Source organism: Epinephelus lanceolatus, chromosome 13 (assembly GCF_041903045.1).
Source record: "Epinephelus lanceolatus isolate andai-2023 chromosome 13, ASM4190304v1, whole genome shotgun sequence".
Lineage (NCBI taxonomy): Eukaryota > Metazoa > Chordata > Actinopteri > Perciformes > Serranidae > Epinephelus > Epinephelus lanceolatus.
In genome coordinates, this window is record NC_135746.1 from 12,042,546 (window position 1) to 12,172,318 (window position 129,773).

The 129,773-nt window shown below is 40.9% G+C and overlaps 6 protein-coding genes across 11 annotated transcripts; 4 read left to right on the forward strand and 2 right to left on the reverse strand.

Moving 5' to 3' along the window:
• Window positions 1–22,771: 22,771 nt before the first annotated feature.
• naga (N-acetylgalactosaminidase, alpha) lies at window positions 22,772–30,691 on the reverse strand. The gene is made up of 9 exons (XM_033649153.2): window positions 30,478–30,691; window positions 29,856–30,012; window positions 29,148–29,288; window positions 27,800–28,011; window positions 27,623–27,717; window positions 27,305–27,466; window positions 26,956–27,153; window positions 26,680–26,820; window positions 22,772–23,513 (listed from the first exon to the last, which is right to left on the reverse strand). The coding sequence occupies exons 2-9, from the start codon at window positions 30,008–30,010 to the stop codon at window positions 23,313–23,315; spliced, it is 1,305 nt and encodes a 434-aa protein (XP_033505044.2). The 5' UTR covers window positions 30,011–30,012; window positions 30,478–30,691; the 3' UTR covers window positions 22,772–23,312.
• A 3,253-nt stretch (window positions 30,692–33,944) lies between these two features.
• LOC117270568 (uncharacterized) lies at window positions 33,945–39,735 on the forward strand. Its single transcript, XM_033648239.2, has 2 exons — window positions 33,945–34,025; window positions 36,547–39,735. Exons 1-2 carry the CDS (start codon window positions 34,007–34,009, stop codon window positions 37,935–37,937), a joined length of 1,410 nt encoding a protein of 469 aa, XP_033504130.2. The 5' UTR covers window positions 33,945–34,006; the 3' UTR covers window positions 37,938–39,735.
• Window positions 39,736–40,419: 684 nt separating this feature from the next.
• Window positions 40,420–61,137, forward strand: adcy3b (adenylate cyclase 3b). The gene is made up of 20 exons (XM_078173745.1): window positions 40,420–41,206; window positions 43,464–43,613; window positions 46,397–46,533; window positions 48,887–48,998; window positions 50,141–50,268; window positions 50,819–50,977; window positions 51,067–51,226; window positions 52,587–52,694; window positions 52,863–52,945; window positions 53,039–53,200; window positions 53,372–53,459; window positions 53,700–53,816; window positions 54,411–54,682; window positions 54,834–54,915; window positions 56,948–57,106; window positions 57,534–57,680; window positions 57,782–57,898; window positions 60,082–60,208; window positions 60,305–60,429; window positions 60,508–61,137. The coding sequence occupies exons 1-20, from the start codon at window positions 40,526–40,528 to the stop codon at window positions 60,688–60,690; spliced, it is 3,297 nt and encodes a 1,098-aa protein (XP_078029871.1). The 5' UTR covers window positions 40,420–40,525; the 3' UTR covers window positions 60,691–61,137.
• A 1,911-nt stretch (window positions 61,138–63,048) lies between these two features.
• LOC117270664 (WD repeat-containing protein 26) lies at window positions 63,049–87,080 on the forward strand. Of its 2 annotated transcripts, none has more exons than XM_033648402.2 (14): window positions 63,049–63,795; window positions 65,904–66,003; window positions 69,211–69,267; window positions 72,468–72,604; window positions 75,012–75,109; window positions 75,197–75,353; window positions 75,758–75,896; window positions 77,612–77,752; window positions 78,144–78,263; window positions 80,437–80,582; window positions 80,735–80,813; window positions 80,925–81,054; window positions 81,454–81,654; window positions 84,729–87,080. In XM_033648402.2, coding segments are annotated over exons 1-14 (1,812 nt in total). In that variant the 5' UTR covers window positions 63,049–63,490; the 3' UTR covers window positions 84,731–87,080. The 2 variants fall into 2 exon arrangements, with proteins under 2 accessions (XP_033504293.1, XP_033504292.1); XM_033648401.2 differs by having other exon boundaries at window positions 81,454–81,648.
• Window positions 87,081–93,474: 6,394 nt separating this feature from the next.
• Window positions 93,475–110,170, forward strand: fez2b (fasciculation and elongation protein zeta 2b). 4 transcript variants are annotated; one of them, XM_033648584.2, is made up of 11 exons: window positions 93,475–93,880; window positions 100,167–100,275; window positions 100,537–100,653; window positions 102,683–102,824; window positions 105,124–105,251; window positions 105,732–105,881; window positions 106,150–106,230; window positions 106,932–107,007; window positions 107,173–107,238; window positions 108,034–108,062; window positions 108,483–108,619. In XM_033648584.2, the coding sequence occupies exons 1-10, from the start codon at window positions 93,573–93,575 to the stop codon at window positions 108,042–108,044; spliced, it is 1,188 nt and encodes a 395-aa protein (XP_033504475.2). In that variant the 5' UTR covers window positions 93,475–93,572; the 3' UTR covers window positions 108,045–108,062; window positions 108,483–108,619. The 4 variants fall into 4 exon arrangements, with proteins under 4 accessions (XP_033504475.2, XP_033504472.2, XP_078029873.1 ...); XM_033648581.2 differs by lacking the exon at window positions 108,034–108,062 and having other exon boundaries at window positions 93,476–93,880; window positions 108,483–110,170; XM_078173747.1 differs by lacking the exon at window positions 106,150–106,230 and having other exon boundaries at window positions 93,477–93,880; window positions 108,483–110,170.
• A 4,295-nt stretch (window positions 110,171–114,465) lies between these two features.
• Window positions 114,466–119,627, reverse strand: LOC117271142 (usherin). 2 transcript variants are annotated; one of them, XM_033649249.2, is made up of 6 exons: window positions 119,416–119,627; window positions 117,464–117,639; window positions 117,250–117,354; window positions 115,484–115,555; window positions 115,223–115,396; window positions 114,466–115,006 (listed from the first exon to the last, which is right to left on the reverse strand). In XM_033649249.2, exons 2-6 carry the CDS (start codon window positions 117,518–117,520, stop codon window positions 114,917–114,919), a joined length of 498 nt encoding a protein of 165 aa, XP_033505140.2. In that variant the 5' UTR covers window positions 117,521–117,639; window positions 119,416–119,627; the 3' UTR covers window positions 114,466–114,916. The 2 variants fall into 2 exon arrangements, with proteins under 2 accessions (XP_033505140.2, XP_078029660.1); XM_078173534.1 differs by lacking the exon at window positions 119,416–119,627 and having other exon boundaries at window positions 117,464–117,666.
• Window positions 119,628–129,773: the final 10,146 nt, after the last annotated feature.

Sequence of the window (129,773 nt, forward strand, 5' to 3'; positions counted from 1 at the left end):
TGAGTGGTGCTGCTAGCTTCTGTCCAACTCAGTGCAGAGTGGCCAAGGCCAATGTTAGCTAACCAGTGGAGACCAGAGGTTGGGCAGTGGGCCTTATGTTTCCACGCGTTAATGCAGCTGGTTGGCTGTCTGTCAGCAAAGCCAACAGAAATACAACAAAAGGCAAAACATTTACAACAAGAAACATTGAAATTTCACCACTTCTAAATGGATAGCACTTTGAAATGCGGTGCTGAAGTGCAGAGTCAGTGGAATGCCAGGCTGAAAGGAAAGGCCTCATTTATTCATGTCATTAGCTTTTTTCTCAAAATTAACCAGTGAGTTAAGGGTTAATGGGCTAATGGGTTAATGTCTGGCTTTCAAAAGCAAAATTAACTGAAACTCCTCAGTGAGGTGTGGAGGGATAAACATGAACTCATTGACACGTGGTCATCTCTGCAACACATTACACTTCTCTCTCTCCTCTACCCACTATCTCTCCCTCTCATACCTCCCGTTCCTCCCACACTTCGCCCCCCTCCTCCACTCGCCTGCCCCTAAGTGTATCTCATTTTAGCATCGACTATCTGTAAGCCAAGAGCGCCTGTCACCAGATCCCCCAGTCCTGCAGAGTTCTCAGGAATGGCATGTGTTCTCAATTGGCAGCTTAACGGACGCTGACCACACAACTACAAACCAGGGGCCTTCTGGAGGCCAAGGTGGTTGAGCTGCAGGTCTTGAAGTTTATCATGAAACCTTCAGGATTCACAGCGAGGCAGTTCCCCAAAGTTTCTGGCAGAAGAACCTGGTACATCTGAGAGCCACTGTATCAATCTAGAGCACAAAGGTTTATCTGAGCTGGATGAGTGTTGCATTGGTTTTCAGGAACTCTGTCCTATCACCTCTGCACATAGATAATGTCAATGTTGCCTCTCAGGTTTCGGAAGAAAGCAGCACAGCAAGAGCCAAATGTTTCTTGGCAGTGATGATAGCGTAAACCCTCCCAACTACGCCACCCATCAACAGCCTTGAGCACATATGTGTGAGTGACTGTGTGTACGTCTGTAATATACGTTTAAGTGTGTGCAGCATACCCACTTTGTATTTACGTGTGACCGGTCCAAAGCAGGTTTGGTGTGCAGTACCCACACTTGCAGATGCATACATTTTCATTTGTATTTTTTTCCTGGCACACAAGAGCAAGATTTAAAAAAAGAAAGAAACCTTCAGAATTTATAGCTTGCGCTCTGAGAGCATGTGCCACAGAATGTCTCTGGGAGTGAAGAGTGAATATACAGTGAAAGGTCAAGGTGAACATAAAGACAAGAGCAGAAACATGACGTTGATTCACCATTACTCCTGTTCTCTGTTTTTTCCTCTCAATGATGAACTAATCACATCCCCCTTTTTATGGCTGAGTCATCCCAGAGTTCCTCCCTTAACACACTTCCTGCAAGGACTTCTCTGTTTTGCTGTTCTCTTTATCGTCCATTTGTCCTGTCATTGTCTGCCCTTGTTCTGTACCCTATCTATAAATCGATAATCAAGTAATGTCTCCACCCCACTTGCACTCACTGAGCAATAATTTGATTTCTCCACCCTCCTCTTGCCCTCTGTGTTCACTCTCTTCCACACACTCTCTGTTTGACCTACAACCTTTTATGTCAAGTTCATCTCATTTTTGATGTTGAAACTGTGCGTCAAATTAGACGTCAATGTACGTGTGGCCTGACGAGTCACAAAGTTGCTGACCTTTAGCTACACTAACGACGTGGCTCTAAAGAGGTCAGTCTGTGGGCAGCGATGTAACATTAAAACCGCTGACAGGTGAAGTGAATCACATTTACCGTCTCATTGCAATGCATTGTCCTGCCAGGAAACCTTGGCTCCTGTCATTCATGTGGATGCCACTTGACAAGCACAACCCGCCCAAACACTGTTTAAGCAAGTACAGGGCACAAATACCGCTCTCTTGTGTGAAAGTCTGTGTTTTTTGGACCCATCCACCCCCTCTTCCACTGCCTTAACTTTTGTCCTTCTCTAGCAACATTTCCTCGCTGTTAAACTATAATGGCAACTGGCCGTGTATCATGCCGACATTAAAGGACGCCTTTTTTCATTGGTTTCTGACGCTGCAAGTCAAAGCCCAAACGCTGGATTGCAATGACTCTGGAGTGAGACCTTGCTCATAAAACCATTCGGTAATGGTCTGAGAAGGCACCCTGGTGGCTCACCTGGTAGAGCGCATACCATTAAGGCTCAGTCCTTATTGCAGTGTCCTTTGTCCATGCCTTAACAGGTCAGAGCCAAGTCCAATCCACGTTGGGCCCTCTGACCTGTCATGGCATGAACATGGGACCTTTAGAGCTGTCCTGTGCTGTCTAGCACCAGGGCGTTAGCAGCATTGTCTTTGAGTCATGTAAGTTGTGAGGTGGGGTATTGGCAGAATTTGGAGAGCGGGTCGATGCTTTGACCTCTTTCACACTTTCCTTGGGTCATTTTTGAGGACAGATTTTTGACAATATTGTTACAACCGTGCAAGATGTAGTCATGAAACTTTACAGGTGTGTAGTTGCGATCAAAATGAAGGTTGATTTCAAAGATAGGTGTGATACAAGCAGGGGGCCAGAGGTGGCGGGGTAGGAAGTAATATAGGTCCTCCACATTACGCTGCTGGTCGACATTTACTTTAAGTTGGGGCTGTAGTTATCCCATCACAAGATGATCTCTAGTTTGAAATACGTTAAGTATTGGATGGATTGTCTTGAATTTTTTTTAACAGATATTCATGTTCATGAAGTCGACTGGCTTTTGAGATCCCTCTCACTTTTCCTCTAGTGCCACTGTGAGGTTGACATTTCTGGTTTTGAGTTAGATGTCTCAAAAACCATTGGATGGATTGTCAATAAATTAGGTACTGACACTCATCCCTCCCACAGGATGAACTGTAACAACTTCAGTGATCCCCTGGCCTTTGTAGGATACTATATTTCACGACCAAATGCAAACGGAATGACATTCCCATCAGCCTCAGTTGTACTCTCTGTTTAGTGCTAACTAGGAAATGTTAGCATGCTAAACTAAAGTGATAAACCTACCAGCTAAACATCATGATAACACTACCACTGTGGTCCAGTCACCACTGTGGTAGGTGCAACTTCATATGGCTGCTAGCTTGGCTGTAAGTCCTCTCTGCATCTCTTGGCAAGGCAGGAGGAAAAGGCCAGCTACAAAAAAACAGAGCAGAGCAGCACAGGCCAAATATAACTCTGAGCTGTGGCAGTGGAAATTGTGTGAGAGCAAAAGAGCTATTTCTTCGAAAGAGTGCAAAAGTGGGCCATAAGACATCTTTAAACCTTCCTGCCATTTCCTCACCTTGCATTGATTTTTCCATTGCACTATATAAAAGTGTCTCCATCTTTTTAATGTGTACGTAGCAGCTTGTATACTATTTTGAGACATTCTGGTTGAAATACTTTTATATAGATTGAGGAGAACCATGCAGTAATGCAGTTTAGGGATTCCACCTACCCCTACCCACATCCTCAACCCCCCTTCTCCCGCAGACGGTGGCATGGCCAGGCAGGAGCACACAGATATGCACACTCACACGCATGTGCTGACACACATGCATACATGGAGGTAACCCAGTAATTAGGGGTGCTGTAATTGTGACTTAGCATTGTAAACTGACGAGGCAGTGTTGCCAAGGAAGGGTTTGTTGACTGTTAGATTATGACAGGGAACCTAAATGGTATGTGTTTATCTACATTCTGCAGCGGTGAGAGCTGCCGTCTAAAATATCCACCAGGTTCTCAGTAATGGAGTTGGCTCAGGCTGTAAAGTTCAGTGGTCACCGGCATCGTCACTGTCTCTGGAATGTGATGGTTTGTTGCCTCAGGAGGAGAATGTTGGACATAAATAATGAATTATGTCATATGCACGTGAGTTACTTTTGATTGTGTAATGGTGGTTTGTGTTTGTTGTATTTAGCTTCAGCATTTGCCGACAGTAATGGCAGGTTATATGTGGTAAGTGCCAATTCTTTTAAGTACAATCCACAAACGTGGACGTGACAAGTCAAGACAACATTATGGGGACACATTTATCTTTTTTGGGACAAACGGCTGGTCCCCACACAGAAAACCATTACTTCAGTCAGGACCACTTTAGTCAAAGAAAACTTCATTTCCATTTGCAGTATTATACTTGGCGGCATAGCTCTGTTCTGGGGCCTCACTGCCTTTCCTCAGGCATACGCAGAAAGCCTCTTTCACATGCCTACACGGAAAGCCTTAAGGCAGAGAGAACACCTCTCTGCCCTTCCATGTGCAAATGAGAAAAGCCTGAGGCAGAAAGAGCAAACCATCCTGCCCCTCCATGCACCTACATGGAAAGCCTAAGGCAGGGAGAGCAGCAGCAAAGACCTCCCGGGAACAGAACAGAGCAGCATCAATGACAGAAATGACATTGATAAGTCAGACACAACATGAAAAGGAGGAGCTGGGGTGGAGGCAGGTTACAAAGTGGGTTGCAGAGGAAGCAGCAACAGTAGGCAGGCCAGAGCAGTTTAAATATGGCGCCCTAAATGAGATTCACCAATTGATTGCATAGAAAAGAATCATGTGATCTATCAGCTGACTCCCTTCCATCGATCAGCTGCTGCATCAGTTGATCGGAGGTTAAAGATTAGCTGATGTAGCTGGGATGTGAGCTGGGCTTGACATCGTGTCCTGCCTGGAATAACGCTATGTTAGTTTGTGGTTGAGACATGGTTTCATGGTTTAAGATTAATTGTGGGCAAGATTAATACCAGAACTAGGCAGAAACTTTTAGCCTTCTGCCTGATCCAAGTCATTACCTCTGCCAAGAAGGTTATGTTTTCGGTTCTTCGGTTCAATTTGTCCATTTGTATGCAGGATTATGGAAAAACTATCGGCCAGATTTTCATGAAACTTGGTGAATGGGTGTAGCATGGGCCAAGGAAGAACCTATTACATTTTGGAGCGCATCCAAATCATAGGACGTATTATTTTTTCATTTTCATTAACACTGCGGGATGGAGCATTTGGCCTCAGAGGAGGTCTGCACTCTCTGAGTGCCCTCCTAGTTTTGACCACAGCGTCTTTCACACATGTGAGAACACAAATGTCTGAATGAGTTGGATCGGACATTTAACGGACTCTACCCTGCCAGCTCCCTGGTACAAAGTACAAAGTCTGTGTAATGTCCGATTGAGCTCACGTGTGAAAACAGCAGGTCATTGTCCAGAGAATTCATGGCAAGCGAGTGGATACGTTGATGATGTTTCTGTCACTAGGCTCGCATGAAACCAAAAGAAAACAAACATCCGAGGGTGAAGAGGAAGGGTCATTTACACAAGATGGCAACAAAAATGTCCAACTGAAGAGATTATGAGATTTGGGAACTTCCGTCGGTGAGGGCCAAGGCCAAAGTCATCACACAAATTCAAGGAACGGTAATAGACTCTGTTGTTCATGACCAAATTACGAACCGGCTATGTTACCGCAGCGTAATCCACGTCATATCCAGCCTACTGCACACTCTACCCAGGTGCCACCCCTCACCTAAGAATACTTCTCACACTATTTCCTGTTGTGTGCTACATGTGTAAAAAGGAAGCTCCGGTCAATGTCCAGAGAATCAGATCTGTACAGTGACCGCAGTTCATATAAGAAGACAGCTCATGCAAAAAGTTCATCGTACTCTGCCCTTTAAAAAAGCTTTGAAATAGAAACTTAGTACAAAACAAGCTGGTGAGTCATGTTATTATAGCTCCACTGGATTCCAGTGCAGGGCCATGCTCCTTGTATTTAACCAGGCCCAAAGAAGTAACCTTTAATCTTTTTAGATATTGGTTAAGAATTACTGTCAGTGTACTGGGCATGGAATAAATTTAGGCTACCTCCTTTAAATTAAGAACATATCACATTGCTACTAGATGATAGTTCTTTACTGAGTGTTGAGATCTTGATAGAATATGGAGTTCTTGATGTTTCCTTCTTTATTGGTCTTTGCATGTTAAACTTGTGTCACAACTGTCTTTCATGTGAACATTTCTTTTTTCGGATGTCTTTGATACATATTATTTTGCCTTCTGACAAAAAAGTATTTTAGAACTGTGGCGGCTGTGGCTCAAGAAGAGCCAACCCAGTGTCACTCCGAAGTCATCAAAATCTGGCTCTTGTGGTGTCAGACACTGACAAAAAAAGCTGTCCTTTAACGTCAGCATGATACGTGGCAGGTCGCCGTTGTAGTTTAACGGCGGTCGGCAGCGTCAGGGGGAAAATCGGTGGGACAAGAACAAAAGTTGAGGTGGCGAAAGTCCGTGTAAGGTGGGCAAAGCCAAACCCTGCTCTTTTTTCCTAAACCTAACCAAGTGCGTTTGTTGTTGGAGGAAAAACGTCAATTTGTGTTATTGTACTGACATTGTGCGTTTATTTTGAAAGAAACTGTACGTAAACGTTAAATTTCCTGTGAAAATAGAAGTGTATTTTGAAAGAAGACAACGCATGTAAAAGGCAGAACTTGACACGGCGTCCGAGAACGTCAACAACCAACGCACCCAGGGTACGTTTCACATTGTATCTGGACATGGAAGGTCCATGACCAAACGTCAATATGTGACAAGGTCGGAGTGAGAATGTGTCGGAAGGGCAGGTTGTCCATTAATTGAAAGATCGGCAGCTTGATCCCCAGCTCCTCCAGTGGGCATGTCGAAGTATCCTAAGACAAGATGCTGAACCTCAAATGTATGAGTGCGTGTGAATGTTTAGGTGAGCAGGTGGAACCTTGTCATGCAGCCTTGGCCACCAGCGTGTGAATGGGTGAATGTGGTTTTGTGTTAAAGAACTTTGAATGGTCAGAGGACTAGAAAGGTGCTCTGCAAATGTCCATTTACCATAGAACTTTCTAAGGTCTGTTAATGTCAGACACTGAATATATGTCTCCATCATGATTAGGCTTGGTAAACATTGTAAAGTCCAAAAACAACGATGGAAATAAATCCAAGACTTAATCATTCTATTCCAGGCAAAGTCTGGTGTGTCATATTTTTAGAAATATAACAATGCTATCAGTAAGCCAAAACTAAAGTGTCCTGGGAAGTACTGTAACTCAATGCACTGTCCCTCGACATGACCAGTGTGACACGTGTGTGTGTGTGTGTGTGTGTGTGTGTGTGTGTTGGACTGTCAGAGACAGGTGGTTGTAATGACAAAGTCAAATATTTGACACTGCCTAATTACAAAGGTAGTCTTGTGACTCTTTGCAGCCATATTTTCCATAGGCGTTGAAAGCAAAGCTTTTTACATGAATGCATTCATACTGTAAGAACGTGTTTGTGTGTGTGTATGTGTGTGTGTGTGTGTGTGTGTGTGTGTGTGTGTGTGCATGTGCATGGGTGTGTGTGCAGGTGCATGTGTGTGTATTCATGCATACACAGTTAGCAGACCATAACAGCAGGAAACTCACCATCAGATAAAAAGTGAAAAATGAAATCCATCATATTCTCTCCCCCTCTTTCTGCCCCCGGTTTTTAAATTCCCACACACAACCACAATAAATCTCCCACAACAATATTTCCATTCATGCCAGCCACCGCAAAACACATTCATGAAAGTCGCACATTTCCGAGCTATTCTTCCTTTTTAGGACATTTTCTCAAACTCAGATTCCCATGTCCTGAATTTCCATATCATTCACATGAGTGGCAGATCAGCAGATTTCTTTTCCCGCCCCGCTCTGAAAAAAACAAAACAATGGCTGCTTTTCAGGACTTCAAAGTGCTGGAGGGGGTGAGAACGGGCTGTTTGGTGGCAGAAAATATCAAGGTGAGAGATTAGGGCTTATCAGAGATTTCCTTTGAGGAAAAAATGCCTCTCCCTGTGGCTACTGCCGGACCGAACAACCACCAGTGGAAGTGGAAGAGGGGTCTGTGTGTTGCAACAGGGTCAGAGAGTTAACTACAGGTGATTTATGGACTCCAGGATGACGACTGTGGTTTTTACATGTTCTCTAAATCACTGCCTTTCATTTGTGTCCACTAATTTTCTGTTTGAGTGTTTGACCTAATGTACTCTGTGTCCAGAGAGCACTGACTTTCCAGGAAACAATCATTTCACATGCACTTTTTAATCACCCTGGCTTTTGCAACAGTGCGGCACAGGGGAGAGGAGCTTCAGAGGACTAACAAAGACAAAATGATCAGTGTTACTGTTCTAATGGATTAAGTTTCCATTATGATTCATACATGCAGGGCATTGGGAGCAAGGTCAGCTAAAACTGACTCAAGATGCCAGTCATTCATAAAGCTGTGGGTCATTCAGTCAGCCGAGGTGCAGCTCTGTGGGTTCTGAGGGGAAAGCACCTGAGTTGTTGGGGATCAGGTCCCCCATGATAGATCAGGCAATACCCTACCGCCCCCCAGTGGTCATGGGGCAAATGCAAATGACCTTGGAGGTCATATTAATGCACCCAGTTGGATTTATATGTAGACAGGTTTGTCTCAGTATTATTAGTGTGAGCAGATCAACAAATAGCGTGTAAATGTGTAATCTGTAAATATAAAAATAAGGTATTTTTTAATTTTACAATTGTTTTCTATTTTATTATTTATTTATTTATTTGTATTTTTGGAAGTTTTTTTATACTTACAGTTTAACAGATTGTCCATCTGTTGAGACAAATAATATTGAGACATATCTATTCCATATATTTATATTATTAAACAATATAAAAAATATTTAAAAGGTTTACTATGAATCTATTTATTTTATAAATGTCCTCTTGTTGTTGTGATCTGAGGTTGCAGGCAAGTTAAAGAAATAACTGTGTGCCATTATAATTCACAAATAAAAACTGGATTCACAAATATCTGTTTGAAAGTTGTAAATGTTATAAAGATATATTTACATTTGTTTTTTATGTATTTGTAAATGTATTAAATGCATTCATGTATATTTTTTAATTTGTAGAGTTTATTTGCAGATTCATTTCATATTTGCAAAATATTTTTGTGAGTTTACAATTTTTTATTTTATTTTATTTTGGTATTGTTTCATTTTATATTATTTTATTTGTGTATGTTTTTTATACTAATGTGTACTACATTTTTTTTTAAATTAATTTAATTTAATTCTATTTTATTTTATTTTTTGATATATCTTATTGGCATTTATGGGAGGTTTTTTTATACTTACAGATTACATATTAACACACGGACTGTCAGTCTGTTCACACAAATAATATTGCGACACATCTATTCCATCTAGTAATTATTTAAACTCTAAGGTACTTGTATTTTCTAAATGGCCTCTTATGGTTATGATCTGAGGTGGCAGGCCAGTTAAAAAAAAGCAGTGTACCAGAGCGCTGCTTCTGTCTTGATAAAGTGTAACGATCTTGCAAATTATTCATCAGTGTACTTTCACTTCTTCTGGCGAGCAGCAGTCAACGATCGAGAACGAGCAGTGAGATAAAGCAAATCTGATTGTGCTCCTGTCATCATGCCACCCTGAGTCATTTACAACACCGTACGTGACAGCGTTCACACATAGCCACGACTTGACCCAAAATCTCTCCTGACACTGTGACACGGGGCAGGAGACTTTTACGTCACAGTTTTGACAAGTAGCTCTTTTCTTCGCCGCGCACAAAGCCTCAACTGTGCTCATAATGGACTGGAAGAACAGCTGCTCATGTCAGCTTCGAGACTGTGATCCACACTGAGTGGTGAAAAAAAAGGGCCCCCCAGCTGCAGGTGGCAGCATGTGGATGTGAGCCCCGCCGCACAGGTGGGCGCCTTGGTGCAAGTGCACATCGGCCCCAGCAGTGCCAGGAGGACTCTGGTCGGGCTGCGTCTGCACAGCAGGTGCTTTCTGCACCCTGAACTCTGTTTCTCACCCACACTGCAAGTCAGTGATTATTACACAGGTTATAGGTTTCAGGCAGCGACATCTTCTCCTTACATCTGTCTCTGCTCTCTGACTGCAACACATACACATTTAAAACAGTCTCTCTTTATATCTTTTCAGACGTCTTCATGTAGACTTACACAACAGGCGATTAAGACCACACTCATACATACACACACACATACAGTACACACACACACTCTCAGACCAGCCCCATTAGACTAAACTGTGCCCAGAGTTAATGTTTAGACGCACTATGCCTGCTGAGATATACGCAGGCGGCGGGGACGCTGGGCTGAAGGTCAGCCTCACATGTGCTGTTTGATCTTTTCCAGCCTACAGCGAGCCAAATGACATGGATTTAAGGACCTGGTGGGGGTGGGGGTGGAGGTGGGGGTGGGGGTGGTGAGGCAGCGCAGTCTTCACAAGCTGTGAGTGACCTACCTGACACAAAGTTTTTACATAAAGGGCACACAATCACCTCGGAAGAAGTAGGTCGGCGAAAGAAAGGTGGAGGGAGGGAGGTGGGGGAGCGGGGGGGGCTCTTACATGTCGACAGGCAGTGTGAGACAGGTTGTTATGCATCCAAAAGAACAGGATATTCAGGATCTCTAATAGCAGTTTGTGTGTGTATGAACTTTTGCCAAGCAGAGTAATAAAGTCAGGACTTTATTGTCTCCATTCATATTAACACAGTGTTCCAGCTTCAGGAATATTTTGTCCTCTTAGCTAATTAATACAGAGAAGCTGTTAAGATTTTACAGACGAACACTCATTAAACAACGACTGCTGTGGAATATTATGTTTTGTAATAGTCCTTATTAATATCACATTTTCTCCTCAAGCAGCAAAGTAGTCTTTGTTTTCCAATGCTAACATCATCACTGCAGTCAGCTGATGAAACTACAGGTGCTTTAAAACATTTAAAAACCACACTGAATGAATAAATGTGATTAAGAGTCCACAGCTGGTGTGAACAGTGTGGTGCTCTACACCAGTGGTTATCAACTGGTGGGTCGCAAGTCCATTCTGAACTGACCGCAAGTGACTCGCCAACATGTCAAGTTGACTTTATTTTGGAGTACAGTGAATTTCCTGCTGTAGAGAGACAGCAAACTAGCTCGACCACAAGTATGACGCTGAATGCATTAAACTGTGTGGACCTTGAGCTAATGACTAAGGAGAAATCTGGACCCAGTCACAGGACCAGTTGGGAACCACTGATCTACAGGGCAGTGCTTTGAGCTAAATGCTAACATTAGCAGGCTGATTTGCCGATATGTAGCTGGTGTAATGTTCACGATGTTCACCGTCTTTAGAGTGTTGAATTTTGTAATACTCAGACGAGACACCGTTGCAAAAGCTTCCATAGAAGGCACGTAGAGGCGTTAACACTCAGCATGTTGTTCGTTGCAATCAAACCCCCAAGGATGCTGTTTCACCTTGCTTCCAATTTTTTAAGCAGCCACGCGCAGTTTCCCCATAGACCACCATTATAAAAAAGACACCTGTAAAACTTTTGACACCTCGAACTACAAAAAAGGTCAATATGGCCCTTTTTTAATTATGAATTATTGATTTATGGAAGTTTTACGTTTGTAAAACTTTTTCAAGTCGAGAAAAACAATTTAAAAATCCAACACATTCTCACTCTGATCTCGTCACATATATACGTTTGGTCATGGACTTTCCACGTCCAGGTACGACGTGAAAGGTACCATGAGTGAGTTGGTTGTTGACGTTCTGGGACGCCGTGTCAGGTTGTGCCAAACATACTGTATGTATTGTCTTCTTTCTAAATACACTTCTGTTTTCACAGGAAATTTAACAATTTCATACAGTCTCTTAAATAATAATAAAACACTATGTCGGTATGTCAGATGAGATAGAAGTCAACAAGAGTTAGCAGAAGAATGTCAACAGAAAAGTCGGCTGCCTGCCAACAGCAGTAAAGATAGTAGGAGTAGACATGATGACATCACTTTTTGGCGCGTGAACCCTGTGCCAGCAACACTACAGCAAGCATAAACCTAGCTTTAACATGCTAACGTTTGCTAATTAGCAGTGAACAGGTTTTACAGGTTTTTGGTGAAATTTTGACCTCACTGTGGCGCTCTGACAGAAGGTCAGAGGATCACCAAAGTCATTAGAGGCTATTCTCAACTCAGAATTACGGATTTAGCCGTTAAATGCGAATACTTGACTTTCCTCTTTTTCCATACAGAGTTTGAGAGTTTGACCGGGGTTGAATGGTTTGAACAAGCCACGTTAGCCCTCCTAGCTAATGATTGCTAACTATGCTAATATTGGATTGGAAATGTGCAACCACATTTTTTTATACCAAACAGTAGCCAGAGACTTTATCGTATTAAGTTGCTTTGAGCTGTTAATTCACCACTCCTAAGCAGAGGGCAGAAAATAACATTATCTCAGAGCCTGTCTGCAAAGCCTCTCTTCCTGCAGCTGCCTCCACCTCACTCTGGCTGCTTTCAGACCTAGAGTTGTCTCCTTTGGTCTGAATCAGGGACTAATTTTGTTACAAAGTCGTATAATTGCCTAGAGTTGGTTTGTGTTCTCACGGCAGCATTTACAAGCGGACCAGATCAAATGCCTTGTGTAAGAAAGCTGCTCTTGATTGGTCAGAATTTCCATGTGGGAAAAATCCAGGAAGTAAAGCAAACGTTGAAGAAGAGTACACTTGCAAGATAAATGTGACACTTTCTAATGTCACAATGGAGGGACAACTACGCAGGTTGATTTTAGCGCTGCTCATCGTGGACTATATTGCTGTCATTGTTCATTTTAGTCAAACCATACAGTTTAAAAATGAGGCGCGGCTCCAACTAGAAAACAATGTTTTGATGCATTGGATGTGCTGAACCAAACAGGGTGTGAAAGCAACCTTAGGCTCACCCTGGGTCTGTGTCTGCAGCTGTCTGCTCTACAGAGCAGCACCTGGGACTGAAACGTCCCCAGAGGTACTGCACACTGACAGATAAAACAAAAAAAGCAACGCCTGCTTGACCTGAAGGAATCTCAGCTGACTGAAGAGCCTCTGACTGATGATTGAAATCTTTGACCTTAAGGGGGTAACCTGAGTTACGTCTGGGAATCATGAATGGTTGTACAAAACGTTAGCATGCTAACATGACAAATAATCGAAGAACCACTTTGCAGGAATTTGACATTGTCGTGTGTTGCTTTACTGGAAGGAGCAGAAATCAATACATGTTGATTCCATTGGTGTCGAATATAACACGCTATGACCTCCTCTTCGGGGCACCTTTATAGCAACACACTTAATGACAGTGCTACTGTACAAACAAGTGACAGATTGACAACCGGTAAGCAGGAGGAACCAGGTGTATAAAAAAAGAGACGCTCACAGATACAAAACAAAAATAGCCAAGACAATCATGCACATGATTATTCACAGGCCGCACTGAAGGTTATGAAATGCATTGTTGACCGATCACATCTCTATTTTTATTGCCCGCCCCGACACATGACTCCTTTTTGCAAACTAATGTCAGTCAAAGTTTCTCCAGCATCATGCTGTGTGTCATTATGGGGCTTTACCCAAAAATAGATGCATTATCAGCGGCGGCTCTAATGGCATCATGTTACCCTCGTTGTTGCTGTGTGAATGCGTATCAAATGTCTGCTGGAAATCTGACAAGTTTCTATTGGTGTGACCCGGGCTACATGTGCTCACACACACACACACACACACACACATGCATACCCGCAAAACACACTTGCCAAATAACTCCACCTGCTCTTTCCAGTCCTTTCCAACCATTCTCCTTGAAGCAGATTTGGGGCCAAATCCCGCTGCTGTGCTGGCTCTGCTCTGCTCCAGCCAGTGAAAGGGAAGAAGGGGTTTTGTTCTGCTGCCCAGAAAAGGCTTCGGGATTTGACACGGAAAACCTCAAGACACAGAATACAGTGGAAGGGAGGAACACAGTGAGGGAACAGGGTGACCACACACACACTCTCGCAGATGTAGTGTACGTCTGCATGGAGGTAAATGTGATTATAGCTCCCCACTGGATCCAGGATACAGAGGATTTGTGTTAGACTGATTCAGCTGAGTGCGTGTGCAAAGCCAAGGAAAGGGAGATACAGGAGTTAAAAGGGAAAGAATGAGAGCATTAGAGTGTGTGTGTGTGTGTGTGTGTGTGTGTGTGTGTGTATGAGAGAGAGGGAGAGAGCAGTTATTGGCTGCAATCTCTGACTTTGACCCACACTGGCTGGCAGCTGACAGCCTGGCCAGCAGCCATGCGAACCCAACGCCTCGACAACGTGCAGCCTGCCTCGTACACAGCAGCGTCGTGGAAACAGTTACCAGGCGCGTCTGTTTTACTGAGTCAACAGCAGCCACTGGTGGTCAGACCCAGACATCCATTCATAAAAACCACAGAAGTGTTTCACAGGCAGTTTGGTGGTTTCAGATATAAATTCCTGCTTGCTCATGAAAAGATGTCGCACTGACGTCATGCAGGCTTTAATCATTAATGAGACATAGATGAATCAGTAACCCTTCACAGCTCCACAGTCCCCCTGACTATATGTATCCTGCTAATACACCACCCTATACATCCGCACACGCTCCCTCCAGCTGAAACAACAGCATCTCCATACAGCCAGCAGGACATCCTCTGCTGTAACAGCCCACAGGGCAAAGACGGGGACACGACGACCTCCAGCAGACGTCCAGAGTCCAACCCAAATTAATTTAATGCCCCAGTACTTTGGATTAAAGGAGAATCACACAGTGAGTCTGCGGTTAGAACACCCTCCTTTGCTTTGTGGGTCACAGAGTCCAACAGAAAAGTGTGTGATGTAAGCCACTGATGCCAGCGGCGGAGGAGGAAGAGGAGGAGGAGGAGGTGTCTGATCTTTGTCTAATGCATAAGCAAGTAAAAGTAGGAGGGAAAAGACGTCAAAGCCGCACTAAGAGAGGCAAGAGCGGGATGAAATAGAGAAGTATCTGTTAAGTAACACCTGGTAGACCGTCTGTGTTCGCTTAATATAAAACCTCAGTGTCCAGTCTGGAGCACTGGGGGAAATCTACACTGAGAAGGAGTGACGAATCGATGCTTAAAGGGGAATACCACCTAAATAAAGAATTTCGATATTTTATCTCCGTGGCCTAGAAAAGTTCGATCAATATTTGTGAACATGAGCTGCTCCCTGTCAGCATCAGAAAACAGAGGAGGAAGTCTCCAACTTGTGATGTCATCGATTTTAAAGTCTGGAGCTGCAACATAGACAGAAAGGGAGACTGATTTTGTCGACCCAAAAAATGTTTGTTTAAGTCTTTAATATTATGGGGTCCTGAATTTTAACAGACAGTTACATTTTTTTAGCAGATATATTTATAAATTTAGCCGAATTTCCTCACATTTAGCTAATTTTATTGCCATTCAAGACAGAAATTCACGTACAATATATGTTTATATATATAAAAAAAAGTTAAATCTAAATGTTAAATGATAAAAATAAATGTTGAATCTAAATATTGACTCTAAATCTAAATATTAAAAATAAATGTTAAATCTAAACATTTAATCTAAAAATTAAATGTAAATATTAAATCTAAATCTTAATGTTGAGTGTAAATGTAAAATGTTAAAAATAAATGTTGAATCTAAACATTTAATCTAAAAAATTAAAAGTAAATATTAAATCTAAATCTTAATGTTGAATGTAAATCTTAAATGTTGAAAATAAATGTTAAATCTAAACATTTAATCTAAAAATTAAATGTAAATATTAAATCTAAATCTTAATGTTGAATGTAAATGTAAAATGTTAAAAATAAATGTTGAATCTAAATATTAAATATTCACTTTAAATATTAACTCTAAATCTAAATGTTAAATCTAAAAATTAAATGTAAATATTATATCTAAATCTTAATGTTGAATGTAAATCTTAAATGTTGAAAATAAATGTTAAATCTAAACATTTAATCTAAAAATTAAATGTAAACATTATATCTAAATCTTAATGTTGAATGTAAATCTTAAATGTTGAAAATAAATGTTAAATCTAAATATCTAATCTAAATCTAAATGTTAAATCTAAATGTTCCCATCATTACAAACATTCCAGGTCTCCTCTACATGTCTGGTGACAAAGAAGAATCATGTGAGGAGATTTAATGCTTTTTAATTGGAGGTTTAAATGGCAACAGGAGTCAAAGAGAAAATTTACTTTAACATAGGGGTTTGCGATAACAGTGTATACCAGGGATCATAGAAGGATCACTTAACAGACCGATCGGGCCCCGCTGGCCTTCACCTGCAAAATGTCCCTCAAACCAAAAAGGAAGCGACACAAAATAACTACAAAGTGACATAAAATGACCAAAAAAGTCTCAAAATATCTCAATGAGACACAAAACTAGTCTGTGTGTCTTGCCCCTGTGTTGCAGAGGTGGTGGGGCCTTTTTCATATCTGTGCCCAGGGGCCCACTCTCTCACAATACGCCCATGCTTGAGACCCTCAACTTACTTTGCCAGGGGGTCACTTTTGCAAAACGACAAAAGGCCAGGGGCAAGGTAATAACCTTAGGCAATTCATTTATTATATATTTATTATATACTCTTATTAATACATTAATGTTTGTTTTCATAGTTTTGACTTTTGCTGTGTGCAGGGGTGTTTCTAGAGCCCAGACCTCTTTTGGGAGTCCAGGTGATCCTCCTCTGGCACTTTTTTTATAATAAAAGCTCGGTTGTATGCCTTTCTGTGCACTCTGTGAATTAGAGAGTGTTCGGCGGGCCACCCAGCACCCTATTACAGGCCTGATTTAACCCGCAGGCCATAAATTGCTGGTGTATAACCTTTGCGGTTTGGATCAGACTTTGGGATTGTGATGTTATAACTCCACATCCAGACAGGCAGCATCGGGGGGGGAGTGATGATGAGGTGGAAGAGCTCAGTGCCAGTGTGTGTGTGCATGCAAGAAACCGTGCCGTGACCGTGCTCAGACTCAAATGTATCTGCACGGAAGATACATTTTAACGGCAGATTTTGTGACAATGCACAAACAGATACAAAGGCAGACACAAAGAGACACAGCTCAGTTACTTTCCTTTTTCTGTGGCAGCACCTCGATGGTTTTGAGCATGCGGCCTCCTTTAAGAACATGCATACATTCTGACCTATATATCCTGCATGCATCCGATCCACCCCCGTGCCCCCTTCCTGCAGCTTGGATTTTAGAGGCGCGAGGCACAGAGTGTGACTAGCAGCGTGACAGCAACGTGTGTGTTGGCCTCGAGAAGAGGGGGGCTCAACCCCTGATTTGAATCAGGGGTGCTGGTGTTGCTGTTGGGGGGAGGTGGATGGGGGGGGGGTACAAAGACTAGAGTGGCAACTGCGCCTCTCTGCAGCTGTGCGCCTACGTGAGCATCGGCAGGAACGCTCTCACTCCTCGCCTCACCCCCCCTCCCTTACTGGTTCTCTCGGTCTCTCTCCTCTCTCACACTCCCCCTCTTCCTTTGCTCATTTACACCTTCTAATAGACTTTCAACAGCCCCCCCCTTTCTCCTCTCCTTTTCCTCAATCAAAACTCCCTCACTTCTCTCCCACATCATGTTCCCAAGCGGCGGGGACCTTGACAGTGAGGGATGTGTCGTGTTCGTCCAGCCAACGGATATCTGAGACGATTGAAAGGGAAAGAAAGGAAGGCAAAGATAATCTTTCCCACACACACACACACACACACAGTTGATCTGGCCTGAAATGACCTAGAAGGGATATATGTGCACGTGTGTGTGTTTCACAAAAGCAAGTTTACTCATGTCATACGTACGCACATGCAGCAGCGTGTATGCCAACGCACACACTCATGTGACCACTACAGTATCTTGAGACTGTGTGTAAACACGGGACTTTAAGGCCAAGGTCAGAGGTGATAGTGTGCACAGGATTAAGCAGAAAGAGACTAAGGAGAAGGAGGAGGAGGGGGAGGAAAGAAGGAAGTAATTAAGATGAGGCAGACTTAATACAATGAACTGATAGTTGAAGGATAAAGGAGAGCAGAGCAATGAAGGACAGAATACAGACAGTTGAACGAGTCAGAATGGGAGAAGGTGATGCCAGAGGAGAGTAAATCATAACAGAGAGATAAAGACTGAGCCGAATCGGCTGACTGTCCTTGTGCTCTTCAGCAGGTGCATTTTTTGGCAGAGGATGGGAGTGGAAGGCCGCGTTGTCACGTCCATGCAGCCTGAAGAGCAGCACTGACCTCTACTGGCTAAACATGGACGTGTGCATGTGTTCATGTCGGCTGAGTGCTTAGCTTCCTCTTTGTCTTTATGTTTTTTGTACATTTTGTGAATTATTCTGAGAGTTAAGGTTTTACTCAGTCTGCCTCCCAGAGCTCAAGCTGGCTGAAGAGAGGATGGGAGCTATGTGCCAGGATACTCCTCGCTTTCTTCCTCGTTTGTTCTTTAAAGAGTTCGGTCGAGGGATTTTGTGTCTTGCCAATGAATTTACTTGCCATTGTCCCATTCCTAGAGAGTTTATCCTTGGATGTAGAGTTAAGGTGACCGTAGGCTACCAGACAGGAAGATGAAAAGTTAGAACACTCTCAACCATAGTTTGGTGCACTAATTCTAAAATCTGCTGACTAACACCGAGGCCAATGAGTTTCCTTTGAGCATCTCTTGAAAACACACTCAGTATTTCCAGAGGAGCTCACATGGGAGTCTAGAACTGTACCAAGGTATTTAAAATTTTCCACAGTTTCAGCACGTTGGCCATCGAGTGAAACCGACGCGACACCAAGTTTGAAGGGCCTTAGTGTGGGCCAGATAGGCAGCTTCACCCGATGGGTCTGTTTGCTGTAAAAGGCCATGTCATCAGCATATTTAAACTGCTCAAAATAATTATGGGAACATCGAAATCCACACAAGATCTTGATGAACAAGATGATGAAGTTGAAAATCTTTACTGACGTACGTTGTATAATTTGTTGAGAACAAAATGACGTAACAACATTGTCCTGCACCAGGAGGAACCCAGGGCCCACTGCACCAGCACAAGGTCTGACAATCACTCTGAGGATTTTATCCCAGTACCTAACAGCAGTCAGGGTACCGCTGGCTATGACATTGAGGTCTGAGCGACCCTCCAAGGATATGCCTCCCCAGACCATCACTGACCCACCGCCAACCCGGTCATGCTGGATGATGTTACAGGCAGCGTATCGTTCACCACGGCGTCTCCAGACTCTCACACCTGTCACATGTGCTCAGTGTGAACCTGCTCTCATCTGTGAAGAGAACGTGGACCTGCCAGTCCTGGTGTTCTCTGTTGAATGATGGAGCTGCACGGTGCTGGGCTGTGAGCGCAGGTCCCACTAGAAGATGTTGGACACTCATGCCACCCTCATGGAGTCTGTTTCTGACAGTCTGGTCAGAAACATGCACACCAGTAGCCTGCTGGAGGTCATTTTGTAGGGCTCTGGCAGTGCTCCTCCTGTTCCTCCTCACACAAAGGAGCACTGCCAGAGCCCTACAAAATTACCTCCAGCAGGCTACTGGTGTGCATGTTTCTGACCAGACTGTCAAAAACAGGCTCCATGAGGGTGGCATGAGGAGAGCTAGAAGGGCATCAACCCAGCAGCAGGACCAGTATTGATGCCCTTCTAGCTCTCCTCATGTAACGACCAGTCTCCTGGTATCTCCGGATGCTCTTGAGACACAGCAAACCTATTGTGACCGTGCCATCCTGGAGGAGCTGGCCTACCTGTGCAACCTGATTGGGCTGCAGGTACCGCCTCATGCTAATAACATGCACACTAGCAGAACACAGAACTAGAGAAGAATCAGTCAGGAGGGATAAGGAGAGAGCAACTGTCTGTAGCCACCACATGTAAAACCATTGCCGTTCTGGGGGTTGTCTTACTTTTGCCTCTCCATTGCATCTGTTGTCACTTTGATTTGCACCAAAGCATCTGTAACTGATTCACAATCACTTGTGCTTCCTAAATGGACAGATTGATATCCCTGAAGTTTAACTGACTTAGAATAGCACAGGGTAAAGAACACATTCTGTGGGCAGCCTGACCTCACACTGAGCTCATCTGACATGCTGCCCCGTCACAGACTCTCTGTAATAAAGTTATAAAGCAGTAATTGGCAAAGATCGTATTATAAGTTACGTAATACCCCAGTTTTATGCTGATAAATGATAAACGTGTCCGATACAGAACAGAAACCACCATCAGCTGAAACTTTCTTAGCAACTGGGAAGTGAATACTTCAAGTGAATAACAGCCAATTTCCATTTTAGGAACAAATGAACTTGGAAAATGTTTGGAAGCTGAAGTGAAACCATATTAGTGGTGATGTGTGTGTGCCAAAACACAGCAGCCTTCTGCTGAACGTGCAGAATGTTCATATGTTTGTGTGAACTGTAGGAGCCCCAGCCGTGCCTAAACTAGACTCAACAGGATCCATCAGTGTTTGTGGGTTTTTAAGGTTAAGGCCACTTCTGTAATACGTGCATTTGGCTGTTGTAGGAGTCTTAAAGGGACAGTTCACCCAAAAATCAAAAATACAAATTTTTCCTCTTACCTGTAGTGCTGATTATCAGTCCAGATTGTTTAAGTGGAAGTTCTCGATCATAGGAGATATCGGCCACTGAGATGCCTGCCGTCTCTCTGATATAAAGAACTAGATGGCACTCAGCTTGTGGTGCTCAAAGTGACAAAAATACATACATTTGAAAAACAAAAATCAGGACCTGGTTACTTAAGATAATCCGCAGACCTTGTTGTGAGCAGTTTCACGTAGGAAATATTTTCTTCCCACCAAACGACACCCACCAACTGCATAGGAGGCGGGCATCTTCTGCCAGCTCACCTAACACCACTCAGCTGAGGAGGACACAACTGTTTACATCTCACAATGTTACAAGCATGAGCCTCTCATCCATGAGTAGATGCACGCTTCCTTCTGTGCAGTGGTACGGTTCGCAGGTGAAGTTTGGAAGAAAGAAAATAGTTCCTACATGAAACTGCTCACAACAAGGTCTGTGGATTATCTTGAGTAACCAGGTCATGATTTCTGTAAAGAGACATTGTTGTTGAGTCAATCTCTACAGCTGATATCTCCAACACTCTGCAACTCACACCAAAACAATCTAGATTGTTAAACAGCACTACAGGTAAGAGGAAAAATATGTGTTTTTGATTTTGGGGTGAACTGTCCCTTTCGCATAACATGCAGTTAACAGATGAGAGACGTTCTTGCAACAGTCCTCTGGCAGCACAGTGCTGCTCTATGAGATCATTTACTTTAAAAAGCCTGAGGAACAAAAGTGATCCAAGAACAACAGCTGTCGTCTGACGAGGTAACTCTACATCAAGATAAACACTGCTGCACCTAAATGATTCCAAACTAAATGAAACACAAACGTTTGCCTGATTGAAAAGCAAATGATTTATTTCAGTAAAGGCAAAAACACATCATTCACAGAATCATTTCTTATAAAAACTTTCATTTCTTAAACACACTAAAACGATTCTCAAGTAAAGGTGGAGTCAGCGATTCTGGAGGAAGATTGTTGATATTTTTAACAACCAAAAAAATAAACTATGGCAAATTTACCGTCCCTCTAACTCCCACTGCCTTTCTCTTTGTACATCCACAGCCTTTCCCTGCTCCACGCATGAGCATGAATGCCAGGTCCGAGCCACTTTGTTTGTCTCCCATTTACAGAGCCAGGGCTGTGTAGGAACATTAGAACTTTTTTTCAGCTTACACAGACAGCTTGTGGACCGTGGAGGCCAAAACACACCGGCAGCGAACACCACACTTCAAAAAATACGCCCCTATTATTTTTAATGTACATCCCCACACCAGCGGAGGCTAGACACGCGTTGGCGCTCCTGTACGCACCACCCCACGTCACTTTACGCCACTGTCCTATTTAAAGCCTCGCTGCCTTCAGAATTAAATGCATTTTCCCCCCACTTGCTCTCTGCTTGTACAGCCCCTGTAGCAGCTCTTTTCTCAGCTCCTATGGCAGCTCCACTCCTCTCCTCACCATTGATGCATAATGAGAACTCTGTAGCTGTTGCTGTGTCTCGTGTGTGACAAAGAATGAGATGAGGAGAGGCTCATTGTTGAGATCAACAAATATCCCGAGGTAAATGACCCACGATCCCCTCATCATAAAGACAATGGCCAAAAAGATATTGCCAGGCGAGTCGTCGCTCTGGAGATCGGCTCTTAAGTGAGAAATCAAGTTTGATAAGGGGCCTCCACATGATTTTAAGCTAACGCAGATGTAGAAGAGGTATAGGTCTTTCAGTGAGTAGTGATAACTTGGCGTGGTTGTCTGCTGACGAGCCGCAGGGCAACATGTCCAGTGTTTGGTGGGAACGGCATTTGACACAAATGATGCTACTATAATGTATAAAATATCAACATGTCCAGTGTGTGGTTTAGGGTTAGGCTGGTATGTTTTCAGCTTGAGAAGATATTCACTGAATTTGACAAAAAGTGTATTGGATAAGAATCGCTGACTGCACCTTTAACAAAGCATTTAAAGTAAACATTCAGAAAAAACAGCAGTGCAGAGGCCTTTATCATCATCCTTTGTGCTTTCTGGACCAGTTAAGGGTATACTATGCAGGATTTCACCAAGGGAAAAAAAAAAAAAGTATAGACTCATACAGAAGTAATCCCTCCCAATCATCACTTATGACCCACTAGAAGTCTGCGTGGGGTATTTATCTGCAGAGCCTCTTCCCTTTTGCCTGTAATTCTTTTTTACTTTCTTCTTGTTTTGCTGTGTGCAGGGTGTTCTTGGACACAGCGCGCAGTTGATTTTAGGATTAAAAAACGTAGCAACCAGGTACCACAGCGTAAGCAGCACGCATCCAAGAGGAAGCTACAAAAATCATGTACACAATGCTGTGTGAAAAGCTCTGGGTGACTTTCACTTTTAGTTTTGCTGTTTACAAACAGTAGCGGACAGTTCCTGCATTGTATACCTTTAACACACACACACTACCCTGCTTTCTTAAAATGTGGCACAAATCATTGCTCTCCTTACTGTAACATGAAGTGTGTTTTGTTTTGGATGCTTAAACTTGATCATATTGATGCTGTGAGTGCAGAATTTGAGCGAAGGATCACTTAAAAAATGGAATAGTGAATCTAGATGCAAAACAGCTGTCCCTGAGCTTTAAGTGATTTTAATCCTTGTAATTCACAGGGCCATCACTTTAACACGACACAATTTACAGCTATTAAATGGCACTTTGTGGTAAAATAGAGAAATAAGTCCTTTAAGCACCAAACGATGTTCGTGTGCACTCCTGTCGGTTAAAACTTTATCAAGAGCTGCTGCACTGAGGCAGCAAGATCAGAGGAAAACACGAGGGGTGGCGTTTACATCGTCATCGTAGCCGAATCCCTGGAGTCTGCCATCTTTATAGAACCGGCGGAGGCTGAGTTTGGCAGGCGCAGACACGTACCACATGACCACACCTGTGGGGTTCACTGACACCACAAAGTCAGTGGAGTCTTTCAGCACCATGGTCTTGTCAGTGAAGACGTCGTAGATCTGAGGAAGTGTAAAAGAAAATAAGTGAGATGTTCACCTGCGATATTTATGTGTATTTGGTTAGCAAACTCCACTGCAGTCAAAAGTGATGTGGGCACCATTTAAAGATTTAGTGGGAGGATAGTCAGAGACAGTGGTGGAAATGGAGAATGCTACTGGAAAGCATGAGGATGAGTCAGAGCCTGGGTTAGGGTGAAACTTGAGGCATATGCAATTGTATCATCTGCATAAACATGGATGTTGAAGTTAGGGGTGGGTGATATATCGATTACACTCTACGTACTGCGGCTTGTTCCACACAGGTTGTATTAAATGATTATATCACAATTAGAGTATAAATTGTCACATCAGTTTTTAAGCCACCGAAATGAGACTCGCTTTCCCTCTCAAAAACACAAAAACAGGACTCAAATATGATACCTCACACACTTCCCTACCCATCTATACCACTCTCTCCTGACCGACAGTGTGTCAGCAGGTGAGGTGTGTGTTTGTGTATCCTCAGGGCTCCACGCTGCAACCATTAAGTCATTTTTTGCGACCATGGAGCACCAGTGCAGTTTGCAAATATTCTTAATACATGAACAGAGGGGTATTCCAGGTAGGAGGTTCAACAAACTCTGAGTCTAACCCTGAACTCTGAGTTGATTTACCCTGAGATGGGAAACTCTGAGTTACCGGTTCCAGAACAGCTGATCTGAGTTAGTTCAGTCAACTCTGAGTATGTTCACTCTGAGTTAAGCCGACAATAAAAAGCCATCATCAATGGAGCTCTGACTCCACGATTCACCATGGCAACAGGTAAATAAAAGACAGCGCCTCCATTTTAATCCAGTAGATGTAGCTATATTAATGCATGTGTAGCAGACGGTGCACGTTTATCTTTAAAAGAAGAGCCTGAGTCAGAGTGAGGAAAGTGTAAATAAGTTAACCATAAAGTTAATAAAAAAGTTTTATTCAGTGTTGTCCGTTTATTCATCATTTATCAGACTTACATTTCCTTAATGAAGATAAAGTGGCTGTGTATCAGGCTGTAGATACATTACCTTATATTAATAGATTTGTTCAGATTTAATCTGATGGGGAAAAACACAGCAGGCAGCAACTGAAAAATAGGAATTTAAAACATATAGGCTAGGCTATAGATCAAAGACATAAAGACATGACTGTAAACTCACAGTCTGACCCAGTAATAATATGTTTGGTTATTTGCACTTGAAAAGACATTGAGGTTAAAATACATAGATTTTAAATTGTTGGACATCTATTTGTATCTTGACTCAACAGCATTCAGTGACTTTATTTCAGCTACAAATGTAGTAAATTTAAAGACAGTGAAATGCTGCACCATTGCTCACTCAGAAATATTAACATATAATCCCCAATATTAGGCTGTAGGAATTATGTTCCATCAGTGCGACCAATGACATCAGTGATAGAGATCATTAGTCATTGATACTACATGTCTAAAGCTTCATACCAATTTTTAAAATTTAAATAATTCGACCTACACATTATGTGCAGTAAACATGTGGGAGCTGCTCTAACAGACTGACAGTCTGATCCTTGTGCACAGTGTTATAAAAAATAATAAATATAAAAAGGACAGAGGTTTGATTCTGAGCTGAGGGTGAATTCTCGCTGTGTAATATTTGAATGTTAAGACAAAAACCGATGTCCAAAGAAATGATTGATGTGCATAAATTCAGTAACTTAAGACAGTCCTGAGTAACAAACTAATATCCAGCAGGATTTAGACTGTGACAGACGGTAAATCTCCGCTAATTAACGCGCTTCAATACAAGCTTTGACACGGACTGAATGAATGAGGAAATGAAACAGCGTGTAAGAGGGAGGAGACAGAGAAAAACTCAGGGTTTATTGAAGAAAACCTGCCAGCAAGCAGGTTAGGTTCACAGACTCAGTTGCCATGGTGATTGACTCAGAGTTTGATTTACCTCTCTTTCTGGAACTGAAAACCCAGAGTTTCCCTCATTTCAGGGTTAACTTACTCAAAGTTTTCACTAAACCCGCTTTCTGGAATACCCCTCTGGAGAGCTGTTAGGTTGTTTTCAGCTCACAGAAAATAAATCTTCCCGTTCCTCACGTTTAATGGCTCTACTGTAATGGTTTAACTTTATTAAGTTAAATAAAGTAAATTAAGTTAAGAGTATGTTAATTTACTTTATTATGACATAACTTTATTTTACTTTATTACGACACTATAACTTTATTTCAGCAGTGCTTTATTTATTTTTAATTATAACACTACTTTGTTGCCATTGCCCCATTTTTATTTTTTATTAAATAAGTGACTTACTTCTCTTATATGGGGAAGAGCTTATTTAAGCTATAAAAGAAAGGTGATCATTAAGGTTCTTTTTTTTTTTGTGTTCAAATATTCTGTATGGAACGATTGTCTACCTGATCACTGCTTACCTTATTTTTGTTTTTTGTTGTTGTTTGTTTTATGACCTCTATAGTCATATTGCATCAGGTTAATTTTTGCATCAATTTATTTTTACAATTCCTTTTCAATTCTGTATTTATTTTTTTGTATTATTTTTTTTTTTTTATGTTGTATTGAGTACTAGTGTATGTGTGTAGGTATGTCTACAAAAAATGATGGAAAACTCAATGAAAATATTTGAATAATAACACTACTTTGTTCAATTTATTTTAACAATACTTTAACTTCATCATAACTGTACTTTATTTAACTTTATTGTAACCGTCGTTTAATTAGTAGTATTTTAGTAGTCTACAGTAGTTTTAAGGAAATTTCTGAATATCAAGATTTATACTAAGTAACACGATACAGCCTAAAAATATTGCAATATTATTGATAGGCCACGTCGCCCAGCCCTAGTTAAAGTGCTGATTAAGAAGAACAATATTATTTATGTATATGTAAAAAGTAATGGTCCAAGAACAGGCCCCTGGGAAAACCCCATTACTGATGATAGGGCAGTTTGACTCCTCTGGCTGCAGTAAACTAAGAAGTGATTCAAGTGTGACATGATCTTTGAAGACAGAAGTGGTTGGATGAGTGGGTTCAACAGACAAGGGATGATGTAGATACTGACTGAGGAGACAGGAGTATACCAGAGATGATACACTGCCTGCTTTAATCTCTGTCTGGAAAACATTTAAAGACCTTAAATACCTTGTAGCTGCCGATGGTGTAGTTGAGTTTTTTGAGGTTAGTCTGGTAGTGGTACGGCATGTCGGTACGACGACTGAAGAACACCAGAGCACTGTCATTTTTTGACAGGGGGCGCCAGAACACCTGAATGCCACTCTTCTCCTGCCAGACAGACATGGATGAGAAAATGTGAACAATGACACAAAGGATGAGAGGACACAAATATATGTGAACAGCAGAGAGTAGAAAATTAATTTATGCATCTTAATGTGCAAGATTCATGCACAAGTGTGTCACCTTCACAAGGCGCCTTCCTTGGATGCCCAGAGGGTCCTGGTTGATGGTGATGGCCATCTTGTTCTGCAGGATATTGCGAGCCCCGCTGCTGATGGTGCGCAGGTCATTGGACATGAAAAGAGGAGCAGCCATGATCGCCCACAGAGCCATCTGACTCCGAGACTGGTCCATGCTGAGGCCAAAGTCGCCAATGATCAGCTGTAGAGGTCAAAATCACACAATAGAGGAAGATGAAACAAGATTTCATGTCTGTAACACAGGGGCTTTCCTCTTGATCATGTACCACTGGCACTTTTAACCTTACTGATAATGTGAATATAATGTCGGTTATCATGTAAGCTGAACAGACCATATCAGGGTCGTTCCACCTTCCAGGTCCGGCTGCAGGTATCAGGACGTCCTGGTTCTCAAAGAACCAGTCGATAATGTTCAGGACACTGTCCCAAGAGTCCTGGATGTCGCCATAGTTACGCCACAGGTTGCAGATCTGGCCCAGCTGAGTGTAGTTTACCTAAAAACATAAACGAGTTTCACAAGAGAGGCAAAAATATTAAGTATTAGAACACAGTCCTCACAACAGAGTCTACTTCCACTGACATGAACTATGTAAACTGTCGGTGTAAAGCTTCAGGTAGATGATATAACCTTTGACACAGCCTGGTCTTACCTTAGGAGGCAGGCCACCCTGGTAGGCAGGCCAGCTGCAGGAGTATCCAATGGGACGGCCGGTAGCATTTAAAGCCTTTGACATGAGAGGATAACCTGTTAAAAGAAGAACAAGTGTTAAATCAAGTCAGCAGCATCTCAATAACCACAAAGTAAAGGTCACTACTTCTTTTCTTACCCTGCGCTTGCTCTGTGGCGTTTGAATAACAGCCGTCAAATTTAAACATGTCCACCTCCCACTCTGCGAAGGTCTGAGCGTCTATCTCGATCTTGTCCAGAGGCGTGCCCGGGTAGCCCCCACAGGTGTGTGTGCCCATGTCCCCGTAGATCCCCAGCTTCAGCCCCCTGTCATGCAGGTAGCGTGCCAGTTTCGGGATGCCTCCTGGGAACCTGAGGAAGAGTGAGGGGAGAAAAGAGTTTTTCACAGAGCGACGTCCTTGCTTGTGAAACAACTGAGCCTGTTGAGGATATCTCTTTCATACCTTTCATACCCAGTCATCATGCTTTAATCTGTTACCAGTTCCAGGAGTTTTTTTAACCTTCCACAACTTTCTCAAGGCCGAAACACACAAGCTGCAAACACCACTATTATTTTCAATGTACAACCCCACACTGCCAGCAGCTTGAGGCGAGTCGGTGCTTCTGGATGTGCCGTCACATGGCACTTTACATCACTGTCCTATTTCCAACCGCGTCACCTCCGAAATTAAATGCATTTTTCCCCCTCTCGCTCTCTGCTTGTACATGCCAGCTCCTGTAGCTCCTTCTTCTCTGCTCCTGTGTCAGCTCGACTCCTCTAAAGAGAACTCTACTGCTGTCTTGTGTGGGACAAAGGCTGGACGAGGAGAGTCTCATTGTTGAAGTCAACAAATATCCCGAGCTAAACAACCCACGATCCCCTCATCATAAAGACAATGGCCAAAAAGATATTGCCAGGCGAGTCGTCGCTCTGGAGATCGGCTCTTAAGTGAGAAATCAAGTTTGATAAGGGGCCTCCACATGATTTTAAGCTAACGCAGATGTAGAAGAGGTATAGGTCTTTCAGTGAGTAGTGATAACTTGGCGTGGTTGTCTGCTGACGAGCCGCAGCGCAACATGTCCAGTGTTTGGTGGGAACGGCATTTGACACAAATGATGCTACTATAATGTATAAAATCTCACTAAAAAACCTTGGGAATAGTCTCTACTGATACAGTTCACTGTGTGTTTGCGAAGCTCTAAATCTTTAGAGCCTCCAGATGTGTATTTGAGATAATATCCATGGTGTGATTTATTGTTTTCACTACCAAATTCCAGCTGTCTTTATCATACTGCTGATGCTGCATAACACATCAGACACACCACACGGAGAAACTACTGACTCCTAATGTTGTCTGTCATATGACTGTCACACTGTCATCACCTTGTTTAACTGCTTTATTGACTCAGAGGTTTACAGATTAATGTTTGCACTGAGGAACAACAGCCTCTGTGTGGTTGTGTGTCCGTCTCTGTGAGCAAACAGCACATACTGTATACACCACTACCTCTTAGGGTCGGCCTGCAGACGTCCCTTCTCGTCTCTCTGCATGGACGACCAACAGTCGTCTATGTTCACGTACACGTAGCCGAGTTCCCTCCAGCCGTCCTCTGCGAGTCTGTCGGCCATGTCGATGAACAGATTCTCACTGGAGGAGAAGACAGAAAAGTCTTGATTAGGGTTGTTACTGTTTTCAAGGTATACCGTGATATTAAAATTGTACATTTGCTTTTCTGCGATATTGAAAAAAACACAACTGGACAAAAAAATCTTAACTTTGTTTTAGTTATTTCCAAAAGGTAGACTTTTACACATACTTTTATAAAAAAAATGGCTTCAAATTTCAGATATACACTCACCAGCCACTTTATTAGGTACAGCTGTTCAACTGCTTGTTAACGCAAATAGCTAATCAGCCAATCAAATGGCAGCAACTCACTGTATTTAGGCATTTAGTATTGTAGGATGTCTGCAGTTCACCTCACATTACTCATGAAACATTTACCTGATTGGCTTCATTTCAATATCAGATCTCACAGTAAGCAAACCTGATTCAGACCCTGAACTTAGTGTGTGTACTTAATCTTAATAATTCTTAATCCTAATATCTCAAACAGCAAAGTCCACTTAAATACGAGACCATTCTTTTAAATAGCACCTGCTTAAAAAGAAGTTTTGGTGCGATCACAGTGTTCATATTCATGCTGCTTCTTGCCTGATGCAGTTCTTGGGGTCGTGCTCACAGTCGATGTCACAGCGGAATCGTTCCCACGCCAACCAGCCCATGGGAGGCGTCCTCATCACTCCATTGTCCAGGCCCAAGGTGGCCACACAGAGCGCTGACGCAAACAGAAGCCCCGTCACATGCATTCCTGCAGAGATACAAACCACTCAGGTAAAGTTAAATCTGTGTGCTGGGTGACACCAGGTTACTGTCAGTGTGTGTGTGCACTCTGTGTGCCAAATGACAGGCATCTCTCACACACAAACACACCTGAGTGTCACCTGACTGGGTGTGACGGTGGCAGCAACAACCTGCCAGGTGACTTCTACCAACAGACAGTATGAAGACAGACTGAATCCAAACCAGCACTTACTAAAGGATATTAAGTTATTACAACATGGCAGATATAAATAAATATGCTTATTAACATCATTAACATCTCATTTGACTGTAAGATGTATATGTTGATACCTGTGTGGCACCAAACTGTAGTTTTCTAATGCAGTAGCTAAAAAGTGACTTAATAGATGATTCATCTTTTAGGGGATACACAGACAATATCTGTTGGCATGCACGTGCTTAATAAACATTGTAAAAAGATAAAGGTACTTACTGAAATCCAGTGAGCCGTTCACAGCTCTGAGGCGAAAGACGGAGGAGGATGCACTCTACTCTCCTCAACTCTTCTTCTTCCTCCTTTTCTTCCTCTTCTTCCTCTTCTTCTCTCTCTCTCTCACCTTCACAGACACCCTGTGCTAAACAGACTCTTTAACTGAGTGTAAAGAAATAAACTGATCCGCTCCTCTCGACTCCAATTGAAAGGAAGCGACAGTCACGTGACAGCAGCACAGTCAGCTGACTGCAGAGCAGGAAGTCGGAGGGGAAAGACCCGGGCCGCGTCCCAATATTAATATCTTTTACCCTCTCTCCTCGGTTCCTTCCCTTCAATGTGTCCTTTCCCTACTTTGTAAATCAATTTCTTTGACAGGAATCAGTGAGATCTACATCTGCGTTCATTATGGTCGTAAAAATATAAGTTGCTGTGTCACTTTATGGTTAAGACAGAATTTATTACATATTTATGAGCTTTATGACGTCATTAATGGTTAATAAGTCATTTACTGCAGCTTTATAGAGCAATTCTGATAAGCCATTCATAAAAATCCACCTCCAGCATGTCACTGAGACATTAATTACAGTTATAAACTCTTTGTAATTGGAGCCTTAATAATAACAATAATAATAATAATTATTATTATTATTATTATTTTATTATTTTCAGTGAACAGCATGATTGAAAATCCTTTGAAAGGGCAGGCATAATGAAAATAAATAATCCAAGTGTAAACTGAAAAAAAAATAGATCAAATAGTAAGAACAAAAGGCAAAATTGAAAATAAATAAATACATTAAAGAACATAGTGCAGATCAAGCCCTCAAAACTGCTTCCTACATTTCCCATGATGCAAATCTACCATCTACCGTCACACTTATTTTGATAAGGGTAAGGTCAGCATCATTTAAACTCCATACCACACTGTGTTACACAGACTTTTTGTTAAAAATCAGTAATCCATGCACCCAAAGACTACAAAAGATTATGGCATCATCAGGATTATTTTCTCTGACTTCAGAAAGCTTCCTCCAGAGCTGCAGCTGAGATGATGTTGTTTTCACAGACTGGGTAACCCTCCCCATTAAAGCATTACTTTGGTTGATTTACTTTGGTCTGTTTCAACCTGCACCCTATTTTCTCATGTTTCTGTGACAATTTTTGAACAGACTTGTTAACAGACTGTAGTGTAACATTAATCAGCTTGGTGCTGATTATTAAAGGCATGCTTAGGTGGGAAATGATGTGCATAAGAGTCTACGTTAAAGCATCACAGTCATGTTAGTGAACAGACCTGAGGGAGACTAGAGAGAAATCAGAAGTGCTTCTCCTGCTGTATTTATATGCACCTGTTTAGCAAATGAAGGAGGTCACAGAGAAAGACAAATAGCCAGTGGTCAGTGCGGTGTTGGGAATGATATCAAGCTTCAGATGAAAATGTATCTGTCTCTATCTTAAAGTATGAAGGCCCTGAATGTGCTGCAGCGTATCTAACTATATAGTTTGCTAATGAATTTTCACTAAAGCTGCTTTTAAAGCTGTCCAGTAAACACTTATAATATACTCTATGTTATGAGTGACATGACATGCACCTCACACACCTCATACCTTCAGTCCTTTATCTGCGTAATCCTTTCAAAAACATTTCCATTACATGTGACTGAGACGTAGTATTTGCATTCGTCATGGTCCACAACTTGCAGATTTTTCACCCCATAGCTTTCAGAAAAGGTGTCAAGCCGCAGCACTCAAAACATAATTTGTTTAAGTACCAAGACCATTTTTCCTCCCTTTTTTTTGTCATTGTCTGTTTTTCTTTCTAAGTTGAGAGGAGGTCTGTTTGTATAAGCCTGTGGCTTCTTGACCTCTACTGGCACATTTCTTTTTTTCTTTCTGTCTTACTATTTGGATGGCATGTGTTTTATGTGTGTGCAAATAAAAAAAAATAGAAAAATAAAAAAAACATCTGATATATGAAGAAAATCAATTTAGAAAAAATACTTTATACTTTATTAATCCCCCTGAGGAGAAATTCAATTATGATAAAGCATTTAGGGATTTGCAATAAAGTTGCCACAGCTATTGTAAACCTTGAAGGTAAAAGCTTCACAGGACACTTATAACCTGAGGTAAACACACAAGTGTCATGGAGATCTCCATGACACTTGTGTGTTTCCTATTTGATCAGAGGAGCTCCAACATGGAGCGTCTAGCAGGGTGCAGAGTCCAGCAGGAGGTGCACTGAATCTAGAAAAAGACAAGTTATTTCAAACACTGCAAATAGTTTAATAGTGTTATCTGGTTAAGCCTCTACAAACCTGCAGAGATGGTGAGTAGTTCAGATTATGTGGTCCACACTTTTACACTCTGGTGGGAAATCTGTCACTGTATTTCCTTTAAAGTATGTTTTATAGACTGTTTTAATGGTGACAGCAGGCAATGTTTTTTCTTTTTTTTAAATTCTGCATACATATAACCTCACAGAAAAGGTCACCAAGAGGCCGTCTATGGCAAGCCGTTTTAACATTTAATCACTAAGTCCGACTATCCGGAATTACCATTATAGAGATCTATAACGTCATTTTGACTAGTAGTAATGTCATTGTGACTAGTATGAATTTTAATTTAAGATATCTGTAACGTCATTCTGACTAGTCAAAACTGAATTACAGATATCTATAATGTCATTCTGACTAGTCAAAACTACAGTTACAGATATCTGTAATTCAGTTTTGACTAGTAAGATTCAAACTATTTTTGCCATTCATGTGTATGGGGTTTGTCATTATAGATATCTACAATTACATTATGACTATCTATAATTCCAGTTTGAGATATCTACAACGTCATTTTGACTAGTCATAATTCAGTTGTAGATATCTACAATGTCATTTTGACTAGTCATAATTCAGTTACAGATATCTACAACGTCATTTTGACTAGTCATATTTCGAATTCAAGATATCTACAACGTCATTCTGACTATCTGAAACTCAATTCAAGATATCTAGAAAGGACCATGTAGATATCTTCAATTGATGATAATTAAAGATATCTTGAACTTGAATTATGACTAGTCAAAATTAAATTGTAGATATCTCAAACTGGAATTACAGATATCCACAATTCAGTTGCAGATATCCACAATAACAATTGCAGATATCCGCAACTACATTGGAGATATCTATAATGACAAACCCCATACACATGAATGGCAAAAATAGTTTGAATCTTACTAGTCAAAACTGAATTACAGATATCTGTAATTAGAGTTTTGACTAGGCAAAATCTAATTACAGATATCTTGAATAAGAGTTTTGACTAGGCAAAATTATGTTGCAGATATCAGTAATGAATATCCAGTCTAGCGATTAAATGTTAAAACGGTTTGCCATAGGCCGTCACACTGCTTTCCTGCTTCTCTCTGGTGTTATTATCAGGGAGTTTCTGCCCTCTGCTGGTGAAAAGCTGCATCAAACAGGAAGAGGAGGAGTCAGTGAGTTCAACGTACAGAGAGGCAGTAGGAGCCATGGCAGAGACCAGCCTGGGTAAGATCACTCCTGAAATACTCTGCAAAAACATTTCACCTCTATAATGAATCAAGTGTTAAACTTGAGATTTTAACACTATATCTGCACAGCTGCTTTCATTTGATGGACTCAGGGTTGATATCTGATCAGGATCTAAGAGCTGCAGCCATGACACACAGAATATTTTATGACACCTACAATGAACCAGAGTACAGACAGAGCATAGATAATGATTTCTGCAGTGCATGAACTGATGTGACACAGGTGTGCAGGTGGTAGCATGGTCTGTTAACATGTTTGTTGTCTTTTCGTAGTTCAGACAGACTTCCTGGTTTTAAATTTCAGCATGGACTCATTCAGAAGGTTTCACTTTTCCCTTAAAGGGACAGCAGCAGCAGGAAGGCAGTCTGTAAACATGAGTGATGGAAGAAATATTCAGATCCTTTATTTAACTACAAGTAGCCATAACACAATATAAAAAAGTTCCTGCATTCAAAACGGAGCTAATAAAGGTACAGAATGTCTTATGCAAATACACTTAAAGTAAAAGCGCTCATAAAGCAGAATGATGCCTTTCACAGTTTCATACTGTATTGCTTTATTGTTGGATTATTGTTGATAAATTAATATATAAGCAGTATTTTAATGAGGCAGGTGGAGATACAGCTAAATAAGGTGTCATATTTTATAATCTGATCATATGTATGGAGCTGATATCCTGCCAAACCTAAACTAAACAAACAAAACATGTTTTACAAATACTTCATGATTCACTATCAAACACAATGTGGTTTGTAAATATAAAACATAAATAACAAACTAAAGCATTTTGTTTTGCAAATACAAAACATATTATATAATTTATTATTTGTAATACATCACAAATGCAGTATTTATCTTATCATTTTCTGCCTTTGTAGATTTTTTTGTCTTTGTAGAATATATTTTTATTAGAAATATGTTATGTATTTGTTTGATAGGTACATGTTTTATTTGCCAAATTAAATGCATTAGTTTGTTAATGATGTTTTATATTTACAAACAATGTTGTGCTTGTTAGTGAATCGTAGGGCATTTGCAAAACATGTTTTGTTTGTTTGTTTAATTTTGGAAGGATATCAGCTCCATACATATGGTTTGTTTTAAAAATCAGAATGCACAAAGTAAGTCATTGGAAATAGAAATAGACTTTTAGTTCCTAGTATATATTAGTATTAGTATTATTAATCATAGAAAACTAGTCAGTGATTACAAAGTGCTTTACAAAAGGCAGGCTTAATGTAATAAAATAATTTTAGTGTAAACTGAAAAAATAGATCAAATAGGAAAAACAAAAGGCAAAATTGAATCACTCTCTGCTCTCACTCTCACTCTGCTTCCTACATTTCCCATAATGCAAATCGACCATCTTTTGTCACACTTCTTTTAACGAGGGGAAAGCCAATATCATTAAACTCCATACCACAGTATGTAACACAGGCATTTCATTGAAAATCTGTAGTCTTGGGCGCCTCCATGCACCCCAAGACCACAAAGGATGATGACATCATCATGGTTATTTTCTTGTAGCGCTCCACATTAAAGGGTAACTTTGGTCTTCTTCATCCTGGACGCTATCTTCCCATGTTTTTGGGTCTAGTTGACAAATGAAGACAACAATTTTTGAAACTGGTTCAATATTGAATGAGAGCTCTGACGCCACATAACAGACTGTAATGAAACATTATTGGGCAATTGTGCAATATCACTTTACTTCCACTAAAAGTGCTTGTTTTTGCCACTGACAGGCTCAGATTGTTATTATAAGTGTCGGACAACATTATGGAAAGGATTACTACAGAGATAGATCTTTTGTTAATAAGTAAGATCCTTTTTTTTTAACCAGAAACAACCCTGAAATCCCTATCCCCAAACCCACCAGACGCCATTTAAATAAACAGTATTTTTTATCATCATACAACACACTTCATTAAAAGTCGACAAAAACAAAATAAAACTTACAAAAATTCTCTAGGGTCATCTCTGAAATACACGTGTATATACTCTATACACACTAAAATTAGTGTTTATTTAAATGGAGTCTGGTGGGTTTGCCAATAGCAATGTCAGGGCTGTTTCTGGTTAAAGAAAAAAGATCTCTTTAATAAAAAGGTCTAGCGCTATAAGGATGCTTTCCATAACTTTGTCAGACACTTCCAATAGAAATCTGACTAACACTTTTAGTGGACATAACCTGACACAAATGCCCCGAGTGGTTATATTGCCGCCTGTTTTGGTGCTGCTGCCTGCAGTAACTCTCGCTCCACACTGGTCCAGTTTAAAAATGTTCTTATAATTCACATAGACAAAAATAAAAATAAAAATAGGAAAATAGGATCCAGTAAAAAATATCGGTTACACTTTAAGAGTAAACTGAGCCAAAAAAATTGGGGCACCTTTAGTGCAGTATTTAAGTAAATGTACTTAGTTACTTTCAACCAGTGGTGACTCGTTGAAATTATCTCAAAGACTCAAATCCTTTTGTCTTTACTCCTCCCAGGTGGTGCTGGTGTCGTGAAGACGATCCTACAAAGTGCAGCAGCAGGCTTCGCTTTTGGAGAAGCTGCGTTATTTGCAGTTGAGCCCGCACTGACTGAAGATGGCGTCCTGCTCAATGCTGCCACTCTGGCTGCTGGTCGAGCTGGCTCCACAGGCGTCGGGGTAGTGACGGCGTGCCTCGTGTTCACCTCTGTGCTCCTCTCTCTGGGAAGTGGTTTCCTCCTTGCTGCTATGACGATGAAGCTGTGGGTCAAAGTTGGAGCAAGGCTGCAGTGGGTAGTGGAGGCCGCAACGGGAGTCTCTGTGGTGGTGGGTGCCGTCACTACTGGAGTGTTAGCGGGCGTCCTTCCACCGTGGATCTACATCGCAGCTCAAGGCGTTCTGGTCCTTGTAGTGTACTCATACTCCAATATTAATGACATGACCACAGCTCTCTTAATCATCTTCACCACCCTCTACCTCAGCGTCCTGTATGGAAGAATGGGTGTGATGGTTGGACTCTTCGTCGTGGGGTTGACCATCTCTGTGCTTTGCGCCCTTCGTAAGGCTCTGACAGAGAGGATGACACAAAGACCAAAATCTAAAACCAGCTGCAAACTTTTAGAGAGGATCTTCTTCTACTCTGTTTTTGTAGGTATACTGGGATTCTCAGTAGGTTTAGGTGCAGGTGAAGCAGGAGAAGGCTCTGAAGCAGAGGTGGTTTTGATGCTGCAGTCAGTCCTCTGGGTGGCGTTCCTGTCCGCAGGGCTGCTCGGAGCTGGCCTGGGAACTGTGGCCACGGTCGGGCTGGGGCCAGGGGTGGCTGAAAAGGTTGCTATGGGAGCTGCTGTAATATCATCACTTGCCCTGAGAGCTATTCTGCAATCAAGCTCATCTCTAGGGCCCCGGAGCAGCATGGGGGGGACATTAGGAGCAGCTACAGCTGCGGGGGTGTCACTCGGAGCTGCGAGTGTTGCAGCAAAACAGGCATTCGGGTCCAGAAATTCAGCTTTAGCCATTTTAGGTTCAGTTGCTGTCGGTGCAGTTGTGGCAGTGAGAGCTGTAGCACTGAAAGCAACTCTGCCTTCAACATCAGAACTCATAACGATCACCCTTGTTGCAGTGGGGGCATTTTTTCTGGGTGCACCAAAGAGCCCGTTCCACACTCAGGTGAATCTACAAAGGGGCCTCCTCACGGGGCCGGAGCTAATTAAAGGCATCGGCATGGAGACGGTCATTGCAGCAGCAGCGCCGATTGGAGCCGGTGCACTTGGGGCTGCGGTGCTGGGCACCGCAGCTCTGGGGAGACTGGGGACTGTGGGAGTTGTGGTGGCTATATTGTTGGCTTTGGGAAGTGCTCTTAGTGGCATGATAGGAAAATCAGCGCCGACAACAAGCACACACACAGACTGATGAAGCCAGAGTTTAGATCCTTGTGTCAGAGTGTCTGAACACAAGGACAAACACAGAAGAAGAGTGCAAGTGTGTGTACGTGTGTATGAATTAAGTTATCGTCAGGGACACACATCAGAGCAAGGACCAGTTAATATTGGATGGCTTTTCCAGCTGGGGGAAAAGTTGTGTCCACAATGCAGAACAAGCTGATTGTTGGGTCAGTGGTCAGGGTAAGGTTTGGGTTTGGGTTTGGTTTCCAGGAAATGAATGTAAGCCTATGTAATTTCCCCAAATGTGACCCAAATTAATTATTTGCATTATGCATTATTGCAAGTGTACACTAGAGCTTTGATGGAGCCCAACCCTACATGAACCTGTATAGTTTCTGTCCAAGCTTTACCGAATACTGAACCACAGCAGCTATTTTGGGCCCAAGCCCGAGTCGAAAACCAAAATTTCCAATTACATTTTTTTTCTTAAAGCATTTGTAACGAGCTAAGACCTGACATGTTTGCCCACACCACTTCTCCATCTTCTCTTCCCTCTGTTTCTTCAAGAGTCTATCGTCCGCTCTGTGTCTCACACACAACAGGTTGGGCAAAGCGGGTTGCACCCCTCAATGTGTCTTCTTTTTCGAGTGCCCACGGAGTTCCACGGCTATGTGTCGCTCAGATGATGATCACTGCTCTCCGCTGCGTGCACATCTCTCCCACGGCCAACCGAGTCACCTTGCAGCCCCTCTCTCTGTCTTTTGTTTTCCCTCCAGTCCATTGCAATTCTTTGGATCTCATGAGAACTGCCACTTTCATGCGTCTCCTGTGCAGTGCGCTAGAGTTTGTGTACAGTCGGCTATAGCTCCATTTCCACTAAACACTTTCAGTATGATACCTTTGGAACCAACAGTAACCCTTCAGACATGGTAGCTAGACCCTAGTGTTTCCACTGCAAACAGTACTCTTAAATGAGGACGGGGTTGTTGTCACTCACTGCTCTGTCCAGCACTCACTGTATTTCCTCATCACCGGTGACACAGATGGAAGTCTGCGCCTTTTTTATCGTCGACAGAACGAGGCTGCACGCCAACATTATCAGAACAAGCTCAAACAGGCTGCAGTGAGACCATCCTCTATTGACCAATCAACAGACTGCAGTGTTCACAGCTCCACCTTTTAGTACCAGATCTGTGTGCTAGGTACCCCAACAGAGGGGGGACCAAAAATGGGGATGGCACAGAACGGTTCCATTGGTACCATCCACAACTTTTCACAGTGGAAACGGAAAAAAATGCGTACTGAACTCAGTTGCTCTTCCTGCGGGTCTCTACTTGTCCAAAGGACAGAGTGAAGTCGTCTGCTGTAAAGCCCTCTGAGGCAAGTTGGGATTTGTGATACTGGGCTTTATAGATAAAATTGAACTGAGCTGAACCATACTGCTCGGTGGAAACACGGCTTATATGAGCAAATGACCCCCTTGTGCTAACAATTTCAATCTAATTCTCAAGGTCAACATTTTCATTAGTTATAATGAGTTCAAGCCAACACAGTCCATACATCTGCCATGACATTACACAGACTGTGAGCCCTGTGTTTTTTCTTTTCTTACAAGGGAAGTTGGCACAAACCTGTCCTGATTCAAGCCTGAGAAATTACAGCTCGAACCTGGTGGGTTGGGTCAGGCAGAGAATTGAAACTCTAGTTGACACATCTGAGCTTTTTTTTACACAAAAAGCACATTTGCTTATTGATCAAACCTGACAATTGTGTCACAAATGTGTTGTTGTTGCTGCAAGTGTTGAATAAAGACAAGTGTTATCCGAGCATCTGTTTGTGTATTTATTCCCTAAAATACTGCTATACTGTAAAACAGTGGAGGATAAATCAAACTGTCTGCTGTTTGACACTTTGCAGACTCGCTGCGATGATCTCTTTCCCTTTTCCTCACCTCTTCACACCAACGCTGCCACATTTCCCCAGACATGATTGCACGCTGGCAGTTACTTTGGTTTCATCTTAGCAACAGTAACAGAGGACTTGGTATTTAGAAGAAGGAGGGAGGGGGGGGAGAGTGGGAGGAGAGTGGAGCGAGGAATAACATCAGAAGACTGGAGAGCATCTCTGATTAGTCTGTAGTGCAGGTCTCACCGCGAGTAAGAGAAGTATGGATTTATATGTGAACATAAGATGCTCTTCTGCCTACCTGGAAAGATGACATGTTGCCTGCAGATGGATACTCACCTGTTGCTCAGGGTGTTGTTGGACGACCATGGCAGACACAGGACTGCAGCAGCAAGAAAGAAGAAGTTTTTCCACTGAAGCAGCCTGGAGACAGAGCAGCAGCTCCAAGAATCTTTTAATTTAGTGGCACTATAAAATAAAGGTAAGCAAGTTGTGTGGTGGTTATAGCCTGTATAATGATGTGACTAGTCGTTGAAACACTCTGGGATGTAATTATGTTTGCAATAATATTAAAAGTTTGACATCTATCTCCTTCACACAGAGATGGGACCATCACAACTTCATGGATTTTGGCATCGTGCGCACTTCAGGATTAATGCACCTCAGTATTACTTCATGAACCAGGAGGATTACTTTAATAATTAAACCAACATGTCTGTGAACCGGGTCCATGCCACAAACCCGGAGCAGTCTGCAGAGTACTCAGTGGAGTACTCAGTGCAGGTTCCCAGCGATCCGGGTCACGGAGCGGCCCGGACGCGTGAGGTGACGGTGCTCCAGCCGGGCTGCTGCAGCTGCCTGCCGCGCGCGGTGCGCCTCACCTTTGCGCCTGAGTCACTGGAGAGGACTTACCAGACCTACTTCCGCCGCCAGAGACAAGAGAACCTGCCGGTGCTGGTGATCTTCGCTGCCCTCTTCAACAGCTTCATCATCATCATGTGCGCGGTGGTGTACACCGAGGACAAACTGGCCATGGTGGTGGTGGCTGCTGTGGCGCTGGCTGCGGATATTGTGCTCTACGTGCTGTGCTGGAAACAGAAGCTCCCCGCGTCACCTGTGTCACGCGGGGCAGTGCCGTACATACTGTGGCTGATGGTCACCGTGCATGTGTTGTGTTACATGGGGCTCAACTATGAGCGTTTCCCCCAGGCCAGTGACTCTGTGGGCTGGCAGGCGTTCTTCAGTTTCTCCAGTTTTCTGACTCTGCCGCTGAACCTGGTGCCTCTGCTGCTGCTCACAGCACTCTCCTGTGGGATACACACCCTGGTGCTGGGGGTGACCGTGGCTCAGAGGTTTGAGGATAACCTGCAGGGGCCCATGCTGGTGAGACAGGTAAATATGGCCCCCAGTGAAGTGATAAATGACAAAGCACCTGTAGCTTAAAAGGTGAAAGATGCCCAGTGTGTCACAGAGTTCAGCTAGGGCAGGGGTCAGCAACCTCTACTATTAAAAGACGCCACTTTGGTCCCCAAAAATGTTTAAAAATCTGTCTGGAGCCTATTTTGGCTTCCTCTCTCTTTCAGAATCCATTTTAAAGTTATTTTAATCACCTACGAGGCTCTCAATGATCTGGCACTGGAGTATGTAACTGAGCTTCTCACACCGTACCATCCAACAGGCCCCTCAGGTCTGCTAGTCTGGGTCTTCTAACTGCTCCAGAGTCCAGGTTAAAGCCAAAAGGTGATCAAGCCTTTTCAGTTCTGGCTCCTCAGCTTTGGAGCAGCCTCACTGAGCATCAGATCAGCTGACTCTGTTCACATCTTTAAATCTCATCTTAGTTTTACACATTAGCCTGACTTATTATAGACTTATTGTGTGTATGGGAGTGTATGTCTGCATGCTTACAGGTTTATATGTGTTTAAGTGTATATGCAGATGTAGGCGTATGCATACGTGTATTAGAGATGTACCGATACCACTTTTTCCTTCCCGATACCGATTCCGATCCCTGAACCTTAGGTATCTGCCGATACCGAGTACCGATCCGATACCAGTGCGTAAAATAAAAATGGATGGGATATGAATTGTTGTATGTCTCAACTCCTAAAACTCTATGTAAAATATTAAGAAATAAATACCTAATAGTAGAATGAATGCCATAAAACTTTTTTTTATTATTATTATCCAGTGTTGACACAGATCAAGACACAGGTTAAAGTGCAGCCACACAATTTGGTAAAAAAGACATTTTAAAGGCTACAGTAGAATGCTTTTTAACCTCGACTCCGTTTCGGTTTCGTTTGCCTGTAGCGTGCATATGCTTAGTGACGCGAGGCATTACCTGGTATCAGATTGGTCATAGGTTGTACTCGCCGATACCCGATACCGCATTTTAGGCAGTATCGGAGGCATTTCCGATACTGGTATCGGTATCAGTACAACTCTAATGTGTATGCGTATGTTTTATCTAATCTAATAGGTCTGAATGAGCATTCATTAATATGTTTTTAGCTGCTCTGCAGTGGACTACTTATGATTATTTGGTGGTGATTATGATTACCTTGGTGGTGAGAGCAAACAAATTTGTCTACTCACGATGAAATTCTCTATTTTCCTCCGAGACGTTTATTTTTTTTGGATTTGGGATCAATAGCTACGCAGCTCACTAAGAAAACTCTAGCTTAGCCATCGCTGCTAAGATTGGGCAAATTTTAGGAAAAAGTGCAAGGCTGTCAAAGTATGCTGGACATTGTTGAGGAGAGGTTTAAACTTTTTTTTTTTATTCAGGGTGTAGGCCACACATTTATAAAATTGGAAGATGTAAGAATCACAATAATGATAAATGAAAATTAAAATGTTAAAAAAATAACTATATTATTTTTTGTCAAAGTCACAGGAAGCCACTGAAGAAGGGCTCAATGAATTGGGGTGTGCATGTACCCTTGCTTTATTTGAGGGCAAAGGTCACAAGCCAAAGATGTTGGGAACCACAGTTTAAAGGGACAGTTCATGCAAAAATCAAAAAGACACCATCTGACACCAGCGAAAAAGGCCGTCCCACAACGTCAGCTTGATACGCAGCTGGTCACGATTGGCGGTATCAGGGGGAATTTGGCAGGACAAGAATGAAAGTTAAAGCGGCGAAAGTCTGAGTGGGGCGGGTGGGAGTGATGAATGGGTCCAACAAACACCGACGTGCACCCGGGAGAGCGTTGTTCACGTCCCATAAGATTATATAGCCAAACCCTGTTCTTTTTTCCTAAACCTAATCACATGTGTTTGTTGCTGAAGGAAGAAAAACGTCAGTGTTGCACCGACATAGTGCTTTTATTTTGAAAGAGACTGTATGTAAACATTGAATTTCATGTAAAAACAGAAGTGTATTTTGAAAGAAGACAATACATAACAGGCAGAACTTGACACGGTGTCCCAGAACATCAACAACCAACACACCCAGGGTTCCTTGCATGTTGTATCTGGACGTGAAAAGTTCATGACCAAACGTCGATATGTGACGAGGTCGGAGTGAGAATGTGTTGGTTACAAAATGACAGCATGAAAGGAATTGAAAGGAATTAAAGGCCTGTCCAAAATATAGGCCTGTTGATATCAGTGATTGAAGCTACACATCCTCTCTTCTTCTCTCCAGCTCCTGGCCAACGTGATGTTGTACCTCTGCGCCGCCACACTAGGTGTGCTGTCGTACTACATGGCGGACAGGAAGTACCGGACAGCTTTTTTGGAGGCCCGTCAGTCACTAGAGGTCAAATTCACGCTGGAGGAGCAGAGCACCCAGCAGGTAACTGAGGCTCACACACACATACAACAATCACAGGTTGCTTAATGAGATAATACATTTCCTTATTTGTGGCAAACACACACATACACACCTGTGAGGTAGAACACTCTGAGCTGCCTAATTACTGTGTGTTTTGCTCGGTGCTAATAGGTTGATTAGAGAGACTTGTTTTTGCCAGCGGAGCCACCGTTAGGGACCTGACACAATACGGACAGCTCAAGCTCTGTGACTACCAACAGAAACTTTAGTGAAATTGTATATTTTTAAAGCCTTTTTATTGTTTGTTTGTTTTTTGGTTATTGATCTTTGTTAGCTTCTATGTTCACCTGTCCATCCCCTACTGTTTTGTTTTCTCTAGTCTACCAGCTACCCTGCTCTGTCTCTATTACGACAGTGTTTATGCTCCATTTGCTTAGAAGTTAAAGGGATAGTTCAATTTTTTAAGTGGGGTTGTATGAGGTACTTATCCATGGACAGTATATTATATACAGTAGATGTCAGTCAGCACGCCCCAGGTTGGAGAAGCAGGCTGGAGTCCAACATGGAAGCTAATCAATGTACTGCTCTGGAGGGGTCAGCAACAAAATGTATTTCAATTACCTAAAAATATCAATATCAGTTTAAGTGTACAGGATATTGAGAATATTTTCAGTGCTTTACCTTGATGTCAGACAGTGACTTCCAGCTGGAAATTAAAGCTGTTACATTGCTCTTTTCAAAGCCAGACTCCATTGAGAAAAACAGTGATTTAACAGTGCTGATCACAGGAGCCGCTGGTCTACCACTGCCTCAAACTCTTACTTTGTTTGTGTCATTGTGTGACTATGGTGTTTAAAAGAGTTAGTTCAGATCCACCATAATCACACTATAACACAAACTAACTAACTTATCAAAGAATCATTAGACCAGCAGCTCCCATGTTCAATGACTTAAAATTACTGATTTTCTCAATGGAGTCTGGTGGCTTCAACAGCGCATAGTTGAGGAACTGAAGATATTAACAGCTTTTCCTATCAAGCGGGATTTATACTTCTGCTTTGAATCCATGCCTTACCTACGGCGTAGGCTCTGCGTCGATATAGAGCCTGATACACACACTCCCAGAAATGTAACTACACGTCGCAGTGACGCAAACCTCCTGTCTATTTTTGTAAGCTGAAAACCATTTCCCTCAGTGGAAATGAAGTGAAGACAGTAAAGCCTCCACAAAATAGCATTTTACGTCTTGTGTGTGATTTATCCTGGCTTGATATGGGTAGATGAAATCTCTGCTTGTCGCTAGGCTAATTTATACAATGTAAAATGCCATAGGCTTGTGCTAATAACGTTAGCATGTTGTATTTTTTGGGGGGAAAACGTGTTTAGTATAAGACAGTTGTTTTGTCAGTGAACCTTGTGAGTTGTAATAGAGCCGAATTTTGTAACATTACCTTTGTTAAATGTTGCTGTTGTCCCTGGTTTTATAGTAGAGGAAATGTCTGCTAGCCACTAAGCTAATTTATACAATGTAAAATGCCATTGGCTTGTGCTAATAATGTTAGCATGTTGTATTTGCAAGGAAAATGTGTCCAGATAAAGACAAGTGCTTTGTCTGTGAATGCTGCGAGTTATAGTGAAGATGATTTTTGTACTTGTGTTTGAAATTAAGTCTATTATTAAGTAGTCTACTATTAAGTCCTGTTTAAAGCGTGTTTTGAAACAACTAAACTTTACAACACTTCACAGAAACTCCACCATTGCGTAGGCTACAGTGTGGGCTCTGCATAGAGCTGATGCACAAGTATAAATCCATCGTCAGAACAGGCTATCTGGCAGAAAGGTAAAGCAGTGAAAATACTTTCAACATTGCATACACTTAAGCCAATACTGACCTTTTTTGGTGGGACTTTTTTAGGTGGCTAAAATCTGTTTTGTTGCTGACTCCCATCCACAACAGTAGGCTACATAGCTTAGCTTCAGTGTCAGTAGTCCTGCCTGCTTCTCCAAACTGTGGGTGCGCCGACTGACATCTACTGTATGTATTACGCTAACTATGGATAAGTACCCCATACAAGGCCCCCTTTAATTGTCTTAATTGACTAGTATATTGGCAAACATTTGTCTCTCCTAAATATAAGGGATGGTTGGTGAAGGACAGACACATACCAGCAAATATGAGATTAAAGTGTGAGCAAGTTTGGACTCTAATCGTGGATAAATGTAATTTATTTTCAGTGCAATCAAATTATGAATACATTTGAAATGATACAGCACTCCTTTATAGCCATTTTACGCTATCATGTATTTCTTCTCATGCCACAAGACTGCTGGTATTTGAAAGTTGATGCTAATCCATAACTTTAATTTATCAAAGTTAAAGATACTGTAACGTATACTGTCTCCGACCGTGGTTTTATTGGTTTAATTCTTCTATTTGATACTCTCACTTTCTTTATGTTCTTTTCATGATTTTGACTGTAACAATTTGTGGAAAAAGAGAGCAGACCTGTGAGAGTTGCTGAAAGAGGGGGGTGGAAAGCATAGGAAATAACTGATGTAGATGAGGATGGAGATACAAAAAGAAATCAAATTCCCAAAGTGTCTTTGCACTGGGGGCTGAAGGAGACAAGAAGTCCCAGCCAACCAGAACACATTGGACCGTTTGACAGGATCTCATGAGATTCCCTTTTCAGCGTCAGTCATGCTATGCACATGCACACATAATGCACACGGGGCACATTTATTCTTTCTGTCAGTACTGAACATGCCAAAACTCACCGTTCTTCAACTGTGTCTCCATGTAGGAGGAACTATTACTGTCCATCCTGCCCAAGCACATCGCTGATGAGATGCTGCAGGGCATGAAGAACCAGGCTGATCAGAACGAGGTCCAGCAGCAGCAGTTTAACACCATGTACATGTACCGCCATGAAAACGTCAGGTTGGGATCACAAAATCAGCTTTTTTTGGGAGGAGTTTTGATGATCATTGTTATGGAAATGTTTTTTCAGCTTGTTAAAGGGGACCTATTATACTCATATTAAACATGGCTAAAGTTTCAAATAATCAGGTAAACATATGTATGGTAATCCCTGTGAGCAAAAATCTCAGGCCTCAGACCATTCTGAATACACTGTTTCCGCCATGTTTTCCTACTTTCAAGCAAGCTGATGTCATCTGCTTCAGGCATTCTACTGCAAGTGTTTATGTTACGTACACTGCTACATGTAGCCACATGCTAACATCAGGGAAACATGTACTCTTGGTAGCCGATGTTGTTAATTTCTCCTTGATTTCTCATCAAATTCCTGCTGGAACATGTCCAGTTGGCAAATATTTTTCCTTAAGATGATGAAGGCCCTACTCTTCCTTACTCTGCTTCTGACTGGCTTACCCTGACAATCTTACCTTAACCCCAAGTCCCCAAGACAAGTCTTTTCCAAATCCTGCTCTGCAATAGGTCCTTTTATCCTTAATATGTTCTTAAGGTGAAAAGGTGATCATTCCTCCTTGGCTCCAAAAACTACTACTTCAGTTATGTCTTTGTTTAATTGAAGAAAAAGTGGCAAATCTAATCGCTGATTGTTCAGTGCACTCAGTCAGAGCTTGTATTGGACCATAGTCCCCTGGTTACATAGTTATGTAAATATGTGTGTCATCTACATAACTATGGTAATGTATTTCTGTGTTTTCCAAAATTTAAGCCAGTGGAAGCATGCAGATGTCAAACAGATGTGAGCTCACTGGTGCGATATTCATTGATTTAACTAAAGCCTTTGATTTTGTTGATCGTTATTTGCTGTTAGACAAACTTTACAATATAGGCCTTTCTCTCAGTGCAATTCAGTGGTTTAGCTCATACCTTCACAACAGAAAACAGTGTGTTGTCTTGAATGGATTTCAGTCTGATCTGTTTATTCAGCAACGCGGTGTTCCCCAGGGGTCAACTCTCGGCCCACTGTTATTTTCTATATATGTAAATGATCAACCATCAAGTCTTGCTACATGCTGTGTTCAAATTTATGCCGATGACACTGTCATATATACATCCAGGCCTGACATGATATTTGGTACCAAGCAAAAATTGAAATCCAAACCTGGTTGTTGTGTTATAAACTGCAATGACAGCTCATCATTGCATAAAGTTGACAGTTTTACATATCTCGGTGTATGGCTAGATTCTGAACTTACTTTTAAACTTCATATAAATCATGTTCTACGGAGAGTCAACTTTGGTATTAATATGTTATATCGCTCCCGTAACTGTTTTACATTCAATGTCCACAAGAAACTTGCCACTGAACTGATACTTCCAATCATGGATTATTGTGATGTCATATATCAAAATGCTCACAAATCTGATCTTGCTTCACTTAACACAACCTATAATAGACTCTGCAGATTTGTCCTAGGTTGCCCTTACTTCACCCATCATTGCACAATGTATAATAGACTCGACTGGCCATCATTGAATGTGAGAAGACATATGCACTGGTTACATCTTATATATAAATGTATTTATTTTAATTATCCACCTTATTTACAGCAGTTTCTTATACCGTATACATCAAATTATCATATCGGACATTCTACCCATCTCTATTTTTCTGTTCCTAGAGTCAATAAATCATTCGGCAGAAGATCATTTATGTTTAAAGCACCAACAGATTGGAATAATTTACCAGCTAACATCAGATCTATTTCATCGTTTGTTATTTTCAAGAGTCATTTGTTCTCTCACTTTAAGGTGGCCTGTTCTTGTTTTCATTGAAACTGTGTGACCTCTCTGATTTGGTGCTTTAATCATATACATTATTTGCTGTTGTTTCAGTGTTGGCCATTGTGGCCTTCTTATGGTTGTATTGTCCTAATGTTGTCATGATGTTAACTGTGATTTGTCTTATGTTTTTTTTTTTGTGTTGTGTGTTTTTTTGTTTTTCTTATTTTATTTTTATTTATTTTTTTCTGTCTATTGGTTTCTGTTTTTGTGTATTGTTGAGTCCATGTTTGTTATATGTCTGGACCCCCTCAAAAACGAGATGAGGCATCTCAGGTTTATCCAAATAAATAAATTTCAAAAACAGAAGAGGCCCCAGAATGGCCTTGGGGAACTCCGCTTGCCATTTTTGTATGCTCAGATGTATAATTACCTGTTGACACAAAAATGAAGGGTTTTTGACCATTAAGGCATCAGCGTGTTCTGGTAGAAACCTAAAATACAGGTATGAACCTAAAACTGATCATAATAGGTCCCCTTTGAATGTGACATTGTAACCTCTTCTTTTGTGTTCCAGTATCCTGTTTGCTGATATAGTGGGCTTCACCCAGCTGTCCTCAGCCTGTAGCGCACAGGAGCTCGTGAAGCTGCTTAATGAGCTGTTCGCCCGCTTCGACAAACTGGCAGAAGTAAGTGTCTGTTCGTTTTCACTTGTTTCTCCTCCTTGATATGATCAAAACAATCTTCTGTTAGGTTTATAGTTGGTAGGTAATGTTTTATATAGCTGAAATATAATTTTCCATGGTTTTACAGCTGTCATTTTTTCCAATGTTTTGCTTCGCTACACTTATTTAAAATATTTATTTGTTTATTCAGTGTTTATTTGTATAGGGACAAGTATGTAGCATACATAAATGTCATGCACCACAGCATTTATAGCCCAAGCTAATTTGCAATGCCCGTCCATAGCTGGGCCTTAAGATACAAAAGACTCAGCAACAAAAACACAAGTAACAGTGCAAAGTACAAACAATAATGATACTACAGACAGAACAATACAAGACACAAACTGCAATACATAATCAGCACTTTCGAATAAGAAGCACCAAATTATTCATGACTACACAACTGATTCCTCTTCAAAAACTGTTTCAGTTTGAGTTTAAAGTGATTTAAATCAGGATCCAATTTGAGTTCTGTAGATAAAGATGCATATGCATAGTGTTGTCATTTGTGAACGATTTGTTCAAAAGAACAAATCTTTTGGGCGAAGGAACTGAACGGAATCACTTCCTGAGATAATCCATCCATTTCTCAATTCAGTTGAACTAAATTAAAGTTGCATTCAGGGACTCACTAAGTGAGTGATTCAAGTTTGAGACTGTCTCAGATGCTTTCGGTGCATGTTCAGTAATTCAGTAATCGCTCCCTGAACACACCCCATCATGAACATGAGCCCCGAGTGAGTTGCTGAGTCGCTCCTTGCCTCTCATGTGTTGAAGTCTCAAAGTAGGAAGTCATACCAAATATTTTATGTAATAATTAGGCGTCACGAAAATACCTGCTGTACACAATAGGGTCGGACTTCAGCTGTCAGTATCTTTATCCAGTCAAATTCTCCAGTCTCAGTTCACTAGTTAGTGAGCTGAACTGAACATTCAGCTATGTTTCAGTTCAGTGAGTGGGACTGTGCGCAGTTGGAGCTCGGGTCAAGCACTGAACAATTTGGTGAACAAAATTTTTAAACAAATCTTTTGAATGAATGGATTCTGAACAGTACACTAAAAAGAACTGCTTTGCCCATCACTAAATAAGCACGTCTGTCTTGCAGCAACATCACCAACTGAGGATTAAGATCCTTGGAGACTGTTACTATTGCATCTGTGGTCTTCCTGACTTCAGAGATGACCACGCCGCCTGCTCCATAATGATGGGCCTAGCGATGGTAGACGCCATCTCGTAAGTACATGTCATCATGCACTGTCACTGTCTATATTTGTAAATCCTACATGCCGAACGACACTCGCCAACCGAGTCAACACACAGAAGGAAGCACGCATCTACTGCTAGCACCACTGAGCTGAGTTGTATAATTGACCCTGTTAAATGTGCACACATGCTAGGTCAATAAAGCTGATTCTGATTCTGCAGTAACGATTTTTTTTCACAGTTGAGAAAATACACAACAAAGACATAAAGCAAAGACAGGAAGAAATAGTGACAATGTCGATGTGATATAATGATCAGTTTATTTGTGTATCTTGTGGACAAGACAACAGGAAATCACAATAAATTAAGAAGTTTACACAAGAAAAAATAAAGACAGTGAGGAGGATGGTGTCAATTTGAATAATTAAAGCAGGCGGAGAGGTAGCAGAGGAGGCAAGACAAACATCCTGCCTAAATCTTAAAATTGTACATATGAATATGGAAGAAGACATGAAAGACAATACAGACATAGAGAAGTGGGCTGACTTGAAGAGATCCTCCACTGTCCCTCTTGCTCCAGGTACGTGCGAGAGAAGACTCGAACTGAAGTGGACATGCGCGTGGGCGTTCACTCAGGCACCGTGCTGGGAGGAGTGCTCGGGCAGAAGAGGTGGCAGTTTGACGTTTGGTCCACAGATGTCACTGTAGCCAATAAGATGGAGTCTGGGGGGATTCCTGGGTGAGAGAACAGTAATTCATTTCACTGTCAGTATAAGCAGTCAGTTTTTTTTCATGCACTTTATTTAAAGAGGTTTGTGTGCTACCCAGGAGAGTTCATATTTCCCAGACCACCAAGGACAGTCTGCACGGAGAATTTGAACTGGAGCCGGGGAATGGCGGAGAGAGGTGCGAGTACCTGCTGGAGAAAGGCATTGAAACTTACCTGGTTCTGGTGTCTAAACAGATGGTGAACGGGCTCAGTGGAAATGTGAGTGACTTTATCAAAAAGTATAGTTTGTGAGTTTAAAGGAATACTTCACCCAACAAATGACCATCTGTATTTCAGTTACCCACCCAGCGTTACATTGAATTTGTAAAGAAAACTTTTTCTTGCATGCCTTAACGGTGAACAAAGAATCCAAAAGCGGAGAAAAATCTTGATGAATTAAAGTCATAGGGGTCCATGTTAAACAACAGCAAAACTATATCAAAATATCTGTTTACAAACTCTCACACATCTCTTGCAGTATAATCCAAGTCCTATTTATCCAGTTGTATGATCAATACTTGCCAAACAGACAGCACCTTTCCAACGGGGAACTGAACAAAATTTGCAACTTATGTATGCTCTCTTCAAAGCCAGACTAACTTTTACCTTGCTGAACACGGAACCTGCTGGTCTACCACTGCCTTGATTTGTTAGTTTGTTTGTGTTTTAAAAGGTTAGTTCAGATTCACCAAAGTCACACAATACCACGACCGAACCAACTGATCGAGGCAGTGGTAGACCAGCAGCTCCTGTGTTCAGTTAGGTAAAATGATGTTTTTGTCCATGGAGTCTGGCTTTGAAGAGAGCGTGGATTAGTTTCACTTTCCACTTAGTTCCCCATCGGATAGGTTTGTCTGTTTTGGAGGTACTGAGCATATGACTTGAATTATATTGCATGAGTTTTTGGATTCTTCGTTTACCATGGAGGCATGCAAGAAAAACAAACTTTTCTTCACAAATTCAACATAAGGAATCGTACACATGCCACGTCTTTATCCACCTGTAAAACACAAGGTCAGGCGCTGAGCACTACTCTTGTGCCTTTTCTGTGCCAGCTTTCAGGAGCACAACGGTGGGTAGCATCTGATGCTGCTAAGCAAACTTGACAAGCACTGTATCATAGCCTATTTGCCTGAAATCCTGAGTGCAGAGCTGATCCTCCAGGTGCTGGTTATAAGTGTGTAGGCCTATCATCCATGGTACAGATGTAAAGCTCTGGGTAGCCCTGCACTAACATGATCAACTTTTTCATGTTTCTCACAGATAAAGGGAGAAGGGAAAGATATCTGTCGGCTGTGATTGGTTGTTCCTCGTCACATGACGTGGTGCATGCTGCTGTGTTCCAAACGTTTAATTCAGTTTATCTCAGGGTGCAGCCGTGGCACCCTGACAAATAGGCACTTAGGACATGTGCACATCATGACGGTGTCGCTCTGGGCATTTGAGCGTGTCTGTCGTACATCTACATTGAAAACAATACATTTGAAGGTGCAAAAAAAAGCATTCCCCCCCCCCCTTTTTTTTTGTTGCATTTATGTTTAAATCACATTGACAGATGTTTTTCCCGCTTCTCTCTCAGAAACCAGACATGTTGTCCAACAGAAATTCAAACCAGTTGATCAACACTACAGCAACCAGTGGGAACGCAGCCTCACCCCAGTCCATGCCCACTGAGTCTAAACATGAGGTGAGTTATGATAGATGTCTTTATCCATAATCCAACATAAACTCAGCTCCTCACATCAGCACACATGAGAGTATATTTATAACCATGCATAGAGGCACACACATAATCCTCAGTACATAGTTGATGCACTTAATCTTACCTTTCTAATCTGTCTTTTCTTGCCGCCAGTCTCAGAGGAATAAGATGGTGGAGGAACATGTGATCAACAGACGACTGCAGCAGGAGCTGCTGGACAGAGAGAGTCAGAAAATGTGAGAAAATGAAACAAATAAAATAAGATAACATAAGCAGAGGGTGATGATAACAGAGTTTGGGGGATGACGTGTGGTGTGTGCTCCTCGCAGAATGAAGGACCATGAGATCAACCCCGTGTCGCTGCGTTTCCTGGATGGGAAGTTGGAGGAGCACTACTCCTCAGAGAAGGAGAAGCGAAGCGGAGTGGCCTTCTGCTGCTGCATCATAGTGCTCTTCTTCATTACAGCCATGGAGGTGTTCATAGACCCACTGTGAGTTCACATATATCACTTTGTCTCACATCTCATAAAATGCATTTAATACACACTCAATATAAAAAACTAAAAGCATGCAGAGGTTGACATGCTCCTTTAACATTTGTAAATTCATACATGAATCAATTGTGCCTTAAAATTCACTAAAGATGTGTGTTCTTGTTTTAGGTTGGTTGTGAACTATGTGACTCTGGCAATAGGAGAGGTATTGTTGCTTATACTCACACTGTGCTCCCTGGCTGCTATCTTCCCCAGGGTGAGAAACTAAATTAGTATCCATGGTTGTCTTGACGGGAAACAGAGTTTATTTAACATGTCTTTGATCAGTGCTTTCCAACCTTTTCTGGCTCAAGGCACGACATTTTCAACCACCTCTGATACAGCTGTATAAGATCAAAAGGAAACCTAAAGTGACCCATTTAAAATGTTCATGTTGTCAAGTTTGAAAATGTCTACAGAGACATTATACGTAGTGAAAGCTGTTTGTTTGTCACAGATGTTCTCCAAGAGGTTGGTGTCTTTCTCAGTGTGGATCGATCGCACCCGGTGGGCCAGAAACACCTGGGCTATGGCGGCCATATTTGTTCTTACAATGGCTGTGATCGCTGACATGGTACGACTGCAGGACACTTTGATACAACTCTGATATATTGTGTGCATACGTGTGTGTGTTTTAGGGGTGGAGGATATGGCTAATGCGATATTGGGAGATAAATTGTTTGACTAATCCAGAAACCAGTTACTTTATCATTTTAATGCAAAGATCCTGTTAGTCACATGCTGCCATGGCAGTAGTCTGCATATCGTCTTATCAGCCAGCCTGAGCGTGTGTGTGTGTGTGTGTGTGCGTTTCCACTTTGTCCTCATCAAACTATCACTGCCTTTTATGTGTCTGACTACATGTTCCCTGTGGGGTCCATTAGCTGTCTGTCTCACTGCCTGCTGGCTCATTTGTCACAGCCCCACGGGAGCAGCCTGTTACACACACTGCTGCCTTCAAGGTCTGACAGGAAAAGAGGACGCTGAAGTGAACATTCATTTCTCTGTCTTAGCTGTCATGTGGCTGTGACAGTCACAGCTGAGTGAAAATGCTTTGGGAAAAAAAGAAGCAAACATGTTTTACTCTTCCTGTTGTTGCTGTTGTAATAGGGTTATTCCAAATATATAGTTTATAGTGTTTATTACTCCTTCATCTCTGATATTACAGCTGAGCTGCGTTCCTCCGTCCCTGCGAGTCTTCAACAGCACCCATGGCCCCGTGCTGGAGTCATTTGGTGATGGCGGTTGTTCAGAGAACCCAAAGCACTACAGCTTCATGGCTGTGATGTCACTCATCGCCACCGCCATGTTGGTGCAGGTCAGCCACCTGATTAAGCTGGGACTCATGGTGCTGGTCGTCACAGCAACCGGAGCGGTTAACGTCTACAGTTTGCGGGACATTTATGACCTGTATGACTACATACAGTTTGCCTCATACAGGTGAGACATGAAATGTGTATGTAAGTATATTGACAATACAAAAATAAATAAGCCAAAAGAGAAATATTCTGTTATCTTTAGTTGTTTTTATTGTTCTTAAAATACAGTTTTAAGTCCAGTGTAAATTATTCTGCCTCTGTCTTGTTTCCAGAACATCCATAGTGCCGTCCAAGTACCTCATGACCATGATGATCATTGTCATGATGATTGGCTTCTACTTCTTTGCCCGCCATGTGAGTCACTGTGCACCCACACTGTATCACACTCTGCCGACCCACGGCCTGTCTGCTGCAGCCTTTAAAGTCAGACCTGCAGAGGAAAGCTTCCTGTAACAGGGCAGAGCAGTTATCACATTTCCATGATGATGGGTTTTTTTCTTCAGTGTATTTAAAGTGTAAGTTCGGACCCTATTTTCCCATGTTTTTTGTGTCAAAGCGACTAATGGGAGCAACAGTTTATTAATATATTGATCATATACTGCATGAAGCCACAAAATAGGCTGCAGTGTAACCATTCAGGGTGTTCGCACCATCAACTTACGTCCACTAAAGCCCCGTTTCCACCAAGCTGTACAGTTCAGTTCAGTTCAGTTCAGTTCAGTTCAGTTGGGTTCACTTTTTTTCCGTTTCCACTGTGAAAAGTTGTGGATGGTACCAATGGAACCATTCCGTACTGTCCCCATTTGTGGTCGCCCCTCTGTTGAGGTACCTAGCACACAGATCTGGTACTAAAAGGTGAACACTGCAGTCTGTTGATTGGTCAATAGAGGACGGTCACTCTGCTCAGGGCTGAGTTGTGGCTGGTTTTGAGGCTCATGTAACCACTGTTCATACTGTGGAGAGTTTTATTTGTAAACTGTAACTATAAAATTACAGCATGTTTTGCTGCCTCTTGCAGCAGCTGGAGTCGGAAATTCTCTGACTGCCGGCGACTTTTAAGGTGGAACGTTTACTTGTTATTACTCAATACTCAATCAGCACATCTTAAGTTTCACTGAGATAACTTTGACCATCACTTTAGTTTTTATGACATACACTTTTAGTAATGAGTGGATCTTCAGGCCTTTATATATATTAATTTTGACCAGATTATGTGAACTGCATATATTCTAATCCTCACTTGGAGAAAAAAAAGTGTCACGGAGCATCGTTCCTGTGGGCTACGGCAACACTGAACTCCTGAGCTTGCCTGAGAAGGACTAAATGCACAAACCTGCTACTTTTAAATATCCCATGGAGAGAGACTCTCACTGCAGCCTGTTTGATTTTGTTCTGAAAATGTCGGCGTGCAGCCTCGTTCTGTGGACGATAAAAGAGGTGCAGACTTCCATCTGTGTCACCGGTGATGAGGAAATACAGTGAGTGCTGGACAGAGCAGTGAGTGACAACAACCCCGCCCTCATTTAAGAGTACTGTTTGCAGTGGAAACACTAGGGTCTAGCTACCATGTCTGAAGGGTTACTGTTGGTTCCAAAGGTACCATACTGAAAGTGTTTGGTCGAAATGGGGCTTAAAGGGGCTCATCTTTGTCCATGACACGTTCCGATTATTACCTGAAGTGTCTGACAACTTATGGAAAGGATTCTTAGAGGGGTTGACCTGTTTGCAAAAGAGTAAGATCCTTTTTGTTTAACCAGAAACAGCCCCAGAATCTCTATCGCCAAACCAACCAGACTCCATTTAAATAAACAGTAATTTTATCTTCGTAAAACACAATTCATTCAAAGTCGACAGAAACAAAATTAAACTCACCAAAAAACATCTTCATTTGTCTTTCCACTGTTCCAACAATTACCAACTCTGTTTTGGTGAAAATAAATTCTTAATTCACCCAGTTAGTTGTGAAAATATGCTGACTCTATACACCCTAAAATTGCTGTTTATTTAAATGGAGTTTGGTGAAATTGGCAACGGTGGTTTTGGGGCTGTTTCTAGTTAAACAAAAAGGATCTTATGCTTTGACAAAGAGTTCTATCTATGTAGGGATGCTGTACATGAATTATCAGACAATTGCAATAACCATCTGAGCCTGTCAGTGGCAAAAACAAGCTTTTAGTGGACGTAAATTGACGATGCCCCAAGCGGTTACATTGCAGCCTGTTTCAACCCTCTCTCTCAATACTGGACCAATTCCCAAACTGTTGCTCCCATTAGTCACTTATATACAAAAAAAAGCAGGTAAAAAAAAGGTCCAGGTTAAAAGATACCAAACTTTCCCTTTAATCTTAATATTATATAACTTTGATTCCCTCTGTGGTGTGTGCAGTTGGAGCGTCAGTCCAGGAAGCTGTTCCTGTGGAAGATCGGCGTGCATGACCAGAAGGAGAGGGTGTTTGAGATGAGACGCTGGAACGAAGCGCTGGTCACCAACATGCTGCCGGAGCATGTGGCCAAACACTTCCTGGGCGCTAAGAAAAGAGATGAGGTACATCTGAGTGTTTGCCAAGTTACTGTATGATTTAGATATGTGGGTGTCTGAGAGCAGTGAGAAAAAGAAAAGGACATGAGTGAGGGACGAAGGAGGAGGAGGAGGAGGAGGAGGAGGAGGAGGAGGAGGAGGAGGGGGGTCGTGATGCTGATAAAAGCCATTTCAGCTTACACCTTCATCAGGGGTGATGGAAGTAACTGGTCAAAGGAAGTTTCTATACTTAATTAAATGCATCTTTAAATGAATGAAGGTGCTGTGTGTGACGCCTGCACCTCATCGAATTGTAGTTCATTATATCAGTGCCATCTTGTGGTCTATTTTATAACTACATATTAAAGCTTTCCTCTGGTGTATTCTTCTTAGTAAAAATGACCTTTTTAATAAAGAAAAGTTTTATCAACCTCATGTCATGTGTCATTCACAGGAGCTGTACAGCCAGTCTTACAATGAAATAGGTGTGATGTTTGCCTCCATCCCCAACTTCTCTGACTTCTACACTGAGGAGAGCATCAACAACGGAGGCATCGAGTGTCTCCGGATCCTCAACGAGATCATCTCAGACTTTGACAGTGTGAGTCCCTGTTGCGTTTGTACAGCAGGTTGTATGTGTTGAGAACAAATGGTCCAACTCTCAGGTTTTGACTCACCGTGACTAACTGCTTTCTCCGTCAGTTACTAGACAAGGATGAGTTCCGCTGCATCACTAAGATCAAGACAATAGGAAGCACCTACATGGCTGCATCAGGACTCACCCCAGAGAGCAACACCAACGGATACACCAACCGCAAGGTGAGACACTATAACAGCTCATAGATTATACCATATTATAAGTATAGCTATGTGTTGTACCACTTTATCTTAAAGCTACGGTAGGTAAGATTTTCAGCAAGTATGACAAAAAGTATTTTTTTATAGAGGACATAAAAGTTAGATAAAATGTGACAAAAATAATGTTCCTTTGCATCCTCATAGTGCTTCTAATGGAATTTACAATATCACAAAAGGAGTCTCTAACACAGCTGTCAATCATGTCAATCACTGCTTGTGAACAAACTCGGCAGCACTGAATCAAGATTCTGTTTCTGCGTTGCCTATTTCTGTTCTGTATTGTTTTTTAGAAATGTATTTTAGTGTACTGTTTAGCTGTAATATGAGAAAGATTGCTCTGATCAGTGGGTGTTGCTTCGGTTTGGCTTGACTGTTTTCAAGATGGCAGCCAGGGGGCGTCGGTAGCATAATGGATAGTGCCGGCGCCCCATATACAAAGGCAATTCATCGCCACCACAGCGGTCGCAGGTTCGACTCCGGCTTGTGACCTTTTCTGCATGTCATCCTGACATGCATTGTCGTAACCATGGAGAAAAATAAACTCAGTCCAATTTTCTGTTCTTTTTGTATGTTTTTATCATTAAAAGAAATAAATAACACAATAAATTGATACATATAAAATAGAAATAAATAGAATTAAATCCTACTCCTAAACTTCTTTGGTAGCATTTCTATTCTTTTATTTTTTATGCAAAGATCTCTTTGCTTGCTTGCTGATGTTTAGAAGCTGCTTGGTTTTTGTAACAGTTCTTGTGAATATACAGAAATACAATTGAATGAACACAACTGTTTTCTAGAGACTAGAGAAGGATTTATTTATCCTATATGCAATGTAACCTTTGAGATGTGAACATCTGTGTGACAACAGGCCTATAAATGTCTCTTAGTTTGAGCAGTTCACGTCAAGGGTAGTCACTGAGCATTATTTGTACGGAGCGTCTTCAATGACGAACACAATACGGCGGTGCACGTGGTCAGCAAGTTGGCATTGATGCTAGCTTGTTGTCGAAGGGTTTTAAAAAGTCACTTCCACTCCTAACTAGTTGGTGGAAATGTAGTCTGAGTGGGCGGAAGTTCGCTGCATAGATCAGCCTCTCATCGGGCGGAACAAGCCACCCGCTAACCCTACCACCTCCGGTTGTGTAGCAGTTTTCAACCGTTTCCAACACGTCCTTTACTAACTTTTGCAGTGTTTGATCTTGTGGGGATGTAGCCATTTTTCTGCCATGGTTCACATCCTGTAGGTGATATTTTTGTGGGCGTGTTACACCAAAACCTGTTTTCCCCCGGCAATATTTTTGCAAGCGCACCGTTGCTGTGGCACCGCCCAGAACGATTGTGATTGGTTGAAAGAAATACAAGCAGCTGGGGCGTTTTTTTCTCCATTCTTAAAGTGAGAGTCGGCCCAGCCAGACCTTTCTTTTCTTGAGTCTGGTGAGCGAGACTAGTGGAAATGCAGTGAAAGTGGGTAGGGAGAGGGCGTAGGGTGTGGTTTTGGGAAAGGCCCACTCATTTCACAGCTACACAGTGCACTAAAATATGTTTCTGAAATATTTGAGGCAATAAATAGGCAATGCAATGACAGAATCTTCAACGGTTTACAATTTGTTTCAATATTTGGGAAAAGACATATGAAGTTAGAGGTTTGGGGGTTGCCCACCAGAAAATTTTGAACATCAAACACTTAATTTCCTCGATTCTGGTGATTTTTTTATGCACCAATTTGTGACTTTTCATCAACAATATAGAGTGTAAACATCTTTAATTGTGTCAAAATATGCGTATTTTCTATATATTCAGGGGGACATACCGCCTGAGCCCATCCCGAAATCTACACCTATGAGAATCTTGGTTCATATTTGATGAGCGCTGCCTAGTTTGACAGTTTGACTGCAGTTTACCAGCAGTGACTGACATGACTGACAGCTGCTCCCTCTGAAATGAAGTCTCTCATCATGAGCTACATTTTCTGAAGCCTGAAAACAGAGCCAAGCTGAAGTGAAGAAGTTTTCTTTCAGGCCACCTGAACTACAATATGCTCAAAGCTTATTATGGGATTTTCGCCCAGTGAAGCCTACCTCTGCTTTATCTTAACAGCTGCTGCCTTTAGCAATGATAGTAAAAGTTGTACTGTTGTTCCACAGCCAGACGACCAATCACTGATCGAGCACTGGCAGCACCTCGCTGACCTGGCAGACTTTGCCTTGGCTATGAAAGTCACCCTCAACAACCTCAACAAACAGTCCTTCAACAACTTCATGCTCCGAATTGGTCAGTGCACATGGCTGTGTGTCTGTGTGTGTGTGAGCCTGTCTGTGTGCACATTTTCAAGCATATGTGTTGATGTTTCCATGTCGATCCCCTCAGGTTTGAATAAAGGGGGAGTTTTGGCCGGAGTTATCGGGGCTCGTAAACCTCACTATGACATCTGGGGGAACACGGTTAATGTAGCCAGCAGGATGGAGTCCACCGGAGTGATGGGAAACATCCAGGTAGCACTCAGGCACACTTATTAGTCTCTTTTATTAGCGCAACTTCTGTTTTAATCATCATGCCTGCTCTGCCCTCAGGTGGTGGAGGACTGCTATGACATCCTGAAGGAGTATGGCTTCCGCTTCATCCGAAGAGGGCCCATATTTGTCAAAGGTAAAGGGGAGCTGCTCACCTTCTTCATGAAAGGAAAAGACAAACCCAGTGACAATGGCGGCCCAGTGACCACTGCCCTTCCACATCAAACTGGGGACCTTTCTTGACTGTTTTCACATGATGAAAAGCCGTTAACATGTGGATACGTCTGGGCAGAATGTCCACTCTGCTCAGTTTCTCTCATATACACAGCTGTTTTTCATACGCTCTGTAGCAATGTAAAGCATATGGAAGTAGACCAACACAACAAAATAAACCGTTAACTGTAAAATACTGTTTCACCCACAAAGGAATCTAATAACAGAAACTGATTTTGTATAGTACGTAATTCAGGAATACAGGCGATGATCTGACAGAGCTCCTGCAGTAAAGATTTTATCATTTTGGACTTGATTCATAGAGTGCTATGAGAATTACAAGCTTGGAACAGACATATAAATTACATTTTTTTTGTTTTACCTTGAGCTCAGGTTTTGTAAAATAATGTAGCTTAATTGCACTGTATTGATACTGTGTTAATAAAACATGTTTGCACTGAGTTTTGGGGATTACTATGGATCTTGCAGTCTTGAGATTTATTCAAATCAGGCAACATTAGTACCAAAAATACCAGTGGGGGTTTCATGTTATGGATGCTAATCATTTCCAGACCAAAATATTGAAATAAAAAAATCAAATAAAGAGAAAATTCAGATTTATATCTTACATGATGATGTCAACCTTATAAAATGTGTAGCTGCATTTTAGTTTGTAGTAAAAAGAAGAATAACTAGGCCAATCTATGCCAAATATCAAATATCTATGCCAAATTCTACATGCTACATGTTAGCATGTTGGCATATTAACTGTGTCAAGACAAAGGCAGGTCAGCAGTGTTGGATCAGTGATCTAATTATAAATACAATAGACGTCTCGAGCCACTTGTTACTTGTTTATTCATTCATTATCTGATTAGTTTATTCATCTATACTTGTGTCAGCAAAAAGACCTTGATCAGCCTTCATCAGCTAGTCGTCCTGTAAGGTTTTGCTGAAACATGGGCTTGCATTGATCCATTACAGGCACAGTCTGTGATATAAGTGTTTATAAGAGCATGCCACCACTACAGAAATATACATATATATATATATATGTATATATACATATATATAGTTGAAACCTGACTCTCATTGTGAAGGCAGACAAGGACATTAAATGGAAAAGAAACACCGTTCCACCTGTAATTTTCCTATTGAGTCACATTGAATTGTTACAGAGGATGAAAAATGACATGGGTATCAATAAGTAAATAGATAAATCTATAAATAAATAAATACAGGAATAAATAAATAAATGCTGAAATCAATATGTGAATACATAAATGCATAAATGAAGAAATAAATTCAAAAGTTAGGATCTCCCACCTCATTACAGACATACAGACACAAAAATAAATAAATAAATAAATAAATAAATAAATAAATAAATGTAGTTGTACAAAATGTAGAAATAAATTTAGGATGTTCATTTTTTATGTCCTGTTTACGTATTGATTATTTATTTATTTAGTCATGCATTAATCTTTATGTTTCCATATTTGTTTCAACAGTTATGTATCTGTATTTATTTATTTATTTATTTATATAGTTATTATTTTATCTCTGTATCTATTTGTCTATGCATTTATTTACATATTCATTTATTTATTGATACTGAGTCATTTTTGGTCCTCCATAAAAAGGTACATTTTTGTAAGTGTTTCTGACTATATCAATAATTAGCAGAATAAAAAATATTCATGTGCAATAACTGAATAATATTAACAATAGTAATGATGATGATAACAATGATAATGCTTTTTACGGTTTTGAAAATAACAAATTATAGAGCTACAAGGCAGTATTAAAGCAAAGTGACAGTTATGTGACTTTGAGGAAAACTTTGCAGAGTTTGAAGGAGGTATGATACATTTAACTGTATACAATAATAGTAATAATAATAATAAAAATAATAATACTTATTATTATTATTCATTTTTGCCATTACGAATTATTGTTGTTGTTAATATTATTTAAATATAGACTGGACAAGCCATTGCTGCTTTTATTTATTGTTTAAATTATGATTATATCAGGTGTCTAATATGTTGTAATTTAGTGGTAAAATCGGGTCAAATTTTAACCGCAATTTTGAAAAATACTTACATTTTATTTGGGCTTATTTTTGTAAATAAAAGAATTTGGGGCTACGTGGTTTATAGGGTTGTTTAGTTAGAAATAAAAAATTTGAACACCTGTTGAAAGTCAATAAGAGATCGACACATTATGCTAATTTTAAATACCGGATATATTGAAGTCAAGTCTCCGGAGACATTCAAACGAAATTAATTTTAATACGATGTTTTATTGTTGTCGGTTAATTATTATGCTAACTAGGTTCTCATGCGCCACCCATGGATTATAATTCTACCCGGAAGCTTGGTAGTGTAGGAATTTCCGGTTACGTCAGGGCGTCAGGACTCCATTAGAGCTGCAGCTGTTTTGAGAGAAACAACAACAAAAACGGGCTAACTGACAGCGCTCCCACGGTGACAGTCCGCTCTGAGCCCGACAACGAGGCCTCAAATCTGGAAGCTTAACCTTCATTTCCCACCCGGAGCTCCGCCGGCTTCTAACCACGGCCGCTCTCGGTGAGGAAACTCTGGCCTCCGCTTCCTCCTCCTCCGACTCGGACACCGGCGGAGCGTCGCCGCCCCCGCGGAAGAAGCACCGAGCCTCGGCGGCGGAGGGAGCAGGAGAGCCCGGGGCTTCAGCAGTTGTAACAGGCCTAACCGGAGTTGTCTTAGGACTTGCTACTCACTCTTCGCACTCTCAAGCCACCTCTGCCATCCACTTTAACCGAAGTGTCGTCAACAACCTCAGTAGCAGCATGCAGGCAAACGGGGCAGGACAGGGACAAGAATCTTCAGAGCTCTCCTGCCTTAACAGCGCACAAAACGGGGAGTCATCCTCGGCCGGTGGCACCCACTCCAACGGGCTTCTCTCCAGCACAGACAACGGGAATAGCGTCGGTACCAGTAACGGCTCTTCAGCCGGGCCCGGTTCGGGGACTTCGGCTGCCTCTACAGCTTCGGGCTCGGAGGTCGGCTCTCTGAAAAAGAAAAAACGACTATCGCAGGCGGAGGAAGATGTCATACGATTAATAGGGCAACATCTCCACGGACTAGGGCTGAAGTAAGTTTCCCAAAGTCGAGGAAAAAACCGACAAAAGCACATAACGGTAGCGTCGAACATACTCGGTGTGATGTACGTTAGTGGTGTTTGTCGTCAAAGTGCTAAATAGCAGATGGTAAAAGCGCTGTTAGTGCGCTTGACAGACACAAACATGGGGGGATGGGGTAGTTAGCCTGTGAGCTCGGCAGTTGGTAGAAAGAAGGGGTCCATCTTGCACAATAACAGTTAGCTTGATAGCTAACAGCATTAGCCTTCCCTGAGGTGCTATGTCCTGACATTAAACCTTCACACAAACACAACACAGTCCAACATTTGGCTGCTTAACAACACCATCGTTAGCTGGAGTGTGTTTCAGATGCTAGCAGCGCCATGATGCGTTAATTAACGTTATAGATTTCGCACTGAATAAAAGGCATTACATCATCTAACGTTTGTAGCGTTTAATGGCAGATCCGTTGGCTTGTTATGGTTTGTAAAGCATATGATAGCAGTGGATTTAAACGTGATTTAGCGTTTAAATGAAGTGCACAAGCCGGATTATCGAGTTTGCTGTGTGCGTTTTTGCGTTGCGAAAAAAAATGCGGAGGAAATGTTAATGTGCGGGTTGTCAACGTCGGTTGGTTGGTGGTTTTCCTCATTTTCCAGCTTGGCTGCCTCGGGAAAAATATGGTTTTTGCAAGACGGAGTGGGAGCAACATTAATAGGTCGGGCCACACTGTAATAACCAGCATGGTTATGAAAACTGTGCTGGTTATTTTAGTATTCCGAGTGCAGCGTTTGCACGGCTGGAGCTGTCAAGTTCTTTATTTATCACGTTAATAATCACCTTTCTACATAGCCATCTCGTGATTATGATAACTTTCCTCACGGACTAATGTCTGTATTTTTCTGTGGCTGTCACCGTGTCAGAGCAGTGTGTCAACAGTCAGTCACAAACAGTGACGCGCGTGTATCGGGGCATGTATTTATTTAAAGGCAGCAGTCGATACCGTGGGCGACACTTGGTCCTGTATCGAGCAGAATCGGTTGCTTTCATGGCGGCTGAAGAATGTGCTTTCTTTCTGCCAGCTGTTTTAGATGCAAGCGCTGTGTTTGAATCTAATTATAGCATGGTGGGGTTTTCAAGAAATGTATGCCTAGCCCTGCGCTTCAAAGAGAGGCTGTGGGAGTCACTGTTGGGAAGCGAGACATCCGCAGATCTCTGGCACCCAGCTGAGAAAGTGGAGCTGCCATTACAAGGCATTATAAAAGGCAGCCTAACATCGCTGTGTTTACAGAGAGGGTGGGTCAGGGGGATACATGGCATTGCCTGGTATGAAACAGAGCCCCCACGTTTTCAGCTGGGGAAATGCAAGAGAAATCAGTGTAGCAGCCAGCCAGCTGGATGAGAGGCTCAACACAGAGCTGCTGCGCCACTCCATTGATACCTGAGAATGATGTCATCATGCTGGAGGTGTCAGCCACCCCCATCCCCAACCCACTTTTCATTATCTCTCACACACACACATCTCAGCAGACTTGTTTGTGGTGGCAGCAGTGGCGGTGGAGTGTGTTTAGCAGAGAGGTGGTGTTTGGACAGATGGTTATGGTTTATGGTTGACAGGCTGGGAGGATGATGTCAACTGCAGTGGAGGGCTCAGTTCATGTTAGTGTACCTCCTACTGTCCACAAATAATGCTCTGGTGACAGGACTGCTCCGGGCTGACTTCCTCCAGTCATTGTTGGCCGTGGAATATAACATTGTCTTCATCCTGTTGTCAGCCAGTGACGTTATTATTGTCCCAGCGTTAAAATTACTGGTGCAGATCTCCCACTCACCTATTTGCTGTCCCTGTAAACACAGCAGAGTCACAGTAGTGAAATGCCAAAGGTGATTAGATAATCAAGAAAAGTTTGCCTAGAAAGCAGTTTCATATAATCGTGATTCATGAGCTAACTTTTCATCATCATACTGATGAGCTCACATTTTCTTAGAACTGTCTCTGAAGTTTTATTCTGAATACATTTTAAAGTCACCCCCTCCTTTCTTTTATTTCACCCGTCATTTGTCTACATGCCAGTCTAACTTTGTCCTCCTCTCTGCCCCCTTCCTTTCTGTGTCTCTGCAGTCAGACAGTGGACCTGCTGATGCAGGAATCAGGCTGCAGACTGGAACACCCCTCAGCTACCAAGTTCCGCAACCATGTCATGGAGGGGGAGTGGGACAAGGTTGGTCATCATGGGTTGCCATGGTTACATAACAGCATGCATTTTGACAGACGAGGAATTGGTGACCTTTCCTAGTGATCTGTTGTCCGTATTGTAATGTAAGAGAGTGTTTTGTTAAGACTTATATCTTTGCAAATCATCTCATATGACTTCTCAACTAAATCAAGTATGATTTCTGTTAGGAAGTGTTGTAGGAAGTCTGGGAAAGCACAAGCAGAGTACTTACAGATTTGCCTTTGGTCCTACTGTTATCATATGTTGAACAAGTCTTATACACATTCCTGACAAGTACTAATGAAGCTCTTATCTTGATAGTACAGCTGTACTGTGTGATTGCTATTCGACTTGAAACTCTTAAATCATCAAGGACAGAATTGGTGTATTTCATGTTGCGGCTTGTTTTTGTCAGAACTTTATTTCATGTGCTTATAATTGATAATATTAGGCGTTTTCGGACTGGAAGAACTTTGTCACAGTGCAGAGAACCCTGCTTTTTGTTGTTTTTGCACCAGAAGAACTGAACATGATCGTAGCTCTTAGAACACCAGTTTGAGAGACTTCTTTAGCTCCTGTTTCAGAGTAGATGCTCGAGGTGAGGAGAAAATTCGATCCAGCATATTACTGCGATATTGTGTGTGGCAATATTGTATCGATACATGGACGTAAAGTGTCAATTTTTTTATTAAATAAATTATTGGAAGGGTCCCATGGTCACAAAATTTCTGAAGAAGTGCTTGGAAAGGGTCTGGAAAAGTTTTGAATATACATTGTTTTGGCTATTGTTTAAAATATGTTGATAAAAATCCCCAAACATAACAAGAAATACATTCTTCTATTGCTAATTCAAAATCTAGTGCTGCACTGTGAGACCGTTAAAATGTCTCTAGTGTAATGTGATACATAGACCAGACCACTATCGTATCATCGCCAATGCCATGTCCCAGTTTGAGGGAAACGTGCTGTCACATCAGGAAAGAAACAGGAAAATGCAGAAAAGCTGTTGTGTAGCAGGTTAACCAAGGCTTTCATACATCTATATATGTATAGATGTTAGGATGAGTAATATGTGACTGCTGTTTTGGGTCATTGATCCACTTGGATGGTAGAAGCCTGAGGGGACATGATGATGATCAACCTTAATTTACTAAGGTATCGTGAACGCTCAGGTTCCCTCAAGGTCTCAAAACAATTATTAGATCATAGACCAGTTATTATGTCCATGGAACAAATATTTGTTTAACTAAAATAAATGCATGCAGACATGTCACAATTATAATCCAAGCACACATCAAGTTGCATCACCATCTACAAAATCTTAGGTTTTCTATCCCCACAAAAAGGGGAGTGGCCTTGACATTGTGCCAAGTACCCATATGTGTCAGTCTGGTCTGTTGGCATGTGCAGCTAGTTGGCAGCTGGATTGTCTAACGAGCGGGTGAAGTTAGCAAGCGCTAGCAGTATGCCTACTCAGAAATGCCTGGGAAGCACATGTTTAATGATGCATGGCTTTATTCCTACATGGGCCTTTCTATTTTAAATTACTGAAATTAAGGCATGAAAATAAGGTAGGGTATTATGGAGAAGTTTTTAAAGATTCATTGGTTAAATGTGTTGGAATCCTGTATTAATATTGCAAATACAAATTCAATGTTTGGTAGCCTGAGAGAATTATAACATCAATTGCTTTTTGAGTCCACTAGATACATAAAAATGACTAAAGTGAGATGAACAGACTAAAAACTTCATCTTATTGGATGAAACAGGTGTTGACAGTTTTTCTTCTGGGATATAAATTTCAGTTTCAGAGAAATGGTAAAAAAAAAAAAAAATCGCAGTATAATACAAGATATATTATCACAGTGCTCAGCATATTACTGAACTTTTGGAATCACAGTAATGTGTTGTGACTTAAGTATCATGTAACATCATATCATGAGGCCTCTGGTGATTCCCACGCCTAGTAAGTACTCTCCCCACACAAGAGGAACCTCGTGTGACATAAGTGTACAGTGATTGGTAAAACTCATGAGCCAGTGCCACACTGGCAGCCGCCATTTTAAAAACCTGTCTGCCATGTAAACAACAACAGACAACACTAAACACAAACAACAGCTCATGATGAAAATAAGGAAGGAAACATGAGCAAGTGGTCGAACGGTGAAGTCTAGGCTTCACTGAGCAAATATGTGACATGGGAAATACGACGTGGTTTTGACTTGTCAAAGCAAAACATACGAATCTTCGATGGCTGGCTAACATCACTTCAGTGTATCTATTGCTGGTGCGAATGCGACAGATAGGAAGCTCATGGAGGTTTGTAGTTCTCAGGGAGCTCCCCACTGGGCAGTTCCTGTCATGGAACCGAAATCATCTAATGAGAGCTCAGATAAAAATCTTGACTTGAGGAAATTGAGAGGAATCTGTGGATGGTCAGTGGGTCATGAATTTTTAAGGAACATTTTAAGGTAGAATAAAAGTGTTCATAATTATTATGCTTAGTGAAAATCATTTTTTATAACATGACAAAGCACATGCACCCATAAAAATCAAAATACTGGTTTATCAGAACAGCCAAAGCCTGACAGAGCATACTGCAGGATGTTGTGAGGCGTCCATTAGGCTTCATAACATTAGGTTTATATTAGTGCTCTTTAAGGAGTTTTAATGTAACTGGCTTTTAAATCAACTCTGTGTGCTGTATCACCCCGCTCTCACTGCAGAATAACTCTTATTCCAACATTTTTAGAGCCGAGGCTTATAAAACGCACACATCTCATTAAAAATGGTCTTGTGAATCTTCTGGAATAATGACCCCTGTGTCAGAACTGCAGGATGGAAAATTAACACCAGTCTTGGAGCCAAATGGTGGTAAATTTTTTGGATGTGGTGGGCAGATTTGTACTCTGCGTATTAACCAGTAGTAAACCAGCCGCTGTTGTGATTCCAGAAATCATTATTTTTTCTCCCAGCAACCTTGAACAAGAGGTCAATGTGTTTTGAGAGACAAAGATGGCGTGTTGTCTTTTATAATTATGATCACTGCACACGGACATCAGCTTCATGGTTAAGAATGTAACCATATGATTTTTATTACTGCGCACGTGATTGTTTTTGTTTGTTTTTTCATGTGCATGCATGGAAACTGCTGAGCTAACCATTTCTCCCTCTGTCTCTCCCCTCCATCACCCTCCCTTTGTTTTGATCCAGGCTGAGAATGATCTCAATGAGCTGAGAGCACTGATGCATTCTCCCAACGCCATTGTGGTAAGCTCCCCTTGAACTGAACTGAATGGCAGGCAGTCGGTTAGAAGGCACAACTGGAGGTTCTAGAACGGCGCCGTGACAATGCGGGGCCGCAGGTTCTTGTTGTAAAACACTGAAAGCGAAAAATGTTCTGGATGACTCCTCGGGAAGTGTGGCAGCGGCAGGAATAGACACCAGGTCTACGGAATGAAAGCTTGGGTCTTTTGTTTGTTGAGCAAAATGTGGTCCGACTTTGCAAGCAGGGTGTATTTCCTGTTCTGTTCCTTTAGCTTTTCCTTAAGATTATTAAGTAAATGACGCAAATTAGGCAGATTTGATTTGTTTTACGTACATATATACCGTATATTTTTCATGGAACTAGAGCTCTGCTGATTGGCTGTTATCAGGCTATTGCAGATATATCGTATTAGTGTGTATGGCAGCACCTACATAACAAACTGCAGGACAGAACTGTCTCATTGGAAATGGTTTTAACACTTCTCCATTATATACAATATCTTGTTTAGTACATATCATTGTCACAATTAATTTTAACAAATTAGGAGATACTTAAAATGTGTGTTTATGTAAAATAAAAAAAAGCCAATATATTGTAATGAGAATTTTTAAAATCTAAATATCAATATCAGCTTTAAAACATATTTTAATTTAGATGTTACTGCAAGAGTATAATTACAGCTGCGTCCCAATCCGACACTAGTATAGTGTCATTTCAATAACGTTTAGAGTATGTGTTGCATCCGAACTGGAAAGTGATAAAAATTAAGTATACTCATCACTCAGAGATTTAAGTGTGCATGCCAAATTTGCTTCATTCTTGAGTGTGGAGTAGGGTTGCAGTGATATACTGGTTTCAAGGTATGCTGTGATATAAAAGTTGACCGTTATCATATCGTGCAGATTTGCTTATTACGATATTGGGGGGAAAAATGCAACTGGGTGGAGAATCTGTACTTTATTTTATTTTTTTGCAAAGAGGAGGCTTTTTACACATACTTCCTTTAACAAACTGGTTTCAAGTTTCAATATAGTAATTAAACGTTTGTTCAATCAAAAATAACCTTTCCTTTTTTATGCCTTAACGGGTCAATCTAACTGATGAAAAAAGATGGTTATTGCACTGTGAACGCTTCATACAGTTGCAGCCCTAGTGTGGCGTTAATCTCTACAATGTCTTGTCCCACAATGCATTGCACATTGGAAATAAGGAGCTATTAACAGCTGGGAAAAATTAAAATTAACAGTGAATGGAGGAAAGAGAGCTCTGGCAACTTCCTTGGAAAAACAGTAAAATATTATGCTTGCAATTCTAATTTTAATTGGCAGTTTGGGGAAAGTCTGTAATTCCTCTAATATTATTTCTTGTTAATACAAAGTCATAAATTGCATGTATACTAACTGTTAAAATGATCCACTGAAAGATTTGTCATACTCTAAAAAGTCTTAAAATGTTGTTTATTTACCAGTAAAAGGCCTTAAATTCAGATTGGATGTGTCCTAAATGTTTTTTAAATCACGTCACTGTGAGAATTTCTGGTGTTGTTGCTATGGGAAACATTATTTTGAGACAAGGGGAACACTGTTCAACGGGGGGGGGGCTTTGGCACAACACCTGTACACGTGCAATGTCATTTTCACCCCCTCTACATATTTAGATCACACAGTGAGTCTGCATCATTAAATTTAGGCTTTGCAAGGCGGTCTGCTTATCAGTTTATTTTTTCTGCGTAAGCCCAGAGAGTATCATAGTGTCATTTTACAGCACAGTACTTGGAAAGTGTGTATTTTCCTTTCTGGTGTGTATTTCCATCACGTTAGTCTTAAATGTAGCTTAAAGTGATATTAAAAATTGAACTTGTTTACACCTGCAGACCCCCTGATACTGTGTAGCATTAGTATGGAAATAGGGCTTAGCTCCGGCTAATTAGCCCCAGCTAGCATGCTAATTAGCAGAAGAGATGAGCTCCGAAAATGGTCCCATGTGTCTCAGTCAAGTGCCTGCTGCTCTGTGTGTCAGAGGTCTGTCTAACTGCCGCTACCAGTCGGGTTATTGAGAGAATGGCTGCAGCTGTTGGTTGTTCAGCTGCATGTACAATGTGGGTAGCCATTTTAGGTCTTGAGTTGTAGCAGGTTAGTGTCGTCATTGTCAACACTGCAGGTCTGGTAGGCAGTTTACTTCCATCGCAGGCCTGGTTGGAGAGTAAGAAGATGTATGTGTGTTCATGCTCTCTTTATTTACAGACCTTTGTGGGTGGATGTTTTTTTGAATTTATGTGTAGTAGATTTTAACTGTGCTTTGCACCCGTTGTCAGGGCTTCACCTCCCACTGCATACCTGAGATAAGAGAGAATCTTGGTAGCACACATGTTAAAGGAGCTGTATGCGACATTCAGAGCATATCTATGATTCAGAGTGTGAGCGGGGATTGACATGGAGGTGGTTGAGCTGGTGGCTAGCAGCTAACCATGCTAACAGAGAACAGAAGGGCAGGCATTACACCTGTGTAGCGCTACGTTCGGCCACTATGGGTTGGGCAGTATTATCAGCGATAACTGCAAGCGACTAGCTAGCCAGTGCACATGCTGTCGGACCATCTACCACAACAAAGAAAAAAGAATCTCTGACTACATAACACAGAGAGGGAGTGTGACTTCATTCCCTGCGCAGGATGCCATTACTCCACTGTATCTTTACATAGCAAATAGTTAATGCTATATAAATGCTCTGAATGTCACATACAGCTCCTTTAACGCTGATCAGCAGTAGCAGCAGCGACTGGTGGACACTTGCCGGTGGTCTTCAGTATGAAGTATGAAGGAAGAGGGCTACTGACATTACCATACGTCTTGGTTACATCTATAAATATGTTGTGATAATGAGAGCATGCTGCCCTGCAATATGCTGCCACCATTTCAAGCTTTAGTGGCAAATGACAGCAGAAATTTCACGTAGGGATTTTTTAGATGTTGTTTGCAGCTTTACCTCTACAACATGAAGCTTTTTATGCCCCTCTGTAGTCGTGCAGACCAGCTGTTGTCTGATCAGCGGTTGGAATCGCTTCTTATCAGTGTCAAAGGGAAACCTGTCGCAGTGCCATAAGCTTATTTGTCATTCTTTTCTTCCTTCCTTCCTTCCTCTCTGGTTTTTGATGAAATCTCTTCTGTGTACCTACTGTATGTCTCTCTTCTTTTTCTACTCAGCGTATGAAGTTCCTGCTGCTGCAGCAGAAGTACCTAGAATATCTGGAGGACGGCAAAGTCCTGGAGGCTCTGCAGGTGCTCCGGGGAGAGCTGACGCCACTCAAGTACAACACAGACCGCATCCACGTACTTAGCGGGTACGGTCACAAGTTCAATACCATATCTGTCTCATAAAAGTTATCGGGCAGTTCCAACAGTTAACACAAATACACACCTACGAACTTAGATAGCTCTGTAATCACTAATGATGCAGCTCCCACTGCTAAGCCAACTATAGAGCCCGGCTTCTTAACGGAGGCTGGTTAATCAGTAGAATGGAATATACCTCTCAAGTGACAGGACAGTTTTTAACCTGTCAAATCCACCAGGAAAATGATATGGTAAACAGGTATTTTTAATGTCCACTGTTGTCACACTGCTATTGTTTATCAGGTTACACAACAGATTGTAGGGGAGGATGCTGCTTCTTGCTAGAGATGTGTATAATCTTACAGAGTCAGGGAAAGCGTGACTCTTGACTGTAATCACGAGGCCTTTAAAAACTAGTTTTGACTCATATTTGTAGATAGCTTTCACAGAATGTTAAAAATCAATGGCTTGGATCAATATCCCTCCCTGAGCTTAAGGTTGTGATTTAATATGGTTCTCAAATATACATATTACTTTGAATTCTTTCCTTCTTCTTCATATCAGTAGCTATAGGATCAGTTAATCCATGGTCTTAATGTGCATTGATCACTCAACACTGTCAATGAGCCTGTTTGTCTTAACAGACTGTCACTCAGTTGACAGAACCATCTATTGATTTGTCACTTGTCTTAGGTCAATCGGTTGCCTGTATCCAAACGTGTCGTTGACTGTGTCATTGTGTTTCTGTCAGCTGGTTCCTCAAACGATACCTGCATTCACTGTGTTTCCTCATTGTAGGTTCTACAGCAAAGTGTACTACATTTTCCCACAGATGAAAGTTTCATTCAGCCGTTGTTTTCTTTTGCATTAAAACTTAAGTACTAATCAGAGGTGTAGCACTGCAGCAGTAGAATAAAAATGGTCACCCTATTGTCACTGATTCCCACTGTAATCACTGTATCGTGCTTCAGCTCTTGCTGGCAACTTTTTGTTGTATATTTACTATGATAATCTCACTCTGTATGTTATTTACTGTGTGTTAGAGGAGGGCAATATGGCCAAAACTGTCTTTTGCAATGTTTTAATTTATATCAGTGGTACCAGAATATATCAAGAAACAGTAATTGTTTTGTGTATTCAATTAAGAAATGCTTTGGAATAAATAGGGCTTCACAATTAATCATGATATTATCAAAAACATAAAATGGCAAATCCAATATCCAACTCGCAGGAGCTGCAAGTTTTTTTAAGAACCTCTGAGACTCTCATTTTCAATAATATCAGGCAAAAACAAAGACATTAAAAACAATCAATAAGCAAACAAAGAAGCATCATGCATATCAATTAAAACAGAAATGAAATCATACAAAACACAACAATAGCAATATATGATCGCTGGAAGTAGAAATACAGCATGATAAACATGTTTACGTGTAGATGAACAGTTCAAAGCATTTACACTCAATTAAAAAAATCAAAATAAGACATTTAAGCAGCCATAAGAGCAGCAGAGTGTCCAAGCTTAAGGTCTTTAGCAGATTATTCCATGTATAAGTTGAACTGTAAGAGAGTGACATTCTTCCTAGTTCAGTTCTGATTAAGGGAGTGTGAAGCAACAACTTGTTCTGTGAGTGAGCACCAAATATCAATGCTCTTCCCTCAAAGCCAAATGTGGCAGTGAAGAATCACCTGTAATGAACCTTAGGTCTGGGTGGTAGACAGCATCCACTGATTTCAGTGTAGAGGCAGCAGCCTTTCTGTGTATAAAATACCATTGTAAATGAAGCACTGTGGTGCTACTGAGATGCCCCGGCCTACTAATCATAATCCAGATGTAAGGGAACATGCTTGTTTGGTACAGACTCCAGCAAAAATCACATCATCATCATTTCTATATTTTTGTTTCTCTGAAAAACAGATGCAAAAATTACCATTCCCTCTGAAATCACCGCTCATATCACCATCACAATATCTGTCAAAGATCGCGATATGATTTTCTGGCGTATCGTGCAGCCCTACAATAACCATACTGTACTTCATCACATTTAAGTCAAAAAAGCAAAGAAACAACTTGAGTTAAAAACAAAAGACTCAAAACACTACAACTAAAATTCTTAGGAACAGTCATTTTAAGTCTTTCAGGTTTTTGTATTTACAACTTCACTCTCCCCCTCCATGTCTGCCCAAATCACGTTACCTTACGAGGCAGCTCAATTCGCGGGACCACAAATTCACTCGAGAATCCGCCCCTGATTTGCTGCATACCCTGATTGAATAGCTTCCACAGTAGAAACAGCACTGCCAAATCTCTACCGGTGGACACAATTCTACCAGCAGACAGTATATACGGTCATAATGCTTAACCCCACTGTGTATGTTGTTTTGCTTGAGCTGTGTACTTGTGTCTCCCTGCAGGTACCTAATGTGCAGCCATGCTGAGGACCTGAGGGCAAAGGCAGAGTGGGAGGGCAAAGGCACCGCCTCACGCTGCCGACTGCTGGACAAACTACAGAGTGAGTCTATACACTGGCACAAATACTGCATGACTACAACACTACTTCATGCATCACTCATGTGTCTGCTTTTACCTCTCCTCGTAGCGTACCTGCCTCCTTCTGTGATGCTACCCCCGCGGCGGCTGCAGACCCTGCTGCGGCAAGCGGTGGAGCTGCAGAGGGACCGCTGCCTCTATCACAACACCAAGCTGGACAGTAATCTGGACTCTGTCTCTCTCCTCCTCGATCACGTCTGCAGCAGGTTGGTACAGCTAGCACGCTGCTCAGGCTTCTCAAGACCTCAGTGTTAAATTATTCTGCTGCAGCATCAGATATTTATGTGTCAGTTGGCTTCCTGTTATAAAAGTAAAGTTTTCAGACGTGCACTGAAGGCCTTGCTTTGTGTTTGTCCTCTGTGTCTGAAGTCTTAACTTATTTACTTTTTTATATCTCGTCTCTCTCACTATACGAGTCTAGCTGCACAACTCTTGTTTCATCATTTTTAACCTTTCTTATTTTCTCCCTCTTATCCTTGCCACATACTGTATATTTGATTTTACTGCGATTGCAACATGTTGCAGTATAGACGATATAACCTAAGAAGACATACTATTGCAGATCTTACACAGTGAAGATCTTAATCTTCAGTCTTTCTCCAAATTACAGGAAGCAGTTCCCCTGCTACACCCAACAGATTCTGACAGAGCACTGTAACGAGGTGTGGTTCTGCAAATTCTCAAACGACGGCACCAAACTAGCCACGGGCTCCAAAGACACTACAGTCATAATTTGGCAAGTGGACCCGGTGAGTGTGAAACCAACGCTATCACTTTTTTACGATCTTGTCCACAGCTAAAATTACCCAACAGGAATTTGGTGGTCATGACTTTTATATTCACAGGCAGGTTTTTCCTGGCATTTTAAAATATGTATCTTAGAGTGATGAACTTTCTTTGAATTTACCATGATAACACTTATGTACATGTAGCTGTTTGAAGGACTTCTATTTTCTGTCTTAGATTATGACATTATCTACAGAAATACAGAAGTTACCACTCTGTAGCTGTTTGGTGAAGTCTGTCATTGTCATTAATATGGTATTCTTCATTCATTGCATGCTAAACATAAACTCTGATCGGCTATCTCTTTCTGTAAGAAACACTGGTGTCTGTTTTTATATAAAGTAGAAAGTCTGTTTACAGAACATCTACTAAATAAGACAAATGGCATCAATTCAATGAAGTCTTCACCAGGTTCTGTTATATTGACTTGGAAAATGCTTTAAAAATGCTTTAATGCACTTTTGACATGGATTTAGGAAAATTCATTTGTCACGCTGACTGGACTCAGTTATACCTTCAGAGCAGTCTGGAATCTCTTTGAATTTACTAGAGCTACACAGATGAATTGATTAGCTGTCAACTATTAAATTAATTGCCAACTATTTGATAGTTGAGTAATTTGGAGTTGAAATTCTGTGATCCTAGCTTCTTAAATGTGAATATTTTTTAGTGTCTGTTCTCCTCTATGACAGTAGATTAAATATCTTTGGGTTGTGGACAAAACAAGACATTTGAATGTATCACCTTGGGCCCTTTTTATACAGAGATCGCGCTACAGGGCCTCTATGAAGTTATTTATGCCCCCTATGTTTCTTTACACAGAACCAAACAAAAGTAGCATCATGTCCCTCCCGTGTGTGATTTTTAGATAGCATACCGGCATCGTGGAAGCAAAAGAAGCATGAGGGCATGACATTTAACACAACAGCATCGGCCGCCAGTGTGACCAGCATTGCACACATCGGCAAAACACGTCAATAACAATCATTTACTGTTTCTGTTACATGATGGCTGATCTTGTCCTCTGCTCTGAGAGGAAGGAGCTCCTGGACATCAGTGTTTTCCCAATTTGCACACATCTTTGCCAGCATTTTTCTTCGAGTTAGCTGCTAACTGCTTTTAAAATCTCCCGTGATGGGTCATACATAACATGTCTTCAAGAAGTCACATTATAATCAACTGAAGCTGCGACACTGACCACGAAAGCTGCATGCACTCACGCTGACACCGCAAGGCTCAACTTAATTTTCATGCAGCTGGTCTATTTCTTTATCTACATGCGGCTGCACGGCCCTTTAACACATTAAAACTACATAATACTGTGTAAAACTCAGTTCAGTCTGTTTAAATTGATTTAAATGAATAATTTATTGTGCCAGAGGCAGCGTGACGCACATAGCAACCTTGTGTGTGTGTGTTTTCATTCCGTATTAAAATAAATCCATCAGATCCATTTCATTAATTTAGTACCAGATAATATAATCCAAGCTTCCAAACCCTGCATTATCACTTAGCATAGCCACATGGTGCACACACCTGGTGTAGCAGGTAAAAACCTGCTCTGTCCCGCATATAAGATGTGTCATGTCCATGTTGCATGTGTCTGCAAACAAGGGTCCAACCTTAAATGTGTCTGAATTAATTTGATCGTAGTCCTCTTGGTCTTGTCTTTGTGTAGGAGAGCCACCAGTTGAAGCTGCTGCGAACCCTGGAGGGTCACGCGTACGGTGTCTCCTACTTAGCATGGAGTCCCGATGACACCTACCTGATCGCCTGTGGACCTGACGACTGCTCTGAGCTGTGGCTCTGGAATGTTCAGGTAACATTTCTACATTTTTCCGACCCTCACTGCACATAATCATAATCCTATACTTGTGATACCTCTTAACGGATCATGTTTCCATGTGCCAGCCCCGTTTTTCATGTGAAATATTGCACAAAAGCATAGATCGGTGATGTCAGAGACTTAAGCTGTCTAATTCAAATTCAGTAAACAAGCGAGGAAAAGAAAAACATGCCTTCAGCCTCCTATGGATACTCCGTAGGCTGTGTGTACTCAATGACCTCTCCCTTCTCCTCCCCTCCTCTTTCCTTTATCCACCCCTCCCCCACCCTTACTTAATGTTTCTTCTTGCTGTCTCCCTCCCCCCTCCCCCTATTTTTCTCTGCTCTGTTTTTCCACTGTCTCTGCCAATCCCGGTGATGAGCAGACGGGGGAGCTGCGGACCAAAATGTCCCAGTCCCATGAAGACAGTCTGACCAGTGTGGCATGGAACCCCGACGGCAAACGCTTTGTCACAGGAGGACAGAGGGGACAGTTTTATCAGTGTGTAAGTGGACAGTATTGTTTTTACTGGGATGTGTTAGAAAGAGTAAATGCTTCCAATATTTATCATCCATTTCCTCTCAAGACCCATGAATCACCTCTGTATTCAATCAGAGCTAATGCCTGGTGTGTTTTCAAAACAGGTGAGGAGGGTAAAAAAAAAAAAAAAAGGAAGACACTGTATGTGAGTCATGTCTGTTAAACATCTGCTCGAGTGCTGTTTTGACCTTAAGCAGGCCGCTTCAAGATAATTGGATCTTTCGGTGTATTGATTTTTCCAGCCATGAACCCGATGAACCCATAAAGATGACTTTTTATCATGTTGTGTTAGGAAGATGGTTCATGCCTGTGTCCATGTGTGTTGTGCATGGCCAGGTCTCTGTGTAGTTGACAATGTCTATAATGTTCCTAAGCTGGAAATGAAAATTTTGACTTATTCCACATTTTAAAAACTGTCAAGCCGCAGAAATGGCTCTGAAATATGTATCGTAGAGATGTTTAAATGTGCAGCTGTTTCATCGATGTTGTTTGCGGAACCTGTGACATGTTTTTGAAAGGAAGGAAAGCAATTTGACTTCACATATTCTTCACATCTGACTTTTTTTTAACCCTCTGAGACCCACCATTGACCCCTTTTTATCTTTTTTAGGGGGACATAGCAGGTTGACGGTACATGCCACATAGAAGTGGTAGACATAGTCTGAAAGCGGGAAACCTTAAGATTAATTTGATACTCTGTCACCATGGTGTTTTGATCAGCATCTAGTCAGATTTGTAAAGTTTATAATGTACAGGGGCTTAGAACAGTGTGTTTTAAGTATAGATGGCCATTCCTGCTCAATGCTCAATTATGTCTCATAAGTTGTTGCAGCAATTTTGGGGTTTACATAATTTGTTATGATGCAAAATTCAACCATTTTCACCATTCAAGAATTGATAAAAAATGGTCAGAAATCCCTCCAGAATAAAAATATTAATACACAAAGACCTTGAGGGACACCATAGATGGCGAGCACTTCTGTCCTGGAAATTAATCATGGACCCTCTTAATGTCAATATACCTATAAACGCCATCCGCCCTCTAAATGCATGAGGTCTCTAGTTTGTGGCTGTGAAGTTTTATGAGGCTTTGTTTATCCCAGGAGTCACAATAGGTCATTTTATACAGTGACGTCCATTTCCAAACAGTGGTCATGCTACAATGAAATGGCTCCTATTTGAGCTAGCACAATTATATATGAATACATTTGGGCTTATTGAATCCACAACAGTCTCAGCTGTCTAGTGATACCCAATTCATGCAAACTAAGACAGTGGTTCTCAACTGGTGGGTCACGGTCCAAAAGTTGGTCGCAGGTCCATTTTGAATGGGCAGCAAGTGATATGAGAACGTGTCGAGTTTGTAAAAAAAAAATGCTTTATTTTGGAATACATTAAATTTCTGGCACAGAGCTTTTATTTTGAAGTGCTGTATCTTGCTGTAGAGTGAGTGATTAACAGACAGCTACTTGACAGAGACAGCAAAGTAGCTCGATGACATAGCCAAACACAAGTATGATGCTGAATAGAATAAACTGTGTGGACCTTGAACTATTGACTAAGGAGAAATCCAGACCCCGTGGCTGGACCAGTTGGGAACCACTGATCCAAGACATTTTAGGGACCTTATTATGCAGAAAGATTCAAATACACCAATTTTAAAATAGGTGGAAATTATACATTTATGCTGCATGGGAAAAAGTGCACAGTTTTTGCCAAAAGCTACATGGTATTAGCATTTAATGGGCATGTCTGTAAGAGACATTTAGGTACCCAGAGAACCTGTTTTCATTCACATATCTTGAGGTGAAGGGTCAAGAGACCCCATTGAAAATCCTTCACCAAAGTTTAGCCTAAACTTGGAACGTTATTTAGCTCCATACCGACAAGCGAGCATGACATGACTGGTACCTTCCCCCTAGCTTTGAAAATGAGCACTCCTCAGTCTCTCAAAGACAGCAATGTTGGCCAAGAACACCAGAGCTCCTGCTGTCTCTAAGGGTTAAATTGTCTGCTTGTTTTACTGTGTTGGTGCCTGAGCAGAAAGAGAGTGCATCTAACAGGTCTTCTTTTTAAAAAAGGGTAGCTATTTTCCTGTTAAGAATCAGAGATGAGAGCTCTGCTGCATTTGTTGTCAGGACCTGGACGGTAACTTGCTGGACTCCTGGGAGGGTGTGAGAGTGCAGTGCCTGTGGTGCCTGGGCGATGGCAGAGCAGTGCTGGCCTCGGACACACACCAACGTATCCGGGGGTACAACTTCGAGGACCTTACTGACAGAAACATGTACGTGTCAGCCCTAATAGTCCCTGTACTGCAGTGTGTCTAGATGAAGGAGTGATATTTAAAGCTTTTAGGCAGCCACACCTACACAGGTGTTTAGTATATTTGCACTTCTCAAAATGGCTGACTGTGTGCTGTTAACATGTCCTTCACAGAGTTCAGGAGGACCACCCTATCATGTCTTTTACTGTTTCAAAGAACGGAAGATTAGCTTTGTTAAATGTAGCAACTCAGGTAAGCTTTCTGACCAACTCACTGTTTATTTGCTCCTAAAGCACACCACCATTTTGTTTCTAGAAACATGCAGCACGTTTCAGCAGTCTATTCTTTTACAACCTTCTGCAGGGAGTGCACCTGTGGGACCTTCAGGACCGGGTGCTGGTGAGGAAATACCAAGGTGTGACCCAAGGCTTCTACACCATCCACTCCTGCTTCGGAGGACACAACGAAGACTTTATTGCCAGTGGCAGTGAAGGTACAGTATATATGATATTGACAGAGATAACACTGTGGCTCTTTGTAATAAACTGTAGCGCTTTAATGTCCCCGATGACACAATTCCATCTCATTCTGTGGACTTTGTGGGAGTAATGTGGCTGTGTTTTGATTGTGTTTAGTAAAAAAAAACAGAGCTTCCTGCACTATAAGTCATCTCTCAGAGTGGTGTGATATGGAGCCATTACAGGGAAATAAAAATAATATCTTCCTTACTGCCTGTTGCACAGGATCTCTGCAGTATTGCCTCATATGGACAGGTTTCTTTCTTCTTCATATTGCTCTAATCTCTAACAGTTATCTATGTGTTCTTATATTTCCTCCTGTGCACTGACTATCTGTACTTCTGCCTGTTTTATTGGCCGTCCCTTCTCTACAGACCACAAAGTGTACATCTGGCACCGGCGTGGCGAACTTCCCATCGCCGAGCTAACAGGCCACACGCGTACCGTTAACTGTGTGAGCTGGAACCCGGTCATCCCAGGACTAATGGCTTCCGCCTCAGATGATGGCACAGTGCGTGTCTGGGGTCCTGCACCCTTCCTCGACTCACAAGAGGCGGACGGACTCAACGGTAATTGTGAGATCTGTTTTTAGCATAGTGCAAGTGATCGTTGTTTGCTCGAAAACTGTCATTGTAAAGCTAGTGTTGGTAGATTTTGTCATATTTGCTGACACTCACTTCATCCGCACAGTATTTTATGAGATAAATAGTGTAGGGAAGAAGTCATCTTCCTCCTGCTCCTCGTATTAGTGCTTCTTTAGGCATTCACTAGTGTAGGATCCATGAATTAATTTGGAAAGGAATGGATTTGGCAAGATTTGAGATGGTTTATATTTTTTTATTGTTTGTGATTGTAGTTATTGGGATAGTCTGCTCACATGGATATGGGTGGTGTAACTTACAGTTAAGGTCAAAATTATTAGCCCCCCTTATGAAATCAAATAAAACCCTTATCCTTCCAATGACATGGGCCATAACCTTAAGTGTTTATAGTTTGTGTGTGTCCGCAAGAACAAAGACACCATCTGCATAAGGTCAAATGAACATTTTTATTGGCTTGCTGAACTGAAACAAGAAAAAAGCAAAAAATGCAATGGTCAAAATTATTAGCCCTCTGACAGCTAATAGTCAATAGTGTAGCCTTTCTGATCCAAAACTGACAACAACTTCTTCTGGTAGTTTCTAACTAAATTGGCACATGTCTCCTGAGGGATTTTAGCCCATTCTTCCTTGGCAAATTGTTCAAGATCATGCAAATTGCTTGGTCTCCGAGCATGGACCCGAACCTTGAGCTCCCTCCACAGATTCTCGATAGGATTGAGATCAGGGCTCTGAGAGGGCCACTCCAGAACCTTGATTTTGGTGTCTTTCAAAAAGTTTTTGACTAACTTTGATGTATGCTTTGGGTCATTGTCTTGTTGGAAGACCCAGCGACGACCTAACCCTAGACTGGCTGCAGATGTCTTGATGTTAGCCTTCAAAATACCCACATAATCCTCTTTTTTCATGGTCCCATGCACCCGAACAAGGTTTCCTGTCCCTGAAGCAGCAAAACAGCCCCACAGCATTATGTTGCCACCACCATGCTTCACTGTGGGGACAGTATTTTTAGGGTTGAAGGCCTCGCCCTTCCATCGCCAAACAAAAGCAGCATCCATATGCCCAAACAGCTCAAGTTTGGTTTCATCAGACCAAAGGACAGACTTCCAAAACTCACCCTTATGTTTCAGATTGTCTCTGGCAAAATTCAGTCGGGCTTTAATGTGCCGCTGTGAGAGCAATGGGGTTTTTCTTGCATGATGACCACGAAGTCCACCACGATGAAGAACCCTCACAACAGTCTTGCGTGAAACATCAAGTCCAGAGGAAGCCAGTTCAGCAACAATCATCTTTGCAGAGGTCTGGGGATTCTTGTTGACATCTCTGATTATTTTTCGCTGCAACGTTTTGGAAATCTTGCGTTTTCTACCACGGCCAGGTTTATTTTTAACAGACTTTGTTTCTTTGTGCTTTGCAAAAATGCAACGCACAGCTGTTCTAGAAACCATGAAGGATAAGGGTTTTATTTGATTTCATGAGGGGGGCTAATAATTTTGACCTTAACTATATAATCTTTATGAGCATCTCATATTCACCTGTGTGCTTTTTTGGTTGGAGAGAGAGGGTGAGTGGGTCGCCATATTTGTTGTTGACCGCACTCTTTTTCTTCACTGTGATCATTTTGATTATACATTTAAACATTTTTTTTTTTGGTTCTCCGTGAAGCTTTTATTGGCATGTCAGACCAGTAAACCAGGCCCAGCGTCCACCTCTCAGCTACTTCTAGTTTGTTTCCTGCAGTCGCTACATAAAGAATCTACCACAGCTGAAGGAAAACAACCGAACAAAGTCGAGGAGTTTCTAACACAGCTGCAGATCATGTCAATCACTGCTTGTGAACTGCGGTCAAACTAGGCAGCGCTGCTAAAATACGAATCAAGATTCTGTTACTGGTATTGCCTATTTCTCACCTCAAATGTTTTCAGAAACATGTTTTAGTGTACTGTTTAGCTGTAAAATGAGAACATTTGTGACCTGGCCAGTGGGCGGATCTTTGTTTTGGCTTGACTGTTTTCATCATGGCGGCCAGGTCACATAGAATAGGTGATGCGGTACCACAGTCTTGATTCAGATTTGGTCTGTGCTGCCTAGTTTGACAGTTTGAGCTCAGTTCTTGAGCAGTGATTGACAGCTGTGTAGGGAATCCTAGGCTGTGATTAGCCACTTTCATTTAGCAAATGCCATTTGAAGCACCATGAGTAGGAATATGATTTTTCAGACTGTGTGTATGAATGACTGCTGTAGCAAATATGACAACATGTTATTTTATAAGTTACCAACCACAGCTTTAACCACCAAAATTATCATTGCAGCTTATGTTGACTATTTAATAGAGTGGATCCCAACTTGTCCAGCCACAGGGTCTGAATTTCTCCTTAGTCGTTAGTTCACTAGTCAGTCCGTCACTCATTAGTTCAGTTTACTACACTCAGCATCATACTTGTGTTTGGCCAGGTCGTCGAGCTATTTTGCTGTCTCTGTTAAGTAGCTGTCCATTAGTCACTCACTCTACAGCAGGAAACAGCACTTCAGAATAAAAGCTCTGTGCTTCAAAATAAAGTGTGTTTTTTACAATCATTCAGTATGGACCTGTAACCCACTTTTGGACCGTGACCCATCAGTTGGGAACCACCGATTTAAAACTTTGTGTACAGAGTTATGGCTAGGGTTGGGTATTGGTATGCAATACCTTAAAGTTATTGACAGAAATAACCCAGTTCCAAGTATTAACAACACAACTCCAGTCAGATGATACCTGAATGCGATCCTTTTTACTCCTGGGGTCTGATCCCAAACCGTCCCAACTGCCCACCGGATCTGCAAACTCTCTGTCGCTGCCGTCTCTGAAGTGTTCACATTACGGGTATCAAATGAACCACTGGAAGCTTTGGTATCAGTGTCACTTAAAGGGTACTCTCATCAGTACTGGTATCACAATTTTTTTAAATGATACAGAGCTATAAGTAAGAGCTTTTTGGTGACAGGTTACCTTTTGTTCAATGTTCTTAAATGACATCTCTTTATTTACCTGATGTTTTCCCTCTCTTCAGAAAACTGCAGTAACATGGACAGTTGATGGTCACTTATGGAGCAGATGACATCTCTCTTTAACAACAACCCAAGAACCCCACAATAAAACAAAAATAGAAATGGGCGAATCGAATCTCAACACCAACCTAAAGCAAGACGAGAATAACAAACAAAAAGCCACCAAGAAGAAAAATAAGAGAAAACAAAAGTGAGAAAAAAACGTCTCCTGACTGGCCTAGACAAAACGGTGGAGGTGACAACGGACATTCTGAAGATTCGGGTGTTCATCCAAAACCTGACCCCTGACCCAGAGGAAGACCAGCCAGTGCCCCCAGCGGGCTACGACCGCCATCCACTGGCGAGCTGTAACGGCTGCTTCTCCTCCTCTAACTGACCCGTCTTCCCCCCACCTTGCCGCATGGCCACCAGCCGTGCCAGGTCCTCACAGAGTTTCCCAGGAAACCTCCACCTTGAGCTTGGAGCACATCAATTTCCCCCGTGATGCCTCCGGACAGACACCGCAGACCAGCCGTCTATCATTGGACTACACCTGTCTGCCTGTTTGTCACTCACATTACCTGTATAATGTCTCCATGGACATGGGTGGGGTGTTGCTGGGGGAGGATGGTGCATCGGGAGGGGGGGGGGATATAGCAACTCTTCTGTATGTATGTTTTCCTCCTCTTCCCCACTCTCTTGCTATATTCTTCGATCTGTTGGACAAAAGGCTGAAAACCCATCGTACAAACACTGACCGACCAGCTGACAAAGAACACACACACACACACACAGAAAAAAAGGCTATGCTAAATGTTGGAATTTTTTTATGATAGTCATAGCGTAATTCTCATTTAAGAGGTGAATCTTAGCTCAAGTAGTGCCCGTGGAACGCTTTAGCTTGAAGATTCCACTTTGTGTTTCTCGACATTAGGAAACTTTTTATTCCTTAATTTAACTTCTAACAAGGACAGTCGCTGTAACGTTTCCAGCCGACGGCCTCCCCTCCTCTCCTCCTTCGTCCCCCCTCCCCCCCTCTGTCGAGCTAGCAACCGCACAAACTCCATTACATCTGCCTAAGAGGAGCCGGACAGAGGGATTCACAGGTCACATATCAACGGTGAGGGGGGCGGGGGTCACACGTTGGTGGTGAGGTGGGGTTTCCACTGTCAGGACACATGACCTTTCTAAAAGACGTGAAAAAGTGCAACTCGGGATTGCACGCCGCTGACTGCTGTCCCTCCTCTGTACGTGTGCGTGCGTGTGTGTGTGTGTGTGTGTGTGTGTGCGTGTGTGTGTGTGTGTGTGAGAGTGACAGAGCAATTATGCATGCACACATTAGTGTGAGAGTTGACATTTTGTGGGTGAAGGTTTAATTGGCGTGTGTTTTTTTGTACGTGTGTTCAATTCACACCAGCAGAAGATTCACACCCCTCCTCCTCCTCCTCCTCCCCCTCCCCCACGCTCCTAATCCCATAGTAAAATTGTAAAGAGGATTTTAAACCAATTCTAAGTTATCCAAAGCCCCATAGGGACCTCTATCTGTGGAACAAAGAATACTTGAGAGCCATTTTGTAAAAGAAAAACTTTTATTTAATCTGGGGCTTTAATTTTTACATTTTGAACTCTTTTTTTTTCTCCTCCTTAACCACGTGGCATTCAAACGGCACTGAGTTATTGGCAATGAATCATCTCTGTGGGGGGAAAAAAGAAAATTTAAAAAAGTGACTGAGGCATGTTTCAAAAAGCTGTAAAACTGTTGTTTATTAGCAAAGGGTCATTTCATAAGAGGAGTGAATGATTGTAATTATTGGAGTAGTTAGCGCGGCCCTAGAGATGAGAGGCACCAATAACCAGAGGCACTCTGCCAACCCAAAACACACACAAACTGCCTTCCTGTTCATACAGTTGCACACAAACCTTCAGTACGTATGACACCCCCGACTGCACTTCTTTGAGTGGTCTTTTTTTTTTGGCTCTCTCACACCTACTGTTAGCCAGCATAAATCCATAAGCTCCTTATGGTCGCCACACTTGCTGTTCTGATGGCTTAAAAGGTCGCATTGGCAGATTGCTAAAGGAATCGAACCCTCACTACGCCTCTATGCACCCAAAAGCAGTGACTGATCATCTTGTAGACGTTATAAAAAACTGAACCTCACGCATACAAGGCACAGCAGCCTCACGTCGAGGGCACCACTCTTGGAGCTTAGAGAGAATTCAGCATTAACACCTCCCCCTCCCCTCCCCCCTTCGCTCTCCAGCCAAGTTACCCAGTGGTCAGTGCGCCATTCAAAGCTTTCTTCCTCCCTTTTTCAGGGTATGTAATGACTATTTGCTACAGACTGATATACAGTAAAACATGTTTAAAATCAGTGCTTTTCTGTCTGTTTTTATTGAACTTTTTTGTTACTTAAATTTTTTGTTCACATTATATCATTTTTTTGGTTGACCTCTATCCCTGTATGATCATATTAAAATATAACCAGACATTTGGAGTCCTCATTTCTTTTTATTTTTCAAGTCTTTATAACCCTGTTATCTTTCTTTTCTATATATATATATTTGTTCGGTATTTTTATTTTTTGCATTTTTATCCACCAGTACTACAAACGAATATGCACAGTAACACCCATGCCAGCTGGAGTGGGAAGAGTTTTTAGGAAGTGTGTTACCTACAATCAAATCAGGTTTGAACTTCTCCACCCCTCGCCTTTAAAGAGTTTCCTTCACGTGAGAATCTACTTTATCGCATGTCTGTTGTAATTGACCGTAATTGACTCTTTGGTGTGCCATTGTTGATCGATCCGACCCTTAACCGACGCCAAATCTCTCGAGGCACACTTGATGTTTTCTGTAGGTTTAACGTGTGTGTGTCATTGGTCTGATATTCACACTTTGGAAACCTCTTATCTCCACTCCTGGACTGCAGAATGGACTCCTCCTCCACTTCCTACATTGTTTCAGAAGACTTGAGGCAAATATCACACACACACACAGTAACATAGAGTGTCAGTAAAGCCCATCGTTCACCTGCTGGTGACAAATGCTATGTCTGTATGCAACCTGGTGTCGGCTCTTCTTTTGTCTGAGTTTACCAAGGGAGTTGTTTCTGATTTAACTATGTCTTATTTCTCTCAGAGTCAGTGGTGGTGGTGGTGTTGGGAAGGGGCAGGGTGGGGAATACTAAGGGCTTACTGTAGCATCTCTAAGTTCCTTGGGCTGTGGCGGGAAAAGGGGTGATGTGTGGCTTTGCGTTCAATGTGTTATTTACAAAAGTGATTGTACTGTTTTGTATTGTTGTGTAGGAAAAGTGTTATGTATGCATATTTTCAATAAAGCATTCAGGGTTTTGAAAAAAAAGAAAAAGGCCCGTGGAAGTTTGATGGGGCGAGAAATTGTGAAGGCCCCCCCCCACCCCTAGAACAAAGTATCCAGAAACCCCCTGAAACATCAAGAGGGGATCCAGGATCCAGGTCGACCCTGAATCACTGCTTTAGGCAAAGCCTGTGTGGAAGGGTCTGTAGTTTCAAAACCACTGGGTTGAATTTCTGTCTACTTTGTATTCAGTCATTTATTTCTAAATGTCTTGAGAGCAGTTTCTGGAGCCAGAACATCTGGTGAGAGGCTATCTACGATGCCATTAGGAACAATAACGACAATTGCCAATAAAGTGACGTTATTTTGAGTAAGTGTTGTTGTTGGCCGTACGTTTCTGTACAAAACCTGCCATTTAGTTTGGGAAATGGGTGCACGAGGCATGGGTGCTGCTAACATGTGAGAATATCTTCTGTTGGGAACCAAAGTGCTTCATATTTAACATAAAAATAAGAAATTATAGAGTAAATCAGGAGTAAAACCACGATATTGTGACATATTTCCATACAGTTTTTCAACATTTTTGTCGCTTTACTTGATTAAAATGGCTTTGTGATGAAAAGTGGGTTAATGGGGAGAAAGTGTCATCAAGTTAAAAAATAAATACATTTAAGAGAAACACATTAAACGCATTTAAACTGCTGGACTGAAATTTCAAACAAAAAAATGGCTGGCAGTAAACCAGAGTGTCTACAGGTGTCAGACATGTGCATTTAATGCTTTAAAAGATCTTTTCAAGATGATTTTAATAAATTTAGGTTAAGTATAACTACATGTGTAGTCTCGTGCAGAGGTGGGTTTTATGTTGGTATATGGTTTCTAGACTGAGTTACTACACTGACATCACACAGCCAGTAATATCTAATATTTATACTTACATCGTGTGCAGTAACTTGTTCATTTATTCATTTTATGTGCAATAATTTTATTTTACGTTCATGGCATATGTTGGCACTGCTTGTGTGTGTTTATGTGTAGACTATGCATGATATCTTATCCCCCCTTTATTATCTATTTATTACTTTTAGAGTTCTGTTTTATTCCGTGCATTGAATTTCATTGTATTTATTTACAGTGACAATAGAGGGAATTGAATAATGTTAATCTACATTTCACCAACAGGTGCCCAATAAGACAGTATTAGTTTCAGTGGTGGATTTAAAGAAATAAGGAATAAGGACTTCAACACAGAAGAGCTCGACTCAGTTTGACAAAAAGAACTCTAAAAGATGTATACATTAAATGAGATAAAAACGTTTGTGGCAATTGAGACCTCACAAGTACAATGTGTGGTTATTTAATGACATGTCATGCCTAATATTCATAAAATGACATTTAAGACATTTTAAAGCAGGGGTGTCAAACATACAGCCCGGGGGCCAGAACTGACCTACCAAAGGGTCCAATGCGGCCCACTAGATGACTCTGCACACCTCATATTGATGCACATGTGAAGGTTAAGACTTGCCAGGTTTCAGGAGCAAGTTAAACAGTGAGTAGATACTTTATGTAAAATGCTGCTTCAGAGGCTTTTTCCACCCTGACCAGAATACTGTGGTTGTACTCGTACTCCTCATCCTCCGCTTATCTGGGTCCGGGTCGCGGGGGCTGCAACCTCAGCAAAGAAGCCCAGACAGTCCTCTCCCCAGCCACTTCTGTCAGCTCTTCTGCGGGAACCCCGAGGCCTTCCCAGGCCAGCCAGGCGATGTAATCCCTCCAGCGTGTCCTGGGGCAGCCCCGAGGTCTCCTCCCGGTTGGACATGCCCGAAACACCTCCCAAGGGAGGCATCCGGAAGGCATCCTTACCAGATGCCCGAACCACTTCAACTGGCTCCTCTCAATGTGGAGGAGCAGCGGCTCTACTCCGAGTCCCTCCTGGATGTCCGAGCTCCTCACCCTATCTCTAAGGCTGAGCCCAGCCACCCTGCTGAGGAAACTCATTTCGGCCGCTTGTACTCGTGATCTCGTTCTTTCAGTCACTATCCAGAGCTCGTGACCAATCGAGAGCTTCACTTTCTGGCTAAGCTCCCTTTTCACCACAACGGACTGTGTGGTTGTGTTTAAAGATATTAAAACATTGTGCAAAATATTGTCAAGCAGCAGCTTCAGTACAAAAGAATCTGTATCAGACTTCTCTCTTAAAACAATGTGTGTGGGACCCTGCTGCTGAGGCACTGACAAAACTTCAGACTGTAAATAGTTTATAAGGCAGGAGACGACTTCACCTGCTTCTTCAACAGCTTTCACTTTAGTGGAAACTTATGAAAAAATTCACATGTAATGAAACAGTAGGCTGACTGAATGTGGAATAACTGAGACATACAAGTAAGTTTGCACATATTTTAGGATATCTTGGGCTGTTCATTTGTTTTGTAAATGGATGAACATTCTCACATTGTACTTCTTTACACTAAAAAAAGGGGAAACATTTGAAGGGGTTATTATTTATTTTTATTATGCAGCAGTTTTACTTGAGATCAGATTGGGCTGTATGTGGCCCCTGAACTAAGATGAGTTAAACCCCTGTTTTAAAGCCTTTTAAGTTACTGTAGCCACTCTGTAATCTGTTATTTTGGAAAAACACATTATGAAATGTGTCATGATGAGATAATTTTTAAAAAATTTTATTTCACTATTTGTGGTTATAAAAAAAAATTTGCTTATAATATTTGGATCATTTTAATATAAACCACTGTGGGGGCTCTATCAGTCTCCACCATCAGACTCATTGCACCACCTGGTGGTGTATTTTAATCCTAAGTAAAAACAACAGCCACCACCTGAGGGTGCAGCAGAGCAAAATATGATGGAGAGATAATCATATATTGGGAGCTGAGAAAGTAGAGACAGAGTGAAACCATGATCATGGACCCTCGGGAGGACAAGTGCAAACCTAACTTGATAAATTATTTTAGTGGAAGAACCCTTTAATTAGTTTTACATCCTGGTGGCTCGTTCAAAACAGATTTTGAAGTGGATGCTCTGCAGTCTTTTCAGCATGTGAAGTGTTGAACAGTGACTTTGAGGAGTCTTCTTAAGGAAAATAACAGGTACTGCTGTAGTGGTGCTGGCTGCAGATGAAAACCATGAAAACTTTACTGAAAAAAATCTAAAATATTAATCCTGTTAATTCAGAAAAACAGAGCAGATTATTTTCTAAAGTGACTGCATTACGCCTTCATAGCTGCCTATTAAACATGGCAACCAGAGGCAGTTACATCTCCTGCAGCAGTAATTACACTAAGACAGAATACAGGATATGAACTTTCGCAGGTGGTGGGAGAAATGGCCCGTGCGTCTCAGATGATCTCAGGCAGCACATGAGCACAGGAAGTCTGTCAGTCAGTCTGTCACCTCCATCAGGCCTGATGTAGCAGCAGCTGTCACACTGTGGCACAGTTAGTCACTTTCTATCAGATGCAGATAAAAGACACACAGTGCTGCTCCCTGTTAACTGCACAGCTCGTATAAAGAGATCAATAAACATTAATTTACATACAGCCATGTACAGCAGAGTATGAGTGAGCAATGCTGAGGAGCTTTGTATTTGGTTAACAGGATATCTCAAAAACTACTGAACAGACTTAAGTGACATTTGGTGGACAGTTAGGCCTTCATCCAGGGAACAAGTGATTGGCTTTGATGTGGACAGCACCACCACATGGCCATTTATAAAGCTGTTTCTATGTCCTGAAACACAAGGTCAAAAATCAAACTTTGTTTACCTGGCTTCCAGTCAACAGAAGGTTAAGGACACTACTTACTTTGCACCACTGCAAATCAGCCATAAGAAGCAGCTGATCCAACTTCAAATCCTGCTGCAGTTTGGTTCATCTGAGTGGAGCAAAACACATTTTACCAAGCATGTAGGAAAGCAGTGACGATGTCTTTTCTGCAGAAGAGAAGCAAATGTATGGACTGTTTCTCTAAATTGGCTTTATAGTACAGGCTAATAAAACTGCACAACATTTTTTTCTAACTTTTTCTTTTAACCTGTATTGAAAACAGTGATTTAAAGTCAGACATCATGGAAAGTGTCAAAAATAAAATTAAAAACTAAAGTGACTGAAACTGACCAATAAGAAAAGATGGGGAAAACAGAGAGACAGCATTTAAAATCCAATAGTAGACAAATTACAATATAGAACGTTATAATGTGGTGTGGTTGATATATTTTTCTTGGTATTGAATGTTTGAGAGATTTAATTAGATTAAAAAAAATCTATCAAAAAACTTTTAAACAGGATGATTTTGATTAACAGTACTTTCAAAAAAGAAAAAATAACAGTTTGAACTTCACAGAGTGACCAGTAGGGCCTAATTCTAAAAATATAAATTCCCAAATCTGTCCAAAACTGATATATAAAGCAAATGTACTAATTATTCAGATTCACTGTTGCAAAATGTGCATTGTTCTTCTAAGTCAGCAAATATTGACACTGTTGTCAAACACTGAATTTCCCCTCAGGGGGATTAATAAAGTCAATAAACTTAAACTTACATTAGAAGGGTGGAAGTTGTGCAAAATGTCAAAATGGATCTTGTAATCTTGTTAGAAAAACAGAATTTTTTTTTTATTTGTAAGTTCCAAGATGGTTCCCCTTTTGGTAAGATTTTCTTTTTTCTTTTTTTTTTCTTATTTATTAATTTATTCCATTAGTTAGTTAGTTAGTTATTCATCTTATTTTATTTCATTTCATTTCATTTCATTTTAATTTATTTTATTTTTATTTATTTTATTATTTTTATTTTATTTTATTTATTATTTTATTTAATTTTCATTTTTATTTTATTATTTCATTTTATTCTATTTTATTTTATTTATTATTTTATTCTATTTCATTTCAATTTATTTTATTTTATTTTATTTTATTTTTTATTCTATTTTGTTTTATTTCATAGGGTCGATGCAATTTAACATAGTTCCTGTACAGAGCATGAGACTAATGTGTTGCACAGAGAGTTGATAGTTATTGCTCATTTTTAACTCTTGTCCCTAGTTAGGCTTTTACATGTAGATCTAAAGTGTTATTAAAAATGTACAGTTTTAAACCTCATGAAACCACAATTCACTGTAAACATGGAAGGCACAATAAAATACATATACCACTATACACCAATACATTTAAAGTATTTATTTATTTATTTATTTATTAAAGTACATTTTAAATTTTTAATATCTGTCCCAGTAATGAGTAACACAGGCTCTAATATAAGTGTATCTGGGTGAAACATGTAGTTTTTATTAACTGTCATAAACCTGTGGAGTCATACGGTCATATATTATATTATTATTATTATAGAGACCCAGCTGACGTGGTTTTGTTTTGCTCCATCTGGAGGGGGCGGAGCGTCCACAGTGACGTCACACCCTCCCGTCTCTCCCTCGCCCTCTCCGCCTCTCCGTCTCGTCCAGTGTCTCGAAGCCGAGAACAGAGCACCATCGAGCGGTCCGACTGGCTGGCAACCGAGGAGCTCCCACGGCAGTCATGGCGGCGCCGTTAGCCCACTTCGACGAGGACTGGCAGGATTTCAACGAGTTCAAGCCGGCCTCGGCGTCGGCCGACCAGCTGGACCAGCTCAACTCCAACGTGGGCGATCCGTCGTCGGGCCTAGACGATTTCTCAGACCTGGACAACAGTTTCTCCGGGGAGATCTGCAGCTTCAAATCCATGGAGGACCTCGTCCACGACTTCGACGAGAAGCTGACAGTGTGTTTCCGAAACTACAACACCACGACGGAGAACATTGCCCCCATTAAACCCATCACAGAGGACAACTACTTGAAAGACGACGAGTGAGTGTGACATTTATTTTATTTACGCTAACTTTTAATCTCTTAGCTAGCTAGCGTTGTTAGCCTCACCAAGCTAACCTACCGTTGATATTACAGTGAGGGGCTGTTAGCTTAGCCGCAATCAGTGTCGTTCAAAGTTTAGCCAGCTAGCAAGGGCATGTTTGTGTAAGGAGTGTGCACTTTATGTGGTATTATATCAAAATATGTTCATATGTGTCATTATTTAACTAATTGATATCATTAATAACAGGAGAAGCAGCAATATAATGCAGTGTTAGAAACGACAAACACAAAGTTATATCATATTTTGACTGTTTGGTCCTTGAATGGATGAATCAAGAGTTTGTGTGTGTGCGCAGAGGAGAGGGGAGGGGTCATGCCACGTTTCCACTACATGATTTCACACTAAATTAGTGTTAGCTATCAAACCACTGATCCATACACTGAATGAAAGTTGCTCCCTGCACACTTGCTCTTTACCCTGTGTTTAAATCACCTTCATTATATGACACACAAAAATTTGACTTCACCTTTAGGATCCCTGCAGCTCCTCTCACAGCAAACACACACAACATGTCACGTTTCATACAATAACACTGAAAGGTTGCCCTGTCAGAGTCTGTTCCCACAGCCTCTACAGCCCCTCTTATCACAGCCGGAGGTCCTCAGCAGTTGTTGTATCTCACAGACACTCAAATGTCACAACTGCACATTCACATGACAACATGTTATTACTTCCCAGCAGTTAGCCACATTAATCCCACACCGAGCACAGACTTCACTGTGACTACAGAGCTGTGTGGGCTGTGTATCGCCCTCCTGTTGCCTTCTGCTTTCCTCTGCATGTACCATTGCGACATTAGTGATATTGTTAGATCTAATCACAGAAGCTTCCCCTTCTCTACCGATAGGGAAGTTATTCATCTCTTTTTGAAAGTGTTGCTTGGACCTGACTGATCTAGGACATGACTGTTAAGTTTGGGACTCTATCAGCTCAGACAGACGAAGACAACTATCATGTATTGAGAGCTTTGCTTACATAACTTTTACATTAACTGGGTTGAAGAGTAGTGCCAAGTGCACAATTTTTGGAAGCATAATGATGACAGAAGCCAGCTAAAATGTCAAGTATTTGAAAAATCAATGGTTTAAGGCTGCGACGAATGGTCTTTTTTATTTTTTGCCACAGAGCAGCAACATATAGTCGATATATTTATTTGGCGAATGGCAGAAAATGAATCGGCAACTGATTTTAAAACAGGGGTGTCGATAATTGATCAGTCGGTTCAAACATTCATCTATCAAAAATGCTGAATTTCTCAAGTGCAGCTTATACAATGCTGCTTTTCCTATTTGTTGTCTATATAAGGGGTTTAACTAAGGTACAAAATTAGCAACACCCACCAGCCAAATGCAGGTAAATATTCAAGTGGCTGATAGATTTGCTTCACTCACCAGTCAAAAAGTAATCTATGGAGTGGCTGGTATAATTTGAACATTCATTAGCCATTTGGCCAGTGGACAAAAAGCTGGGTATAATAGTGCACAATATTCATGGTTCTGTTTCGGGTTTAAAGTTTGGTACATTTCTGAATAATCAAAAATAATATAACAATAATGATGATTATTCAATAGTGGATCATTGGCCTTTATTCTTACTGTTAAGGCACTCAAATATTGGCATGCTGTCAATAAGAAATGAATAACAAAAATAAACATCGCAGAATATAATGCTCCATTGTAAAGCTCCTAGCTCTTGACAATACCTGAAACCTGTCTACCCAGGCTAAGACAACGAGCAGCTGACAGACTACACCTGGTGCACTGCCAGAACCTTCCTGGTAAAACTTGTGCTCCAGAATTTTACTTCTGCACATGCCAGTGATAGGCATAAATTGATGTTTTTGACAGTAATTTTTTGGGGGCACAGAACCGAGAAAGCTACATACCAAATTGAACATCCTGTACCGAATGCTTCAGGACAAATACACGGCATACCGTTACACCTCTAGTTTATACTATAGTTTTTTCTTCCTCCAAATAGTTGTAAACTGAATATCTTTGGGTTGGACGATTTAGGACATTTAAAAATTTCATTCTGGACCCAGCTGGTCACTTGGACATGGGAACTGAAGACTCAGACAAGACCTTGGAGCTTGGACCTTAGGTTTTTATTTGGACATTTTATTACTGAACTGCAACTTAGCCACACACGTACACACAGTGACAGTCATAGAAGAGAGCTTGTCTCAGCAAAGCAGTAACAATCCTGCACTTAAAAGGTAACTTAAGTGTTTTTCAATGTTTTTTTTTTTGTTTTTTTTACATGTTTTTGTGTCTTAGTGACTAAAAGGAACACCACTTTTTAAAATTGATCCAGTATTGCAGCTGGCATCCGTATTACAGGCTTGGTGCACGTTTGCATCATCAGTTAACGTTCACTAAAAGTGTTTGGTTTTGCCACTGACGGGCTCAGCGGACTTCACTCAGAGGCAATAGCAACTAGTTAAAACTCACAAAAGCTGTCTTGGTTTGTCTTTTCACTGTTCCAACAATCACCAACTATGGTTTGGTTCATATAAACCTTCCATTCACCCACTTAGATGTGAAAATATGTAGGCTGTGTACACACTAAAATTATTGTTTATTTAAATGGCATCTGTTGGGTTTGGCGATAGTGATTATGGGGCTGTTTCTGGTGTAACAAAAAAGGTCTGTCTCTGTAAGGATCCTTTCCATAATGTTGCGACACTTTTAATAACAATCTGAGCCTGTCAGTGGCAAAAACAAACACTTCTAGTGGATGTAAATTGAGGGTGCGCAGAAACCTTGAGTGGTTACATTACAGCTTGTGTTGTTGCTGCTGGCTGCAGCGCTCTCCTTCAATACTGGGCCAGTTTCAAAAATTGTTGTTCCCATTAGTCACTCAGACACAACAACAGGTCGGCAAATACAGAGGTTTCCTTTTAATAGTGCTCTAAATGTTAAGGGGGGGATGTAGGAGAGCTGGTCAGACAGGGTGAGAAGCATCTATGGTTGTTGTAGGTAAAGACACAGCGGAAGGAGGGAACAGAATAATTGGACAGCAGCCTGGCGAAGCCCAAAGAGCAGCGCCAAGCTCAGTGAGAGTCTTTTCTGGATGACTGCACTTTTGCAGGACGTGCCTAGCCGCTTAACAAGTTCTCCAGAAAGACCGTGGCTGAGACGAACAACGGGGATGACAGGGAGGAAATGTGTGTGTGTGTGGGTGTGAATGAAGAAAGGGAAATGCGTTTGTTTTAAAGCCAAGTTGTGCATGTGGATTATACATACGCAACAGAAAACAACATCCACATGATATATTCACGCAAGTGAATCAGACAAATTGGCAGCATCGAAGTAGAAACGAGGAAATTGGTCCCCTGAAATCTAGACTGGCCTCGTTTTGAAATGTAAACGCTCTCAGTGAAGCTAATCGTGTATTTTGGCATGCACTCACGTGCCCGGCACAGTGTCATTGCTTGAGGCAAAAAAAATGCATCCTGCCAGCCTTTGCCCTATTTAGAGCAACCCCTCAGTCCCCCGCTCCCCAAGCTGTGCACAAGCACTTCAGGGGGAAACATGCAAGTTATGTAAACACTTGTCCGTTTGTGTGTGTGTACGTGTGTGTGAGGAAGAGGGTATGACGATGCAGAGCCACTCTGACACATGGGTTCACAGCATCCATCCTCTCCGCTCGCAGCAGTCACCAGGAATAAAAACACAGTGACTTGCACGTGCAGTTAAATTTAATATTCTGCAGAGACTTGATTATCTGTCATTGCGTTTGAAAACATGCACATGCACACAACTGTTCCACATGAAGGGGCAGTTTATTATATTGTTACAAAATATATATCCTTTTAATTAAGTCTCCAACAAATCATGAATAACATAAAATGAATCAGGATGTATTAAATCATTCTGACCCATAATCATCTGGTCAATCCTTACCTGAATAACTACGCACAAGTCGAGTATGATATTTAGAGCTTAACAAACACTGTGTTTTGAGCTGGAACATTTGGCACCGAAATAATTCAGATTTTTTACATTGTGTGCATACATACTTGCACATATTTTGCAACAGCCCCTCAAATCCGGATGGATTTCACAGTCGAACAGTAAACTTGTTTGTCTAACAGACTCGGCGCCACCATCTGCTCAGCAGTGATAGCTTCTCTGCCAACGTGCGTGCTGCAGAGTATTGTAAACATTCAACAGTCTGCTGGTGTAATGATGACACTGTGTCTGAATCAGCCGATATTATAGCAGACTTGTAAAAAAGACTCTACTGATCTGAACACACAGTTTTCACAGAGATGAATTCCATATGGGCCGCCGAAAACATTGCGGACCTTTGCTTTTAGGTTGAGCCACCGTATGTGCGTCAGCGTTTCTCACCAGGGAATGTTTACTGAGGGAAGATGACGTGTGATTAAGGAGTTGTTACATTCGTCATTGGTTTTAAGGAGCTGATTTGAGATGCAGCAGCAGGAACGCAGGGAAGTGGTAAGGGGGTGGTCAGAGGACAGGACATGACACTGCCAAGTAATGCTGTGTCACAGTAAAAAGAGAAGGAAACAGAGTTTGTCTTATCTGTGGCGAAATGAAAATGTCTTACTTAAGCCCCTTTTCCACAAGACAAAAAAACAAACTAACACCCACCAACTTTTGCCTTTAGTGGGAAAGGTTATAATCGATATTCTTCCCGCGAAAATTGACTCTGCAGCAGTGGCGGCTGCTGGACTTTCAAACAGGGGAAGCTCACTTTAAGTTTACAACATAAAATCTGTCATATTGTAGCGAGGCAGTAACTTATAAAAGCAACATTTAATTGAAGCCATTTTCCAACCACCCTCATGCTATAGAACCACAGCAAAACACACCTCAAAGATTTTCAGATGGTTTAAACACCTGAACTGTGTACAGACGGTGAAAATGAGCTATATTGCTGATGGAAATAACGAACTCCAGACGGCACTCTGTCAGAAGACTACACTCCAATATCTGCATGGGACTGAGCTCGAAATGCGACGATGCCGATGTGTATTTCCAAAGCGCTGTCAATCACAAAGGGGTTCAGCCTTTTAGACAATTCCTCCAATCATCATGCATACACCGAGCGTCCTCTCCCGCCTACCACTCCATTAGGTCCCAGGGAAGCTGAGCCTCCCAGGAAGTGACGATTTTGTCGCATTTATCCAATGACTGTCTCGCTATGCTGCATGAAAAAAATGCTTGGAGGCTCCGCGTCCACCGTGCTGACACGAGAATGTATGACAGGGAGGTCGCGTTTGAAAACTGGTGATGAACAGCTGGCGTTTGAACGCATCCTAGTGCATGTTTAATGCAATGTAAATTCTTATTTTAATGTAAATTCAGTAGTGCATATTTGATCATTTCTTCTATGATGCTTTGTCAGCATCAGCTAATAAGATAACAGCCTGTTCATCTCCCCTCAGTCATTTTTTTGCAGCAGTAAAAAATATCTAGTGGACTAAAAGTAATTAATTATGTTATTCTAGTAGGCTACTTTAAGTTTAATTTGTATTTTTTGACAATAATAACTTCTATAATAAAAAAAGATATTTACACACAAAAATATTGCGAAACTATGCAGTTTGTTTGGTGCTGTGGTTTGGGTTTTACGTGACAACACATGACCACAAAACGTAGGCTATTTCAACTTTTCTTTTATTCATCTTACATTGACTGAGTCGGGGTCACTCTTATGGACTTGGGTCAGGTTCAGACAGAAATATGTGACCCAAGCTGCATGTCAATATAAACATGACACCTGGTTGGACATGCAGATTTTTCCAGAGCAACTGTTAGTAACGTTTGCTTTTCTTTCTCATCTCAGCCACAAACTTCTTCCATCTTTGTCCAGGCAGTGCTCAAAAATCGTTCTGAAAAAGTCAGCACTGAGTTTGAAAGAGAGGCTGAATAAGTAACATATAAAAAGAAGCAGCCACCGTAACATTTTAACTGGCTTCCACGCTGCTTTCTAACTAACCCTGTTTTCTGCTGCGCTCATGACGTCAAACATGACACACCAGTAAAGAAACAGAAAGGCATACTCATCTCCTGATAGTGGGAAAAGAGTCTGTCACTTATTTATAGTTGGTTTCCTATGTTTATAAAACCCGCATACATGTGCTGATTTGGGGCGGAAAGGGTGTTAAATTCTGTCCCTTAGTCACAACATTATTCTGTTTACTCTTCATTCTTAATTAAATCATGAACTCCTCTGTCTTTCCTCCAGGGTCTGGAACGCTCTGACAGATAATTATGGCAACGTGATGGCTGTGGACTGGAAGACATCGCACACTCGCTCCCTACACCTGCCCACCCTCAACATCACAGAGCATGAGGTACCACTGAGACACACACGCACGCACACACACAGTCCTTTAGCGTAACATTTCAAGCACACAGTAAAATGCACAGGCTCCATTTCCATAATCCTGCGCTGCTTTTAAACCTCGCAGAAGAGAAGCCAAGATACAAATGTAAGCATTTTGCTCCCCTGCCTTCAATCTGCTTAACCACCTGTTTGTTGTCTCATCCAAGTTGCATCTCGCTCTGTCTTTCTCGTCCTCCTAAATCTCTGCCCTCCTTTCCCCGATGGACAGAAGTTGGATAACCAGTCTCTGGATCTGTCTGACGATGAGGAGCTCAGGGAGCAGATGGATATGCACTCGATCATCGTGTCCTGCATCAACGATGAGCCGCTCTTCACAGCCGAGCAGGTAACACGCTCGCAGTTGCATGTGTTGCTGTGTGTCTGTCATAAGGAAAACTCGTGAGGGCTGAGAACATTTCGGCTTCTTGGGGAGGTGGCATGAATCAAATGTGAATAAATATGCACTGCAGTTTCCTGTATTTGGGGCCTTTCCTATCTTAGGTTGGGTACCAAACTCGGTACTTTTAAGGACAATGAATAAATTATGTCGGCACTACCAAGTACCAGCTCACGTTAAATCCATCACTGCCACATATCAGTACCTGAGAGCGCATCTGGATGAGAACGCTGGGTTTAGACAAGAGACAGAAGTGGCCGAGGTGCCCCAAAGCCTGGAAGCTGGCCACGGAGCTCAGAGGCTGGCAACAGAGCTCTGTGGAGCTGCTTGGTTCAACTTCACACAGGAGGCGGAGGCACCCTAAAGCCAGGAAGCTGCTCCATCGACTAGTGGGCCAAAACTGCAACCAGTCTGCCGCGAGTTTTGGCGTCTGGTCTGTTTTCTTATCAGTATCATTTTAGCAATAGCCTGTTGTCACTGCTAGACGGGCAGACACACTCACAAATAGAGACAGATTAGCTCTGTGTGTGATTAGAAAAGTCACCCCTGCAAAAATTTAAATTTTTGTTATTACAGAAAAAAGGTATTGTTTGGTACCAGTACCTAATTACAGGTAGCGTACGGTTATTGGTTCAAATGTAGATGGTACCCAACCCTATTTGTATCTGCAACACACTTGCATAATATGCAAATTTCTGGTTCATGTTAAAACAGATATGGCCTAAAGAAGTTGCTTCCTTTTCTTTTCTTCTGGCCTAATAATTACTATGAAGTCCAGCCTGTTTGTTCAGTTATGTTTTTCAGTTGTGTTTCAGCTCAGTTTTTTTGTGTTTGCATGCATACACACACAGATGTCAGGTTGTGGATGGGATATTTCTTCCTGGGACGCTTTTATAAACCATTTGCAAATGTCATGATGAGCTGAAATAGCTCTCAGAGAGGCAAACTACAAACAGACTGAAGTGAGCAGAACCAAAATAGCATCCTGGAAAAATGGATTTACTGCTCCCAGTTCGCTGGTTATTTTTCGTATGAGGGACTTGAAGTTGTTGCATCTCTAAACATCTAATAATGTAACAACTCACAGCAGACTCCTGCAGTCGTTCTGACACTCTTCATGTGTCTTACACAAACACCAGCTGTGGTGAGACATGCAGGTCAGACTGGACCAGTGTTAATCTTGTTTTTAAAGGGACAGTTCACTCCAAAATGAAAAGCACAGACCTTGATGTATGCATTTTCAATGGGGAACTATTTTCTTTCTATTAAACTATACCAGCCAACAATATCACCGTGCAGAAGGAAGCATGCATCTACTCATGGATGATAGGCTCATGCTCGTGACAGAACGAGATGTAAACTTTACTGGCGTCCTCCTTGGCTGAGCTGTAACGTTAGCTAGCTCAGTGGTGCTAGGTGAGCTAGCAGTAGATGCATGCTTCCTTCTGCGCGGTGATACAGTTGGTGGGTTTAGTTTGGTAGAAAGAAACTACATGAAACTGCTCACAACAAGGTCTGTGGATTATCTTGAGTAACCAGGTCATGATTTCTGTAAAGAGAGATTGATGTTGAGTTTTTCAAATGTATTTTTTTGGCACCTTGAGCACCACAAGCTGAGTGCCATCTAGTTCCATTATATTGGAGAGAAGGCAGACATCTCTACAGCTGATATCTCCAACACTCTCACATCTTTGTGATTTGGGGGTGAACTGTCCCTTTAAATATAATTTTCTCTTGCTGGTAAGCTTGAACTTTAACAGGCAATAATATACAGGAAAACACACCTTCAGGCTGTAAATATCAGTGTGTGAACTACAGCTGAGAAATAACAAACCTCATAAAACACAGAGATCACACAGTCACATTACATCCTTATGTAAACCTATAAACGACAAATTTACGACATATAAAAATCTAAAACACACTACCATACCCGTGTGAACATATTTGTGTGTCTATTTTGGGGGGTGTCGTTTAGGTGATAGAGGAGATAGAGGAGATGATGCAGGAGTCTCCAGACCCAGAGGACGACGAGAGCCCCTCGCAGTCTGACCTGTCCATGCTCTCTCAGGACCTCCACACCCTGAAACGCTCCGGCTCCAACACCAGCTACGAGGACCGTGAGTATTGTTGTGTACATTAACAAGATAAGAATAAATGTTTAAGTGTTTGTGCTCATCCCTTTTTCACACTCTGCTGCCATTTGACAGTTATCTAAACCACTCAGTGAAGTGTAATAGGTCGCGCTGTCTGGTACACGAAGAAACGGCTACACTCATATGCACTAACGTTCTTACGTAATGTGTAACAAATGCAAACCGACAGCAATTACGCTGTTCTTACATGTTATATAATCAACAGCATATATTTGGCTTGAACACTGTTTCTATTGCCACACTGGTGCAGAATGAGCAGTCGCACCAAGTTTGCCTTAAGGCTAAAGATTTTGTTTTAGATATCTCCTTATATTAACGTATTTTTTCCCTACATTCATGTCACTTCCACCTTTGATTCGTCGCACATAGAGGAGATTTTCACACATGCTTTAAAGGGTATGCTTACCCTTTAAAGCATGTGTGAAAAATTTCTGTGTCTAAGTGACTAATAGGAACAACAATTTCTGAATCTGGTCCAGCTGCAAAACAGGCTGCAGTGCATTGGGGCATTTGTACATCATCAATTGACTTCCTTTAAATGTGCTTGTTTTTGCCACTGACAGGATCAGATTATCATTCTAAGTGTGGAAAGGATCCATACAGAGATAGAAGTAAGAGTAAGATCCTTTTTGTTCAACCAGAAACAGCCATTAAATCGCCATCGCCAAACCCACCACTCCATTTTAATAAACAGTAATTATATCATCATAAAAAACACGACAGAAACAAAATAAAACTCACAAAAGCCGCCTTTGTTAATCTTTCCACTGTTCCAACAATCATCAACTGTGGTTTGGCTAAAATAAACTTTTAATTCACCCAGTAAGATTTGAAAATATGCTTGCTTTATACACGCTAAAATGACTATTTATTTAAATCTGGTGATTGGTTTGGTGATTCAGTTCAATTCAAAACACTTAATTTAAAAGGCCCATAGAGTAGCACAACAACACATACAGACAATTGACAAGACAACATAGACAATTAAAAGGATGCTACATGAGATGCATTAAAGTGCTGGAAGTGCTTAAGTCCATGAAAAATACTATAAGTCAATATAAAGTGCGTGGTGGTGGTGGGGGGGCAATGGTGTGGATACTGAATCAGTGGGGTTGGGAGTTCAGGAGCTGGACAGCCCTGGGAACAAAGCTTGTCTTTCTCCTCTGAGTCCTGCAGCCTGGGCAGCGAAGTCTGCGTCCTGAGGGGAGCCACTCAAACACCGGGAACAGGACATGAGAGGGCTCCTGAAGGATTATGAGGATAGTGCTTTTAGGGCAGTTTGTGGTTTAACAAAAAGGATCTTACTCTTTAAGAAAAAGTCTATCTCTGTAGGGATCCTGTGCATAATGTTTTCAGACACTTGGAATAACAATCTCAGCCTGTCCGTGGAAGAAACAAGCACTTTTAGTGGACGTAAATTAAAGTGGGTGGTTTAAATTGTGCCTGTGTAGCTGTCTCGCTTAATACTGGATCAATTTCAAAAACTGTTGATCCCATTAGTCTTAGACACATAATGTGTCTTAAATCGTGTACTTCTGTACTTACACTTAATATTTTGAGTGCATAAGTGCGTTCACACTGAGAAGTATGGAAAAATGCAGTGCACTATGAGTACCCGGATGGTGCACTCAAAACGGTCAAGAAGTTAAGTGTGGAACTATGGACACTTCTCACCCTCAATGGTCGCCATCTTGGATACGTAGCAGAAGGGGAGGGACCACTTTTCAAACTGGTAATGGAGGCCGAGGACTGTGCGACTGTGAACGTCGCTGCATTGTACAAATATACGTGTTTTTTGCAGTAAGCACCACTATACTGTTGTCGGGTATAAGCCAGCAGTATGTTTATTGGGTTAATTTAGCAGTCTGTAATGATTTGGTACCGCGAACGATAACGCGAATGCTAGTTTGCTAACTAGCTAATTTGCTGTTGTCATTTCTGGTGAGTGCACAACGGCCGTGTTTGGTTTGAGACACTAACCTGTTGAAATTCACACACTATACCAATGAGAACATAGTGCACATAGTATACTACATGGAAGTGTACTAACGGAAGTATGTGATTTGAGACACAGCGAGAGCAACATGGGAAAGTAGGGTTCAGGTTGAAAAATATCAAACTTACCCATATCTAAGCATCAGAGGCCACTACTTAAATGTGATTATGAATGTTCAACATTGTAATATTGCTTGTTCCAGAAATTCATACACACAACAAGTACATAAATATACTACGTCCTAATCTATGTACACCCTATCCTCAGGGCTGCGTCAGCTGTCTGTGTCCGAGCTGACCGAGACTCTGGAGGAAGTGGAAACGGCAATTCGCCGCTACAGTGAAGAGCTGATCCAGGCTCTGGCCCTGCGAGACGAACTGGACTATGAGAAGGAGGTACTTTGATTTTGATCCTCTTAACTGCATCGGCTCAGCATCACAACAACGAGGCGACAACATAAACTGCATGTGGGTCTGTTGAGATATTATGAAGCTAAGAACCAGTCCAAAACTGACCCAGTTATTAACAGCATTATGCCGTCTGTACAGTCAGAATCAGTCAGACAGTTCCACAGTAATGCTTGGTTGTAAGGAAGCGTTTAAATGTTAGATTTAATTTGAAGATAACATGGCCATTTGAATGTCTGTTGTGTGCGCTCACAGTGTTGTGTAGGCTGGTGAGAGGTCAGTGAATTGCCGGCAGCTTTTCTTTTACATTGTAATTTACTTCAATGTCATGACGGTGTATTTTTAGCAGCAGATAAAAATAGATTTGTCAAACAGCATTACATCCATGAAGAAGGAATTAAAAAAATAATTTGCAGTTTGATCTTGAAACGCACATAAATTAAGGACTTCTGTTTGAATAAAAAACAGGTGAAGAACAGCTTCATCTCGCTGTTGATCGACGTGCAGAACAGACAGAAGGAGCACCGCGAGCTGCTGAGGAAGAAGAAGAAAATCAGAAGTACGACGACAACCGGGCCCAACGGCCAGAGGACAGCCAGCACGCACATACCAGGCACGGTGAGTCATGTGGTGACACGGTGTGTGAGGCATCAACAAAGACAAAAACATATGCCCTGAATGCATGATTACAATGACGATCAGTGGAATAGACACGCAGCCACACACTTCTTCTTCAGAGTATCAGCAGCATGATGCATGAGCTGACAGTTTGCGTGGGAGAGCTGCTTTCACTCGAGCACCAAGACTTTCCTTCTTTCCCTTTAATACAGAAACCGCCTTATCTCTCTTTACTCTCTTTTTCCTTCCTTCCTCTCGCTCCTTGTAGCTCCTCACTCTGGAGGGACTCTCCAATGTCATTCAAAATGGCCTCCGTCAAACTTTTGGCAACACTGGAGGGGACAAACAGGTGCCCCTGCTCTTTCTTTCAACACAACGTGTTTTTTCTTTGCAGACATTTTTCTGTCCTCTTCTTTTTTTCCTTTTTATCACTTTACAGCTTCTGCTGGAGTTTGATGTCATATATTCCATCATTGACTTCATCTGTTTTCTCTTTGTGGTTGATTTTAATTGTCGGTTTTGCTTTACTTAGTCATGATTTACCTTTTTTGATAACTTGATTTCTTTCTTCAGTTGTCATTTTATTTATTTTATTTCATCACTTGTCATATTTTGCAGTTTTTACTGTGTTGTCATTTTGTTGTTCCTTTGTTTGAAGTCAAAAGGACACTATTGCATAACCACTGTCTCTTTAGCTCACATCAGAAAACATTTACTTCATTGAAGGAGCTGTGTGTAGGATTTAGTGACATCTAGTTGTGAGGTTGGAGATTGCAACCAACTGAATGGAAGTATAATTCTGACAATATATCCCCCTAAATCCTACACACTGCTCCTCTAAGTCATTAAGGGTTGAAACAAGCCTGTACTTGTTCATATGTTGACCGTCATGACACTGACATTATATCACCCTCTAACACTTGAGCCTTTTGTGTTTAAGATTAAATTAAAACATTGTACACATAAAAATCTATGTTGTCACTTTAACCGTCCACCTGCATGTGTAACAGTATTCTTCTGTTGTGTCTTACATGATGTTCCTTTTTTCAGTACTTGACCACAGTAATCCCATATGAGAAGAAAGCCGGCTCCCCGGCAGTAGAAGACCTCCAGATTCTCACAAAGAGTGAGTGTATTGACCCCTCATTACAATATACACACCAACTGGACCATAATGACAAATTAAATGTGGTCGTCTCCACAGCTTGTTGGTCTTAAAAACAGTTTTCTGTGTTTTGTTTTAGTGCATGTTATGTATTCAAAATGTAATGAGCTGCTCTGTCCTTGTTAGTCCTCCACGCCATGAGGGACGACAGTGAGAAGGTACCCGCTCTGCTAACAGACTACATTCTCAAAGGTAAACACGTAGCACATCCTCAGTCAGTTTTAACTGCTTCCTGTGAGTGGGGTAGAAATCTGAGTCAGTCATATTAAGTTCGCTCATTGCAGTAATGAAAAGTGTTCCAATAGTCTTTTTCCATAGACTGTATATAAAGATGGACGACACGTCTTCACTTTCTCCCACTATTCAAAAATGAAGCCAAAATATTCTGTCATTTGGAGCCAGAGTCAGGACAGTAGCGATCTCCATGGTATTGAGTTCCAGCCCATACACCTGTCCAACCAATCATGAGCAAAGCCATTGATAGCAAGCACACTGATTGGCACATTCAGCCGTCAATAATGACTTCCTGTTCATAGCATCAAATAAATAGTTATACCCAAATTTATCAGAAAAACGAACACTTGAACAAACACCAGTCTGATAGAAACTACCTTCAATGACAGATGCCGTATATTGCAGCCAGCTACCTGGGAGCGATTGAGGTGTTTTGGCTTCACTGTCATGTCGTCTGTCTTTGTTATACAGTCTGTGATTTAGAGGTGTGTGTCAGGGGCAGGTGACTTTTGTTTGTGTCTGTTCCACCTGACATTCAGACATCCTGCCCCCTGTTGTTTAAAATAAGAGATGCAAAATTCACTTCTCCATTTTCAGGGAAGCTGACAGTAGAAAAAAAAGATGCCACATAGAAAAGTAGCACTCAGCACAAACATTAATTAAAGGGAGGGGAGAAATGCTTTCCTTGCCACCCTTCACTGTTGACCTGTACCTTCCTTGTCTTTCGTCTGTGCTGCATTGTCCTCTGGGTAGCTCTGGTATGAGAGCAGTGGAAACTTGAGGTTTGTGAGGCACTGACACATTAACACAGATTCTTCACCTTCAGCCTTCTCTTCAGAGCCCTGTCAAACGCCCTGCTCTCTTTCTCACCTCTTTGTAGTTTCACTTTCTTTCCCCCCTCAAAGCAGCAGCCTTCCCTCACTCACTCTTCGCTGTAGTGCCTCTCGTGCTGTGCGGTGCTTGTGGCTGCACTACACTTACCCTGAAACACATTAATACACCCATGCATATAACTCCCCTTTTCTGCGAGCTTGTAGTAGCAGCTGTTCTCGTGTCTGCTTCTCACTTGTTTCTTCTCTTTACTCACCCCACATTTTTCCCCGTGGTAGTCACTCTTCCATAGTTTCACAGCTCTCCTTAATGTGCCACAGCGGGTATCAAAGCAGCACTGATCATACTCTGATTTTATCTTGTCTCCGCAGTGCTTTGTCCCACGTAGAGCCAAAGGCTAGGTTCCTGTTTCCAGAACCAGTCGTCGGACCATCAGAAGAAAGTTCTGGTAATCTGGAAGAACCCAGACAATGGATTCAAAAATCTTCCTTCCTCGTCATTTTTCAACATAGACTTTCTTTCCTTGTGGCTTTTTTTTTACTCTGCCACTGTTGTTGTTCCTAAGATTTTAACTCTAGCTATAACTCCTCAGTCTGTATAGTTCTTTTCATATGTAGTGTTTTAACTTTTTAATGCCTGAGTGCTACAACCCTGTATATCCTGACTGCATGATGACTCGTCTATGGATGCCGGTAATCAGTATTAGTCCGAACACCTCACTTCCTGATTGGCTCTCGAATGGAGAAGAGTCAGGTGTGTTTTTTTTTTTAATTCCACAGGCTTTATCAGCAGCAGGCCTGTGAGAGAGACGCAGTCTGTTTTGTAAATCGAATGCATTTGCATCCGCGTAGTTCATGCCTGACGGGGAAAACAAATCCTGGCAGAATCTGTGAATATCTAAGTGCCAGGCTTGTCGTGGTGTCGAGCGTAAATCCTGTTTGTCCTGTATGGAAACCTTCGCTTTAACGGCATTAGTTGAATGATTGCGTTTAATATTTCGGGGTTGATAACTCTGCTTGCTAAGGATCAAAGAGCAAACCCTTTAATTTTACAATCCAAAATCAAGATCCACCCGTCTCTGCATGTTGATTTTGGGTTTATGCTCGGTTTTGGCTGTTAGATGAATGTTCAGAATGAAATATTTTGTATACGATTAAGAGAAATTGCACAGTTTGGGGAACTTTTTACTTTTTGAAAAAGGGAAAAGAAAACATGAAACGACTTGAGAAAGTACACGCTGGATGAACAAACGTGTAAAGCATATTTTTGGAGATGGAATAGTTTTTAGTGAGATTAGAAACTTGCCAGTAGCCACCTTTTTGTGACCACGTTGCTACACCATTTTGTAAATGCTGTCCATTGACCTCTGAGCCCTCGAGTAGTGACCGCCACCCCCAACAACTTTATCACGTCCCCAGGAGTCGTCATTACATGAGTCTGAAAATACCTCGTATAACATTATTGCATTAGTAGAAAATGACGGAACTGGTCGTATCATTAAGATAAATAGTGTAGATTGAGATTATGTTAGCTTTGATAAATGTGTAGTTAAGCTTCTGTTACAACCTGTGGGGTTTTATCTATCTGTTAACCCTTTAACTGTTGTGTAAAGTTTGTGGTAGCGCTTTAGTCTGTCAGTGATCTGGTCATGTAGTAGAGGAATATGTGGTGGATGTACTTAAGAGTACGTACCACTAGATTAGTGTTAAATGAGGCTTAGAAGCTTTAGCTAGTGGTGCCAAAACACGTCAACATGAGGATTTGTTGTCATCCATCTATTTACCTTATGAGACATATGAGAACTTAAACAACCTTAAAGGGGTGCTCCACTGATTTTACACATCTCAATTTAGACGTCATACAGAGGACTACTCAACTACTCAGCCCTGCAATATTATGTTTTGTGACACTGAATGGATTCTCTTAAAGCACTGTATCAATTTTTACTTAATAATTTACGTGCAAAGAGTTGCGGCAGTGGTTCATTTTTATGTTCTGATCTTCAACGATTTGACTCTTATATTTCAACATAACAACGTAGCACTTGTGTAAAAACAAATAACGGGCCAGTGAAACAGGCAGCATCATAAAGGACGAACTGCAAGCTCCTAAAATTAGATTTAAAAAAAAAGCTGTGTACCACCCATAGCAATATGTTGAATCGTTTAACGGTTAAAGGTAGAGAATGTTTTTGACAGGTTATGCATTTCGGTATATAGTTTAATTTAGCAGTTTTTCAGTTTACTTTCTTGTGCACCACCCAGGACTGTTGGTAGCTAGCTAGTGGGGCAGCTCATTTGACGATTACCGCTAGTAATGCCTTCCTGACCCAAGAGCATTACTGTGGAAACATTGCACCCACCCTTCAGTTTCCCCCAAGGTCGCCCTGTTGATTAACAACGGTACATTGTTAACTATGTTATCACTGTTTAGCTCCGTTAGCACCATTAGCTGTGTTAGCAGAGCTAGTGGTGCTAGCTTAGTTAACAGTGCTAAAGGAGGTTTGCAGCTCAAAAAGAAGCCACGTATTCACCAGAGTGACCTGGGAGGAGACCAAAGGGTGGCAACCATGTTTCTGCAGCAGTGCACAGGATAGCGTTACCAGCGGTGCCACTAGCTAGCTCCCACCAGACCCAGGTTATGCCCAGTTCAGTGCAGCCATGGCTAGCTAACAGTAGAGACCAAACGGTCGGTAGTGGGCACTGTGTTTCTACATGTTAATGCAGCTAGCCAGCTGTCAGTCAACAAAGCCAAAAGAAAAGAAAAGGCAAAACATTTATAAAACAAAACATTTCTCCACCTCTAAATGGATAGCACTTGTGGCCCTAACCCTCTCTGGGTCAGTGGAGTGCTGGACTAAAAGTAAAGGTCTTTTGTATTTCAAGTTTTTATCTTAGAAATTAACTGGTTAGTTACCGATTACTGGGTGTCTGGCTAAAGCAAAATTAACCAGAACCGACTTCCCTACCTTGTATCATATCATATGTATTTTATCACCGGATTGTGAATACACTCCTAAAACAGTTGTTTAATGTCGTCTGTAGTTCCGGAGAGATTTTGTCAAAGATGAGGAAGTAACCCTAAGGATGTCACAGGGGTCATCTTGGCCTGACTACAAATTTATAGCAGAAAGCTTATGTTACAAACTCAAGGCATTGAGTTTAAAAGATGTGTTTGTTCACCCAAATGAAAATACTCTATTGAGTTGCATTATGGGAATTGTAGGACCCAGTGTTTTTGGAGCTAAAACTCAGGTAGCTCAGCCTGTTGTTTTTTTTTTTTTTAATGTGTCCTTTGCAAGTCTCCCAACACATCATTGCAATGCAATATGAAATCACTGTAGCACCCCTTTAAAAAAGCGTACCACCAATCTAACACTGCATATCTGTTGGTACACTGATGTTCAGATCACCAGCGACTACAGGTGCACCACACACTGTCGGATCAGGTCTAGTCTAGCTCTCAGGTACGATCATCAGTGTTTCAAAATCTCTTTCTGAAAGGTACTGACATTCCTGAGTCTTTGTATGTTTCTGGAAATTTTTTATCAGCTAGACTCGCTGCACTTTTCACAAATTTCTCTAAATACCTTGACGAGCCAGTGGAGGTCATCACGGCAGCCTCTTGTACTAAACCAGGGTAGCATTACAGATGTTGATTACACCGTGATTTGTTGAAACACAAGTTAATGCTTTAAGGCCTAGACTCCGCTTAGTAGTAACAGTAGTAGGTGTAGCTAGCAGTTAAACAGCACAGTAGCATCCGCTTGGTGTAGCAGTCTAGTGACGATAGCGTAGATGCAGTTGTAACATCCAGCGACAAACTTTAATGTGAGAAAGTGAAACTTGTACGAAGGAATTTAATTTCACGGGTTAAACATAAGCATGTTTTTGGTGCATGTGGCCAGAAGAAAAGGACATAGGAAGATGACAAGGGGTGTGATAAAGTTAACGGATGTTGGGGAAGATTGCACAAAGTTTCTTAAATTTAAGGGGTCTGTTTTATTCTTTTGTAAAGGAAGACAGAAGCTTGTAGTGCTATATTTAACTATTTATATGTAACTGTTGTTTCTACTGCTGCCAGCTTGCAAACATTCACAATCTAGCATGTGCTACATGCACTTTACTGCTGCAAACATTTCTAATAATGATCAATTTGTTTACAGACGTATAAATATCACACTAAAGGGACATGTGCATGTTGCAGTGGAATGCAGAAGAACTTAAATAAGCATTAAATTAACCTGTTAAGAAGTAATCAAAAAGGGTTAAACATCAAATGGCTTGTGGCCATTTAAAGGAAAAAAAAATTCCTAAATTGATCCTAATCTTACAAAAGCTTAAATAAAATCTGTTTAGTTTTATAATGAAATGGCAGTCAGCATGGAAGGATTCGGATCTCGTCTCAGGCCAGAGCTCCTTATCTGGTCTCTTGTTAGCAGACATATCAGTGTAACTACAATTTAGAGATTTATATTTATACACATACAACAAGACAAGCAACAGAAGAAGAGGTTGCCTTTGTAAATGCCTGAAAATTTTTGTACATTAAACCGACTCCTTTTTGTTTTTAATGCGATATAATTCCCCAGTTTGGGGTTTTATGTTTACTGTCTCATGTGGTACTGCAGTATATTAATTTATTATGTAAATGTTCAGTTTTGTAACCATATTATTGACTGTCATGGTACAAGTGTTTGTGCCCACATTGCATTGCAACTCATTTCAAATAAATTAATATGTGAAGACTTTTATGTGGTTTTGGTTCACTGTGAGGTATGTGTGTGTGTGTGTGTGTGTCTACTTGTTCTTGTGACATACTGAGGACCGCGGTAAGTTTTTGAGCAGCAGAGTGAGGACATTTGTGGAAGTGAGGACATTTTGTTCGGCATTCACTTCTTCAAAGGCCTCTTTGAGGGACTGGGTGTGTGCTTGTGTGTGTGAATTGTGTAACCCACAATTTTGTCACAATTTTATTAGATCCATTCTGTACCCACAAATATGCTTTCCTGTTAAAACTACGTATCTCCTAAACACAAGCTTTTCCTGAGCTGAGACAGCCTGTTTTTAGCTTTGCGACAATTTTAAATAACATTACGGGTTTTCTCATGGTTTATCTTAGAAAACATTTTTTTCAGCCAATAAAGGGATACTTTGGAGATGCATGGTTTTCAGTAAACAGTGACATTGGTAATGCTGAAACAGGTACACTTATAATGATTATAAATAAGCTATAAAAAAAAAAAATAGTTTTAAAGGTTTATGTTTTTTACCTCCTACAACAAAGTCTCACATACTTAAAGCAACCCAGTGGCCCCCAAAAAAATGCTGGCATTGTTTTTTTCTGCAAACTACAGATATGTTGCATTTGCACACTATTCTGTAGCGGATACGTTGAAATTTCATGTTTCAGTAATGCTGTGGTTAACACGTGGTTAGGTCAGGGGTCAGAAACCTTTAATATAAAAAAACATTTTGGGTCAAAAAAGCTCTCAAATAATCTGCCTGGAGCCACAAAACATATTTTAGCCTTATAATCAAGGTAACAATGAGTCTAAATGAGCAATTAAAATATATGTTTCACCACAAGTAGTGGGGTATTTATGATTGTTTGGTACTTTAACTTTGCAGGGTTGGTGGTAAAAGCGAACAAATATGTTCATGCACTGTTTAATTCTCTGTTGTCTTCCAAGACTTTTTTGGATCTGGAATCCATAGCTAGCTAAGCGAGGGAGATCCAAGACAAGCCATCGCTGTTGAGGTTCGGCAATATTTAAAGGAAAAGGTGATTGGCCATATGATGCACATATAGTTGTGTAAAAACACAAAACTTTTTTTTTCTTCTGTAATTAGGCTACACATTTTACAATGGAGAATGTAAGAATCACTCAAGGCCTACAACAGTGAAAAATTAAAATGTTAAAAGATAGCTGTTATTAATTTCTATGTACATTATTGTCAAAGCCACAGGGAGCCACTGAAGAGGGGCGAAAGAGCCACATGTGCAAGTCTCACCTAGGAGACTCACCATACACCATCCCTTCCATCTCCAGATGACAAAGTCAGCTCATATACTACATCACTTCAGAAACACTGATACCATACATATGTATGTGCAAATGTAACATATATTGGAGGTTTTTCAGAAACAATGCCCACATTTTGTCATGGCAACTGGACTGCCCAAGGAGAACCTGATATGTAAAATTCTAAAAGCTGCATCCACTAGACAGATTAAAGTTTCCTCAGATTCACCAGACAGACAGATTTATTGCATCACCAAAAAACATCCAAAGACATTTCAAGATGACAAAAGTTTCCAGTCATGCAGAGCTGGATGGAAATTTATGTCTGTAAAATAAAAAAAAAATTATAAATATGCCTCTTACAAAATTACCAAATAAAGGTATACTCTCTCTATAGAATGAAAAATAGACAGACAACTACTTTCTGTTGCATCATCAGACGTTATCTTTGGTTTCTTTTGTCTTTTTCTCAGTGTGTGCTCTGAGTTTGTATCCTCAGTTCTCAGCACTAATAGGTGCTTCCTGCTTCCCTCTCAAAAGTAATCGATCTTGACCAGTTTAACATCAGGACTGTCACATCCTCACTTCCTTTTTCCTCCCAGTTGCCACAGTTTCTCCCGTGATCTTGTCATTAGGCATGTTTCCTTTGTTTTCACGGTGTCGTTACCAGCAACACTGGTACTTCAACTGGTCAGGATTTTAGTGAGTAAGTGACCTCGCTTGTCAAAATGTTAAACATCCAAAGCCAGCGCCCTGTCAGGTTCAAAGGTCACCCTCAGGTCACAGGTTGGTGTCAGTGAACATGGTGTGCTCCTTCCTTACTGTGCTGAAACCTTTGACAGTGTCAACGAATTCCTCGTCGTCCATAAACTGTGAAGGAAAAGGACAGGGCTCGTTAAACAGGAGTCAGAGCCTGATTTAAAGTCACTTAAAAGTGTTTTGACTTGTCTGTGGGTCTAGTTGATTTCCCCATGTTGGGATTTTGGTGCACAGCTGTGGAAATGTGTGCAACACCAGCATTATTGTAAATGACAGCACATGCTTCATCTCTGTAATGTGACGGCATACGTTTTTGGGGTCTCTCACCATCCCACTGTCATGGCCTGAAATGTCTGGGTCCCACGTTTCCTCGTCTCCTGTGAGGGACTTCCCATCCATCACCTGGCTGACGCTTCGTCTCAGAGAGTTTACACTGAGGATCCCCAGCTCGCCCTGTGGTGGGACCTCATCAATAGGCTCACATTTAGCTTCCAGCACTTCCTGGTGGGAGCAGGGAGAGATAGATATTTATGCCATGCACGTGTGCAGCTGTGTTTCTGTATCTGTGTTGGTGAGACTGGTTTTTACCTCAATCTTCATGGTGAAGCCTTTGAGTGTTACACTGTTGGAGAAGCCTGCTGTGTCAGGCACAGTGTCGAACTGAAAACAAGAGAATGAGGCTTTAGCAAGGTGTTTCTAAGTAAATTCTGTCTGACTGGCAAACAGAAAATCTCAACTATGTATGAAAATATTCACTGTCAATTATTCTGTGGTCCAGTTTAGTTCATCTGCCTATACTCGCTTGATAATAATGCCTCAATAACATTTAATTGTTTGTAAAAGTATTTTTTCTGTGCTCAAAATCAAAGCTGAGGCACGATTAGATCTCCGTAGTCAAGTGGCTCAGACCTCAGATAGTTAACTTATCCCTCAGTACCAACTAGGAAGAGACAATCACTGCTGTTTGTGTCTCATGATTAGACAGGATGTGAGTTAAGTAGGAACAGTCCCATCAGAGCTGAAAAAGTGAAAATTGGGAGCTGGTTCTTTTGCTGTATTTGTATGTAAGTTCCTTTTTTTTTAGTATATCATGAAAATGTCATACTATGGTATGCACAAGAAATTCCATAGTATAGTATGCCCAAAAAATGTTAAAAAGAAACAGTAATAATAATATAGTAGGCCCATGCCATAAAATTTAAAAGAACATATTATATCATGAAAAAATAATTTAAAAAGGCATAGTGTAGTTTGTTATAAAAAGTAAAACAAAAAAGAAAGTCATAGTATCTCAAAAAAGTTTATTATGCCATAAACAAGTTTTTGTCATTGTCATTGTCATTGAATTAAAAAAAGTAAAAAAATGAAATAAAAATTAAAATAAAATAAAAATGTCAAAAATATTTCATAAAGTAGTATGCCATTAAAATATTATTACGAAAAACTCATAGTATAGTATGTCATAAAAAAGTCACAGAATTGTATAAAAAAAAGTAGAAAAAAATGTCATAAAAAAGTTATTGTATATTATTCAATATAGTTTTTTGGTTTTTTTGGAAAAAAAAATCATAGTATTGTATGCCATTAAAAGTTAAATAAAGTAAAAGTATAAACTCATAAAAAAGCCACAGTATATTATGTCATAAAAAGTATTTTAAAAAATAATTGTATGGTATTCCATTAAAATGTTACAGTATAGTATGTTAAAATGTCAAAACATTTCATAAAATAGTATGCCATTAAAAAAATGTTATTAAAGAACTCATAGTATAGCATGTCATAAAAAGTCACAGAATAGTATTAAAAAAAGAAGTCATAGTATAGTATATCATAAGTTTTTCTTTTTTTAAAAAAGAAAAAAGTCATAGTATAGTATTTCATTAAAGTAAAAAAAATCATAGTATTGTAAGTCATGAAAATGTCATAGTACAGAATGTCATAAAATAGTTAAAGTTTCGTATGTCAAAAAATATGGTGTCATAAAAATGTTATTGAGAACTTAGACCCCTGATTCTTGTTTCAAAATCATTTAAAATGGTCAGTATAGCTACAGTGCAAATTTAATAGGATGAGTTAATTTTATATTTTAACTAAATACAGCTCAAAAAGAGCGTTCTTTATAATTGAAAATGTCATATTCTACATTGGTCATTTTCACGGTCATAGCAGATACTGTGTTTTATCATTTCCATGTCAGTAATTAGTACTGTTAGTGATGGCTGCATTCCAGTTAGGTGTTCCAGTTGAGGGGCCGTAGCACTGTGTGTTCTAGCTCACTTGTAATTAGTCACACATTTATACAGACTTATATCTGATGTAGTGAAGAGTGATTATAAAATAAAAGTCACACTCACTAGAACAGAGTTGCTGGGTGGGTAAACAGCCATGGGGCTCCTCTTCTGCATGGGCAGGGCCACCAGCGGGGGCCTCTCTCTGGTGAAGGGAGGTTTGTTCAGGGCCTGGTGTAAAGATCATGGAGGCAAAAGATAAACACTGACCTGCGCTGTTGGGGTCAGACCTCTCATGGCTGTCAACCCTGACATGTAACACAAAATAACTGTCTCTTACCTTATGGAGCATGACGCCCAACATGATGGCCAGCAGCAGCAAAGCCACGGCTGCCATCACTACGATGAACCAAAGCTCACGGACGAGCGGCTGGTCGCCCTGACCTCCCTCTGCCTGCTCGCCATCCCCACCACCTCCATTTCCTCCTGCTGCAGGAGGAGTGAGGCTCGGTGAATCTGGAGGGAAGAGCGACATTTTAGTAATCAACTATCCCCAGAATAAAGTATCTCCTCACAATCATACAATCTTTAAGACCTTGTTTTGATATTACACTCTTAAATCATTAAAGGGACAGTTCACCCCCAAATCAAAAATACATATTTTCACTCTTAACTGCAGAACTATTTATCAGTCTAGATTGTTTTGGTGTGAACTGCAGAGTGTTGGAGATATTGGCCATAGAGATGTCTGCCTTCTCTCCAGTATAATGGAACTAGATGGTGCTCAAAGCGCCAAAAAATACATTTTATAAACTCGACATTAACAGCAACAATACAACACACAGACATGGACATACAAGATGAATAAAAAACTGACAATGACAAACGACAGCACAAAAAACAAACCAAAGCCAAAGAAGCAAAAAGGCCAAAAAAGGGTCAGGGTTAGCTAGATCAAAAACAGTCCTTAGTCTGCTTGGCCGCCAAATTTGCCCACATTTATTAATGTGGAACTGCAGGGAGTCTATGTTACAGAGAATTTCTTTAAGGATCTTTTGAGAGTATGTCTGATTTTTTTCCAATTTTATGCAATTTAAAACTGCTTGAATCCAAAGAGCATGGGAAGGGGGCAGAGAAGATGTCCATTGTAGCAACATTAAACATCTCGTCAGCAGAGTGACAAAAGCGATTACATCTTTTTTGGCTTAGTCAGTTGCAGTGTAGGTAGAGTGGCCCCAAATAGGGCAGTAAGACAAAATGGTTCAATCTGTGTACCAGTGAGAACTATTTATTTATGACCGTATCACTGCGCAGGAGGAAGAGTGCATCTACTCATGGACGAGAGGCTCATGCACATGATGGTGCAAGATCTAAATGTTAATGGCTTCTTCCTCAGCTGAGCTGGAACATTAGCTAGCTCAGTGGTGCTAGGTGAGCTAGCAGTAGATGCACTCTTCCTTCTGCGGGGTGTAGTTCAGCAGAAAGAAAATAGTTCCTCCATAAAACTGCTCACAACAAGGACTGTGGATTATTTTGAGTAACCAGGTCATGATTCCTGGAAAGAGACAATGCTGTTGAGTTTTTCAAATGTATTTTTGGCACTTTGAGCACCACAAGCTGAGTGCCATCTAGTTCCATTATAATGGAGAGAAGGCAGACATCTCTACGGCTGATATTTCCAACTCTCTGCAACTAAAAAAACTGGGGGTGATTTTAACCAAAGTTCTGTCCAACAACATATGTAGAAATATGTCAGATAATTTGTTTAACAACAACCCTGCTTGTCTAAATGTCTCCTTGGCCTTTTTTGTCCAAACCTCTTTTTCTCCTACATGTATTCAGACTTCTGTTGGGTTTACATTTGATAGGAATACATCACAAGTCAACACTGTGAGATAGAAAGACGATCACACGTGCTACAGAAGAGATAACACTGTAACTGGAGCCATACTTGTTCTATGGCCTAGTTTCTGCTCTGCAGATAGCACCACACACACACACACACACACACACACACACACACACACACACACTTAATCAGCCGCTTTTAATCATTTCCTTCAGACTTCTGCACACTATAGATATGTCAGTTTATAAACTGGTGCAGTATACAGTGTGTTGGTAGATCCTAAAGGCAACATGATGCTTTAAGGATGATCAGAGAGTGCTAATGTTCCATGCTTTTACAGAGAAAGCTACATATATATAGTAAAGGTCTAGAGATTCTTGAAAAATAAGTTTAAACTCTGGATGGGCTGATGGAAACAAAAGTGTGTCCATCCAGAGACTCACCAGTACTGACGTCCGTGGCTCGGCCTGTGGCGGGGGTGCTGGCAGCCCCTCGCTGTGTGATACATCGATCAGAAGGGAAGAAGAAGACCCGCCAGGCGTTTAGGATCACACCTGTTGCACCATCAATATTTTACACCTGATACTTTTACTTGCCGACTCCTCAGCAGCTCACAGGTGAGGAGCAACTGAAGAGAAATGTCCCCATGTCTTGTTCCCCGCCCTGAGGCTAATGTTTCCCAGAGAGCAGGAGGTACAAACAAAGCACCAGAGCTATATAAAAGAGAGCCTCACATAAACTGCATGTGTGTTCCTCTAACGCTCCAAAACTCCCATCAACCTTTGCTTTTTTCAGCAGTGCCATGGTAACAGCCAGGTGTCAGGTTTCAGTTTACCTGAAGAGGCATCTGATCCTCAGGTGTACTGTTTGTATGTCCACTCTTAGAAGGATAAATGCCCCATGTGTGTTATGTTGACTTCTCATGTAGAAATTATATAACAATACATAACACATTCCCAGAGTCAATATGTAGGGGAGACTGGGGTTGGTTGGCACACTTTTACTCTCTTACACATTTCTCTGGCATAATTTATGTTGAAATATTTAAGCCAAAAGAAAGGTTATAGTCTCAGCTATAGATAAATATGTTTCAATGGACACACATGTTTTCCAAAATTAGCTGAATTGTGATTAAAGTTATGTTGTGCCAAACAGCCCCATCACATCAGTAAATGAGTGGAAGTTAAGAAAGAAACATTTTGATGTTACATTTTTGTTTCTGTGACCTTCAAAGGACATGAGGGAGGTGGAGCGTGAGTATGCGCGATAGGACCTGAAAGATAGTGAACTATGCCTGGGCAGGGCGAAGCCAGAGAAAACTTTGGTGGAGGCCCATGGCAGTCCTGAATTGGTCATCCGACTTAGGTGTAGGGGCGAAAGACTAATCGAAGCATCTAGTAGCTGGTTCCCTCCAAAGTTTCCCCCGGGATAGCTGCCGCTCAGAGTCTCGCAGTTTTATCCAGTAAAGGGAATAATTAGAGGTCTTGGGGCCAAAACGATCTCGACCTACTCTCAAACTCTCGAACAGTTGTGCCAACCAACACTGGTCTCCCCTACTACTGTCATGATGTACATCCTGTGTGAACTGGATGGAACAGTTTGAGCTCACTGGTTGCACGTCTCTTCCCTGTTGCTCCTGCTGATAATAATACAAAACAGAAAAAGATGTGACTTAATGAGTTCAGGTGCAGTACACATTGACAGCTATGATCACAATTACTATTGCCCTAATACGATGTGATAACAGCTACAAATATTATCTGATTAATGCATTAATTATCTTAATTACCTCATTAGCAAAATCTGTCATCTTATAATTACCCTCTGTGAGTTTAGAGGAAATTCTCTTTTCTCTCTCAAACAATGACGCAACTGTTAGCTCTTATGTTCTTATGTATGTTGTTGGATATTTAACTGCAACCAACCAAGTGTCTTTAACTGTATATAATGTTGCTACAGAATAATTGTGTTTTTATAGTCTGTCTTTGGCTCCAACAAACCGGCTGAAGTGTCTGGAAGTCACTCGTGAATGTTACTGTATTTGTTCCATCAGTGTCTACTTGAATGCCTGGTTTAGTTTTTTGCAATACGCCTTTTCTTGTTTGTTTGTTTGTTTGTTTGTTTATTGGCAGTGAGAGGATATACAGAAGATAATTTTAAATAGTAAGGATGCACGATACTGCATTTTTTTTGCCAATATCCAATATGCTGATATATAACAACCTATTTGGCCGATAACCGATACCTATATATCCGCTTCTTTCCATACCTAATTTTAGTCATCATCAAGTCTCTTGTGTAGTGGAATTAACATCATATTATACATGCATACTCTTATGGTGATGGCCCACCAGCAGATGGAGACATGAAATGCAACACTTTTCAATGTACAGTACAGGCCAAAAGTTTGGACACACCTTCTCATTCAATGTGTTTTCTTTATTTTCATGACTATTTACATTTTAGATTCTCACTGAAGGCATCAAAACTATGAATGAACACATGTGGAGTTATGTACTTAACAAAAAAAGGTGAAATAACTGAAAACATGTTTTATATTCTAGTTTCTTCAAAATAGCCACCCTTTGCTCTGATTACTGCTTTGCACACTCTTGGCATTCTCTCCATGAGCTTCAAGAGGTAGTCACCTGAAATGGTTTTCCAACAGTCTTGAAGGAGTTCCCAGAGGTGTTTAGCACTTGTTGGCCCCTTTGCCTTCACTCTGCGGTCCAGCTCACCCCAAACCATCTCGATTGGGTTCAGGTCCGGTGACTGTGGAGGCCAGGTCATCTGCCGCAGCACTCCATCACTCTCCTTCTTGGTCAAATAGCCCTTACACAGCCTGGAGGTGTGTTTGGGGTCATTGTCCTGTTGAAAAATAAATGATCGTCCAACTAAACGCAAACCGGATGGGATGGCATGTCGCTGCAGGATGCTGTGGTAGCCATGCTGGTTCAGTGTGCCTTCAATTTTGAATAAATCCCCAACAGTGTCACCAGCAAAACACCCCCACACCATCACACCTCCTCCTCCATGCTTCACAGTGGGAACCAGGCATGTGGAATCCATCCGTTCACCTTTTCTGCGTCTCACAAAGACGCGGCGGTTGGAACCAAAGATCTCAAATTTGGACTCATCAGACCAAAGCACAGATTTCCACTGGTCTAATGTCCATTCCTTGTGTTTCTTGGCCCAAACAAATCTCTTCTGCTTGTTGCCTCTCCTTAGCAGTGGTTTCCTAGCAGCTATTTGACCATGAAGGCCTGATTGGCGCAGTCTCCTCTTAACAGTTGTTCTAGAGATGGGTCTGCTGCTAGAACTCTGTGTGGCATTCATCTGGTCTCTGATCTGAGCTGCTGTTAACTTGCGATTTCTGAGGCTGGTGACTCGGATGAACTTATCCTCAGAAGCAGAGGTGACTCTTGGTCTTCCTTTCCTGGGTCGGTCCTCATGTGTGCCAGTTTCGTTGTAGCGCTTGATGGTTTTTGCGACTCCACTTAGGGACACATTTAAAGTTTTTGCAATTTTCCGGACTGACTGACCTTCATTTCTTAAAGTAATGATGGCCACTCGTTTTTCTTTAGTTAGCTGATTGGTTCTTGCCATAATATGAATTTTAACAGTTGTCCAATAGGGCTGTCGGCTGTGTATTAACCTGACTTCTGCACAACACAACTGATGGTCCCAACCCCATTGATAAAGCAAGAAATTCCACTAATTAACCCTGATAAGGCACACCTGTGAAGTGGAAACCATTTCAGGTGACTACCTCTTGAAGCTCATGGAGAGAATGCCAAGAGTGTGCAAAGCAGTAATCAGAGCAAAGGGTGGCTATTTTGAAGAAACTAGAATATAAAACATGTTTTGAGTTATTTCACCTTTTTTTGTTAAGTACATAACTCCACATGTGTTCATTCATAGTTTTGATGCCTTCAGTGAGAATCTACAATGTAAATAGTCATGAAAATAAAGAAAACGCATTGAATGAGAAGGTGTGTCCAAACTTTTGGCCTGTACTGTATGTAACAGTAATTGTACAAATTAATTCTGATTGTTCATTTTAAAGCCAATGTCAGCCGATACTGATGACATGCTGATGTTATTGAGCATCTCTATTAAAGTTCTATTAGTTAGTTTTAGGTTGTTTTTTTTTGGCAATTATATATCAAAGCACATTCAAGTGCTAAAGGGAGAGAAAAATAAATCAATTAACAAGCCAAAACCTGAACAAAAATCTATAAATAGAAACAAAGGACAACAACAAGGTCTAAGTCAGTTTCTTGGACCTTGATGCCATCTCTATTTTCTGAGGGAATATTTTACTTTCCTTATCTTGAACTGTCTTAACTGTCTCACACTTTGACCAATAAGATCCCAAATAAAGAGAAAATTTATTTGAAATAATAGTGGAAATATGAGAAATCACACTTTTACTTGTAACTTTTTAATTGTTGACAAAAACAAGGAAATACAATAAAATTACCAAATAAAAACGTATCAAGTTTGTTCCAGCCAAAATGTAGGCAACAAATGACATTTTTTTGTGGTAAATAATCTTCTTAAAATCCCTCTCTCTTACTTAGATAAACATTTTAAAATCTAATGCAGGGTTTAACTGTTTTTGAGAATAGCATGACCTCATTGCTCAAACCAGAGTTAACATTGTTCTCCTTGCAATGCGCTGTATAACCACATGATGGCGCTGAGCAGCAGCTGCTGTGAGTCCAGTTTAATGAGCAGCAGAGGAGAAACTCAATTTGCAAGTACAGCTGCAGTGCTTCTTATCCTCAGTCCCAGCTGTTATTGCAGTCGCACACGTGCACGCATGCTCAAACATACACACTCCTTTTGTCGTCCCGCTCAGGACAAAGCAACACAGCTGAGCTAAAGAAAGTCACTTCTCTCTGCGTCGTCCTCGAGTGACCTCTAACTGTACATGTACTGTTGTCCGTCTGCTGTGAGGGAATGATTGAGGATGACAGGCCAGAGGTGCAGCAGCAGATTTAGCAACAGTTTGTCAGGGTGTTCATGGTAGCGCCGCAGGACGCCATGAAACTTTTAAACGTGTGAGCAACTCGGGGGTGGAATCCTGGGATGATTTGTGGTCTTGTTTTCTTCTTCTACCTCAAAATTGTTAAATTAAACATGATTCTGCACAGTATGCTGGACAATGGAGGCTCCCAGACAATAGGTTTGAATATGATGTATTTTCTGTCTTAAAGTTCCCACCATTAACCAAAAAAAGTGTTTTTCTCTTTGTCACTTTGTTTGGACGTTTGACCTTCAGTGTGCGGAATAATGTATGTGCAGAGTTTAACATGAGAAGACCGGTATCACATTCGTCTTGTTGTCTGTGCTCTCCTTAAATTGGAGTTTAGGACGTGTTTGTACGACCAGGATTTGTGACATCACAAATTGTCTGGGAGCCAATTGAAATGAATAAATATTTGCATTTCCATAGATTCTTTTCAGTTAGGGAAAAGGAGTAGATGTATTAGAGTAGATTATTTTTTTTTATAATGATAATGATAATACTAAGAATAATAATACTTTCAATTCAATAAAAATACATATTGAAAAATCATCACAATAAATAAAATAAATAAATTCTGACAAATGTTTTTTTAAAGCAGGGTATTTTCATGATAATAATAATAAATTCAATAATAATAAATGTTGAAAAATCATCACAACTAATAAAATAAATAAATAAATTCAGACAAAGGTGGTTGTTTTTTAAAGCAGAGTATTTTGTATTTTGTTTTTCTACCACCCATATATTGCAGGTTATGTTGGACTGATATCTGAGGCTGGCCGGGGCCTCTCAACGTTTCTTTTAAACTAACAACTTTAAACATTTTATGGGGGTCCTGGATGAAAACTGGCCGCAGATAATAAATACAATTATTCTGTTTTGTAAAATATTTTTGTTTAAAGCTCAATCAAGAAAAAAATTGAATTTAAGTTTTCTGAAAAATACAGCGCAGTGTTAATTTCTTATGGGAAAAAAAATATCACTACAAACCATTGCAAAGTAGCACAACATAACATAAAATGGGAAGAAAGTTTGCTCTATTGAAAAGTTGGACTATATAGAATTATAATTACACTATACCTGTTATATAAATGTAATTAATTTATTAGTTTTTTCTAGTACTATTAACTTCAGATTCAAATTCTATTTATTGTTATTTTTATGATGAAACATAAAAACAAAATACTGTTTCACATCTAAAACCGGCAAAATTAAAAGCTTTCAGCGCAGTAAAATTATTCCATTGATAAATAGGTAAATAAAAAAATGCAAAAAAGAAGGGTAGAAAATAAAATAGAACTTAATCATTTGAATTACTGATTTGATCTTATTAACTTTTATATGGCTTTTATTTTATCATTTTTTGTTTTGTTTTGTGAAACCATATTGTCATATCATGTTGTGATCTGTGCTTTGTGTATTATCATTTCCCTGTCATAAAGAAAATTTAAAAAAAATGTAATTAAATTGAATAAAAATAATATTAAACTTCACTTCTATTGCGCTTGTTTGTTTTTTTTACATAGTGGGTCACAATACAATTAGAAAAACAAAAATCAAAGAACATAATAAACAGAAAATGCCATAAAAGGCAAACCAAACTTCAATGAAGCACATCAAAAATTTGAAGATGAAAAAAATGTATGTCTTAAAACATATCTGAAAAGGACCTTCACGAGTGAAATATTTGATATGCAGTAACTTTGTAGAAAAACCCCAATTGAGACAGAAGCTAGTGGAACATGTAAAGGAGTTTTAAATCATCAGGTGTAATATGCAGTTCATTTTCCAATTTATATTTTATTTCAGTTTTATGACAACATTCTCAGACTCCTGATCCAGTGACGGGGTGTTCACTCTGGTAGCAACATTGTCCTTTAAGAAAACTTCAAAAGTCCATTAGAAATAAACTTTTTAAGATGACAGACAAAAGCTATTAATCAAAACAAAGACACACTTCTCATAATCGTTGCATCATTTTCTTGTTAATCACCTCAAGAGTTTGGACTAAACATGGACATTTCAGGACCTTTATTTTGTGATGAAAGTCAGCAGTGTTAGCTGAACGTTAAGACGCATTTCCTGCAATAAAACAAGGATGACTTAATGTCTGAAACCAACGCTGCCACATAATAATTCCACCAAAACAAGGCGATTATTTAACACTTTCCTTGAAGCTGCAGCCATCGCTCCAAAGTCCCAGACATCACCACTCTGGATAAGAGGGGGGCCTCACATTAACTAACTGCTCATTTGATTTATTTTTACAGAAGAGCTCTCCTCAGTCTAATACCCTAATCAGCATTCATACCTTGCCGTGATGATTCGGGACAATGCTTTTTTATTGAGGAAGTGATCTCACCCTTGAGTGCCAGAATCAGCCTTTTTTTACAGCCCATCTCCTCAGGGCCTCATCCATCACCAAGGTGTCTGGGCGACACGGCCGCTAGACACATACTAACTCATTTAAGGAGAGGGACATACGGGGATGTATCACTCAAGATCACTAACTCACTTACTGACGGCTGATGTGGTGAAACATCTCCAGCCTGTTCCAAATCCCTCGGTACACTATGTGAGTTTTAACCACAGGAAAATAAGGAGATTATTTAGCTTCTGCTGACAGATGACGGGGGATGAAAGACAAATGGGTTCCCTTGGATTGGGATTTGCCCGACCATCTTTCTTCTTCAGGTGTTGCTGGCTTTGTCTCGTCTCCTTGTATATACAAACAAGATCACATGCTTCATGTTACAGAACCAGTCATGACTGATTGCCACTGAACACTGCACGTCTCTATAGCTGATACTTCCTTTATCGATCGTGAACTCAATCAAAAAGCATGTAATCCTACAGAATATCTGCTGGTTCAATCACCAGTCTCACACAGGCAGAGCGCTGCTCATCATCCCAATCATTTCCAATTACAATTTCAAAATGAGTAGTATCAAACATGGCTGCTGGAAACAAGCATTAGCAATTGTGGTGTACTGAACAACTGAAAATCTTAACTAACCATTGTAATGGATTTATTAGAAGAAAAAAAAACCCAATCCTACATAAGAGGTCGTCAGTGTTTTAATAACAGAGTGCCAAATTTAGGAAACAGGATAAAAACAGCACTGACTTCTTCAATGACATTTTTTTATGGCAACTTATATTGGACTTCTTCATGACATATGATACTATCACGTTTTTATTACTTTTTCAGACACACAATGAGATGACTTTGCTATGACTTTTAACAACTCTTAATAGCACTACACTATGAATCTTATTTTTTTGACTTTGGAATGACATACTATGATTTTTGTTGATGACATACTATCACTTCTTTTAAGTGCATGGCATAATGACCCTCTCTGTCAAACAATATTATGACATTTTAATAACTTAAAGACATGATATACTATTACTTTTTAATGACTTCTTTTTAGCACACAATTCTATTACTTTTTAAATCATTTTTATCATACTATACTTTTACTTTTTAACACATCACATACTGTACTATGACATTTTTCATGATTTCGGATGACGTGACTTTTCATAATGATTTTGGACGACATACTATAATGTGACATTTTTTCATGATTTTGGACGACATACTGTACTATGATGTTTTTTGATGTTTTTGCAAGACATACTGTACTATGACGTTTTTTGATGGTTTCGGACAACATAAAATACTATGACTATTTTTCATGATTTTGGATGACATACTATACTATGACGTTTTTTCATGATTTTGGACGACATACTATACTATGACTTTTTTTCATGATTTTGGTCAACATACTATACTGTTACTAGTTTTTCATGATTTTTGACGACATACTATACTATGACTTTTATTCATGGTTTTTGACGACATACTATACTATGACTATTCTTTATGATTTTGGACGACATACTATACTATGGAGTTTTTTCATGTTTTTGGACGACATAGTATAGTATGTCATCCAAAATCATGAAAAAAAGTCATAGTATTTTATGACTATTTTTCATAATTTTGGACGACATACTATACTAAGACTATTTTTCATGATTTTGGACGACATACTGTAGTATGACGTTTTTTCATGATTTTGGACAACATACTATACTCTGACTATTTTTCATGATTTTGGACGACATACTATACTATGACTATTTTTCATGATTTTGGACGGCATACTATACTATGACGTTTTTTCATGAGTTTTGACGGCATACTATACTATGACTATTCTTTATGATTTTGGACGACATACTATACTGTGACTATTTCTGATGATTTTGGACGACATACTATACTATGGAGTTTTTTCATGTTTTTGGACGACATAGTATAGTATGTCATCCAAAATCATGAAAAAAAGTTATAGTATTTTATGACTATTTTTCATGATTTTGGACGACATACTATACTAAGACTATTTTTCATGATTTTGGACGACATACTGTAGTATGACGTTTTTTCATGATTTTGGACGACATACTATACTATGACTATTTTGCATGATTTTGGACGACACACTATACTATGATCATTCTTAATGATTTTGGACGACATACTATACTATGTTTATTTTTCATGATTTTGGACGACATACTATACTATGACGTTTTTTCATGATTTTTTACGACATACTATACTATGAAGTTTTTTCATGATTGTCGACGACATAGTATAGTATGTCATCCAAAATCATGAAAAAAAGTCATGGTATTTTATCACTATTTTTCATGATTTTGGACGACATACTATACTGTGAAGTTTTTTCATTATTTTGGATGACATAGTATAGTATGTCATCCAAAATCATGAAAAAAAGTCATAGTATTTTATGACTATTTTTCATGATTTTGGACAACATACTATACTAAGACTATTTTTCATGATTTTGGACGACATACTGTAGTATGACGTTTTTCATGATTTTGGACGACATGCTATACTATGACATTTTTTCATGATTTTTGACGACACACTATGCTATGATCATTCTTAATGATTTTGGACGACATACTATACTATGACGTTTTTTCATGATTTTTTACGACATACTATACTATGAAGTTTTTTCATGATTTTCAACGACATAGTATAGTATGTCATCCAAAATCATGAAAAAAAGTTATAGTATATAGTATAGTATTTTTTGACTGTTTTTCATGATTTTGGACGACGTACTATACTAAGACTATTTTTTATGATTTTGGACGACATACTGTAGTATGACTATTTCTCATGATTTTGGACGACATACTATACTATGACATTTTTTCATGAGTTTGGACGACATACTATACTATGGAGTTTTCTCATGATTTTGGACGACAAACTGTACTATGACTATTTTTCATGATTTTGGACGACATACTATACTATGACTATTTTTCATGATTTTGGATGACATACTGTAGTATGAAGTTTTTTCATGATTTTGGACGACATACTATACTATGACTATTTTTCATCATTTTGGACTACATACTGTAGTATGACATTTTTTATGGTTTTCGATGACATACTATACTATGACTGTTTTCCATGATTTTGGACGACATGCTATACTATGACTATTTTTCATGATTTTGGACGACATACAGTATTTGTATGTTTTTTTATGATTTTGGATGAACTACTATACTATGAGTTATTTAAATGAGTTTTAATGTCATACTATGCTGTGATTTTTTTTCATGATTTCTGGATGATTTTTTTTATTTTTTTTAACATACTCATACATACATTTTTTTGACATGCTCTCCTATGAC

Coding starts and splice junctions, on each gene's coding strand:
- LOC117271142 (XM_078173534.1), bottom strand. CDS start 117,658: ATGTCGCTCTTCCCTCCAGATTCACCGAGCCTCACTCCTCCTGCAGCA. Junction 117,355..117,463: donor TGGGCGTCATGCTCCATAAG/GTAAGAGACAGT, acceptor TCTTTACACCAG/GCCCTGAACAAACCTCCCTT. Junction 115,397..115,483: donor GCTTCACCATGAAGATTGAG/GTAAAAACCAGT, acceptor TGCTCCCACCAG/GAAGTGCTGGAAGCTAAATG.
- fez2b (XM_033648581.2), top strand. CDS start 93,573: ATGGCGGCGCCGTTAGCCCACTTCGACGAGGACTGGCAGGATTTCAAC. Junction 93,881..100,166: donor AACTACTTGAAAGACGACGA/GTGAGTGTGACA, acceptor TCTTTCCTCCAG/GGTCTGGAACGCTCTGACAG. Junction 107,008..107,172: donor CCTCCAGATTCTCACAAAGA/GTGAGTGTATTG, acceptor TGTCCTTGTTAG/TCCTCCACGCCATGAGGGAC.
- naga (XM_033649153.2), bottom strand. CDS start 30,010: ATGCATGTGACGGGGCTTCTGTTTGCGTCAGCGCTCTGTGTGGCCACC. Junction 27,467..27,622: donor AGGGTGGCCTGCCTCCTAAG/GTAAGACCAGGC, acceptor TTATGTTTTTAG/GTAAACTACACTCAGCTGGG. Junction 26,821..26,955: donor AAGGAAGGCGCCTTGTGAAG/GTGACACACTTG, acceptor TCTGTCTGGCAG/GAGAAGAGTGGCATTCAGGT.
- adcy3b (XM_078173745.1), top strand. CDS start 40,526: ATGTCTGTGAACCGGGTCCATGCCACAAACCCGGAGCAGTCTGCAGAG. Junction 50,269..50,818: donor GCGATGGTAGACGCCATCTC/GTAAGTACATGT, acceptor CTCTTGCTCCAG/GTACGTGCGAGAGAAGACTC. Junction 53,817..54,410: donor TGGCTGTGATCGCTGACATG/GTACGACTGCAG, acceptor CTGATATTACAG/CTGAGCTGCGTTCCTCCGTC.
- LOC117270664 (XM_033648401.2), top strand. CDS start 63,491: ATGCAGGCAAACGGGGCAGGACAGGGACAAGAATCTTCAGAGCTCTCC. Junction 63,796..65,903: donor CTCCACGGACTAGGGCTGAA/GTAAGTTTCCCA, acceptor GTGTCTCTGCAG/TCAGACAGTGGACCTGCTGA. Junction 80,583..80,734: donor GACCTTACTGACAGAAACAT/GTACGTGTCAGC, acceptor TGTCCTTCACAG/AGTTCAGGAGGACCACCCTA.